Raw genomic sequence first — 144,179 nt, 5'->3', positions numbered from 1 at the left:
TGTTTTGCACCGGGTGGGATTTTATCCTGCGGGCGCCCTTGTTGTTAAATCTATAGGTGCCTAATAATATACGAAAGTTTATAATATATGGTACATATTTTATTTTGTATTAATGACGGGCGTATGAGAAGAACTACATGATGATATGTATTTTGTAAAGTTAAAAAATATCTATATTTAAATATTCTTTACATAATATGATATTACTTCTAAATAAACATAATGAACATTTGAGACTACTAAATGCAAACTGACTAATTTTCAATAATTGTATGATTTTATTACTACCTATCTGAAGACTTTAACTAGAAAATTAATATTTTGAATTATTTTACATCCATCTATTATCTATAATCTATATAATAAGTAAATAATATAATATAATTGCTAATAATTTTTATTGTTATCGATAGTAACTCTCTGCTGTGGTTTAATTATCAAAAATCCCGATTTTATGCCAATAATTAATATTAACACATTTTTTTTCTATAATCTTTTTACTTGTTTAGTTGTCTTTAGTGGATTTCTTTCGACTGATGTTGAAGTAAAATTAGGCGGCATGTACCTAAAATCTTTATAAACATAACATACATAATATAATATTATATTGTATCATAGTAGTACTGTAGTACACCTAAACCATAGTAATAATGTACAACAATGGACGGTTGTACCAATAGGTATAATATAGACGGGTTGGATTTTTTTCGGTTTCTTCAAGAAAACTATTGGCTGACGGATAATAGTTATAGATAAAGTTATGGCCTGACTTCTAACTTTCCTACTTTCTCATTTTCATAAAATATCTGATGAACGACAAGTCGAAGAATCTTTTTTACATAATTTCATCGTGAATATGGTTAATATCAACTTCTTCATAAAATAAAGCATTCACTTTTAAAATTTATGTAGGTGCGTATCAATCAAATTAAAACTTATTTTCTAGTGTTGATAAAATACCTGATAATATAGATGTAAGTACTCAATTCTGCTTCTGCAAAGTTATATTCAGAATCAACTTGTTCTTAAAATTAATCTTATACATTTTTAAAATATATACAAATCAAATACAGTTTCTTCAACTTTTTTCAAATGCCTAAAACTAATAAATTTTTCATGTTTTAATAAAATATCAGTTGTGAATTATAATATTATGGTGATAGCTGATACAAATTTACCATATTGATATTTTTAGTGATAAAATCAAATCATCTTATACAGTGGTAGATAATTAATTAAATAGTCAATCTATAACGTTAAAAGTATAATAAAGAGTAGATTTTTTCCAAACTCAGATTGATGCATAGAATAATATGATATAAGTGTGAATAGATCTGTACATTGAAAAAATTAGATTTTAAAAATATTACCCTTATTCTCAATTATTATACTTTTGATGGGATAGAATGACTCTTCAAATAATTATCATATTATAACATTATTATAATTGATTATCAAGTATCAACGTATAACTTTAAACTATAAAATATAAAAATAGTTAGGAATAATGAATATAATATATGTAATTGTAATATACTATATATTACTACCTCTTTTGAGTTTATTATTAATTAAAGCCAGTGTCTGCCCAATAGTATACCTATTTGTATATAACAATTAACAATATTATGTAGGCTAGAAAATCTAGTTTATACCATACCTTTAATACATGTTGGTTGAACAAACATTTTAAGTATTCGAGTTAACAATATTTTACGTACAATAACTTACGATTTACATTTAGTTTGTAAAAATATCAATATAGACATACGTCTATTATCATTGATTATATTAATTAATCAATGCTATTATGTATTTATTTTTATACTTACCAATATTTTCGAATACATTACCATAATACATTCGAAAATATTGGTTTTATTATTCAATGATAACATTAACATATCAATAAACATTTTAAATACTTACGTGAAATCTTGTTTTATAAGTATTTTTTGAATGTCAATAAAACTTTATTTTATGGGTAAAAAAGCTTGAAAATTTAATACAAGGCTCCTACTATATTGTTACAATGAAATTTGAAAAATATTTAAAATCCTTAGTCACAGTTTTTTTTTTATAAGCATTTAAAGTTCAAATCTTGATAAAATACGGAAAAATCACGAAAATTAGCAAATTATTTTGAGTTGAGAATTCACAAAATATTTTCTTTTTAAATTTAAGATTTGACAATGTAATACAAGATTATTCATAAGTTTGTCTACCTTAATCAAAAAAAGGTAGGTAAGTGGATGACGCTCTGGTGAACAGTAGGTTACAAGTGAGTCACTGTAATGGATGGTGTTAAATTTGAATTCAATGATATAATATCATTGTATAAGAAAAACATATTATTGTAAATAAAGTAATTTATATAATATAACCTATTTACATGGAGCCTTGTTTTAAATTTTCAATCCTTAGCTATAAAAGTTGAACATTTTATACATTTTTAACTACAAAATAATTATTGAATTTTAAATTTGATAAATTTTGACGCTTTTTTACCCAACAAATAACATTTTATTGAGATTTATATAAAAAAAAACTAAAAAAATTAAAAACTGACAATGTCCGTAAACAGCTCAGAAAGTGTCAAATTATTTTCAAAATTTTATCGTGTATAGAAAATGCTAATATAAACATTCGGTGAAATTTTCAAGTATCTACAGTCATACGTTTTTTAATTAAAACAAAATAAGAAAATCGTTACATGAGAAATCGAGTGAATATCCAATGTTGTAAAAATATGAACATAAAAATTTAAAACGCTCATAACAAATTTAATATGATTATTTGTAGAAATTTTTTTTTTGACAACGGTAGACAAACTTATGAGGAATCTTGTATTACATTTTCAAATCTTAGATTTAAAGAGAATAGTTTTTATGAATTCTCAATTCAAAATAATTAGCTAATTTTCGTGATTTTTCCATATTTTGTCAAGATTGAACTTTAAATGCTTATAAAAAAAACTGTGACTAAGGAATTTTAATATTTTTCAATTGTCAATGTAACAATATAGTAGGAGCCTTGTATTAATTTTCAAGTATTTTTACTCAACAAATAAAGTTTTATTGACATTCATAAAAAAAAAACTAATAAAATTGGAAACTGAAAATGTCCCTAAACAGTTCAAAATAAATCCAAATATTTTGAAAATTTTATCATGTATAGAAAATGCAAATATAAACAACCAGTGAAAATTTCATGTATCTACGGTCATTTGTTTTAAAGTTACATCAAAAACCAAAGTCGATTTTATTAAAAATAGACTTTGCGTAAAAATTTCCGTTTTTCCTAAATTTTTCTTTTTTTTATCTTGGCGTTTTTGAAAATTACTGGGAATTTTAAATTTTGACCTCCCCAATGCACCAACAATATTCACTTTCCAATCGAACAAGATACTGAAGTTGAAAATCGAAGCATTATTTCGACTACTTATCGTGTACACTGACACAAAAAAAAATAAAAAATAACAAAAACACATTAATGTAAAATCAATATCGTTCCACTCAGAATCTAAAAATGTCTACAAACAAATTAAAATACATTTTTATGAGCGTTTGAAGTTCATATTTTTACAATATTGGATTTTCACTCGATTTTTCATGTAGCGGTTTTGTTATTTTGTTGTTATTCAAAAACGAAGAACTGTATGAACATTTTACTGAATGTTATACTTTTATTTTCTATACACTAAAAAATTTAAAAAAATATTTTGACTCTTTTGAACTTTTAGTGGACATTGCCAATTTTAAATTTTATTAGTTTTTTTTTCTATAGACTATAAATATCAATAAAATTGTATTTGTTGGGTAAAAAAGCGTGAAAATTTAATGCAAGGTATATATGATATATTATTATAATAGCAGTTGAAAAATATTAAAAATATATAGGCACAAATTTTTTTTATACCGAAGTACTTATTTAAAGTTCAAATTTTGAAAAAATATATCAAATTAAAAATTTCATAATTACTTTGTAGTTAAAAATTTATAAAATGTTCAACTTTTATAGCTAATAAGGATTGAAAATTTAAAACAAGGTTCCACGCAAATATGTTATATATAAATTACTTTATTCATAATAATATCATCAAATATATTTAGTAATATCATAGGCTGACTTATCGTCTTCGCTCAGAATTGTTTTTCATATATTATATCATTGAATTCAAATTTACACCATATATTACAGTGACTCACGTGTAACATACTGTAGGTACATCAGAGCGAAACCCACTTGCCCCCACCTTTTTTAGTTTTTTTTTCTATAAATGTCAATAACATTTTATTCGTTCGGTCAAAAAGCTTGAACATTTAATACAAGGCTCGTAATATATTATTATTTATTACCTTGGCAGTTAAAAATATTAAAAATATATAGTCACAAAGGAAAAACGAGGATTCTCTAGGAAAACTAGTTTTTGATAAAATTGATATATTTTTTTTTGATTTAAATCAAAAAATAATAACCTAGATAGGTACCTTAAATTTACACCAAATATTTATATGAGAATTTAACATACGTAATATTCAAAATATTTTGCATCTTTTTGAGCGGTCTTAGCTATGACAAATATTTGATTTTTTTAAGTTTTTTTAAACTATTGTCGATAAATAATTTTAAAACACCTTAAATTTAATAAACGGATAATCATAATATAGTTGACAGTTGTTAATGAAAATTAAAAAAAAAATTGAGCGTAAATCCAAAATAATATTTTATGTGCGTATGAAGTTAGAATTTCGATAATTTCGCTGAAAAATGTGTAAATTATATTGTATTTAGAAATTCATATTTTGTTATAATTTAAAATAAAGTGGTTTGTGGGTACCGCTCTGCTGTATAGTAGTTGTAATGGATGTGTTATATTTGATTAAAATGATAAAACATTGTATACGAAAAATGATTCCGAGTGGTTAGCGTAGTCCTTATATTATTTTTTTTTTATTCGTTGGTATGGTGATAAACAAAGCGTTAGAAATTGAAATACCATTTTTAGAGGTTTTTTCGTAATTTGTTGGTAGTTTTTCTCGACGCTTTCTAAAACTACTAGGAATTTTCAATTTTGACCTCCCAAAAGTACCAACTAAGTTCACTTTTTAAACAGTAAAGATGCTGATCTCAAAAATCTAAGCATGCTTAGGTACTATCCAAAATGTTGCTGACAGACAGAAAAAAAAACACACATCATTGTAAAACCAATACATTCTTTCACTCTGCTCAGAATCTAATATTATTCGTGGGTACTTGAAAGTTTTAAGTACCTATCTATATTATAATATTTTATACAAACAATGATATTTTCAAATGCAACTTTTTCTGGAAAAAATGATATAAACAACTACTATTTGTCGGATGTCGCAACTCGCAATACACTAATTATTTTATGAGATAAGTTGTATTTTTATAAATTCTTATATTTTTAATACAATAAATAATATATATATATATTATATAGAAATTTTGTTTAAATGTTTTTGAAGAGGTTGTTATGGATATTTTATATAAAATTAGAGGACTCGATTTTCGATAATTCATTTTCAAAATCCATAAAATCATTTTGCATTTTTTGTTTTTTGTTTTCACTTTTTTGATTTGTGAATAATTGGTATAATAAATTAAAATATCAAAAATCTAGTTAACAGATTCAACTCTTCTCTTCAACTTTTATAAGAGGTTTTTTGTTCTAAAACCAGTCAGTCAGCCGTGTTTTTGGAACTAAAAATATAAGTTTTTACTCACAGCCGTGGCTGTCACGGTAATGCAAGGACGGTCGCGGGCATTGTAATATATCGAACATAATTTTAGTGATTTGATTTTATTTCATTTCACGTAAATAATAATATGAACATAATAGGTATATATAAAAATAATGCAACGACGTGCGAAGCGCGGACCGCCGATAGCAGACCGTTTTTGACCTGCCGGCGGCCGGCGAGTCTGGATGTCGGAGCTAGGAAGGAGGACAAACGCTGCCGCTAGAAACGAAAGCAGCACATGACGGCCGTAATTAAATTTTTTTACTGTAAAACATGCCAATTTTGTTCGGGTGACGTATAAGACTCGATTTTCGATATTTGATTTTCAAAATCGATAAAATCGTTTTGCGTTTTCACTCTTTTACTTGTGAATAATTGGTATAAAAAAATTAAAATATCAAAAATTGAGTCTTATACGCCACCCGATATAACTCTCCTCTACAACTTTTAATGAAGGTAATTTGCTCTAAAACCATTGAGTAAGCCGTATTATTGGCATGTTTTTGTTCGGTATTTTCGACCGTGGGCGTCCTCTTAAATACACCAAAACCATAGAAAATTGAAAATATATTATGATTTAAGGAATAAAATTCAAAATTTTTCATTGCATAATGACTTCTATGTTTCAAATTATTTGTATGCATGTATTTAAATACTTTCTTTTTACCAAATACAATTATTAATATTATTAAATGTTGTCATTTTTAAATTTCCTATTACAAAAAAAATATATGAAAAATGTAAGAGTTAATTCACTTAATTATCATACATAATGCTTCAAAAGTATTACAATTAATAAATAATAATTATTAATTAGGTATTAATATATTGATTTTAAATACAATTCATAATATGTTGATATTGAGTTTAATACTAGAATTCATATTACCTATGTATTACCAAAATGCATATATTTTGAATACCTTTTTATAAGCATTTATTACTCCGTTGTACCCATCACCATTGATTTTATAATATATTATTATAGTATTCATAGTATTTATAGTATATTATAAAATCAATGCTATATATTATTGTATATTATTAACTGAGATCCTGGGGATAGAAACATATCAGCTATATGCTAAATAGTTGATAGATTTATATGTTCATCCTAGATCAGTGCTTATTTTTTTTAGACTAAGCGTTTATGGAAAAAGTAAAAATACTTAAATTTTAATACTATTATCAATATTTTGCAAAAGTATATTAAAACATTAATTTACTATACATTTTAATAATTTATCTGTGTGAAATAGTACATGTAATTTTTGTATATACCTAATTTAGAAAAACAATTAATAATTTTGATGAAGAGGGTCTTGACAGTTCAACATTAAATTTAGGGAGCCTCTTAACAAAAAAACTTGAGAAGCACTGTACTAGATTATACTGTAAAATATCTAAATATATATAACTAGCTGGCCCGGTAAACGATCATGTTTGTAATGTTGCATTTCAATTTAAAAACTTCATATACATTTTTCACTATTTATTTTTCTAACATAATTTGTAGTTATTGAAGAAATATATAAACAACATTTTTGACAAAGGTTGGTTGCTCAATAGACAGTCAAATATTAACCAAATATATCATAACGCATTATGTCAAAACAAGAATGATATTCACTTGCAAAAGAAAAAAATGAGCAACTTGCTAAAAACAACAAAACAACAAAAAAAAACTAAACAATTTTTCAAAGTTTGAAGTTTATAAGATAACTATTATTGAATAATATTATAATGTAAATAATATACCTAATCATATAATAAAATATGCAAAATATTTTAAACATGTTTTTAGAGTTTTTTATGAGCACTAGAAAATAATACTCCACTTTACCAGACTACTATAAAAATTAGGAGCAGAATCATAATATTTTTAATTTAATTTAAAGATTTTAAGAAGGATGCAAATATCCAAAGAATAAGTGACTAAATTATACATCATATTTTATAATTGATGTCTACTCGATAAAAATATTGAAAATGATTAAAATGCAAATGTAATGTATAATTACAGGCTCTAATTTATTATGCCAACTCGATTAAAAAAAAACTTATTATGATTCAATATTTTTGTAAATACTAACTTAAATTTAAAAAAAAAATAGCATTTTAATTCTTAAGTTTTAAGACATTTTGCATTTAACAGTATGAATACACAGGCCTTCATAAGACAGGAAGCGCGCTCTGGTGACTATAGAACTGTGGTAATAGTTTCAATCAAGAGTGTATACGTATAGGGGTCCAGAGTGACGACACCTTATCAATACATCTTGGATCATATACTAGTATAATATGATCTGATAGCATGTGGCGACGGTTGAGGCGGGCGATTATAATATTACAGTATAATACGTTATCGAGTGAGGACTGAGGGTACCCATACATTTTTTTTGGAATATCCAAAATACCCAATAATTGCGTTTCAAAGAAACACTCAACAGACGAAGATTACCGATTATCTTGTATCATATATAATGTGTGTGTTTGATGTCTGTACAACTGTAGTTGACAACAGTCTGTTTTACACCTTATTCGGTATTTTAATAATTGAGCTTACTTCGCAAGTTATTTTCCGGTACAAGGCTTAGAAAGTACCACGGGGTTAAATTGTAATTTTTCATTTAAAACCTACCCTATTTATTTTAAGGCTTAAAATATCTTATATCTACATAATATGGTTCATCACTTTTATAATGTAAGTATATAGATTAATTAATATAGATATAAAAAACATAGAGTTAAAAAATATTATACATATCTCGTTTCACTCAGAATCTAATATTTTTTATTAAATTGAATGAAATTTTTTAATAATTAGATTAAAACCATTGGTAAATAATTAGGTACCTACCTAAATTTTATGCAAATACAATTATTGAGATTATTTTATATTTATATAGGTTATGATAGAAGAGGACGATTCTTATAACGTAGATAATGATTTGGCAACAATAATAAGTGATGAATTATAATTATAACCTATTTCATATTATGTTTGTTGATGTTATTTCATTCTGATATAAATTAAAAATAATAAGTAAGGTATTTCTAAGTTTCAACTTCAAATTTAATTTAAACATACATTGAAACATAAGGTAATAAAGAAATTATAAATGTATAGCATATTGTAACTAAAAATAACATAAAAGTCAACAAAAATTTTGAATTTCAAATTCTAGTCGGCAATTTTGAAGAATACACCCCCCTATGATTTTTTTTTGAGATCGTCCCTGACTGGAAAATATCAGCTTTAGATTATAATATGATAGTATGATACAGTGTAGGTGTAAGATGGTTTGTAATAATAAAAAGACACGTTTGGATAATGACACTGCACTTGTATTGTATGATATTATACTTGTAACTAGATGTAATATTATCGGTACAGAGATAGTGTGCGTTCCTGTGTACGGTCTTGTGAAGGCTGAAGTATCGTTGGCCCGTTGAATGATACGCTGTGGATAGATTACGCCGCGGGCGCTTTAGGTGGTCTATCGATCGAGAGTAAATGTCTCCTCTGTATGTAATTTCTAAAAATGAACATGAACAATAAATCATAAATATTATTGATTTTTAAAATTGTACTTTTAATTTAAATATTACCGGTTAGATATGGCTGGGGCTGGGGCTCGTTCTGGCATCTGAAAAAAAGTATGGTTATAGTATATATATATATGATTAAATAAATATTGATTTTATGCTTTTATTATATTTTTATATGATAAAAAAACTTACAATATTGTTTAAAGACACAGGTAAAGTTGATTTTTTCTCATCCAATGTATGTTTTCCAAACCCATAAATGGGAAATATATATGCAAAAGGTCTAGTTACAAAAAAAAAAAAAAAATGAATACTAAATTAAATATCAGAAATAAAGATATAATAAAATAAATATGTAGGTAAGTTAAGTTTACTTACATATTCATTTTATTTAGTTATCTTGTAAATCAAGTTGGATATACATTGATAATATTAAATACCAAACTTCTTCAAATTTAATATTATATTACACATCTTGTATAATATAATAAGAGCATGATATATCGCGGATATTGGATATAATATCCAATCTTTGTCTTTTGACATCGGTTATTAAATTATGTGTTTAATCAGAAACAACAATCAATAATTAATTGTGAAATAACATTAAGCATTTTATCAAAATAATCAATACCTAGTTATAGTACAATAATGTATGAGTTTATTACCATCCAATATGATAGAATAGCAGATTATAATATTATAGTATAGTATATTATATATTTTTGTTTAATTTAAAATCTGATCTAAAAGCTGTATAATATGTATATAATTATCAACTGTTATAGATTGTATAGACAGTTGACAGTATCATTGTGTAATTTATAAGAATTATAATAATATGAGGGAATATAACTAAGCAATTAAGTAATTAAAATATATGTAGCCAGCGGAGCAATAATATGTAATATGTTAGGAAGTGTAGGTAATATGTGTTTGGTACATACACCATACAAAATTAATAAATAAAATCAAACATTGTTGTAACAATAGTTGTGACAGGGTATGTACGTACACTGTACCAATACTATGACCCTACGTGTTAAAATAAAACTATTAGTTATTTGTTATTTGTTAATACTATTGTATAATAATATAGTGTATTGGCATACTGTACATTTTAATAGTTCTTCATTTAATAATTCTGTTTGAAAAATATAAAGGTGACTAACTAAGTGAGTATTATTATTTAATAAGATGTGAATTAAACAATAATATCAATTAAAATTTAAAAATGATAATATTATGTCAATAAATATAGCTGAAATATGTTTCCTTCCCACGGACTTGGAAGACTGAAGAGATATGTATCATAGGTCCAATAGGCAATATTATAGTAATATTTATTATATATTATTATTGTTATTATCATCACCATCATCATTATCAGTGCATGATTTGTATTATAATCTTGTATATTAATATTGTCCGTCACGCCGTCATGTCACTCTATTGAGCAGAAGATTACTCTCGGCATTTATTTATTGCCAACTGATACCCACACGCACTCGATGGGAATTCATTTCAATGATACATAACATTATCACACAATTACAATTTTAAATCATTGTATTTTAGTGTACAATATGCATAGGTATATAAATGTGCACAGATTTGGTCGCAGAGCATTCGTGGCTGACAAAATTCGCAATTATGGTATGTAAATGCTCATACTAATGCCTTAAAAACTGTTATTATAACCTAAACCAAGGCCGTGCCTATGGGGTTATGGGTTCAACCCCCTCCCCCCTAAGAAATTTTATCGGATTACGCAAATTTAAAAATTTAGGTTTTCCCTTTGATTAATGGGTAGTTGCAACTTGCAAGAAGAATAGTGCGGAGATATATGCAACCATAAAATGATTCAATAATCGATGATTTCTGAAATGGAATGAAATCAACCTTTTGTGAGCAATTAATATAGTAATAGTAATAATAATGTTATTTTATAACAACCTACTCTTTTTGTAATACCATTTAGGTTTCTAATATCCCTATATATTACCTTATATCCCCAATGTTTCCGTGCGTTAGTTACCAATACTATGTTATGAATTACGATTATTAATATTAAGATATTTATTTATTGTCTATTTTTACTTTACGCCTGTACAGATAATAAATATTAAGTTTAATACAATGACATTATAGTTTATTATATTGTATTAAAATGCTTTTAGAAACCGGAAAACCGGGAATTTAGACGCTCGCATAGTGAAGGTTCCAAACTTGTTTAAAAATTATTTATTCATATTTTTTGTTATCTTTTTAATAATATTATATTTTATGTAATTCTATTATACGTCTATGGTTTTTCTACCTCGTATTAATAACTAATTGATAAAAATGAATAATTAATTTAAGATAGTATGAAAATATAATAATTTAATTTGAAAACTATACTGAAATAATATATAATATCAACAATATTGATACTATTTGGTCAGGGATTATTTTAGGGTGTAATACGGAATTATAAAATGTGTAGTAACTATAAATGGCTGACATTATGTCAGTTAATTGAAATGTGTGAATTTTTTTAGAGCAGATCAAAGTGATGAAATAATTTATTTTTTAAATTTACAATGAACTAAACTAATTGTAGGTATATAGAGTTATTTTCTAGTATACAATATAATTATAATTTTAATTGTGTATTAAATTAAAAGATAAAATTTTTAAGACGGACATTTTGGTTTTAATAAAAGATTAAAATGAATAAAGAAATTCATTCGAATTTACTGACGTAGTTATTAAATTAAGTGTGATTAGGAAAATAATAATTTGAAACTATGTTTTGTTGTTGTGGTATTTTTTAATTGTGTGACAATTTTAGATTTTAGAATAAGTATAACATCAAAGAAATTATTTTTATATTTTACATCTTGTATTATCTTAAAACTTCTTACAATTATTTCTCCTTGATTAAGTTTAAAGTACTTTAAACTTGATAATATTGGTATTTAAAAATTTTAATAACTAACTATTAATAGTAGAAAATAATAGTGAAATAAAATATCGTGAAAATAAGGAAAGCTTAAAATCTATTTTAACTTTTTTTTATACGAACAGAATATATCTTCTATTATATACCAGGGGGACATTGCGTACGATTTCAAAGTCAATCCCTCATTGTTAGAATATTATGTATTATACATTAGTAACCACTAATCCCACTAATTCCACTAACCCCACCGAGGGGTAAACCACTATTAAAAAATGTGTACACCAAATTTCAGATTTCCAAAGACTACCAGAGATTTCCTAAGATTACCAAAGATTTCCTAAGATTACCAGAGATTTCCAAAGATTACCAAAGATTACTAGAGATTTCCAAAGATTACCAACAATTACTAGAGATTACCTACGATTTCCAAATATTTCCAAAGATTACCACCATAATAAAAAGTATAAATTTACATTTCAGACCTACATGCATGATATAATATAACATGTTACAGTTAGATTAGGTTAGACTTATATTATAGGCATTGTGTAATGCCAGGAAATATTTTTTATTCAATTTATAGCGAATTATTATCACCTATATAGTATTGATGGAAAAAATAAATTATAATTTTGTTATAACCTACTTGGTACATATTTAATTATATTTCATACAATCATAATCTGAATATTTTAAAACAATAATAATTAGTTTTATTAGGTAGGTATGGTATTATGTATTGGGGCTACCTTTAATTTTAAAATATACTTGTCAGAATACTATTATTATTATGGCTGTACAGCTATTATATACCTAGCATAATATACCAGTTCTACATATTCATGTTCAGGCTATTTACTTATGGAGGATTATTAAGATTATAGTCAGTATCATGGTATCTAGGTATTATTATAATACAATAAACATTGTTAATACCTACCCAGGTACTTATCTATTATTTATAAGGTTTATTTTTGCATAGGTAGGTAAGTTGAAATAAGTAGGTATATAACATTGCTACTTACTTGCTTGATTTGTTATCTTGGTAAAATATTATTCTAACTCTGATATATTCTGTATCGTCTTTTCCTGGGGGAAGGGCCATTTTTTTACAAAATTCACTGACTTCATCTGGTGATATATCAAATTTTGCAGTCGGATAGCTCTCTATGAGTTTCTTAACATCCATAATTTGAGATTGCCATTTTATTTTGCCATCTTCTCCATTTAATCCTACCCTGAACATGGTAGATGATAAGGATAACACTTATTTCAACTGAAAATGAGTAAAACAAAAACGTATGAGTCATGACATTAATCATTTTTTTGTATACAATGATATAAGGTATATCATTTAATTCAAATTTAACACCATACATTACAGTGACCCACTATTGTAACCTACTGTTCAACAGAGGACACTCTTTCCCAGCTTTTTATTATTATAATTAATTAAAATATATATGTTTTAGAATCTCTATTAAAAGTCAAGTTTTATATTTATAAGGTGGGCCAGGTAGTTCAGTGGGTTTGAAGCCGGTACCCAACTTACCTACAACCTTGTTTTCACCGGAACTCAATTTACCGCTTTCCAAATGTAGACAAATTTACCTTGCCCCGTTATATCATAAGTTACGACAACGCCGAAAAAGCGATTACGTATACACCACGAGTTATTCATACGCAGAACAGAAATATACACAAATAAAAAACTTGGGACTATCGGTAATATACTATTTGTGTGAATGCAAATTTACTCTAGTACTCTAGTAATAACCATAGGCACAACAAGGAAAATTTATGGGGGGGGGGCTAAAATTGTTTCAGTTGTACAAATCCTAGTAATGAATATTTTATAGTTAAAAAGTTTGAAAAACTGGGCGGCTACAACCCCCCCCCCCCCCCTTCCCCAATTACGCCGATGATAATAGCCCACAGACTGCTCAATAACATTTTTGGAGAAAATAATGGTATTCCATGTATGCCACAAACTGTTTCTATTTTTCTAAAGGTGGGCGTTTGTACTGACTGCTTTTGACATTTATTTAGGTGAAACGTGTCTGAAATATTTTAGCCTTTTCAACGTAAGCTAACAGCGAGCAATGTGCTCGACATAAACATACTAGATGTCACTAAGGAAAATCATAACTAAGTTCAGTTGAGGTCACACACTGGTGTATAATGTATATTATATTATAAATTACCAACGTATTTTTATGGAATAAATGATGCTGCATGGATGCCAAGCGGCGTGCAAACAATTCATGTGTGTCACAATAAAAAAAATATGGTAAGGTTAGTCCTATGCTTTAATTAATGTAAGAATGATAGTCTAGAGCGCATTCTGGTTAATTCGATAAATTCAGACCATATTGTTTCGCTTTGGCTGGTCATTTCTTTCTCTAATGTTCAAGAACAATACATTTGAATCAGTCCATTCCATTTAATCTGTGGTAGAGATATTGATACGGTGCCAATAAACATTTTTTTACTTTAATTCACAGACTTATACCTATAAATGTCCATGACAAATTAAATAGGTGTGCCCAAAGGCGGATTTACGGGGGGGGGGGGGGGGGGGAAGGTCCAGGGGGGTCAACTAAGAATAAAGTAAATAATATTAAAATATTATGGTTACCTATCGAATGATTAAATTGTTTCAACAGCGCCTCTTACGATTTGACTTGTGTTGTTACGGCTGATAGCTGACGATGATTGACTGTGCTTCCCGATATTACGAAAATATGACTAAGGATATTATGAGCGCCGAGATTGTGACGTATCAATACGGCTATACTCGATCGAAAACGAAACCTGTACGGCCTAGCGCAGATACGAAGAATGGAAATGAAAACGAAGGTCACAGATGGACACTACAGAGTTTAGACTGCGCGAAACTGCGGATGCACGTTTTATTACGTAGCGCAGCGCCGGGTCGATTTTACGCAAACGTATAACGATCGGAATTACGCCCTCAAACCCACGCACACAAACACAAACACAAACACAAAAAAACAGGCCTCGTTATCGCGGCGTCAAAATTAATGTTATTGGAAGAAAAAATGACTACTACTGATAATGTTATTTAACTGGTGAAAAAAATTGGTAGTGGCGATCATTAGGACCACGGTCTTTGTCTTCTTATTATCTTCCAAGACCGTGGCTTCGCCAATCCCCTAACAATAAAATGTATCACCAGCATACCCGCGTTTCAAGTCCGGAATTGATATGGTATGATTTTTAATTTACAATAATTTTTCATAAAAACATTGTGTCATATCACTCATATCATAATAATATTATACCTTATAGCATTTATGGATGTATTATAAATTATTATTATTTTACTGCCCAAGTCATACTCCTTCGTGCAGATTGCGAAGGTGGCCAGCCTGCTGGTGCGGCGGCGCTGCATGAAATCTACTTATGATAATATGCTACCCTCCGATAGTTTTGATATAAAAACGATTTTATCTGAAGTTCGATATTAATAATATAGGCGCAACCAAGGTGGATTTATAAATCCACCTTGGGCGCAACCTATCGATGATATTGTGAACAGGAACCAACAATGGTCAATGAGCTCCAAATGCTCCAATACTTCATTTTTATCTCCAAGAGACTTTTTTATTCTTTTAGATTTTTGTAAACATAAGTTTAAAACACCATATATCACTTCGTCCATTAGTTACCAGTACATAGTACTTTATAGTACAAACTTAAAATAAATTATAATTTAAAATATCCTAGGCTGACAAACCGTCTACACTCAGAAACGTTTTTCGTGTACAACTATATTATATCATTGAATTCAAGTTTAACCCCATCAAGTGACCCACTTGTAACCTACTGTACAGCAGAGCGTCATCCAGTCCCCCGATTTTTATAAATATGCACGTTTACATACAATTACAGGTATACCTATTAGAATGTACCTATAGATGTACCATGCATTACCTACCTATCTGATTATCTTTCAGTATAATAAATGGTAGCAATTATTATATAGCCAGTAAGTATATACGTACAATCAACTTTAAATCAACTAATTGTTGGTAGAATTATGGTACCTACCTATTATTTATTTTGCTTGCCTAGCTACTAATTCAATAAAAGTGATACCTAATAATTATTTAGAGGACGTCGCACACATATGTGTTTTCTCCGTCTTACTAACGCATAAAATGGTTGCTCTTATTCAATATTTTAGTTTATAAGTGAGACATGATAGTACCTATATATATGAAATATTTATATTTAAAACTACTCATAAGTCGCTTAAATGTATAGGTAGGTAACATTATGAATATTAGAAGTAAGAATGTAAATTAGGAAATTATATGAAAACACTTCATATAGATAGGTACCCAAACACCTATTTATATTTTTATTATATTTAGTTCTTTAAATACATATAATGTATACAATATATAAGGTTTTATTAAAAAAATTGTATAAAACAGAAAAATATGATTTGTATATTATAACTATATTATATAGTTTAATATCAACGTAAAATACGTATTTAAAATAGTCACATACCCAAAGGGTATAACATAATTTAAATAGCACTGGTATAAAATAGTATTACAGTGTACTATTATGAATAATTATGATACAGAGAAAAAAGGCCCTACCCGGCGGGGATTCGAACCCCAGTTTCCTGCGTGACCACTATATTATACCGAGGGGCGAGGACTATGATGATATCTTTTTACTATATTTTTATATTTTGTAACATTATTATATTGGTTACCAACATTTTTGGTGTAATAGGTTAGGTAATTTACTTAGTAGTTCTACTTCTCTATCACTTGTTGTTATACATATTTTTAGATATTTACATAAATTTATAGTTGTATGACCTCGAGTTGTTATGCAGCTCAACATGGTTGAAAAATTTAGAATTATCCAGTACAGAATTCGTAGAAAAAAATTTATTTTGCATACACATCTCCCAGCGATTAAGAATATTCAGCCTATATTTCATATTTAATAATATATTATTATTGTATTATTTATTCATAAAAAAGCCATATTTGTTAATTTCTCAGATTAAAAATATTTCGTCACACGAAAAAAAAATTGTTATAAATTTAAAAAAGAAAAGTGATAAAAATTGTTCGATAACTTTTTTGTAATTAAATTTTAAATTGTTTAATATGTTCAGTTGTTTCAAGCATGACAGAATTTACAAAAGAAAAAAGTGCAAAAAATATTTTCAAGTTCAGCATATAATAACGGTCAACGTTATAATATTGACATTGGCCATTTAATTACACTGTAATGTCGAATCTTAAGCACATATTGAACGAGTACTACAACGTCCTCTTAAGGGTACCAAAATATACTTATTTAAATATATTTAATTTTTTATCGCATTTATCTGTGTTAGGTTAGGTTAGGAGTATGTTTAGTAATGTTAACAGTTTAATAGTTAGGGTGCAGGACTAATATATTAAGGAAATCTAGATACAGATGTTTTTAATTTTTTTGTAAAAATAAGAAAATATATATTATTAAATTGAAGTTTAGAGGTAAGCATAAAATATAAGTTAATAGTTAACTATCAAGTATTACCATAACTATAACAGTAGCTACTTAATATTTATAATATTTATAAGTTAATACGCAAGTATACGCAAAAAAATTATATTAGGTTAAACACCCAAGAGTATGTAGAATATTATAGAATAGTTTTGTAACAGTAATAATTAGTAATTTATTAGTGAAACCTTTTTAAGTTCTAATAATAACAATTAACCATAATAAATAAAACATCGTTGTATCAACTACATCATAAAAAACATAATAATAATATTATTAATACACTTACCTTCTGCAAAAATGTCCATACTTTAGGTTTCAAAAAGAAAAATTATAACTTAAGTACATGCACACCGCACAAATCGCTAAACGTGAAAGACAGAATAATGCGTGGTATGGCCTTGTTGATCGATATTCCTGTTCCCTAATCGTAATTTTATTGGCTTGATAAGATATAAAAGTTTCTCATAATATGAAATATTGTTCAATTAGGTAATCAGTTTTAATAATTTGATATCAAATAATACAATAAACGTACTTTTAAAAATAGGTTTTGGCAAGCTATTTTACAATACAGACCACTGTGCGGCGCCGCCAACTGCCAAGTCGCCTTGAATTAAAACTGCACATGCGTGGCCAGGTAAGTAGACAAACAATACATGCAGTTGGCCATGGAATAAATAATAGTAAATTTTTTTCTGTTAAATATAGTGAAAATATTTTTTTTTACATCTAAACTTGATTTCATGTTTAATATATAAAAAAGGTCAGAAAACCGCATCGTAGTCGTATGTTGAAAAATGTCTCAAGTATTGTAGCAAACCGCTAAAACGTAATATTATTTAAAAGGTAATATTATCTAAAACATTGTTATTTTAGTTTATACCTATGTAAAAAACCGTTTTTAGATTCTGAGCAGAACGATGAATGTATTGATTTTATAATGATGTGTGTGTTTTTCTTTTTATTCCTTTTTTTTGTGTCTGTGTACACGATAAATAGTCGAAATAATGATTCGATTTTCTACTTCGGTAATTTTTCGATGAGAAAGTGAATGTTGGTGCATTGGGGAGGTCATAATTTAAAATTCCCGATAGTTTTCAAAAGCGCTGGGAAAAACAACATAAAAATTGAGGAAAAAAGGGAATTTTTACGCAAAATCGGTTTTTCACAAAATCGATTTTGGTTTATCAATAAAATTGTATTTGTTGGGTAAAAAAGCGTGAAAATTTAATTCAAGGCTCCTAATATACTGTTACAATAGCAGTTGAAAAATATTAAAAATACATAGGCACAATTTTTTTTATAAGTATTCAAAGTTTGAATTTTGACAACATTCATCAAATTTAAAATTTAATAATTATTTTGTAGTAAAAAATGTATAAAATGTTCAACTTTTATAGCTAAGGATTGAAAATTTAAAACAAGGTTCCACGTAAATAGGTAAATATATAAATTACTTTATTCACAATAATATCATCAAATTTACTTAGTAATATCCTAAACTGACTGACTGTTTAAGCTCAGAATTGTTTTTCTTATAAAATTATATTATATCTATGAATTCAAATTTAACACCATCCATTACAGTTACCTACTTGTAACCTACTGCATAGCAGAGTGACATTCACTTTTTTTATAATAGAATATACAATCTATATAAGATATTTTAACTATTTAAATCGTTTGTGATAGCTCCTTATCTAGTAATTATTTGAACAATATACGAAAGATCAGAACATGTAAACTATGGAAAACTATATTGTATAACTAAGTGCGGAGGTCTATTAAAAAGTTTTAATTTTGGTCATTCAAAAAGTGTAGCTATGTTATTCAATACATTTATAGACTCTACAAAGATTCCATAATAAGCATGGTTAAATTTCTCTCATTTTCGATAATACAAAAATATTGTAGAACTGAGGTATTAGCATTATAATATAAACCAAAATTATGATCATATAGGGCCGGGGTGCCCAAACTTTTTTTGATTAAGATCTACTGAGCCACTGAGGTATAGTTTTTCTTTTAGCATCAATTTATGTAAAAAAATATTTTATATTAATAATATACATACTTAGGTGTATAAATAACAAAATAAGTATAAGGTTAGGTATCTAAAATAAGTGTTTCACATTACATTTCTTAATAATTTTATAATGTATTAACATATTACACTGTTGATGTAGAAGCGTGTCGTTGCATATCGTGGCCAGTTAATTATAATCTCGGAATAGTTGCTATAACTACCAAACGAAGACGCTGCGCTAAAGTCTAAATAATTATCATCAATAGGTACCTATTCAGCTTTTATTACTTTCATGTGAGAAAATGCCACTTCACACTAACAGATTAATCTGAAATATATGTATTTAAAAACTGTATCAAAAGCAAAGACTGGTAGTTAAACAGCTAGAAATGGATGTTAGTAGAATATCATAAATTATCCATATTTAAACCATTATTAGATAATGTTATTAATGGTTTAAAAGCACGTTTTTCACAAAAAACACTAGAGTGCTTTAATCTTTCATATATACTTCCCAACTGGCAACTAGTTTATAAATGAAAATACAACTTCATAATCATTAAATAAATCAGAAATTATCATAAAAGCATTAGCAGACGATTTTCAAGCACTTCTTACAAATGAGAAAGACATGGTATTTACTTTATCACGCTCATAGTTAGATTATGGAAACAAAAAACTTGAAAACATTTCGGTAAATTCCATCTGTGTTACAGAAATACTTGCAAAATGTGACAAAGAAATATTTCCGTTAATCAATCGCCTTTTGACCATTTTGATAACTCTTCCTTTGAGCATAATGCAAGTGCTGAGAGAACGTTTTCAACACTACGAAGACTCAAAACATAGCTGAGGTCAACAATGTCAGAGACCAGATTAACTGGACTTGCTCTTTTAAATATTCACCGTGATATTGACTTAGACGTGAATAAAGTCATTGACATGTTTTCAAAAACCAATAAAAATTAGATTTTGCTCTATAATTTTTATTTCATATTTAATATTTTTTAATTGTTCTTAAATAAAGAGTTTTCTTTTCGATGTACCTACCTATGTTTTTTAAATTTGTAGTTAAAAGTTTATTCCTTTACAGTGTTAAGAAATATTTATATGGTAATTATGGTACCTAATAATTATAATATAATAGAATTATTAAATTTTATATATTATATTATGTCCAAAATATAAAATGGCCCCTCTAATAATTAATCTGGATCCGCGCCTGCAATGAAGTGGCACAACCATGTATTATAATTACCTTGATTAGAGATATCATACATGGCGTATCTACTAGTATAGAGAGTCGGCTATCTAGTTGTTTTATATACCTATATATTATTATGTTATATATATACAAATATTGTAATTTCCGTGGCATTGTTCATGTATACAAAATTACAAACGCATGTTGGCCATACTGCATAGTAGAAAAGAACGCCGCCATTTCTTTATCATTTTACAGGCTAGCGTCCACCGAGCGTCAGTGCATCGTATATCGACCGGCAACCACCGTACGCATTCTTGGCAGCGCATTAAAAATTCTTAAATTCTTAATTCTTGTCACTGAGAACCGATCCACAGACTGAAGTACGTATTTCGGCTATCGTCGACTGCGGTCGGCACAACAGAATTTTGCAAAAAAACGGATTTTCGTTCTGCGTCGTAGCTTTTACTATGAGAGACAGATTGCCAGTAAGCATAAACATTACATAATACAGTTCGCTTGTCCTATTATTACTATTATTATTATTGTTATTATTATCATTATTATTAATATTTCGTATATTTGTCCGACTCAGAACGGTTTTCGTTCTCCGTTTGCTCCGACAGCTATTCTATTTCGGTGGATTCCGGGACTATACATTGTTTACTGATTACTCGATCTATGCATATAGTCTGTGATACAGCTCAGCGCCTCGGCATAGAGAGGTAGTTGTGTCGTCAAAGTTAATTAAACTTAAAAAAAACCTATCACCATATTCACAATATGTCTAACATTCATAGTGATACCTACTTAAAATTGTCTTAAACTCGCTCCCAATGTAAAGCTCTAAGTAAACTATAGTTTATCTATAGATAACTCTCGCTATTTAAATACTACTGAAAATTCTCTAAAATCTCAACCCAAAAAATTTTGCTCTTCCATAAAATACCTCAACTTATCACTTAGCATGATATGTCCAATAGACCATAATATCCAATAGAGCATATGGTCAATAAACTGATGTAATATATTCTGACTTTGAGAAAGCGTTTGATAGCGTTAACCATAAATTATTAACTCATAACCTACAAAAAATTGGCTTTGCCAATCCTAGATAATAATTTACTCCTACAAAAAGATTTACCTAAATTTAACAAGTGGTGCATTTATAATGGCCTTTCACTCAATATCAATAAATGTCAAATTTTAACATAATATTCTAATAAGCGTAATACACTCAACTTTAATTATTCTATTTCAGACACTAGTTTAGAATGTGTACATGTGATAAAATACTTTGAAATATTTTTTGATACAAAACTATAATTTACACATATTAGCAATTAAAAAAATTCCCTATCAATTTTCGGTATGATAAAATAAAATTTCTCAAAATTCAATGATCCATTAAAAACTTTTAAATGCCTATACATCACTTATCCGCTCAAATCTTGAATATGCTCCTATAATTTGGAAAAATAACAGCAGTTGCCACAGTGACCAACTTGAGAAAATACAAAACAAAATCTTTCAATTCATATGCACTAAATCTAATATACCAAGAACTCCCCACTCAGGATACAAACATATTTTAAATATTTTACACTTAGAATCACTAAAAATTTGTAGAAATAATACTTATAACAACTTTCTTTTTAAGTTAATAAACAATGAGACTGATGTTGCATTTTTACTTAGCCAAATAAATTTTAAAACCAATACTTATAACTAACGATATAGGTAATGAATTATTTTATATAACACATTTCTCTCAGAGATACATATAAAATGATCTCTTAAATATGTTGATGTCTTGCGGAAATAACCAAATTTTTAATACCCTTTATAAGTTATCTTTAATATTCTTTAATATTTTTTGTATCACACAACTCTGTCTCTCACTTTTAAAGTTTTATATCTATGTAATTTTTAATTTTTACTATTATTTTATTCCCTGTTTTATTCCTTGTATTAATATTAATTGTACTACTTATATTGAACTATTTAAATATGTGTTAATAGTCAAATAATATTATACTATTATTGTTATCGTTATTTCGTAAATTGGACATTGTCTGTATAAATCAGGGCTTGCATTTGAAAAAAAAATATTGTTTTACGTTATTTACAATCAAAACGTTATACAAATTTTGAGTTTATCGTTATTCAAAATTTAAACGTTATTCAACTTTTGTGTTTATCGTTATTCAGAATTAAAACGTTATACAATTTTTGCGTTTAACGTTATTCATAATTAAAACGTTATACAATTTTTGCGTTTATCGTTATTTAATATTTAAAAGTATTTAGATACCTGTTTTAAAAGTACACAGGCTGCAATTTAAAAGTATATGACTATGACCTTTTTTGGGGACATAATTTCCCTATTCTGAGTTTTAAGTAGGTATTGTGTAATTTTATTTATTTAATTAAATGGGTTAGATAACCCAATTACATATTATTTACAAAATATAGAGTACAGTGATACAGATTAAATTACAATATACATAGTTCGTAAAGAAATGGAAACAAAATAAATGATAAAACAGTATGATGATAATTAATCTTAAGTTATAAGTGATAATGTATTATTGAATTTAATAAATTGCCTAGGCTCTAAGGACTTTATTATAAAATAATAAATATAAAAAAAAAAAATCATGATCATTATTTTGAAATTTTGAACGTATTATTAGGTTTTTAAATGTTAAAATTATTTAGTAAGTTTTACAATATTGTGCTTGAGAATATCATTTAAGCAGGAATCTATGTTTCAAACATATTTTACTCTGATTGTTTTGACATACTTTGTCAACATTTATTTTATACCTTCCTACAATTGACAAAATAATCAGAATCTATAATTTATGTTGTTAAAAGTTAAATAATATGTATTGGCAATATAAAAGTGTGTACATAGCTAATATACTATAGAGTGTAGACAACATAGTATAATTTATACTATCTAAATTATACTTATTACCATATTACCATTATTAAATAGAACATTCACAAACAACAAAATAAATACCAATGATCACCGAACACAATAGTTGAATAACTTGAATGGTATAAATTCCGACCGTAGTACAGATAGTACAGTACAATATTATCAGAGTATCACTATTATTAGCTATTGGTAATTAAATTATTCTATTAATACCTTCTTATTAAATTTTAAAATAAATCTAATACGGGATCTCCCGGATAGGCCGGATACGGGATAAAATTAATTCTTGGCTCGAATAAATAATTGAATAATACTAAGTATTATTAAATAATTGGAAATTAATTATTTTGTTTAATGGAATACAATATATACCGTTTTGCGTTATGTTTTGTTTAATGATATATCATATATTTTGTTAAACGTTACGTTTTGTTTTGTGTTATTTATTTATTTATGTTTATCGTTTTTCGTTATAATTACGTTTACAAATTTCAATCGTTTTTTATCAAACATAACGTTATAATCATAACGTTATTATAACGTTTGCAAGCCCTGGTATAAATATAAATTAATAATAAATAAACAAATAAAAATGTATATGTTATTTTACATTTATTGAATTTTATTTTATTAGGAACTACAAAATGATGATAATGTAAGCATTTAATGCACTAAAAGAAAATGAAAAATGTACCTGCAATTATAATTTATTTATAATTAATATCAAATAAACCAATAATATTTAATGTGAATAATGATTCATTGCATTTTTTTTAAGGGAGATTTTCTTAGCGTACCATTTATGAGCTTTCCGCATACCACAGGTTGAAAAACGATGACCTAGACTTTGAATCTGACTAATTACCTACATATACCTGTTACAAGTTCAATAATATACTACAGAGACTACACATATTTCCTATCCCATATCTATATCTGTGTTCAGATTTTCTGAGGCTACCATGCCACTCAGTTACACTATTATCTATACATTGTGCAGAGCATAGGTATATTATAAAAACTATGATTATACCACATTTAAAACATTTTAAACATTTTAACTCTTTAAACTTATAAAGTTGTAAAATAATGTACCTACTAATGTTATGTAATTGTATTTTTTTAGATTAAAAAGTATATTGTAAATTAATCTAATTAAGTGGAATAACCATTTTTACAACATATACAAGAAAAATCCCACATTGACAATGGTTTGTACAATTTATTTTACCATACATAATTTAATACTAATAAACTAAACAACATGAAAAAGTTAAAAAGTGAACTTTGTAAGTTTAAGCCGAATCTAAAAATTACATTAGTTGTAAATATTAAGAATTGTATTAAAGGAAATTTTCAGTTGTTCTTTGTAATTCTTAAAACATTTGTATTAGACAATTTTGTAGTATTTTTCTATGACGTTATTGTTGCATCTTATTTAATAAAATAATAAATATGATAAATAATTAAAAATTTATTTTTAAATATTAATAATTTAAAAATAATCGGTTCAATATTATATAGGTATCCTAACAAATATATTAAATGTGTTAATATTTTTATTCTTAAGTGTTTTATTTAATTAATGTAAGTTTATTTGGCTTAAATTTACAATTATAATTATATTATAAGAGCTAGAGTTGCCATTAACTAAAGGTTAACTAGTTTAGGCAACATTTTTTTATGTATGATTATTAAATAATTTTCTTGTTTAGAAATATATGTTGAATTTATACACTACCGAATACTTATGAATGATAATTAATAATGAATTTGAAAGAATATTCTCTATTAATACTTATATGTATTTATTTTTACTTGTCATCGATGATGGAGTTAAAATCGTAAAATATTTTACATTTTATTTTATTATATGAATCATGTACCTATATAATAATTATTTGTTAAAGTACCTATATCATCATAAATTATTTTACTTCCAATGTTTTAAGGTTATATGCTTAATATGAACCATGAAGACTAGAATAAGGTGACCAAACTCTGCTTCTGATTATGTCCCGAAATGAAGATGTGTTACGTATGTTCATGTATATGCGTAATCATACAACCTATAAAATCTAAAGAGTGTCATAGTTCAAAATAATGCATATATTTTCCAAAAAACGCAAAAGAAAACATGAATAATTTTTATATTACACGGGTTAAAGTAGCAACCCTTGCGTACAGAATGCAGCCTGTGGCCGTTTAATCGTGCGACTCATTTTTGATTTTCGGTACACTTTTCATGTGGGCAGCCGTACGAGTTTGGTCTCTTTATTCTAGTCTTCATGTTATGAACAAACATATTTTTATACTACTAGATGAGATTAGAAAGTTAATAATATGTCAACTGATAATATTATTTTGATATTTTTAAATGTTCTATAGTGAAGGAATTTTAAGATATTATAAAATATAAATATGAATGGCAACTTTAGTTTAATATATTTACTTATTCTGGAGCAACTATTAAGTTGTTGGTTGTTCAACTTGGTAATGATTCCACTTACTGCATAAAAAGTAAATAAATGAACCTAGTTGTTTTTATTCATGGGTTGATTTCAGAATGAAAAAGATGACATATGAACGAGGTCTACTACATGTACCTACTTGTTATTCCATTAACACTTAAAATGGAAGTCAGTATGTAGTATGGTCGTATATTTACTATTAAAATATATGTTACTTAGATCATAGATATATCTATACTATATAGGAGATATTTAATAAATATGATACTATATATCTCAAGATTATATCTTCTGGTTGGTTTCAAATGAAAATACATAAATTATTAAAAAGTGTTAAAATCTATCCTTTATTACTACACATACATTTAATATTATTTAATCATAATTCATTATAAGTTATAACAATAAGATTGAAATAACTAGAATTGATAATTCTGAGAAATATCATTGTATAAATGTATTTAAATTAAGTACTCAATTTTAATGATTAGCCCATTTTCTTAGAACCTTTACATTAATTTTATATTGTAGTGTTGAAGTTAGGCAGTACAAGTGCAATATCATATATTATTTATTATAAATTAGGTGTGTCAGTGGACAAAATTAAGGCGGAGTGATTGGTACTAGCATTGATTATGACTACTATAGATCGCTCACTGCGGCACAAAATACGCTACGCAAACCTGGTGTTATTATCTAGAACTGTCTGGATGGTGTATCTTAAAACCTGGCTGCCTAGTCAGTTCTGGATATAACACCAGGTTTGCTAGTAGGTTTAGCATAGCATATTTTTTGCCGCAGTGAGCGATCTATAATATTTATAATCAATGGTGCTAGTCAAAGTCTTATATATTATATTCTTTTTTGGTTTATTCAGTGTATTTGACTGGCTCATTACGTTCTTGTTGACATTATCATCTTCGGGCATAGGTTTTGCGACCTATGTTACCTATTTGTAAAATTCTTCAAGGCATATTATAATAGTTATAAATCACTTATAATACTAAAATATTATATATATAAAAGAATATAAATTTAAAATAATATTAAACTTTTTTTTTAAATTTTAAACTTATTAAATTGCCAGTAGATCAATTATATCCAATCATAATTACTAGGAAGCAAATTTCAATGTAAATTGCGTTTTTTTTTTATGTCCTTAAAATAATGCTATCTAAGCACACAATTAATTTCATATATTATCAGAGAATAAAAAATTTTATTTTGTAGTTTTAGGTTTTTAAGGCATTTTTCTCATTTTTACATACAACCATAGTGTTATTAGAAAATTTGATACAATTTATTTTGAATTCTGTCTAAAAGAAAAAAAATCATATTTCTATTTTTAAAATGTATTAAGAGTTTTCCACACTAGGTGATTGAGAGGACGCTACACAGACATTTGTTGTCTCCATCTTACAAGTGCGTAACAGCAAATTTTATGCTTAGCAGATCAGGTTTAGCTCCGTTAGTTTAAAAATTAGAGTGAATCGACCTTTTATAAAATTTTAAAGTATGATTTTTATCTAGAGCAGCATTTCTTGAACTTTATTTTTCATGGAACTCTTTGTTATGTCCACTTTTATCGTGGAACCACTACTTTTTATTTTTTTTTTTAGCTTTTTAGATTTTTTATTTAGCTTTCAACAATAAGTTATTACAGCTTAACAATTAGAACACACTTTGTTGTTATAGTCATTTTATGTAAAGATTATTTGCAATAAAAATTCTAATAATGTAGTAATTAATTCAAAAAATATTTTAAATAACAGACAAACAGAACTTCTAAGTTTAAATTTTAATAAGAGTTTTGCAGAACCCTGAAGTGATCTCTGCTGAACACAGTTTAAGAAACGCTGAATATTATAGTCTTGTAATTAGAGTTGAGTTATGTTAAATATTTAATTAGATGATAGTATCAACAAAGTTAAGTTAATATTACATGTTTCATTGAATTTATTAGTTTTTAGTCTTAGTTTACAATTGTTCCATGCATACAGTTAATTATTGAATTCTATAACTACCTATTTAAGAGTACTTATATTATTAATGTGCTTCAAAACTACATTGTTATTATTAAATATAAAAAAATAATATTTTATTTGTAAAATATAGGTGCATTTGGATGAACCGCCTTTTCTTGTTGTTGGAACAGATGTAAGTGCCAAGTACAAAGGGGCATTTTGTGAAGCAAAAATCCAAAAAATATCAAAATCTGTAAAATGCAAAGTACATTTATTTTTCTATCATTAAATTTTTTTTATTTTAATACAATCAAACTATTAAATGCATATTTTTCTGTTAAGGTTCAATATTCTAATGGGATATCAACATTTGTCACGGATGATGCAGTAAAAGGACAATTAAAGGTTATAAATTATAATCTATATAAAATAAAAATATTAAACCTGACTACTAATATGTATTAATATACTTTTTATTACATTAAGGTGGGGGCTACTGTAACAATAAAAAGTAGTAAGAAAAAAAAATTACTTAGAGCAACAATTCAAAAGATTCGAGATTGTAGTCTATACACTGTTGGTATGTATTTTCCTATAATTATATTTATGTGTTATAGATTTAATTTGGTTTTTTTGCAGTATTTGATGATGGAGACATTTCATGTCTTAAGAGAACAGCGTTATGTCTGAAAAGTGGAAGACATTTCGCTGCTAGTGCTACTCTGGATCAACTTCCACTTACACACCCTGAACATATTGGGGTTACACCTGTAAGAACCACTATTGTGCAAGGTCGTAGAAGTCGAAAACATAAAAAAAGTTCTGGGTAATTGCTTACATACATACAAATATTTTATTGTGTTTTCAGTTATTGTTTTAGTAGTTACTTGCATATTTAAATTTTAACTTTAACTAATTGTTTTGCACAATAAATGGAAAGTGGTGAAGAAGAATCTTCAGCAATGGAGGAAAAAGATATTGGAAAAGTAGTATGTGTAGAAGCTAATGACAAAAAAAAAGTAAGAGACAATTGGTTTCCTGGTTTGATAGTTGCACCCACTTCACAATCCTCAGTCAAAACTAATGTTGCAGAAGACTACCTAGTTCGTTCATTTAAGGATGGAAAATAGTAAGCACTACTAAAGTTTTTTATGCTATCTACAAAAAATGGCTACTTGTGTTGTATGCTATCTACGTAAAAAAATTTATTCTTAACTTACCTAAACATTTTTATTGGAGCTTATAGTTTTACAGTTGTCAATTAAATTATAATCGTCTTATTCTAATGTATCTTTATGTCTCTTAACACATTGACTGTGTATGTCTTTTTGCAGTTTTCACCCAGTGAGTATGATAAAAGTAAAAACAAAATACATTTTTTAAAAAAATAAAAAAAACTGCTCATAACGACGTACGTATACATATTTAAAAACGTGTGTTTTATCTACGCTAAATAATAATAAAATAACACTCAACCACGTGAATATTTAACCATTTATTTTAAATGTGTATTAGACGCCAAATGTCGTCAATCGCGTTGCTGAATGATCCTCGAAATGACGTCAAATGGTGTCAGTATGCATTCAACGTGTTAAAAATCTTTCAAAGACTTCGGTCAGATGGATTGAACACCATCATTCTTTCTGTAATTGCCTTTCGAGTAAGTTTGTTGCACCTCATGATCTTATATTACATTTTATTTTTACGTGTCTCCATAAACACTCAATTGTTTGTGTTTGACAAACACTGCAAACAACTGCAACTGTATGTGGATTTAGGAAGTTCTTACTAAGGTTAACAGTTAGATGAAAAAAACCATGATTTTTTAAAGTGCTGTATGCTCTTCACTCATTTGAATGAACTGTTGATCCTGGTTCTATTTCTTGAATTATTATTGGTAGTAATGTTTCTTTATCCCTCTTATTGACTACAAAAAAACGGCTTTTCGAAATTCCATCTTCACGCAAACAGCACATGCTAAACACCCAAGGTCTTTTACTCGACTGCCATAATTCCAATTTATATTGTAGTTTTGATTTTCTTCGTCAGTATTATCTTCATAAGTATCGGTAGTATTACCATTAGTATCATCATTATCAATATGTTTATAATCTCCAAGACGTAGTCTTCCTCTATTGTACTTACATTTTCCTTTAAGATAGATTCGTCTATTTCGTCCTTTTCCACCCATTTTTCCACATTTGTGCCACAACGTCTCGACATAGAATGAACTAATTTGAGACTGTATATGATGATCTCTATCAGTTATTTTTTTGATTTGTGTGACTTTAAATTAATTTACCCAGCACTGAACAAGTTCAATTATTTCATTATTTATTTTTTATCTACATAGGAAAAAAATGGATTTTGGGTAGGTATTGATTGCCATTTTTGAGAGCCTCGTGTTTGGCATAACATGTATTTGGTTTTAACTAATTGACCGGTTAGATCTTATTTTTAACTATTGTTTAAAGTTTCTTTCATGTCACCACCACACACATCACCTGCAGCATTTAATTTAGTACATACATTTAAATTTAGTTATAACCCACGTTCTTTTAAAAATTTGACACAAGATTCATCGTTAAAAATAATGTTTCTGTATAAATCACCCAAATAACTCAAATAAACACTAATATACAAATATGCAAACAGTGTTTATCAAGCACCGAACATATACTAGACGACAAAGCATATACAAATGCAATCGTAACCAGTTGTGAATGTACTAAAATTAGAATGGGGAAATGTGTAGATATCTTTTAGCTAAATTACACCAATAAATCGACTGTAGATAGCATACGACACTGTACCAAAGTTTCTTAGTTTATTTAACTTTTAACTATCATATTTTATAAATACAGCTATACGGCACCGAAAAAAGAAACTACTCAATTTACAAAAGAAATTGGTGCTAGAGTGGAAAATCCTACACTTAAAACTGGTAATATTAGATTGTGTACATATTATTCTATCCAAATTTATCATCATTGTTGTTTTTTATAGCCGTCGAAAAAGCTGTATTTTTTCTGGATAAAGACGAACTCCCACCACACTGGGATAGAGATTTATTATTTGGTGTTAATAGAATTTGTATTGCACCGGATAGTGAAGTATTTAATGGCAATGTAAGTTTATTTTATGTTAAAAATAACTGGTGGGATTACTATTTTAATGTATTTCCCGCTAGTTTTAAAATATTGTAAAAATGATAATTCATTTAAAAAATATACATCTTACTATTGATGTTTTAACTATTGATATGTTTTGTTTAATACAATATTTTTTATTAAGAATTCTGATGAAGAATCAATTGAAGAAAAAGATCATTTTGTCGCTCAGTTATTTAAATTTATGGATGACCGTGGAACTCCTCTTAATCAAGCTCCAGTGATTAATGAGAAAGATGTTGATTTATATAAGCTCTTTAAGGTATTTGTTTAATTAATGTTCTACTATAATATAATATACTTTTTATAAGATATAATTGGGGAGTAAATAGCCAGTTGTAGTGATTTAACATATAAATTGGGCATTAAAATCTATTATTTTTGCACAAAAAATGTTAAATTCTTTTACTGTATTTGCATCAATGTTATTTATTTAAGATCTTTTGCAAAAATAAATCCATTTATTTTACAGTGTTGGGAAAGTTCCTTTTGATAAAAAAAACTCGTTCCTGTTCCTCATTCCTGTTGTGAAATAGGAACGCGTTTTTTTTACAATCTGTGCAGTTATCAATGGTGTTTCTTGCGGACAACTTTTAAACCAGAAATAATCAGCTAATTTTTATATTCATTATAAAAAAACTAAATTTTTACTATCAAAACTAACAAAAAGTGATGGAAAAATGTTTCTAAGAAGCACTGATTTTTAACAAAAATGATTTGGTTTATTTGTTAAAATTCGAAAATTGTATAGCGTAAACTTGAAATTTTCATCAAATAATTATGGTAAAACTTTCTCCAGTAAGAAGTTTATTATTTTGACTAAAAACTCACTCCTTCACTCAGAATTGTTTTATTATTTGATAATCAATATAATATGAACACTGTCTATACTCTATAGAGTATAATAAAATAGAGCATAAAATATAAATATATAATATATCATATTCATTGCTTATTATACATATACATGTATAATGTACAGTGTATACATACATCACACATATACATATACCACACTATGTCACACATGCTATATACAGTGCTATACTGCTATAGGTCATTGGACATTGGACATAGAGATGGTACAACAATTGAACAATATGTTGGGAAATGTTGGGATCACGGTATATTGTACTATATGATAATTTAATATTTACTAGTGACAAGTGGTGTGTCAAAGGTATTATTTTGAACCAATTGACCCTTCAAAATTGTTGGTTGGTTGATAGTTTTGTGCCTCTGCCACAAAATACCTAGCCCCCTAGGTGACAAGGTATATTGTAGAAATATATCCGATTATACAAATCGTTACAAATGTATGCATATTTTTATTTAAACTTTTTTGCCAAGTTGGAAATGCTGTTATAAATATTAATGGCGTGGGTGGGTGGTTACCTTGTATACATTTTTGTTCCTTACTAAAAATGAGTTCAGCACGCCACTGTTAGTGACTGACGAAGTGATACCAAATTACCAACACTAAATATATTCTAGAAAATATTATTATAAAAATAACATTTTTTTTTTTTTTTTCATAACTTGAAGAACTGAAATTTTTGTTCAAGTTCCTTAAAAATAGGAACTCTTTCCCGTTCCTCATTTCAGTATTTTAAAAAAAAACGTTCCTATAAAAGGAGCTTCGTTCCTTCCCAACACTGCTAATTTATGTATCAACTAGTTGTTGCTTGAATAAATTAATAATACTTAAAAATACTCTTGATAATTATAAAAATAGTTGGTAGGTGTACTAAACAATAACTATAAAAGAAACTACATACTTTTTCTATGTTACACCTACTTCTGAAAAACAAACAAGTAATTTAAGTTAACTCTCTGGGTTTATTTAATTCAAATTTTCAAATAGTATTTATAAATTATATCTACTTATTAGGCTAATAAAAATTAATGATATTAATTACTTTTAGGTTGTCAATAATTGTGGCGGTTATAATAAAGTAAATAAAAGTAAACTATGGAAGTTTGTTGCAAATAAAGCTGGACATGAACAACAGTCATTTTTTTCTGTTAAACATTGCTATCAACAGTAAGTTTATTTATTTATAATCTATAATTTATAATCTATATATATATATATATAAATGGTATGGAAAATGTATAATAATTCATCAATTGAGAACGGCTGGGCCGATTTGGCTGATTCTTTTTTGTTGTGTTTGTAATTGTCAGGACAAGGTCTTATGAAAGACAATTTTAGGGAAATCCGTCGGAAAAGTAGGAAATCTGGATGTCAAAAGTATAACAGTGGCGCCATCTGTCCAGCAAAAAATAAACTAAATAATAAAAATGTAGTAATATTAATAGTGTATTATATATATTGATTACTATTGGTTAATCGGACATGTTTATTGATTTGTATTATTATTTTTTAGTCAATATATATATAAGTTAATGTTTGTGTGTATCTCTGATCTCAGGGAAGAAGATCGGCTACTTTAAAAAGGATTATATTTGGTTTTTTTTACTCATCAGATTTTAGTACCATAGGCGGAATTAAGTAAAAAACGACAAACTTGATATAACTTTGATACTTAAGAGTTAAATCATACAGTACAAACAGCACAATAGATTTCCTATCTGATAATATATTGCTGCGAATCAGAATTTTTAATACGGGCAATGGAAAAGTTAAGATAAGTTTTAAACATGATACACCGAATATTAAATAACAAATTGATCAGCTAGTTAATTATATTTATCTAGGCTAAAATAAAAAAATTCAATTTAATTCTAATTCTAAATCTACAATGTTGCTCTTCTTAGTAAAATGTTTAATAAGCTTCTTTATATCCCAGTATATTGATTGTTAAGGCGCCTGGTGCAGATGACATTTTGTCCTCAAAAATACACTCTGCGAGAATAACGATACCGCCTTGTAGAATTATCCAAATTTCTTAATTTTTTTTTAATTGCTAGAGAGAAATATTCTACAGCCCGCATCGATCTCTGTTTTTCAATATCTTATTCTCAAACTTTATAATATGTCTAAAAAAATACAAGATAAAAAGCATTTTTTTACAATTTTTTGAAATAAAATACAAAATCAGAGATCGATGCGAACTGTATGAAGTGTTTTTCTTTCAGATAAAAAAATAGTCATCAAAATCCGACAATTCTACAAAGCTTGAGAGTTATTTCCGTAAAGTCATTTTTTTTTCGATATAATACACCCTATCAACCCTCCCTAAATAGATATCGGTTAGTAGATTAGTGGAAAAGTTCAAAAGTCTTATAATTGAGGTGTCATCTTAAATTTTCAAATTTTATAGAATGATGGAAAATTTGAAAAACTGGCGTCGGGACCCTTAAATATTAAAAAATACATAAATCATCATTTTTAATTTTATTAAATATCAGTATAGTATTTATTTTCTTAAACATTTTCATAAAAATGTTCCTATAAATAATATCATCATGCTTATATAAATACTTTAAATATACATTTTTATTATGTCTTTAGATAATTATGACACATTCATTGTTATTAACAATTAATTTGGGCTTATATCATTCTATATTATACCACTATCTAGAAAGACTAGATTATTTTTGACAAAAAATAATAACAGCCCAATTTTTTGGCAACCTGTCCAATTTTTATGCAGTCCACCGAGATTTTCTTAAGCTTGCCGATTCAATTGCCTGACATTATTACAAATTAAAGTTTGTTTTTCATATTAAATTAATTTTCTCCAATTATTAAATATTAGTTTAAATAACTAAGTTACATTTCCTAAAAATTACATAAAGAATCAAAATTAAATTTTATTTTAACTCATAATATAAACTAATGCTGTTAAAACATCAAATTATCAAATGTATGTTACTTAAATGTATTATAACCATACATTTATCTAACAATATAACTATGTATATTGTATGTATATAAGTTAGAGAATTAAATTGTGTAATTCAATTCAATACATTGGTACTTTGTTGTTTGATATAAAATTGTGTCATAACTGAGATACCTACGACCTACCTATTTATATTTTTGTCTTTTCTCAGTATGCTGTTCTCATATGACGGGTTTTTTTTTATGTACATGTATATCTTATTTAATCACCATTATTTGATGCACATGTTGTAGTAAACAAAAACAAGTGTATTGTGCATTAATAAATAAGAAAAAAATATATGTCAATTTAAATTTATTTTTATAAATTTGCCTATTCTTTTCAACAATAAAAATATTAAATATTTTTTTTGTGTTGCATTTACAGATATTTACATAGTTTTGAGGATTTTTATCGAAAACTTGGATGCACAATGTTGAGTCATCCAAGGGGAGTAAGATCGCGCAGTAGATTTAGTCGCAGCCTTATTAGGGATGTTGATAAGGCTCTGCCTAGTACATCATCTGCGACTGATAAAAATAAGTGTGCAAAAAATGAATTTAACGATAAAAAAAATAAGGATTCTGCTGTAGTTAAAAAAACAGCCAAAGCTATTAAAGCTGAAGCAAAACTTCTAAAGAACAATGAAGAAACTTCAAAGAAAAGTGATAAAAAAAAAGAAGATATTTCTAATAGTACATCACGTAATAAACTATCAGTGAAATGGGATCCAGATCTGACAGAAACAAAGGATCCAGTTAGAAATTCTAAAACTAAAAAAGAAATAAAAGAAATCTTAAAAAAAGAAGTTAAAAAAGAGAAAAATTCTGATACAGTAGATGATGATCAAATCATTAAAGATAAAAAAATAGAAAAAAAAATATTTACAAGAAATTTATTTGGAAAATCTGTGCAAAAAACTACTAACAAAGAAAAAGTTGTAAAAGTTAAATCTGCAAATACTGGGTTATCAGGTATCAGAAAAATTAGAGCTTTCAATGAAAAAATTAAAACTTTTGTGAAAGGAATGATTCCATTAAAAAAGTCTAAGAGAGGAACTTCCAATACCCAGCAAGATGCTTCAAATAAAGGAAAACTCGTTGAAGAAGTACCAAAAGTAAAATTTGTTCAATATGTTGTATCTTATGCTTTTTATCACTCAATTTGATTATTTATTTATACAACTAAATTATGCAATTTCCATTAACTCCAATTTATGAAAGAAGATGAATAAAGTACTCTACTTCACTTAATAATTCAATATATTTGATTTCATTATAATAATTTCTAGATATTTATGGTATAATTGATAAATGTAGCTTGGTTTTTAAAATAAAATCTTAACATATCTATTTATTATTAATAAAATAGGTTTTTAAAAATTAATGTTTTCTTTTATTATTTTAGCTTACAAGATCAAAAACCAAAGAAGATTTACCTACTAAATCAAAGAGAGTATCAGTATTAAATGATCTTGCTGACAGTGCTTCTGTGGTACAACTTACCCAGCCTGGACTTCTTGTAGAAAATCTAATTAAAATTAAAAAGGAAGACAGAACTGAAAAAAAGAAAACTCTAAGAAAAAAAAAGAACGATAAAGAGGAAAAAGCGGCCTTTAACAATATAATTCCTACACCTATGTATGTTAATAAACTATGAAAATAATTTACTATAAATCTATGTATTTCATATAATTTAATACTGTTGTTATATTTTTGTTAATTTAGTATTAAAAATGTACCGTTTGATAAAAACTCACCAGTGATTGTTGGAGATAATCTTGTAGTATACTATGGAGATAAACAAGCAACAACTTATGATGCAAAAGTAAGTTATTCCAATACATAAAAAATATATATTTTGTTTTATAAATAGTTTGAATTTATCTGGTTACAATAATATTATATCATACACAAAATTACAATCAAGCTAAAGGAATGAATCTTATTTTTAATCATTATAAATAAACTATTTAGGCAAAGAAATTAATTAAATATTGATTACATTTTGTTATTATTTAATACATTAACCTATAACTTATAATTATTATGAACTAGCTAATCCCGTGCACTTTGTTGCCCGTTAAATGTGCCAACTCTAGGTATATGATTCAAACTTTGTTTAATTCATTATTTAATATTCCGTGTTTGGTAAGCTTAAAACTTTTTATCGATCATCAAAATACTTAGCAAGCACCACTTTATAAAATGTGAATTTTGGAAGATGTTTTCTTAGTTCTAACTCACATAGTGGTACAAAGGTGTTGTGAAAATTGCAAACCTCATGCTACTATTATTTAGGCTCTAAGTTGATCAGTCAATGAGTCAGGACACGTTTGATTATACAGTCAACTCGCAATATAACGAATTTCAAGGGACCGAGAAAAAAATTTGTTATATCGAAAGTTCGTTACATCGAAATTCGTTATATCAAGAGAATATACCAATTGAATTCGTTATAACGAGAATAAAAATAAAAATTCAAAATTGTATTATTCGTATACATATGTATAAAATATATGAGTCATATAAGTATATACATATTTATTGTTTAATTTCAATATAAATGTATGTAATAATATTTCTAATAAAAATATGCTATAATAATAATATGTACATATAATAAATCGCTATACATGTGTGCATTTATTTTTTAAAAAAATCAGATATTTTTGATTGTTTGCAACTGCTTGAGTTTACCTTATCAATAGTATTGTCCAGATTTAAAATGCTAGAAAACACATTGTCGTCAATATAAAACGGTACCGATATGTTACATAGTATGTTACGTACATTTTGCGTAGAGCCACTAATCGACATAAGTCTTATCTTAATTGCGATACTGTACTTGAGTGTACTATCGCATGATAATCATCAGAAAAACTTCGTAATCTATTATGTGGTAATAGCAACATACTTATTTTTATATATTTTTCATAGAGTTATACACTAGAGACATGTATCTTATCTTAATTAAAATTAAAAATTCGTAATAGAAAGCTCCAAATTTATAAAAATTCGTTACATCGCGAGAGTTTTGATCAAAAACGCTTCGCTACATCGAGGGGACCAAAATACATTACATTTGTTCGTTATACCGCGATATTTTCAAGGGACCGGTAGTTTTATTCGTTATATCAAGATTTTCGTTATATCGAATTTCGTTATATCGAATTTCGTTATATCGCGAGTTGACTGTATTGTATTATAGCCATTCCACACGGTGTTGCCCGTGAGACGCGTTTGTGATTATGTGAGCAGTATATTTTTAGGTAGGCAATACATCTGTGGTGGATTGCAGACTCTTCGAGGTGCATATGCAATTACAAATATTTTATTAACACGTTTATGATGTATATGGCGTGTTGGTTTACGAAGAATGGTTGTAAATTTTGGATAGGAATACCATTTTTACTTAGTTATATGGTTTTAACAAGTCTAAAATTATATGCAATCATAATTCATACTTAATAGCAATCTTACAATAAACAAAAATATATTATTATTTAGTTTCTTTTTGTGCTGCCAAATGGCGTTACTGTTGTATTTTTGACATCCAGATCCCTACTTTCCCGGTGGGTTTTCCTAAAATTGTCTTTCATACAAACCTTTTCCACACAACAGAAAAGAAATCAGTAAAGGCGTTCTCAAGGGAAGTGGGAATTCATTTTTATATATACAGATAAATAAATTTGTGCTTTTATAAAATAGTTTAAAAAAAGTTACATAATAGTTAGGTAAAGATTTTTTTTTTTGGATTTAAACTGTTTTTATTGATTACAGTTCTTATTTTAGTAATCTCCAAAATGATCTATTTGTATATAATTTGGGTTAAATTTGAGAATTATCATCCCATGACCTAAATACTTTCATATTATGTAATATGTTAAAAATTGTATTATTTATCATAATCAAATTAATTAAATACTATACATTTTTAGGTTATTAATGTGTGTGATATTGAAGGAGTAATGAAATATTACGTACATTATAAAGGATGGAATTCACGTTATGATGAATGGATAGATGTAATGCGTATTGCTTATAAAACTAAGGATCCAGAACCAGGACCTGAAGTAGATAATGCTGTAGATTTTTCAAAAAGTAGTCCTCCAGAAGTATGTATAATAGTTGTAAAAAGATTGTATAGAAAATGGTTAAAGTAAAATATTTAATTTAAATTTTTATATTTGGTTTTTTTGGTTTTGGGTTTAATATTAAAAAGTTATATTAAGATAATTACTTTTAAATTACTATTAAGTCATTATGAATATTATGTTTAACTTAATATATTTATATTTATAGAATTATGTATTCTATAGATTAGTAACATCTGTAATTGCATACTGTTTTGTACAATGAAAATTATTTTTATTATTTTTATTATTTTATAATTTATGATTAGTCATATACACAGTTGTAAGAAGTTAAGAAAATACTATACAACATTTATTTATGAAAAAAAGAATGATCATAATTAAATACATTTAAAAATATTATTTTGTTGATATATGTTATGTTGCATATTACATACATTACAAGACAATCCATAATTCTTGATAGATTAATTGTCCATTAAACTGTTTGCCAATGCAATAATAGTTCTTTTTTATTTCTATTAAATAGTATGTACATTAATTCAATAATATGTTAAACGTTTGATGTGTATAAAGTACCTTTTAAAAATAATTACCCAATTTTAATAATGTATTGTATAGTTTTAAACTTTGAGTACAATATATAATTTACTTTATTTAGTAGGTATATTTTTAATATTTAATCCAAATAATATAATGGTTTTTTTTTTTTTATATATATATATAAGTAGGTAAATAATTATAATTCCCCAGGTTGATTAAAAGGACACTGGTGCTGAGACCTCCGGAATCCTGACCTGTATTAATTAAAAAAAAAACTACCCCATGTTAAAGAGTATCCACACTGGTGAGCCTCCCTCCGCATGCCATTTCATGTTATGTACCTTATATTAGCTATCAAATTGACTTATTGAATTGTATATAAATTATAAATATTACAGATTGTAAATACTCTATTTTATCTAATAAAAAAAAAAGGTAAATCATTTTTAAAAATTATGATGACTATCAATATATCCATATGAGTGGTACTAGCTTAAAGTTTTAATATTTCCAATACAATTTTGAGGAACAACTATTTTTAATTATTAACTCAAGATTTTAGAATTGGTATTGGGTTAGGTAGACACTTAGTTTATTTTATTATATTATTTATAACAGTAAGAAAAATAGCATAAATCCTACCAATATCTAATAATATTAATAATTTTTTAGCAAAAAAATGTGGATCCAAAGAAGGTACCATCAACAACTAGTAGAACCAAAAGATCAGTTACTCCACTCCCATCAAATTTAAATATTAAAAAATCACCTTTTAGCAGTGCTCGACCTACTAGATCATGTACTTTGACCGATCGTCCATTATTCGATATTGGTATGTAAAATATTATTGCTAATTTATAATTATAAAAATACATAAATATGTTGAATTAGAGTAAACAAACACTATGCAACTATTGAGGATAACAGTGATTGCTTTTACCATCCATTTGATATTTAGATACACAATTATATTTCTATAAAATGAAAAACATAAATTATAATCAATTTAAATTGATTAAACTTTAATGAAAATGTAACTTGTTTTTACTGTGTAACCTTATAATATAATTGAATATAACAATAAAAAATCACTATAACTAATTACCTATCGAAAAAAAAAATTTAAAAATGATAGCGATCCTTTTAATAATTTAATCTTGAAATATAAATTTATAAAACAACTTAGTACAAATAAGTTCTGTAAAATTAAATATCTTACTATACATTTATAATACAATATTGAATAAATGAATGACCAAACTCCGTCGAAAATCCCCAATAAAGTTTGGGAAATTATTCATAAGCAGCTTGTTTGAGTATAATGATATTTCAAATTTAAATTATCATCCCTCCTCAATAATATTCCCTAGGTGACATCCTATTGAATCTCAGGCAATCAATCACTTTCCCACCGGGGTTTATTCTTTGATGATCTCTGATGCTTGTCTATATTTTAAAAATTATTTCCATAACCCCTATCCTAAAATTAAGATGTTTCTCATAATTCACAGCTCACTCATTATGGACATATGGCAATCCTTAGTATAGGATTTAAAAAAAAATATATACAATATAATGTATTTATGTATAATAATTCTATTAATTAATTATATTATAGATAATTCCGATTCGGAAGAAGAATACACTGTAGGACCATCCAAACAATCTAGTAAGAAAAAAGTCATAAAATCTGAACCAGGTGTTATAATTATTAAAACTGAACCGGTAGACACTTATGATCAGAAAAAGACGCTATATCCGAAGACATATCCCAGTAAAGAAGTACTTATGCATCGAAGTGCACTAAGAAAACCAAAGTCATGTGTATTTAATGTTAATAGCATTAAATCTGAAGTAGTTGAGGTTTGTGAACCAGTTACTCTTGAACCGGCATTTGATTTTAATTTTGTGATGCAACTACCAAGTGATTCTATAAAACCAAATGAAGTTAATGAAAATGTAGAAGCAAAGAACGAAAGTAAAATTGACAATGGTGCAAAAATTGAACCAAAAATTGCCCCAAATCATTATTTGTTGCCTAGAGATAAATCTGAAAGAAATTATCTAGAACATAATATGTCTGAATCCTCAAAAGGTGGGAATGAAGAATTCAGAATCAAATCAAAACCATTGACAATTTCAACTATGTCGAAAATTGCAAGTATTGTCTATTACTCATCATCCTCTGAAAATGAAGAAGAAAAACAATTAAAAAAAGTAACTGATTACATCACTTCTCCATTAGATGATAAATCTAACGAATCTAAAGTATCTGGTACCGATTTTGATCTTAACAAAATAAGATCAGAAATGAAGGGACTAATGCCAACATCAATAAATAGTAATGATATTATTCAAAATACAGAATCATTCATATTAGATCAACAAATAGAAATTGAAGTTTCAAAAATTAAAGAACCAATCACAGATGATGTTTATGAATTTAAAGAATCAAAATCATGCAATTTTAATACAATTTCTTCTGTCACTGAAGAAAAAATCTGTAGTTCTATTGGACATGACTCTCCAAAATTATTTAACTTTGAGAAATCTGATGAACTACCAAAAATTCTTTATTCTCCAGCACAAGAGGAACTAATTGAACAAAATGGGTCCATGATATCATTTGTCCCTAACAGCAATAGCTTTTATTCATCTGATAATAATGGTAAAATAAAAGTTAATGAAAATTTGAACATTATGAATAAAATCAAAGATCCAATTATGAAAAATCAATCCGACAATGAGTCTTATGAAGCCCAAAAATTGGAAAATGATACAACATCAAATATAAAAGAAATTGAGCAACATTTTCAGAATGAAGATAATGTTCCTAATATAAAATATGAAGTTTTGGATTTGTGTATGAAACCTCCTGAATCACCACCTACCAACATTTTTAGCATGCCAGAGCAAAGTGAACTCAATGGTATGATCATTGAAGAAGATGATGATGATGATGAAGATGATGATGAATCGAAACTAGTTATAGCTGAAAATGATAATAAAGAAACTGACTATCAAATGGATTATGATCTTGTGATTAGCGAAGAACATAATTCTTCCAATGGACAAATTGACAAAAACATAGAAGCACAATGCCTACCACCATTACCACCAAGTATACATACTAATATTGAATTTGACTGGAAAAGTTCATCTCAATTAAAAAAAGATATCAGTACACCAAAAGATACAGATGATGAAAGTACTTCATCCTGTAATGAAAGCATTCAAACTGCTCTTATTCAAAGTTTCCAAATGTATTCAAATTTTGAAAACCATTTGAGTCAAAATGGACTTAATATGGATAATATTGATGACAGTACAAAATCTGGGTTTGATTCATATTCAAAATTACCAACAATTAAAAATAGAGAAATCATTGAATCTGTAACTAACCTCATCAATGAACCTTTGAATAATAATAACCCAAATAAATGCGACTTTAAAGTCCAAAATTGCAAAGATAAGTATGAGAAAGAAAAAATTATAGTGCTGCCCGAATTGCAATGTAGAGAAGAAATAGTAGATGAAGATACTCTCAATAACGCTTTAGTTATAGAGTACAGTTGTAAAGCTTCAGAATATGACATTCATAAGCCTAGTACTAGTAAAGGTTTCTTTGAGTCAATACATCAACCAGGTACAATCAAAGATAGTTTCTATGAAACTAACACTAGTTATGATGCCAAAAATAGTTTCTTTGAAGCTACTCAAGTTGTCAAAAGTGTTACTTTTGATACAAACGTCTCTGCAAAAAGTAGTTATTTTGATCCCAATATTCCAAGTTGCAGTAGCAATTATTTCTATGATCATAATGTTCCAAGTACTAGCAAAAAAAGTTTTTATGAAAACTCTTTGCCTAGTACTAGTAAAAGTTTTTATAATCCTGAATCTGATGTAAATAGTGTACTATTTTGTGAAGAAACAATACCAGGTAGTCCAACTGGTACGTCAGATGAGCAATATGATCAAGAGCAAAGAAAAAGAAATCTTCAAGCACTCTATGAAGAAAGAGAAGCTGCTTCAGCTATGTATGCCATGAATCAATCTTTTTGCAGACCAATGATTACATTGATGGGTGCTACAGAAGCAGAAATGGAAGAATATACTAATATTCTTCTGAGGTAACTTTATTGTATTAGTAGAATATAATATAGATTTAGGAGGACGTCATAATCTAATACTGTTGACTCCATATTACAATTGGATAACATGAAATGTTTGTGTTCAGCGGTTACAATTTGATGTTGTTAGCTTTAATATTAGAGTAAAGCTAAGAACATTATCTGTATTCTCTCTTTTATTTTTATGATACTCATTTAAAGTTAAATACACAAAACTCCAATTGCTTCCAGATTTTAACAAATTTTACTGTTACACCACACAGCACACCAGTTTAAAACCACTGCTTTATATACTTGATACACTTATAACTCATTTGAAAATTAAAGTATTGTAAAAATATCAACCCTAGCACACGTATAATATTACACTTTAATTTTAATAATACGTCTATTCACTCTTTATTTAAACTAACAACACAACATTTGAACGACCTAAATTAAATATTTGTAAGTTATATATTGAGACAGATACAACACATGTGGAGGTACAATAATACAATATCCTCTTAAGTCAATTTATTCAGTCTCATAATTTTATAGTTTTTCAATCATTTGATTACTTAAGACGTCTTTAAACAATTAAAAAATATTAGAGTATCGTAACTGAAAACTGTATCATTATATACATTTCATAGTTTAATTTAGTATTTCATAGTTGAGCTTGTTTAGTGGGTCCTATTTTTTATTGTGATTTGTGATTTCATTATTAATGTTTTATTTTTATCAAAACTATAGAGATGGAGCAATACTTGATCAACATCATTTACAGTTCTTAGCTGAGATTTCTGGCAGGAAACTTGGTATAAATGTAAATGAACCATTAGTTACAGAACCACTTGAAAGAGTACCAGAGACAATAGTTGAGAGTAAGAAGTGTAAAAATCAAAAAAATGTATAATATTATTATTCAATGTATTCACAGAATTAGTAACGCCACCAGAAAAACTTCAATCCAAGCGCAGAATTAGCAGTCATGAAAACCCATCGAAGCGCAGTAAATTTTCTACTACTACTACTCCTCCTATATCTTTAGGTAGTTAGTTTTCAAAATAAGAATTTTTTTATTTGACCATGCAGATGGACTAATAATTTACCCCAGTCTATTTTTAATATGTTATCAACTATTTTTGTCTATCCTGTATTGAGTGATGCTATCTTTAAGTAATTATACGTCCTGACAAATAATATTACTTATATTCAAATCGATAACTTTAATTTTTTTTTATATAATACATACAACTTCCAGTCAAGTGTCACTAATGGGTGGCTTCTTATTCCTATATTCATTATATTTTTATTCTGCCACCACAAACTACATACACTAATTATGCTATATAGTACAGATTGTACATATCTTAGTAAAAAATAAAAAATAAATAAATATAATATATTATATAATTTACAAATGTTTGCGTAACACTTATGGTGCCTATAACATTTTTAAATTTTTTAATACTGAAAATAAAAAATTTTAAATCTGGTATAAATTTTTATTGAAAAATTAAAAATAACCAATTTATAAATCTGGCTTTTAGAAAAATGTTGATAGAAAAATCATTTATTTAAGTCATGAAGGTTATTTTTTACAATTTTACAATATTTTACAATCTTATTTTTTGTTAAGCAAAGTTGATCCAGTCATAAAAAAATTTTTAATTAAAAAAGTTATTACTTTTCAAATAAATAAATCTTCAAAAAAATTTATCATTTTATAAAATCATAAATAATAAACCACTTGACTTCAATAAATGTTTTTATAATTAAAGATTTTCTAAAAACCAGGTTAACAAATTGGCTATTTTAAAGTTTTCAATAAAAATTTAATCAGATTTAAAATTTTTATTTTCAGTAATAAAATAAAAATGTTATACTATATATGTAGCGCATGAGTCAAATATTATAATATGGAAAAAGAAATTCTTAAATATTGATAAGAACAAAAGTAATTTAATTTGTCAGGGCTTCTTGTTACATCATTTAATCATAATCCGTATTAAAAGAAAAATATTATATAGCAAGTCCTGTTGAAAAACCCGTTGAAAGATATGTGTGGAAAGATATTCCGCAACCGCCTATAATAGATGGAAAGCCAATGTTTGTTTACAGTAAGTAAAGTTAAATTTTTTTCCCCTTTTTGTACAATTTATGATAATGTGTTTGATTGATAGTATTATCATTGATTAAATAAAATAAAATCTAAGTATATTACAAGCACGGCTGGATTTAGGGGGAGGGATGGTTGAGTGAGCTAAGGTCCCCACACTTTTGTAACTATTTAATGATAAATACAAAAAAAAAAAAACAATTCTTATATTTAAAAAATGTATACTTATATATAATGGAACTTTATTTTTCTATTTACAATTAAATTTTCATTAAAAAGAAAATAGTTATTTTTGTATTTTACGTATAATTGAATGAATGTATGTAATATGCGTTCCACTGAACTAGCAATAAAACATCATATTTGTACCAGTAATTTAATTTTAATCATATAATTTAATATTACATTTTATTATTATAATTCCAGTTTCACATACTCACTAATATATTTTTTACCAAGTAAATTAAATAAGCATATAATCGAAATTATTGAATGTTATATTATAACTAGCTGATCCCGTGCACTTCGTTACCCGTTAAATGTACAAACTGTATATGATTCAAACTTTGTTCAATGCGTTATTTAATATTCGGTGTATGATGTTCTAGATTTATCTTAACTTTTCTGTTGCCCGGAATAAAAATTCTGATTCGCAGCAGTATATTATCAGGTAGGCAGTCTACCTGCGGTAGATCGCGGACCCCGTGCTGTTTGTACATAAGTGTATGATTTAACTCTAAAGTATCAAAGTTATACCAAGTTTGTCGTTTTTACTTAATTCCACCTACGGTGGATTAATATAATCAATTAATACAAAGTCCTAACCTAACCTAACCGTACTAAAATCCGATGAATAAAAAAACCCAAATTTAATCCTTTTTAAATTAGCCTATATACTTCCCAGAGGTTTAATCTACACACAAACATTCATTTTTATATATAAATTAACAAAAAAAAATAATACAAATCAACAAACATGCCCGATTAACTAATAGCAACCAATATATTATACTACACTATTATTATTTTTATTTTTATTTTTTTCTGGACAACCCTTATCACTTAGGGGTATGGAAAATAGATAGTAGCCGATTCTCAGACCTACTGAATATGCATATAAAATTTCATAAAAATCGGTCAAGGCGTTTCAGAGGAGTATGGTAACTAACATTGTGACAAGAAAATTTTATATATTAGATAACAAAAAAGGTCCTGTTATTATTAATTATTTTGGGCCCTCACAATATATTCTGCCCTCAATCCACCATCACATACCTAAATCCACCCCTGATTACATATACAATATTATTATCTTTTAAACAAATAATATTTTATAATAATTATAATTTTTCATTACATCAACATGAAATTAAAATATTTTAGCTCCAGAAATGAATTCTCAGCAACGGCAGGCGTTGATTATAGCCAATATGAATAAAATTAGGAAACAGTATGCAACAGCTAAAGCTGGCATGGATAAGGTTCAGAAAAATAAAAAAAAAATCAAGAAAAAAAAGAGAGAAAAGGCCAAAGCTGCCAAAGTTGCTGCTATGGATCTATCTCAAGCGGCTAATGGGTCCAGCACATCTAAATAAAATATAGTTTACTTTTACTTTTTAATTTACAATATTTAATGTTACCTATTTAGTATTAGTTCAATGTGGCTTGTTCTTTATCACTTAGCTCTAAATACTAAATAGTGTTTAATCACTTTACTATTTTTAAATTAAGTGTTTCTCTATTATTATTACTATTTAACTATTTTCTATTCAATGAGTTGTTTGATTGTAGTCTAGTACTATATAGTATAATATATTAATATGCTATTATACCCCCTAATTTTTTTTTACATTGTTTAAACAAGAATTACCTAAGTACCATATTATTATGTTTTTATAATTGCTAAACATTTTGAAATTATTTAAATTTAAATGTATAATCATCATATCAATGGTTCTTAAAACTGTTGTCTATTTAAGTAACTCCTTGTGATATATTTTTATAGGTAGCTGAAACTTTGAACTACTTATAATTTATGGTAAAATAACATGCTAAAAAATTGAACTTAACTTAGCTACATAAGTCAAAATTTTAAAAATAGTATAGCATAATGAATACATTATAATAATATAGCCTATTATCATGGAAATAGGTAGTGTAATCAAGTATGATAATAAAGTCACCAAGCTACCTATAAAATGATATCACAACTTTTAGAGCCTTTTTTTTTTGCAGATTATAATAGTAATAACTAATAGTAGAAATGAGTATTATTATTTTTATTTTTTTTTTATTGGTTGCCATAGGTGTTGTATAGCTTATTGCAATGTGTATTGATAAGGTGTCATCACTTGTTCGAAAACTTGATTAAACATTTTTACTACCATCAGTCATCACCATTGGGAGCACTATATGTCCTATGGAGGCCGATAATCGAACACTATTGTACATTAAATCCATAGAAAATTGAAAATATATTATGATTTAAGGAATAAAATTCAAAATGTTATATTATGTTAGTGACATTTATGTTCTAAATTATTTGTGTGCAAGTATTTAAATGTTTCCTTTTTCTAAAATATATTTATTAATATTATTAAATACTGTCATGTTTAAATTTCCTATTACAAAAAAAAAATTGTAAAATGTAAGAGTTAATTCACTAAATTACCAAACATAATGCTTTCGAAGTGTTACAATTAACAAATAATAATTATTAATTATTAATTAATATATGGATTTTGAATACAATTCATAATATGTTGATATTGAGGTTATTACTAGTATTCATATTACCTGTGTTACCAAAATGCATATATTTTGAATACCTTTTTATAAGCATTTATTACTCAGTTGTACCTATCACCATTGATCTTATAATATATTATAGTATTCATAGTTTTTATAGTATATTATAAAATCAATGCTATTACTTACATATTATTATATATTAACCGAGATCCTGGGTATAGAAACATATCTATATACTAAATGATTGATAGATTTATATGGTAATCGTAGATCAGTGCTTATTTTTTTTAGACTAAACGTTTATGAAAAAAGTTTGAAGAATTAAATTTTAATGCTATTATTAAAATTTTTCAAGAGTATATTAAAACAGTAATTTACTATACATTTTAATAATTCATCTGTGTGAAATAGTACATGTAATTTTAGTACATACCTTATTTAGAAAAAACAATGAATAATTTTGATTATTGGCCTTGACAGCTTAACATTCAATTTAGGGAGCCTCATGACAAAACAATTTGAGAAGCACTATACTAGAGAATAATAGGTTTATGACATGCCACAGTGCCACACGCCATACTATTTGGTAACTTATGTAATTTGATACAGAATAATGATATCTACCATTGTGATCTATAACTATATTGTAATCGAACTGATTGACTGATCAACGAGCCTAAATAAGTTCATTAAATAAATTCTTCTTCTCCTTCAATTAAGTCAGAAATAATAATATTGAATATAGAATTGTTTTAACGGAAATAAACGGCAATGTACAATTGTGCACATTTTACCTTTTTCATAATTCACACAATTTTATGGAACAATAGAACATATATTTTGGGTAAGATGGTTACGTGAGTAAGACGGAGACAATAAAAACGTTTTCTATGTCCTCTTAAGGTCATCTATGCCGCAAAGTTTTCCAAACTCTTTTACTTGTGGAACATTTAAAAATTTAAAACACTTTTCGGTCCAAAAAAATAAATTATAAAATTTATTGCATTTACATTTTCATGGTTTTATATTAAAATAATATTTATAAGGAAAATAGAAATGCAATGCATTTAATAAATAAGTTCAAGATTTTAACGATAGCGTTGTAGCACTCCATAATACAGGTATAGGCCATAGGGTAGGTATAAAGTGTATTTTTCTTGAACTTAAAAAAAACGTATACCTGTTGTTTATTCATCCTATAATATGCTTATTAGTTATTAATTTATTATACTGCATTAATAGATAATCGAATTAATATGAATATTGAATAGTAGCCTTTTGGTTGCAAAAATAGCAGTGGCCAGTTATTTGGCTCATGGGCCATAGTTTATAGGTTACTGATTTATGGTAAGTGCGTGCGGCTGACCTTGTCGTCTGACCTATCGTCGTCGTCGCCGGGTTTTAGGGTCGTCTCAGCTCATTACTCTCCAAGCCCGGCCGACGTACTGATAGTGCGGAATGACGGGGCAATAACTCTAGAGGGCCCTTTAATTAATGTCACAAATCCAAAAACAGATCACCATTATTACAAAAATAAAATATAAGATGATCAAAAATTAATTCTTGTAAAATTGAATTACTTTGAAATTAAATACATTTAATACTTATATTTAGAATAATGACTGACACGCGGTTATATTTTATAGATAATTTTACATATCTGTTAGCATCTTGTCTACGTTGGCGATAATGTAATAATAATATTGTGGAACAGTTAGGTTAGGTTATGTTATCCTTTTGCTAAAAATGTAAACGATAGATCTTTTTCAGAAAAATATTATTTTACAGTGTCCAAATCTAGTTTAAAAATCGGAAGTTTGTGGCTGTGTTATTCGATTATAACTCAAAATGTAGTCGTTATAGTCTTACATCTTGCTGATTAATTTACGTGCGCAGACCTTTTTCGCAGGGTATGCCGGTATTTTTAAATATAACTTGGTAGCTCAATACCAAAAATAACTCCCTAATAACTCGTATTATAAATAATTCATCTCACAGTGCAAATACGAATCTCAATTGGAAAAAAAAAATGGAACACGTATGAACTAATTAGTAATTATTGGTTTTAAATATTTTAATTTGAAAAGTTTCTATTGATATTTCATTCCATTAAAATAACAGTATGAAAACCTAAAATAAATATGAACATATTTATAATAATAAATAATCACAAACAATTTTAATTTAGTTACCAAAAATTCTTTTATTTTTGATAGTACTTTAGAAGAAAATAAACAACAGTGCAGAAGCAATCTATTTGAATATGTATAGAGGTACCAACTATACAACCTATATTATATAATACTACTATACTAACCTATCTGTGGGGACTATGAAATATTGGCCCGTGAAAGTATAATTATGAAATCTAATTAATATTTTACATCATCCCAACTATCAATATATTAATAAGAAAAAATAAAAATGATTATCAAAATATTTAAATTCTAATCCATAACTAAGATACTGCAGTGGCGTCATTTGGGGGGGGGGGGTGGGCAAGGCGGGCATTTGCCACTGTCTGATTTTCAAAGCGGCCCGACGGACCGTTGCCCAGTTATGGCTGTTTTACCATTATTATATTTTATTAGCGCAAAAACATGCCTATTTTATAATATTTTCAGAAAATATTATACTATGTACTAAGAAATTTTTGCCACAATAATACATTTTTACTAATTGATAGTTTTTTTTTTTACCTATTCGGGCCGGTCAAAACCTTTGACCTCCTCTATTAAAAACTGAAATGACGCCACTGAGATACTGTGAACTATTTTAGTTCTAATCAAAATATTTACAAATAAAAATTATAATTTATTATGATAACTCTACAGGAAATGGCTCTAAATTTATAAAACTAGAGACTGCTGGATTATTTTGCCACGGCCATTAGAAGTTCTATATACGTCTCTGCGGCCTTCTTCTATAGACTATAGTATAATACCATAATCAATGGTCTATACGCCGGGATTGGTAAATTGGGTCCCAAATGACCTTTTTTTGAACCTTTGTTTGAACACCCCCCCTACCGCAATCAGCCGTATTTTTTTTCACTATTTCATATGCGTATTACAATTTAATATTTTTTTACCAACAATATCACGATTATTGATTAAGTGATTAAATTAATATAATAAATACAAATAAATGAATGTGTTTTTTTATATTTATTTATTGTTTTTATTAGTTTGTGTACACGATAAGTAGTCGAAATAATGTTTCGATTTTCAACTTCAGTATCTTGTTTGATGGCAAAGTGAATCTAGTTGGTACATTGGGATGTCAAAATCCATATTCCAATTAGTGTTGAAAAGCGCCAAGGAAAAAAAAAATAAGGAAAATCGGAAATTTTAACACTAAATTAGTTTTAATCAATTTTGGTTTTTGGTGTAATTCTAATTTAAATGACCGCAGATACTTTAAATTTTCACTGGTTGTTTATATTATCATTTTCTATACACTAAAAATGTATTATTAATATTATTTGGATTTATTTTGAACTGTTTACGGACATTTTCAGTTTCCAATTTTGTTTATTTTTTTTCTATGAATGTCAATAAAATTTTATTTGTTCTGTAAAAAGGCTTGAAAATTTAATACAAGGCTCTTAATATATTGTTACAATGACATTTGAAAAATTTTAAAAATCCATAGGCACAATTTATCATATGTTTATTTTGTCAATTCCTATATGGCTATACCTATATGGTACTTGATAAAATTTTCAAAATATTTCGACTTGTTTTGAGTTGTTTACAGACAATTTTAAATTTCAAATGTTTTTTTATTTTCTATAAAAATCTATAAAATTTTATTTGTAGTCCAAAAAGCAAGGCTGGGCCTTAACAAGTTAATAAGTTAAAGTTAAGTTACTTTTAACTAAGTTGATTAACGAGTTACTTTTTTCTTATGTTATTCAGTAACTTACGAGTTAGTTAATTTTATTGCCACGTTAAGTACATTTTTTTCCTAAGCCACAGGTTTAAAATAAATTCAATTTTTTAAAAATTAATTTTATAATTAAAGAAATTAGAAATATTAAATATATTAATTAGTAAATAATAATTTATAATAATAGTTATTATATTGCATATTCATAGAAAATATTATATAACTATATTATAGACGGAAATGTTATAATAAGGGATACTGTTAATATTACTTTCTTACAATATTGTATTGTACCTATTGTTTGAAATTTTGAATACAAATATGGATAACTATTAACTATTAACTTAGCTAATGATACATCTCATTCAAAATGGAGTCATTTAAATAAATATTTTAAAGAAACATCGTGGGCCGTGAAAACAGTCTGTAGGCCTATGTAAGTTTATATTATAAGTATAACAAGTATACAAATCAAAAATGTACAGGTTATTAAAAAATTAATTGTAAAAAGAATAAGATTTATTGTTGTTGGTGGTGCACAATATCCTAGAAATTGACCAGTTACAGTCTTACAGAAGTAGTTAGTAGCGTAAAACGGTAAAGAGAATAAATAGAGATCATGGACTGAAACTTGAAAATCTTGTGTTTTTAAATGTTTGGTAAATTATTATGGTTTTATAATGATTATTAAAGTTTGATGTTGAAAAGCTTAGTTTTTGGTTGCATATTTTACTTTTGATATTCATATGATATACCAAATACGGCTCACTAGGTACTGACTATTAAAATGGTAAAATACAAAATAATACAAAATTTGTAAATATTATGACTATGGGGGGTGTGAGGGGGCAGAGCCCCCCACTTTTGAATTCTAGTAAATTTTCAGAACCCACCCCATAGAAAATTCCTGAGAACGCCACTGACTTAGGTACCTACTTATAAAAAACATCTGGAACGCAAGAAATATGCACCGAAAATCACACATAATTTTACATCTATATAAATGTCCTATAATACTATAATGTACCTATTAATATAGTAATTAGAAGGTAAACTGGTAAAATGATCAATAATTATTATAATTACATTTACAAAATGTGTACAATTATACTTTTATAAAGAATTTTTAAATGTTCTTAAGAACTAAAAATACGATCTCATCGATCGACATCCTCGGTAGTATAGTGGTAAGTATCCCCGCCTGTCACGCGGGAGACCGGGGTTCGATTCCCCGCCGGGGAGGATAAATTTTTGTAAAATTTTACTTGTTTAGTTTTGAGTGAATCGACTATTATGAAACCTGATGGTAAAAGAACATTTCTATGTTTTATTTGAAGTTTTTTTACGATAGTTCAATTTTAAGTAATTTATGCGTGTATAATAAATAAAAATAAAAAATGCTCATTATTAACATAAAAACTTAATGATCGTAAAAAAACTTCAAACAAAACACCGATACCTAATATTGTTCTTACCGTCAAGTTTCATACTGTTATTTTCATGGAATGAAATATCAATAGTAACTTTTCAAATTAAAATATTTAAAACTAATAATTACTAATTAGTTTATACGTGTTAATTTTTTTTTTCGAATTGAGAATCGTCATTGCATTGTGAGATGAATTATTTATATTAAAGTTATTGGGAAGTTTTTTTTTTGTATTAAGCTACGTTACTTATAGGTTATTTTAAAATACCGGCATACCCTGCAAAAAACAGGGCCGGTAGGTCAACTGGGACATTTGTCCTGGGCCCCACGTGAATTTTAGGGCCCCGCGCTTGCGTCATGAAAACTAGGTACCTAGCCAATATTAAGTTCATAATAGGTCGATTCACTCTAATTGTTAAGCTAATTGTATAGTACGTGAATTTCTGAGCGTAAATTTAGTATGTTTCGCTTTTGTAAGACGGAGACAACACATGCGGCCATGCGGGTGTGGCGTCCTCTTAAGAGGACGATGCACCAGAATGCGTGTTGTCTTCTTCTTACACACAGGCAACATAGCAAATTCTCGTTCGCCAGTTTCAATAGTGTGCTGTTTTGATTTTAGAGTGAATTGACCTAGTATCAAACTTTTAGGTAACAACATTATATATGTTCTCTCATTTGTTTTTACAATATTAAAATTTTTAAGTGAATTATGAAAATTTTCAAATATTAATCTTTTACATACTCATTACTTATTTGAAAATTTAAATATCGTTAAAAACCAACGAGAGAACACAGATAACGTTGTTACTTGAAAGTTTCATAATAGGTCAATTCAAAACTTGTCAGCACTCTATTGAAACTAGCGAACAAAAATTTGCTATATCGTATGTGTGCCGGAGACAAAAAATGCTTGCGTAGCATAATCATCTTAAGGGGACTGGAAGCGCTCTGTTTCTAAGGAGTAAACGATAGGCAATTAGTTTATCAGTAGATGTCGCGTAGTGCTGTTTTGTGAGTAGTAAATAAACATTTGTGTAAGTGTCCAGCGCGCCATCACTACTAGCCGCATCTTCAATAACGGAGGGATATTCATTATAATTTCCAGGAGACAACTAGTGGTTCGCACGTACATGCATAAGTCATTGCATTTAATGAAATAATATATTTTGTTCCAACGAGAAACTAATTTTAATCAATCTAGACCTAAAAGCCTGACAAAAATACGTCAGCTCAAAATTATCGGATTTCAATTTTGTAAAAACATCTGAGTTGATTGACCTTTTTTCTAAATTATTGTGGAAGTCGATTTTATAATAACTGTTTAACTTTCTTATATAAAAATTAAAAAAAATATAAATACTAAGATTTAAGAGAACAATTTTTAAAGAAATACCAAAAGTCGATTTCCACAGTAACCTAGAAAAAAGGTAGATTAACTCAAATCTTTTTACAGAATTGAAATCTGATTATTTTAAGTATGCGTAATCTTGTCAGTTTTTTAGGTCTAAAACGTGAAATAAATACGCTGCTTCCAATCAACTCAACTATTATTGAAGATCGAGAGAGTCATTTTAAGGAGTATTGAATAGGCAATTATTTTTATGATCAATTGACCGGTAATATTAATTGAATAATCTTTTCCACTAATGTCTAGCATTGCTAACTTGCTACGCAACAATACATATGTACCTATTCAGATATGTGTAAGGTGTATAATATTTTGTTTCTAATGATTTCAATGATTGCGTCAAATACCTATAGGTATGTAATAGGTACTCAGCACGGTTATCTACACGTTGTCTCTCGGTCTAGATAAATACTCAAAATATATATATATATAATATACTCAGAAATCAAAGTACCAATAAACTGATTTGGGTTTTTATGGATTCATTACTAATTTTACAAGATTTATATTAACTATGTCTACCTCGAACATAGATTTTACTAGATGAATGATGAATGACGAGGATGAAAATCCAAGTCCCTAGGTCATTACTTGAACACTATTGTATTTCAAATTTTCTACTTTTTAGGTGGATTTTCCTAAAATTTTCTTTCATAAGAACCGTGTCCTGACAATAATTACGAACACAATAAAAATATAATCAGCCAAATCGGACCAGCTGTTCTCGATTTATTAGGTAAAATACATTTTTCACGCTCCATTTTTATATATATAAAGATATTAGTGTACCTTTGTCAATATTAATATTTTGAAAAACTACATTAAAAACTAATAAGAGGATAAAATTTAAAAAATGAAGTTTGTATTTTATGGAGTCCATCTTCAATTTCTAAATTATGTTTTTGTTAAATTTGAAAGATTATATTATTGTTGTTTCTCTGCAAGTTTTATTGTAAAATAACATTTTATATTCATAATCAATGAAATATCAACAAATATCCAAATGTATTTTCACCTGTAGGAAGTACTCTAGTATCTGTTATGTTAATAGGTAAAATAAACAATTTGGGGATTTGTATTTATTTTATTAACACAATTTTAAATAACTGACAAATTAAAATTAATTTAGTACTAATATTTTGTTTACAAACTTTGTATTTTACTAAATTAAATAACTAGTTAAGAGAATGTCATTGCACTATTTGTTTTCTCTCTCTGGTTCACGCGCAACATAGATGAAACGCATGTACGCAGAATCTTTTTTTCTATGTTTTTAAGTAATCTATGAGTAAAATTACTCATTACAAAAAAGATAGAGAATAATATTTTAGAGGGAATGACATATCGATTTTATATTTACATTTCTATTTTAATTTTATTTGCCTTTGTATTCAAATTTTAATGTAAATAATGTTGTAAATGTAATTGACGTTTAAATTGTTTTTGGAATAATATTTAGACAAATCAATATGTCATTACCTCAAAAATATTATTCTGAATCTTTTTTTCAATGGGTGATTTTACTCTAAAATTACTTAACAACATAGAAAAAACAATTCTGCATAAATGAGTTTTGTCTATATTCCACATGGGTGAGTGGGAGAAAACAAATAGTCCACTTAACTAGATTCGTGTTAATATAATTAGAATAATATGGTATGAATGTAGATATGATGTATATAAAATATTTTATCATGCAACAAATATGAGATTTTATATGTAGGCATTCTAAATAAAAAAAATTATTTTATTTGAAAAGACTATAAAATTATGATCCCAAATGTAAGGGAATTAACATTATAAGAATTAAGAAGTATTAAAAATTGTTTTCATAGCATTCCATCTCCTGGTATGGACGTATCTTCAACAAGATTTTCTTCTGGTACTATAGAATAACCTTTAACATTTTTAAAATAATTTTATTAATTCAATTACATCAAATATTTTTATTTTTTTACAGCCTTTGGTCTTACTTAAATAATCTGGTTCTTCACAATCATCATCAATTTCACAGTCGATAACTGGTCCAACGCCTAGTAAAAAAATTTAAATCATTTAATGGTAAAAAGAAATAAAAATTAATGTTAAATATGTTCTTACCATATGGCAAAAATATTCTTTTTTCCGGCGATTGCCTTGATTTGTTGGTATGTTGTGTACATACACTACAAAATAAAAGTTTCAATCAAAATCATTATCTTAATTATTAAGGGCATGGTATCGCCTATGCCCTATATCAGCGTTTCTCAATCTATGGTACACGTACCACTAGTGGTACGCTAATTAAATCTCCCTTTATAAGAAAAATGAAATGGGTCATTATTATTCATATTAAATATTATTTGGTTAATTTGATATTAATAATAATAATTTATAAATAATAATTGTACATATTTAATTTTCTTTTAATTCATTAAATGCTTAGTATATTATCATCATTTTGAAGTTTCTCATAAAATAAAATACCATAAACGTAAAAAAACGTAAACATTTTTTAATAAGCAAAAAAAAAAACGTTATTTAGTTAAGTGGTATATGAAAATGTTCAAATTGTGTAGGTGGTACCGGTATGTAATAAAGTTAACTAGATAACTAGTGTCCTATATTATAATTTATTATGTCTGAAATTGCAATTTAAAAATGTATTATACAATATCATAATTATTTTTTTACTAATTAGTATTTCAAAATTACTAATTACTATTTTCAACTTATTCATACATGGGAATTGTAAATTTTAATTTTATTCTTTAAAAGCTATAATCAATTTCAGATCTTGCTAAAAAAAAATAGTCACTATTTGATTGACAAGGTAGACAAAAATTTAATTATTGAAATATTGACAATTTACGGTTTAAAAACTGAAATCATATAATATATATAATATATATACTATTTAAATTTTAAATGATCATGCATCGTTTCTGTAGAAATAATTTACCTATTTTTACAACTTTTTTAAATATTATGTATTATAGTAAATCAATTAATGACTAAAAAAATACTAACTCGTTAAAACCACTCATTAAATCTGAAAGAACCACATACTATGTAAAAACTAAGCATTTTGGTTAATAACAATATTTTTGAGTAAATATATTTTAATTTAATTTTAATAAAAAAACTAATATGGAACTTGTGTCTAGTAAATAATATGGTAAACACATAAGTTTAACTTTGATAATAAACCTGTTAAACTAATACATCAAGATGGCATTGCAACTATCAGAGCTGACATTCAGCTTTATTTAAAAATGCCACACTCACATGTGTTGTCATTTGTCATCCTATTACCTAACCTTTTATTGTTTAAATTTAAAAACAAGTTATGAGCATTTTAAAATTGTAATCTTGTACATTCTAATGCTTAACCAACACATGCGGTTGTGGCACCTGTGGTCTATTATTGGACCTGTTATTTTTTTATAAAAAATATCAAAATCATTATTTTGTTCATTAAATAGTAACATTATTATGTTCAATATAATTATTGTTACTTGTTTCGAATTATAACATTTTAAAATTAAAACAATTACCTGAATATCTGATTGTCTTCATCAATTTCTGGAACTCCAACTTTCTTGGAATTCCAACTGGATTTAGAACTTTTTTCTACCATTATATTATCTTAAAACATAAGCCTGAAAGAAACAAGTAGATACAAAAACAAAACGTAATAAAATAAACAAAAACACATGTTTTTATATATTGATTTTTGAATACTAATATAAATAATAGAGATTTTATAAAAAATGTTCAGTACATTTTATTTCATAGGTACATTATGATTGGCATCATATTTCAATATGAAATTAAAGATAACTTTAAGTCATTATAATACTTTCAATCAAATACACGATTATTGGGAGGAAAAAATACAACGAAAGCAATATTTCATTCAAAATATCATCTAACACATTGTAAGTTATTCATGCAAGTTACAATAACTGATTTTTATATTTTAACTACACCTAATAAGTTTTTTTAGGTATCTACTATAAATATTTACTTTTTTCTATGGATTTTCTAAATAGTAATTAACTCAATTTAAAAGTAGTACCAATTATATAGCAAAAAGCTATACTAATTAATAAGAGTGGCCACGCTGTCAATAAACGTACTTTAAAAACAATATTTTTGAAATCCTTAGTTCACCCGAGGTGGTTTACATACCAAATAGGGGGATATGTATTTTTGATTTTAATGTCCAATCGAGCGAGTGGCCACACTGACAATAAACTAGGGCTGACGGTATTTAAAATAATTTTCGGTATTACGGTACTTTGCTTCAATTTTTTGAAAAACATAAGTAGTTAATTAGTAAAATTAGTGGATTTTTTTTAACTGTCCCCACCTATCGGCTATCAAAATCTATTACCTATAAAAGAACATGATTACATGAATAGGTATTTTATATCTTTATTCTTCTACACTGCTACAGTATAGGTTTAAACTTTAAAAGTAATCAATTTGCAGCTAAGTAACTTACCTAAATGGTAGGTAGGTACTCGAGTTATTTTGATGTAACCTACTTGTTCCTCGTCCTCTTAAGTATTATTATAAACGTACATTTTCTTGATATAATTTTCATTACTATAATGGAACCTAGTTTATGTGTAAATATTTGTTTATTGATAAATTATAATATTAGGAACTTTTCTACTTTATTAATATGATTATGAATTATGATCATAATTGTAAACCTAACATTTTAAAGGTTGCGCGTGGGCCAGAGGGACAAAACAAATACGCTGACCTCTTAAAAAGGAAATAGAAATATAATTACCGACATCCTACGAATTTCCAAGAATCTTAGCCGTAGTTTATCTTTAGTTACAAAACGCGTTTGGGGAACTCATGTACACTAAGCACACTACACACAGTCACACAGCATTCACAATCTTTGATGTACTCAGGAATTTTCAAAGAGGGGGAAGACTTGTAGATAATTTCTAGGAACATATATAGGAGGAAGGGGGGGGGGGCGTACAAAAAAATGGGAAAAATACGGCCAATTTTTTTTTTTGGGGGGGGGGGTGGGGGGGCGTTAAACCTCAGTGGCTTAACCTTAGTTTGACGATTGTAAAACGGGTCCTTAGTGAAACAGTCAGGACACGCTCGATTATTTATATTATAGCCATCTCGCCCGGCGTAGCCCACGAGACTCATTTGTGATGTGCGAGCAGTATATTTACTATATTATCAGGTAGGTACCTACGTAAGCGTATAATTTAAAACTCTAAAGTTTTAAAGTTATACCAAGTTTGCCATTTTACTTAATCCAACATATGGTGGGTACAAGGTGCTATCTGGTGGTTTTTGGTATAGCAGTATAACCTTACTTCGCCCGGTAAAACATGATAATTTAATGCAAAATACGGCGGTATATTGTTGTATCTCCGTTTTGGTGTAACCCAGTTCAGATTGTAATACGCCACGATGGAATATCAACAACTTAACTAGATTATCGTTAGGACTTAGAAATACAACTTATTAACTTAACTTAGTTTAGTTTAGCGTTACGTATTATAGTAACATATTACAACTCGCTATGTCAAGTTGAGTAAGCAACTGGTGAATTTCACTAAAATTGTCGTTAGGTTAGGCTATACAAATATTGTCCTGATAATTTCAAATACAAAAAAACCAAACCAATCACGCATTAATTGTTTATGTATCTTCAAAACTTTTCGACATTTTGCAGTTATTTATTATTTTTATTTTTAAGTTATTTAGTTATCCTATCAACCAACATGCGCAATTAAACCAAAAATATGCTAACTATTAGTAATATTAATATTACATTTAAAAAGTAAACATTTTTTTATATCAAAAATTAGTATTTTTAAAAGTATTACTACTCCAAATAATTCAGTAGTTATATACTACGGGTTAATTTTAAAATGGTTTCTTTTTTCAATTTAATAAAAATAACTTGCACATTTCTGGGTTAGTTACATATGTTGGTTGATAGAATAATTAAATAAGTTAAAAATAAAAAAATTAACGTCAAAATGTTGAAAAAAAAATAATGGCCCATAACTTACAAAATAAAAAAGTTAGATCCACTCTTTTAAGGGTATTTTGTCATAATTTTTCGTGTACTTTCATACGACGACTACCGGTCACTTCTCCCAAAAACACATTGTATACTATTATAATGATAAAAACAAATTTAGCATAAAAACAAATATTTGGACAACGCTAGACAACGCCGGGTGGGACAGCTAAGTATAGTATATATAGTATTATATACATATTATTAGTCAATTAGACATATACTTTATACTATTAAATGGTTAATGATTGTGAAATATTAATTCAATTTCAATGCTTATTACTTATTATTATAACTGGTTATTATATTTTGTCACAGAGTGACGCTAATGTTATAAAATAAATAACAATAAATATTATTTAATGGGTAGGTAAGTAATACTAAAGTTGTTTAAACATTTAATTAACGATACAATTATTTGAATTAATATTTTTTCAATTAAGCCTCATGTGATATGTGATAAGTAAGTAAAATTAATCAGACTTGAGATTTCGCACTATTGATTTGCTAAATATTGACGTCGGTTTGAAACGAATCGGTCAGTGTTTTGGTGGGAAAGAAGTTAGGTTTGATAACATTTGATAAAAATTTCGCCAAAATTTTGATTTTGATTTTCAAATTTTCAAATCAATTTGCAATTAATTTGCTCATTATTTGCACTAGTTTGGATAAATTATATGAAGTGCGGGGGGCTAACTTAATGATTGCATCAAAAGTACAAATAAGCAATAAGGTATGGTGTACACCGTATAACTACTATTCGCATTATTAAACAATTTTGGTCTATATTGTCTTCTCAGCTCGAAAATAAACTGCAAACAAAGAATAAACTTAATACTTAAATTATAGTCACTTATATTTTAATGATGATATAAAATTATGATAATGTTTAAATAATTACCCAAAATATAATACTATATTCTAGTCTCTGTTCATCTGCTCAATGCTCATCAGCATTTATTTTCATTTTATGGTTTTGTGCACTCACTTAGATCTGAACTATCAGACAAAAGGTTAGAAAAATAACTTTTCTTAGAGACAATCATCAAGTTTGATTTTCTCGAAAATAGATTTTGCGTAAAAATTCCCGTTTTTCCTTATTCCTTAATTTTAGATTCTGAGCGAAGCGATGAATGTATTGATTTTACAATGATGTGTGTTTTTTTTTGTGTGTGTCTGTCATCACCTTTTAGGACAGTAAAAGTGCTTGGATTTTCTTCAACAGTAAATTTTCTAATAGGAAAGTGAATCTAGTTGGTACTTTTTTACAACATTTGATATTCACTCGATTTCTCGTGTAATGATTTTCTTATTTTATTGTAATTAAAAAACGAATGACTGTAGATACTTGAAAATTTCACTGAATGTTCATATTAGCATTTTCTATACACCATAAAATGTTGAAAATATTTTGACTCTTTTTGAGCTGTTTACGGACATTGTCAGTTTTCAATTTTTTTAGTTTTTTTTTCTATAAATATCAATAAATTTTTATTTGTTGGGTAAAAAAGCGTGAAATTTAATATAAGGCTCCTGATATATCGTTCTAATATCAGTTGAAAAATATTAAAAATACATAGGCACAATTTTTTTTTATAAGCATTTAAAGTTTAAATTTTGACAACATTTATCAAATTTATAATTTATTAATTATTTTGTAGTTAAAAATGTATAAAATGTTTAACTTTTATGGCTAAGGATTGAAAATTTAAAACAAGGCTCCACGTAAACAGGTTATAAATAAACTACTTTATTCACAATAATATCATCAAACATACTTGGTAATATCATAGGCTCGTTTTCGCTCAGAATCGTTTTTTTCTTATACAATGATATTTTATCATTGAATTCAAATTTAACACCATCCATTACAGTGACCCACTTGTAACCTACTGTACATCAGAGCGACATTCACTTACCCACCTTTTTGTTTTTGAATTACAATAAAATAACGAAATCGAGTGTAAATATGAACTTCAAACACTCATAAAAATTTAATTTGACTTTCTTGTAGACATATTTTTTTTTGTTTGATAAAGGTAGACCTATAAGGAATCTTGTATTACATTTTCAAATTTTAGATTTAAAAAGAAAAATTTTTATGAATCCTTAACTCAAAATAATTTTAAAATTTTCATAATTTTTCACTATTTTGTCAGAATGAACTTTAAATTCTAATAAAAAAAACTGTGGCTAAGGATTTTTAATAATTTTTAAATTTCATTGTAAAAATATAGTAGGAGTCTTGTATTACATTTCAAGCATTTTTACCTAACAAATAAAGTTTAATTGACATTCATAAAAATAAAACTAATAAAATTGGAAACTGAAAATGTCCTTAAACAGTTCAAAACAAATCAAAATATTTTGAAAAATCTATCGTGTATAGAAAGTGCTAATATAAACAACCAGTGAAAATTTCATGTATATACGTTCATTTGTTCTAGAGTTACATATAAAACCAAAATTTCGATTTTATTGAAAATCGTTATTGTGTAAAAATTTCCATTTTCCCTTAATTTTTGTGTTGTTTTTCCCGGCGCTTTTGAAAACTATTAGGAATTTTAAATTTTGACCTCCTGAATACACCAACCAGATTAACTTTCCTATCGAACAAGATACTGTTGAAGAAAATCGAAGCAGTTTTACTGCCCCAAACGGCGGTGACACCAAAAAATAATAAAATACACACATCTTTGTATCAATACAATATTTATTGCTCCGCTCAGAATCTAAAATGTTATATATGAATTATAAATAATTAAAAAAATTATAAATACACCTAAATCAAAAAAAAAGAATGATTCATTGGAAACATTATTAATTGGATGAATTTTTTGAACTTATTGATGAATTTTCTTTTAATGGAATAACGTATAGATAATATAAAATAATTGTACTTTAAAAATTTACCCGATGTATAAATTTTTATATTTTTAGTTCTTACACATAAGTATCTACATACATTTTTTTACGATTTCTCTACTTTTTAACGCTAAAATGTAATGATATTTTAATAACATTTAATTCACAATGTATGATTATAATATATAATTTTTACAATGAACTTATTTTTTAGAATGTTACCTTAAAAAAGCACTAACACATTTTTAACCACAACTCTTTTGAGACAGTCCCAAGTATGTTTGAAGTGGAAAGGAGTTTGTGTTGTAAAAAACCGGAGCCGTAGGAGAATTTGCCTGTTCATAAAACCTTTTTTTATGCGAGCCGTTTGGGAATTGACCTTTTTGTTAAACGAGAATGGGCTACATGCGAATTGCACATTAACATTATCTACAGTACCCGAAATTAAAACATATTGTCATTAGCAACTATTAATGATGTAGAATTATCAATATTATTTTTATCATTTTCGAGAGTACCTATTTGGCAGAGTGTTGGACTTGGACTTAGGTATTGAATTTAAAACTGTTAAAAATGTCACGTTAAATTGAACAAAAAAATAAAATTCAAATTTATTAATAAGCGCTAAAATAATAACATTTGAATAAAAGATAATATAGAAAAATTGTATTATTTTGAACTATTGTACACACTACGCACCAGGCGACGCGCTCAACCATTTTCAACTTGCAAGCCATATTTGAAATTTATATTTAGTATATACCGTGGGCCATATATATTATTATACTGGTCCGTTTTTATAAAATACACAACGAATATATGAAGAATACGATATACCTATTATAACTATTATCTTTGATCTCTAATCTAATTTATGACACTTATCGTGTCATATAACTAGTAGGTACCGTATATTTCCAGGCTAGTCGCTAGTTGGTTTTCTTTATTCAAAACTGCAAGTTCGCATTTCTTCTTTGCAAAAAATAATACATTTAATTTTATTAAAATGCGTCAAAAGCTTAATAAAATAACATTTTTATTTATATTTATAACTATTGGTAAAACAAGCTAACGATACACGCTCTGATGGCATAATCCTCAACTCGCCAATTCGGAATGTATAGATATAATTTTAAATTGGTTATTTTACTTTTTATAATAAATTAATTTTGGTATCGAAACTTTATACACTAACCGTATACGTTGGTAAGTATAATTTCTATTAATATTATCAAATACATTTAAATACACTTCACTTAAGAGGATGTCAGAGCACTATTTTTTTGAGGGAATGACATATTGATTTGTCTATATGTCTCAAAACAATTTAAAAATAATTTAAATTTACAACAATTATTTGTTTATTTTAGAAGTCAAATAACAATAAAATGTAAAATCGATAGTCATTCTCTCAAAAATATTACTCTCTATCTTTTTTGTTATGGGTGATTTTACTCTAAGATTACTTAAAAACATAGAAAAAATGATTCTGCGTAAATAAGTTTTGTCTATGTTGCGCGTGGGCCAGAGAGAGAAAACAAATAGTGCGCTGACATCCTCATAAGACAAAATGTATGCGAAATGTCTGGAAAATAAATAGATTTATCTTCTGACACGACGTAGGGTGGAACCCACGAAACCATTTTTGTCTATGTTGCGTGTGGGCCAGAGAGAGAAAACAAATAGTGCGCTGACATCCTCATAAGACAAAATGTATGCGAAATGTCTGGAAAATAAATAGATTTATCTTATGACACGACGTAGGGTGGAACCCACGAAACCATCAGTACGATAGGCGTCGACAGCGCTCCCAGTGTTAGGTAATTTTTTTTACCAATTGAAATTATAGCCACAGGCCGGTTGGAATACTTTTGAGGGCCTCAGTGTTGGGCATGCCTTGCATTACACCAGGTTAGTGCCACTCCTAATGGACAAAATGTTCCATTGTAGTTTCATATTGAAGTCCCCGGGAGCGCTGTTGTCCTACCAGGTGGCGGTCGGCACTCGCATGACAAATTAAATAAGTATGTCAGCGATATTACCGGTTTAGAAACAAATCGCGCACCCACCCTCCGCCCAGCCATGTACTGTGACGTAGGAATTTCTCCGGTTCTCATTGGTCCACCGCCGCCGCCGAAGACTTCATCACTACTCCACCGCTCAGCCTGTTGGAGAAATGCTTACGTCACAGACATGCGTATCACAAGTTGCACAAACTGCTCATGTTACGCTAATCTTTTATCTGTGGTTTACGGTTTTACGCATGTGTATACAAATCTATGACGCATATCGCACATGTTCAGCCGTTCTGCGTCAATTTTTTTTGTTTGTTTTAAGCGTTCAGTTTCGGTAGCATACTTGCTTATATCACACTATTATTTTATACTTTACGTTCAATGTTCAATACGTTATTGATAAAAATGTCCGAAAAGTATAAAAACCAGTCAAAATGCGTCGTTAAAGGCTGTACTTCCAAAAGTAAGTACCTACTAAGTATACATTGTTGTCATTGTAAATTTTGAATTTAGTTGCTTGTGTATATCTATATATTGTATTCATTGTAGACATGGTTTGTCATCGTTTTCCCAATGAGAATAAAGATTTTCCACGACGATTGGAATGGATTAAAGCTGTGGGCTTTACAGCGGATGACAATCTTAAGTTCAAAAACAAATATATTTGTTCTGTTTATTTTGCTGATAACTGTTCAAGTCCTGGTACAAAACGATTAAATGCAAACGCATATCCAACATTAAATTTACCTGTGGGTAAATGCCATATTTAAATTTGTTATATTATATTTAGTTGCTACTTATTGATTATAGGTGCATAATTTAATTTTATTATACCTAAATACTAAGTACCTAATTTAAACTATTTTTTATATTTAATTAGGAGTACCTGATGGCTTAGTTGTATTACCGATCATTGTTCAACCTTATAATACTGAATTTTAATTTAATTTTAGAAAATCATTTGAATTCAGTAGAGTGCAGCACTCCAAAACATGATAAATATATTGCATGACATCTCAGGATTTGATTTTTTGAATTCAACTGTTGACGGCAAATCAGATGATGTTGATGATGGTACAGTAATGCCTCAAGTTATACGTAAGTAATACTATATAGTTTTTAATTGTAGCTTATTTGTGCACGTTAGTTTATTTGTATGCTTTTATTTTGCTAAATGTAGATGTTGATGGTTGTGCTATTGGCAGTGAAGTTAGAGATGGTATTAGTTTAACTTGTAGAGCTTTCAAAAAAAAAACAAAAGTTAAAAAGTTCAAAGAAACAGCATGGTTAATATTTAGTTTTACTAAAGTAGTGAGTTATGTAATATTTATCATAGTAAGCAGTTATTTAATTATTTATGTAATTTATCATTTAGGCGTTCTTAGAAAAATCGGAGTTACCAATAGTAAACAGCTTACACCTAGATGTAGACACTTTTATAACATAACTAATATGTTATTGAAAAAGTGTCGACGGACAAACAACCGTAAAAACCTCTTTAATGATAGAATCCATGCCGCTGAAAAGTTCACTGAAGAATATTTAACTGGCAAAAATTCTGAAAAAATGACTGCTGCAGCTTCATTATTTATGCGATTGCAAATAAGAGAGACTAGCAAACTTAGTAGAGGCCGTTGATTCACTATGGATGAAAAAATGTTAAGTTTATCTCTGTATAAAAGATCACCAAAATGCTATAGAATGCTGTCCAAACCTTTCACTTTGCCAAGTAAACGAACATTAAACACAATATTGTCAACAGTTGTCATTTCTACTGGTATTTGCCCATCAATAATGAGTGTACTCAAAGAAAATGTTAAACATCTAAAGCCTTCTGAAAAGTGAGATATTTTATGATTTTATTGTAGAGTACATTTTATTTTTTATACCATTTTTATAGATTTTGCTCAATATTGTTTGATGAATATGCTTGTCAAGTAGATTGTCGTATGATTCAGTTACAAACCAGATTGATGGTTTTGTTGACACTGGTTCTTATAAAAGTTAGAATATTGCTGAATACCTCAGAATCAAAAAAAAATTCAAACAACCAATAGCATACTCTATTTGCAAAGGAGCGACCACACAACATGAATTGATTCGGCAATTAAAACAAGTAAATATTTTTATTTAATTAGTCTTTAAATAAGTACTTTTAAATTAATTTGGTTACTTCATAAATTTAATAGGTCATACACTATGTTCACAAATGTGGCTTGAAAGTTATGGCAACTATAAGTGACCAAGGAAGTGCGAATTGTGGTGCTATTAAAATGTTGAATAAAGAAACGAAGTCATATTCCATTAAAAATGAATTACCATACGATGATCAATTTTATGAAATTGAATTAGAGAATAATGAAAGATTGAAACTAGTACCATTTATGATGTTTCCCATTAAATAAAATGTATCAGGAACAATTTAATTACAAAGGATTTAGTTTTCACCATTAATGACTATATGAAACGTGCAAAATGGTCACATTTGGTTGATTTTTATAATGTAGATAATGCTATTCCTGGCTGCAAAATTTTGCCATGTCTTACTGACCAGCATATTACACCAGATAAAATTTTTAAAAAAAAGGTTAAGAATGCCGCACAAATTTTTTTCCAAAGAGTGTCTTCAACAATGAACTTTTTAGCATGTAAGAATGATGTTTACAATATTAACAATTTCCTTAAAAATGTCCAATAAAATAATTTTTAGCAAAATTTGTGATCAATAATAATAAATTATTAAAAATAATATTTTTTAATTTTTACAGCTCGTAATATAATGAGTTCAGATGCTCAACACACTGCATCTCTTTGTTGGTTTTTTGATAATCTTTTTGATTTATTAAATGGCAACTTTGATAAGGTTGTAGATGGGAAAATTTATAGAACATCGGTAAAAAAAATTCACCTCATCATCAACTCTGGGCAGACAGTCTGAAAGTTCTCAATACTATGAGTCATGAGATGTGTAGGAAGAAATGGAAAAAATGTGTCTGGTCCAACAATACGCAATTGGATAACTACAATAAGAGGTTTGTGCTTCTGAATTCATTTTTTTTAATCATTCACAGTACTATAAATAAATGTATTATTTCAGCGTTTCAGACATTGTACAAAGTGTTGGGTTCAGTGGGGATCTAATCATTACTGCCAAGTAACCTCAACCAAGATTCGCTTGAATGTTTTTTTGGAGCAATTAGGAATGTTGGATCAGCAAATCCTAATTTAAATGCGTTCACTTCCACCTACAAAACATTAGTTCTCAATAATTTGGTATCTTCGCATTCACCAGGGTCAAATTGTGAGGAAGATTTTGCAGAAGGAAGCTTGGCTTAATATAGACGGCAAATTTAAATAGACCAATCAGAAGCATCAAATCAATACCGGGTCCATAACAGGGTGCAGTATGTTAAAATGGTACCGGGAGCGCTACTTGCAGTCTCAATATTTAACCCAGGAGTCGCCTATCTATTATATATACTAATCTATGCACTACACGAACAAATTTAACACCTGAGGTCGTGTTAAATTTTAATTCAATCATAAATCATTGCATACTAAAAACGCTTCTGAACGGAGATAGTCTGTCAGTCTATTGACTATTATCATATAAATATATACGTATTGTTATTAATTACTATAGTAATTAATTTTACTATCTATAGGAATCTGGTATTCCGGTTACCTAAACTAGAAAATAGCAAAAAATTTATCTAAATGTTTTGAAAATGTCATTGTGTATATAAGGTATAACAATATTGGTACCTACGTAAAAGTTCAAATCGCCTCGAAAAATATTTTTGTAGTACAAAAAAATAGTCCAAAATTAAACATGAAATGTATCTAACTAAACTGAGTTTCTATATATTTTGGATTTTTTGGTTCCAACGTAAATTACTTAGGAGGAACCTTGTTTTAAATTGTCCAACTTTTTGATACAGTGAACATATTTTTTCTATATCTATAGAATTTACAAAGATACAAAATTAAAATAAAAAATGTAAAATGTCTATAAACAGCTCAAAAAGAGTCAAATTATTTATAAAATTATATTATAAGTACATAGAAAATCCAATATAAATATTTGATAAAAATGTATTTACAATTATTCATTTTTGAATAACAATAAAATTAACTTTTGAAATAAGTTATTTTTAGATATTTTAAATGTTAAACCTTTTTTTAGTTTGAAATCTAAAAATGCCGATAAAAATTGTTGGCGGTCAAAAAGCGTGAAAATTTAATACAATATTGTAATAAGGCTCCTGATATAGTAGTAGTAGTTGAAAAATATTAAGAACTTTATAAGTATTTAAAATTCAATTTTTGACATCATTTATCAAATTTAAAATTTAAAAATCATTTTGTAGTAATAAAGTGTTCAACTTTTATAGATTTAAAATGTAAAATAGTGTTACACGTAAGTTGGTTATTCTGTAACCAAAATATCTCAAAAATATAAAAACACAGTTTTTTTTTATAGTTATTTTATGTTCGAATTTGGACGAAATTATATATTAAATAACCAAGAGTAAAAATTGTAGTTATTTTGTTGTAATTTTATAATATTAATTCAACTTACTGGGTAGTGGGTACCGTATTAATAATAGGTAATAACATTATAAATATAATAAAAATATCCACACTGACAAACCGTCTCCACTCGGAATCGTTTTTTGTATACAATGATATTATACCATTGCAAGATCACCATTTTGAAAAGAGTACATAATAATATAATAATATACCTAGTAGATAATAAAATAAATTATATAATCGTATCATGTTAATGATTATAATAATTCTTACTGTCCCTTTAAAATTCTAAAATATGATATAGAGTATATGATCTAAAATTAAAAATCCTAATAGTACTTACTAAGTATAGTATCCCCCTCCCCCCTTGGACCATACCTATAATGAGCTGCTATATGAGATAATATTTATTTAATTTAGAATAATAAAATTCTACACTAACTGTTATTAGTTATTAGCAACAAAAATAATAATTTTGAGATAGATCTGCATTGAGAATACAAAATTTGTAATTAATAATGGGTCCAAATAGTGTGAAAAAGAAAAACGTTTTGTAATTTTTGTGTCCTGTTACTCTGACAAAAGTTACGAGGAACGCTATTGTCCCGTTTTTCAAGTCTGTCCCATATTAACCCCCTTTTCCCCCCTTACTGTTAATTTAATACTTTTGAGATTTATTTTATAATAAAATAGTTTTATTTTCGATATTTTTGTGATTAAAACAGCATATATTAAGTACTACAAAAATTTTAAAAAAACATTCATTGGCATCATCAGCTGTATTATACATAGGTAGCTGCATTTAATTTGTTTTATTATATTACAATTTATATTTAGTTGGGTAACTTATATATAAATATATAGGTATACATAATCTTAATTAATCAAGTATCAACCATCAGTATCAAAATAAAATTGATTTTGTGTACCAGGTACCGGCTACTAATATAGTACTACCAATGTATGTAAAAACAACTTATTATTTTGTTTTTTTTATGTGTCCCGCATTTTTATTTTATTTATCTGGCCACTAGCTGCTCTAAATATTCATTTTGACGTTAGTAGGTATAACACCCGAAGAAATTATAACCTGATAACTGAAATAACTTGAGTTCTAATCAATTTTTAACATATATTTTTTTTAAGAATGTATAGACTCCTGCATTCCAAGTAAAGTATAACATATTTTGTAACACTAAACATTTTAAATATTAAATGTTTTTACATTTTTTTTTTTTTTGAAAATTGAAAATTTTGTAAATTAAAAGTGTAAATTTAATTTATAGACAAATTTTGATCATAAAAAGCTTTATTTAACTCCAAGTAGTTTTTAAAATTTTTTGAAAAATTCTTTTTGGTTATCTACTGACAAACATATATTTCTTAAATTATTTATTATCCATATAATTTTCATAGTTGTTCCCATACAATTAAATAGTATTAATTTTTTTAAAAGTTATTTATCAGGTCTTTTTGTTAGACTGGTTACACCCCATATATGTACCTAAGTATATAAGTTTTGTAGCCAAAATGTTTTTTAAATTTTAATTATTGGAATATACAATAAGAATAAAACTAAAAACGAACAATACTCATAATGTATTATTTTGTTATTGTTCCTGCAGTGAAAATTTAATTTGTGTACAAAATTAAATGTATATAACAACCATAAGAATATGCTATCATAAATTTGTACCTATACTGATAAAACGGTCAATTGTACATTATAAAATTATGCAATAACCTTGTTGATAATTCTCTCTTCTAAAATGTTTGTACGACCGTATAAACAAATTAAAATAGATTTTTACTTTTAATAAAAAAAATCATATTTCTTTAAGAATTTGGCAGTTTTAGGATTTATAGTGCAGAAACAATATACATAACATATAATCCCCAATATGATAATAATGTTTCCAGAAACAAACTATTTATAATTGTATCATTGTAAAGATTTCCATATCAATATTTCTATATTATGTACCTATCAATGATTAGTACTATTAATTACTAATAGGTAATATAATAGTATTTATAATCAATGCTACTATGTAGTTTGTAATGGGAAACAGCCACCACAACATGAAACATCCAATATAATAGTATGTTACTGTACAACATAATAAAAAAAAAAAAAAGTACGAATACCAAATTATAGTTATCTTTGCTAGCGGACCAACACTTATAAGTCAGTACCGTCTCACTGTGCTATAGAATAGTGGTACACCAGACCAGTCCGCTACTGGTAATATAGCAAAGATGAATTTGTTAATTTTTTTGTTTATACTCACAGGCTACTTGGCTTTGAAGTTTAAACACCCACGTGATACAATAATTAACAAAAATTAAATTTAGTGCCAAATGCCAGTGAAATAGATCTTTGTATTTATAATTTTACACTGCCATTATAAGAAATAATACCAATATTAATTAATTGAATATTTAAATTTAATTTTTAGCTATTGTCGTTGTTTGAGGATACAATCACAAACGTCTGTGTATAAAATATGATAATGGAATAATATGATAACAGATATTTTTATCAGTAGTCTACATCTGTGATAACTGATAAGTGGTAATCATTGATTAAGTATTAGTGAGTAGCGACATGATATTCTGATGATGGTTCGATTAATAATTAGTATTTTTAGTTTTTACCCATTTACTTAACATATTGAAATTGTGAACTGTGAAGTATACGTATAAGCCATTAGTTGTGTTAAATTGCTTTTCTAAATTATAGTTTAACTTTTAGTTGCAACTTACTCAAATTTTATACAAAAACACTCTCGTTTAACATGTATTCATAATATTATGTTATTATATTTTAGTCATCAGAATTAAGTTCAACTACACGGTTATGCATTTTTGTTAACTTAATTTCAAAATATGGACTACTCAATACATTAATACATTTTAATTCAACAATTGAAAAAGTATTATTCTTCTGATGTAAGTGGCTACCATTTATAACTTGTATATTATTATAATTAACTTAATTTATTATTATTATATATTAATATACTTAAGTTCAATAATAACATATACAATGTGTCTGAATAATTTCTTTCTGATGTGTTAAATTATGTACTGGCTGTAGACAATATTGATGTGTTAATTATATACATATATTATTTATTAGGGCTAAGGATAATTCAAAATCATAACTACTTAATTTATTTAATGAAACATCTATTTCAATGATAACAATGTTTAGTACTTTCTATATAATTGCTAATACAATGTTATTTTATTATTATTTGTATTACTTATCTTAATCAAAACCACACCCTTTGATTATATTTCCAATTTAAGAAATAAATAATTACATTTTCTAATTATTACATTTTAAAGTACCTAGTTAATATTATATTATAATATAACAATTAATAACTAAATAAAAGTTTTTATTTTGCATGATTTGGTAATTAAGTAAGATATGTACCTAATTCAATTGAATATTTATTACCATAATATTTTAATACACTTGTTATTAGAGTATCTATATGTTTAGTTAAACAAATTGCATACAACATTTTTATTCTCAATATTAGATGTCGAAAGGAAGGAAAAATATCACCTCTGACATAAAACTATATTTATATCCACATCCATCTTATTTTCCAAGTACAGCCAAAAACTGTTATGCAATATTAATAAGGCCTGTGAGCTATATAATTTAGCTAACAATATAAAAATAAACAAAGAACACTAATTATAGTATACGTATATTATCTTAATAATTACATCAAATCAGAGGACGCCACACCCGTATGTGTTGTCTCCGTATTATAAACTCATAACATAGATAATTTGTGTTCAGCAGAACATATTTTATATTATTAGCTATAATATTATAGTGAATTAACTTATTATTACTTAAAAGTATCTGTATTTATACATTTGAGCTTAAAATATTTTTTATAAAATATTATGATGAAGATTATGTAAAATTTTGTAACATAACAATAGGTACTCAGAACTTGATTCAAAATTTCAAAATATTGTAAATGCTATTGTATAAACGGGGATAATGCTCTACCCTTTAAGTTTGATAATATGTCAATTCACTTAAAATTTCAAACTAAAAACACAAAATTAGTTTTACAAGGTTTTACATGCATAAGTGCATAAATTAAGATAAAAAATAAATTGGTTAGTTAAACAATTGTGATTTAAAGTACTATAAATTTGGTTATTTTTACATTTTTAAACATTAAAAACATAAAGTTATATGATTACTTTACTAACTACTTTTATAAGTTATTAACTTTTTTAAGATTTTTTAAAATAATAAGTAAGTATACTCAACATTTATAGAAATATTAAGTATTTCCGATTAAAGTTTAAATATTAAAAAAAAATATGTATTTTTTATAGCTGTTTTAACATTACCTAAATATTCTAAATGTTTTTAAATATAATTATCATAAAATGTAAGTATAGTATTTACTAATTTTCCAAGAGAAAAAAATCAATTTTTTTGTGCTATGGTACTACATTTTCCCCCTTCTCCCTTGAAGTTTAGTCAAAACTGTTAATGTGGCCATGCGGGTAACTGTAACATATTAAATTTCACTTTCTTCAGGTTCTTAAGTTGTAAACATTAAATAAAGTGATATTCAAGTGCACCATTAAGTTAAATTAAGCTAGGTAATTAACATACCTCGGTAGGTACTATTATTATTTTATTTTAGATTCTGAGCGGAGCAAAGAATGTATTGATTTTACAATGATGTGTGTTTTTTTTTTATATTTTTTTTTGTGTTTGTGTACACGATAAGTAGTCGAAATAATGCTTCGATTTTCAACTATATTTTGTTCGATGGGAAAGTGAATATTGTTGGTGCATTGAGGAGGTCAAATTTAAAATTCCCAATAGTTTTCAAAAGCGCCCATAAAAACAAAATAAAAATTAAGGAAAAACGGGAATTTTTACGCAAAATCGGTTTTTGACAAAATCGATTTTGGCTTTTGGTGTAACTCTAAAACAAATGATCGTAAGTACGTGAAATTTTCACTGAATGTTTATATTAGCCTTTTCTAAACATGAAAAAATTTTCAAAATATTTTGACTTGTTTTGAGCTGTTTACGAACATACTTAGTTTCCAACTTTTTTAGGTTTTTTTTCTCTGAATGTCAATTAAACTTTATTTCTTTGTTGAAAAAAGTGTAAAAATTTAATAGAAGGCTCCTACTATGTTGTTACAATAACGTTTGAAAAATATTAAAAATCCTTAGTCACAGTTTTTTTTTATAAGCATTTAAAGTTCTTGACAAAATACGGAAAAATCACGAAAATTAGCAAATTATTTTGAGTAAAGAATTCATAAAAATTTTTCTTTTCAAATCTAAGATATGCAAATGTAATACAATATTCTTCATAAGTTTTTCTACGTTTATCAAAAAAAAAAAGGCTATAGGCAAATCAAATTAAATATTTATGAGCGTTTGAAGTTTATATTTTTACAACATTGGATATTCACTAGATTTGTCATGTAGGGATTTTCTTATTTTGTGAATAACAGTTACTGTAGATGCACGAAAATCTCACTGAATGTTTAATTTATCAATTCTTATTCTTAATAAAATTTTCAAAATATTTTGACTTATTTTGAGCTGTTTACGGACAATTACATATGTTGGGCCAAAAAGTGTAAACATTTAATACAAAGCTCCTGATATATTGTTACAATACTTTCTGTTATCAGTTCATTACATTTTACTTATATAATTTGGACATCTTAAAATGTAGTAGGTATGTACTTTTGTATTAAATGTTTTAGTAAAAATACAGAAATAAATAAATATTTTCAGCTTCAAATATGTACGAATAATAAATCCAAGTTTAAACTGACTAAACCTTATTTTTACTTTAGAATATTATAGGTGGATAGTATGTATATTTATATAAAATACATTTACAGTATTTTTAATTAATGATATATAAATACTTGCTAATTTTTACAATCCATCATTATTTATTAACCTTACAATAAGTTTTGCAAATGTGTTTAGTACAGTTGAACAGTGGCGTGACAAAGGATTTTATTTGAGGCAGGTGCCTCAGTTTAAAGGGAGGTGGGTGTCCTGGAGACTAGAGGCATTTCACATATTATTATAATTTATTAAGACTAAGCCAATCTTTCTCAGTTACCATTTACGTAATTACATAATTAATTAAATAAAAATTTTTTAATTTATTATTTATATAAATTATTGTGCCTCATAAGTTAATGAAGTTCGCCACACCACTGCAATTGAATATATATTTGATTAAGTTTGTTTGTTGTATTCATATTATTCTAATTGAGCAAGTTGCTCTGCTATATAGTAGATTTTGAGTGTACCTCTTAAATGTGAGTAAGTAACTATAATAATTGTCTTAAATTTAAGTTTGATGATAAATTATTGCATACAAAAAACATTTTCTTACTAAGATTGTTTTCCATTCTTTATTTCTAATAATATTTTATAATTTTATTTATTTATATTTATATAAGTAATTAATTTTTGTATTAGTAGTATAGTATGTTAAAACTAATTTTTGCCAAGGTGAGAATAAGTTCATGGTGTAAATAGCTTAAAATTAGTCTAAATATTTTGAAGATGTATAGAAAATAATAATATATGTTATGATGAAAAATTTAAGTTTCTATACTTTTCTACAGCATAAGATTAGTATTTTTTTAATTAAAAGTTTACAACATAATAACTATGTTTAATATAATATTTAATTTCGTTACCTAAATTTAGCATTCCAAATTCCATATATCTATACAAAATATTGAACCTACTTTCAATATTATTAGAACACTGCAATACAAACTTTTGTAGGACCTTAAATTACAATACAGATATTTATAAATGCCTGTAAATTAGCTTAAAATTAATCAAAATATTTTTAAAATTTAATTTTGTACAGAAAATGATAATATAAGTAATATTTGAATGTTTTTGTGATTATTATTTTTTGAATAATAATAAAATAACAAAAATTGTTTGAGGAAAATTGTTAATCTACAATTGAATATCCATTTTAGTCAAAAATTAAACTTAAAATACGTATAAAAAGAGCTTGCCAAGATCGGCTCGTAAACTTTCTTGATTTTTAATTTTTAGAAATTTATTAACTGATATCATACCCAAGCGGTATAACAATTTAAAATCACAAAAATGCCGGTGTGGAGAGCCCCACAAAAAATCATTTTCATTTAGTGAGATAGATCTCCAAAACCGGAGAGCGGATTTTGTGGTTTGGGGTCTTGTTAGATTCACATTGGTTAGGAGAAGTGCAGTGAAGATTTTCAGAACTTTATCTTTAATAGTTAATTCACTACATAATCTTATTATAGTCTCGTAGTCGTCGTATTGTCGTCTTTAGCTATAACTTTTTGTTTTGTACCTATTTTGTTAAACTTTTAAAAATGAAATAGGTATTCTTAGAAATTTAAAATAATAATTAGCTTGGTTGATTTTCTTTAATTTTTTTTTTTTAACTATCTTAAAAGTACAATAAACAAAATGGCTATCTTGGAAATTAAAAAAACTTATTTTCCTAAAAAATTGTTTGGTAATTTTTGAATTTTTGAAAAAAAAATCATATAATATGCTATTCAATTAGAATTTCCATACTTATTACTGTAAAAAAACGGCATTTAAATATATTGATTTTCCACGCAGATACTAAGAGGGTATGATACAGGACTTTTAATAATTGTATAATATATACATATATTTGATTTATATTCAAAATCTCAAAAATTTGCAAACTATACTGTAGTTAAAAACTGTCTAAAATGATTAATTTTTATAGCTAAGGATTAAAATTTTAAAATAAGGTTTTTCTTAAGTAGTTCATACTGTAACCAAAAATTTAAAAAAAATTATATAGATATTTTAGGTTTAAATTATAATATAGGCTGACGTCTTCGCTCAAAATCGTTTGTCGTATGCAATGATTTTATATTTTTATAGTTATCATTGAATTCAAATTTTACCCATCCATTACTGCGACTTAAACAACATCTATAAACTACAGGCAGTACAACAGAGCGATACTCACTTGCCCACCTTTTAGATTCTGAGCGGAGCGATGAATGTATTGATTTTACAATGATGTGTGTTTTCATTTTTATAGTATTAATTTTTTTATTTTTGTGTCTGTCATCACCTTTTAGGACAGTAAAAATGCTTAGATTTTCTTCAACAGTATCTTTTCCAATAGTACCTAGTTTTCAAAAGCGCCGTGAAAAACAAAAGAAAAATTAAGGAAAAATGGGAATTTCAGGTTTTCGACAAAATAGATTTTGGTTTTTGTTGTAACTCAAAAACAAATGACCGTAGATACATGACATGTTGATTTAATGTTTATATATTATAAGCACTTTCTAAACAACATAACATTTTCAAAATATTTTGACTTATTTTAAGCTGTTTACGGCTTTTCAGTTTCCATATTTTTTTCTATAAATATCAATAAAATGTTATTTGTTGGTTAAAAAAGCTTGACAATTAATAGAAGGCAACTAGTATTTGTTTCGCTCGATTTCTCATGTAACGATTTCCTTATTTTGTTGTAATTCAAAAACAAATGACTGTATAGATACTTGAAAATTTCACTAAATGTTTATATTAGCCTTTTCTATACACCATACAACTTTTTTAATAATTTAACTCTTTTTGAGCTGTTTACGGACATTGTCAAGTTTTCATATTTTTTAGTTTTTTTTTTCTATAAATATCATTAAAATTCTATTTGTTGGTTAAAAAAACGTGAAAATTGAATGCAAGACTTCTGATATATTGTTACAATAGTAGTTGAAAAATATTAAAAATACATGGACACAATTTTTTTTTATAAGCATTTAAAGTTCGTATTTTGACAAAATTTATCAAATTTAAAATTTAATAATTATTTTGTAGTTAAAAATTTAAAAAATCTCCAACTTTTATAGCTAAGAATTGAAAATTTAAAACATTAATTTATTAATTTCTCCACAGAACTAAATGTTCAAAAGATTTAGATTAATTAGCTTAAATGTCTGTATTTTAGTTTAAATGTTGATAAATATGTTATTGTCGTGTATATTAAGCACATATTTTTTACCAAAATCGCAACATTTTGTTAATTATTTTATAGCTAAAAATTTTTTAATTTCCAATTTAAAAATATAAGAATACATATATAAGAATTGAATAAAACGTTACTCTTGAGCTTGAGTTTTCTTGAGTTTTCTTACAGAAACCCTAGCAGAAACCCCAAAACTACAAAAACACAATTATTTTGTATAGACATTTCAAGTTAACATTTTGACAATATTGAATATTTTGTTTTAACTAAAAATATTATTCATAGGGATTTGAAACAGCGTATATATTATTATTAACTATTCTTAAGAACAGTCGTACCCTCATGTGTTGTCTTCGACAAAAATTTTCGTTCGCTAGTTTCAACAGGGCGTGGTTATAGTTTTGATAATATTAGAGTGAATTGACCAGCTATTAACAAACTTTTAAGAACCTATAACAACATTATCTGTGTTCTCTCGTCGGTGTGCTACAATATTTTAATTTTTAAGTGAGTTATGATATCGTTAAACGAGAGAAACGTACCAACGAGAGAACACAGATAATGTTGTTACCTAAAAGTTTGATAATAGGTTAATTCACTCTAATATCAAAACTAACAGCACACTATTGAAACTGCTATGTCGGCCGTGTAAAAGACGAAGACAACACATGCGGGTGAGACGTCCTCTTTTGAAATTCGCAGCACACGTATATTTTTCATACGTTTTAGACCAATAAGCTTAAAAGCTGTGGTCAAGAATTAAGATATACAGGATACGGAACGGAAAGGTCTTATCAAAGTTTTTCTGAATCCGCCCGATTCTCACATTGCTGGTTTCACTTATCACAAGTTCGTTTCGTATCCTGTATATCTTAATTCGTGGCTGTGGTAAATTCAGTGGCGCAACTAGGGCTAAAATATTTGGGAGGGGGCTGTATCCCCCACCTGACATTACATGAAAAGTAATCCGTGCGGGCGATGCCCCTACACCACCATTTATAAAAAAATTATTTAATTATACCTTATTTTAGATTCTGAGCGGAGCGGGGAAGTTAGTGGTTTTACAATGGTGTTTATTATTATTTTTTTTTTTATATATCCCGTTTACAAAATTTTTACCAGAAGAAGTGCTTCGATTTCAACATTTAGTACCTTATCTTTTAGCTAATTGGATCAAGATGGTAGGTACTTTAGAGAGGTAATTTTTCGTTTTTCCCAATAGTTATTTAATGCCACATGGAATAACTACTGACAAATTACGAAAAACCGCTTAAAATGGGATTTTAATTTCTAACGATTTGCTCCGTAGAAACGAATAAAAATTATAATATTAATTCAAATTTAAGGCTATAATAAATAATAAAAATTTTAAAAAATCCAGACTGATAAACCGTATCCGCTTAGAATCGTTTTTCTTATACAATGATATTATATCATTGGATTCAAGTTTAATACAATCCACTATACATTGACTCTCTTGTAACCTACTGTACAGCAGAGCGACATCCACTTACCAGCTTTTTTAATATTTATATTATAATTTTCAAACATTAACAATAATATTTTTTGCCTATTACCTTTATATTATTTATTATAATTTATCTCCGAAATAAAATATTACGTTTTCTTATAACATTTTAACGATATGTAAATAATAATAATTATTATTAGAAGTAGATTTTACAAGTTTTACTTAATGTACCTAGATACAACATTTAAAAGATTATAAAGTAAAAATATTTCGAATGATCAATATATCAAATAAAATAAATAATTATTAAACAAATAGTTAATGAATGTAGGTAAGTACCTAAAAAAATATATAAACGTCAATATAAATTGTCCAATTGTTCATGTATAAATAATATAAAAAAAATATAAGTACATTATATTATATATTAGGTATATAATAAAAGTCAATATAACTTTAAAAAAAAATATTGTATATAAATATTGTCAAACTAAAAAAAATATGCCTAGCCAATAAAACTTTAAAAAAAAAAAAAATATTGTATGCTTAATATGATATTTAAAAATATTATAAGTACATTATATTATATATTATTAGGTATATAATAAAAGTCAATATAACTTAAAAAAAAATTATTGTAAATAAATTGTCAAATTAAAATTGCCTAGTCGATATAACATAAAAAAAAACCATATTGGTTCCATTTTAATTAATTTTTAGAAAGCACGTTTTAATTGTCTATTAAATTCCGAACTTCATAGTAAAAACGGCTGGAATGAACTAAATTCACCAATCTATATACTCCCATGGATCTGGTGTGTGGAAAAACATACTATAATATTATCGCTGTCATATCCGTTTTTGATAAAATTATTGTTACCTATTGGCGAATCGGGACAATTATATCTATATTATAAAACCGGTATAATTTATCGGCGAACCAAGACTTCGGCAAAATGGGAATTTTTTTAAAATATTTTAAAACTGGTATATTTGTCGGCGAATTGGCATTCGGCAAAGTGGATATGAGCCTGCAAGGGAACATACTCCAGTGCCACCCTCAAACCCCATAGGCGTTGATTGGGGAGGGGGCTTAACCAGGTTACGGCACTGACTTAAACGATGAGAACTTTATCACTAATCGTGAAACTAAAAATTGAAAAATTTTTTGCTCCTCCCTCCCTATTGACGAATTCTCGCGGATGCCTTTCTTCCAATGTTCCAATGGTAGGTAGAATTGTAATTTGTAACGCCTGTGTGACGAGAGTACGAGACAATGTCAAACGGCAGTCGAATGTTTCGTGTGATTTTACCGCCCAAGTGGTCATATTTTATGTTTTGTCATAACTCGAAATAAATTATTAATATTATGATGTTGATGTATTATAATTTAGAATAATATTATAATAACTCATCTTATTGAAGGAAATTTATATTTATAAAAAGTACCACTAGGTCGCACTAGTAGGGACTTTAAATTATTGGTCGAACTTTTGCAATTTGCATATTTTATGATTGTCATGACGTCAATGTTATTGCGTCACACAAGCATTCTATCTATGACAAAATAATGATTCTATCTACAGCCGTGGTCGTCACTCGTCATCATGGTTTAAGATAGAATCATAGAACAATATAGAATTTCTGTCGGTTTCTATCTCATACCGTGCTTGTCATTGCTCATCGGTCATCCCCTTGTAGACGGCACGTCAGTCGTCAGTGTTAGTAACTTAAATGAGTTTCTTTGAATCGATAGACCCAGGTAGATTGATGAATGCTCCTTGCGAAATATGATATCACTAACAGATAATGTATATTTTATAAGATAACATTGTTGATTGTGTAATCGTAATGTCTAATGCAGTAATTCTTAAATCACGGACTAAGATAATATCTTAGCCCGTGATTTAAATTAATACCTAATTAATAATTTTAAAACTTTTTACAGATATGTAAAAAACTAAATAAAAAAAACAATGTAGGTAGGTAGATTTTACGAAACAGATGTTAGTCAAAGTAACTTACAAATAAATAACATTTAGTATTTTTTTTCTAATATTCAACCATTAGTTAAATTTGCATAGAAAATGGACTCTTGTGTTGCTAGTCTATTACTTATACATTTTTACTGTTTTTTTTTAAATACACAAAATTTTTTTTAACTCAAAACGAGAGAAGCTTTTATAAAAGTAATATAAAATTTTGTAATATTTAATAACAAGGTGTCAGTAGGTATATATTATATTCGTCTTATTCCTGTCATAAATTAATTTGTTGTTATTTTTACAGTGAGTTTTTGAGTAGTTGAATAGCTATATAAACAATGGGAGGCAAGACAACAAAGTTGTTTAGAAGCTCACCTCAACCAAATTCCAAAACACAAACGGAAAATGATTCCCCGTATCACGAGCATCATAAAAACTATGACAACCATGACATCCAACAACCAGACGAAGCAATCATGAAAAATCCTATAAGTCCATTTGTATATTATAGGAGAGGGTAAGCAAAAAATACAACTTAAGAATTTTCATTATTGTGAAATGTATTTTTCAACTATATCCTCACTGAAATCACGAATAACTGATGAATAAATTAAATGAATAACATAATTTAAGTATTATAGCTATTATTTTATAAAATAATACATTTATATTTATTTTTACCACAGATCAATGTATATAGACGAGGATGGCGATATTGCACATGAATTTTATGTAGAAACAAAAATAGGATCAAAATTAACTCTAAAGCGAATCAGTAACCAACATTTAAAGCCTCAAGTAAGTTTGACTAGTTTTTAAGAAATGTTTCTGTATATCATTTTTTTGAAATCTATCAGCTTATAGTTAATGGTAATTTAGCTTGAAATTAAAAGAAGCACTATGGTAGAAATGTAAGTTAAATCAATTTTTCTATTCTCAGCACATTGTACTTCTTTTTTTTCTCAAAGTTATATTTATATGAATAAGATACTTTTTTATTATAAATTAAATATAACATTTACAATCTGAATAAAAAATATACAATAAATAATATTATGTTCACAGAGATAAACAATATAAAAAAAAGCAGGGGTACCTCACTACGGTACAGTAGGTGTTTAGTGAGGTCACTGTAATAGATGTGTTAAATTTTAATTCAATGATATAAAATAATTGTATACGAAAAACGATTTTAAGTCTGTCAGCTTATATTTCTAAGTATGTTTTATGATATTATTGCTATTAAAACAATTAAATTTAATATTAGTTATAAACCCATTTAGGTTGAATTAATTTTAGCCTAAAACATTGAATTTTAAAATATCATCGTGTGTATAAAATATAATATAGTATACATTTTATGATATTAAAAGTTTCAAGTATCCACTAATAAAATTTTTAAATTACAATAAAATTACTGAAATCGTTATTTTTATTTAAAAATATCTAATTCATTTTAAATTTTAAATTAAAATGTCTATTAAAAAAACTATATTTATAATTTTTTTGATATTTTGGTTACAGTATGAACTACTTATGAGAAACCTTCTTTTACGTCCTCAATCCTAAGCTTTACTTAGCAATTGAACTGTTTATACATTTTTAACTAGAAAATAATTTGCAAATTTTCGTGGTTATGTCAATATTTGTACTTTAAATGCTTATAAAAAAAAACCATGCCTACATATCTTTATTATTTTTAAACTGCTTTTATTATGCTCTTTATTATTTTACTACTTAATAGGAACCTTGTTATTCAATTTTCAAGATCTTTGTTTCAGCAAAAAATTATTTATCTAGATAATTGAAAAGAAACTAAAAAATAACTTCTTAGAAAAGAAAACTTCTTATGCCTATAACTAGTTCAAAATGAATCAAAATATTTTGAAAATTTTAAGGTGTATGGAAAATTCTAATATAAAAAAGGTGGGTAAGTGGATGTCGCTCTGCTGTATAGTAGGTTACAAGTGGGTCACTGTAATGGATGGTGTTAAATTTGAATTCAATGATATAATATCATTGTATAAGAAAAACGATTCTGAGCGAAAATGGTCAGTCAGCCTATGATATTACCAAGTATATTTGATGATATTATTTTACTTTTAATTTAATATTCTATTCGACTTGGTTTTACACAACAAATCGAGGGATATTTTCGATTTTTTTGTCCGAGCGCAGCGCAGACATCACTTTTTTCGCAACAGTTCAGCCGATGAAAAATGTAGCATATTGAATATTTATGAGTTATAATAATATAAACTGGAAACTTCGATTAGCTATAATTTCAAAACAAAATTCATGCGCCAAATTCTGATTTCACCAAAAATTTAAACATTTTAACATTTTACGATACAAACGTATAATAGGCAATAGTAGTGATAACACGATCCTCCGAGCTGCCGCGATCGTATGAATATATATTGGTCGCGTCAATATTGGCGATTTCCATAGATTATGGATATTATAACATGATAGATCCATAGACCTTATACTCAGTATATCTGCATGTAATCATATGTTGTTGTTTTTAAGTTTAATGTATTCAGTAGATCCCAATAAATAATTTACCATACTCCGTGTAAATAAAACGCTAGTAAAATATGCTAAAAAATAAACGTAAAAAAGGTGGGTAAGTGGATGTCGCTCTGCTGTACAGTAGGTTACAAGTGGATCACTGTAATTGATGGTGTTAATAATTTGAATTCAATGATATAATATCATTGTATAAGAAAAACGATTCTGAGCGAAAATGGTCAGTCAGCCTATGATATTACCAAGTATATTTGATGATATTATTTTACTTTTAATTTAATATTTATGATTATTAAATATTATTTAATCATTACATTTCTATAATTATAATAGTCTATATGGTCAATGCCCAATGTTTTAAGTTAACAACTTTTTATAGTTCAAGTACAATTTTACATCTGTTACCATTTTTATTTACAGGGTGATGTACCTTTAGATGTGCCATGCCTAAGAAACGATTATCCAGTTGTCTTATTAGATCAGAACAGAATAAAGGAATGATTGGTTTCACAAAAAATAAAATTATCGAGCATAAAAACATCATTGTTCCTATGATATTATTCTTTCTCAGGTCTATTAAAATTAAGGTTTTATTAATACATTGCTACAAATATTACAATTGACATCCAGTTGTATCTATAAAAAGTACAGAATATGAATTACTTATTCTGGTCTACTGGTTGCAGTTTATATCTACTTATTATTGGCAACATCAGCATTTATATATAAACTACAGTATCTAAATTAACTGAATAAATTTATGAAATTATTACTCCCATTTTTGTGTTCTAAATATAATTGATTGTATTAGGTTATTGAAATTAATTTAGTTGAAAATTGTATATCAATTGGTTTTTACTTATTCAATTAAATATGTAACAAACAAGTGGTATTTCATTTTTTGTAAGTAACTTATGACTGATAAAATACCCAATAATATTTCACCTATGTTTGTTCATTATTAAACGCATTGATACCCCAAAACAAAATGTAGTTATACAACTTAATTAATCAATGACTGAAAGGATTCTTTCAATTATTCTTATAACATCAACTATTTAAAAACTTTTGTTTCATTCTTTCAAATAAAATTCTAATTTTAATCTATTTTTTTTTTTTGGCATGTTAAGAATGTTGGCTGTCAGCATTGATTTAAATAATGATTTATGTTTTTCATATTATAATTATGTATGTTTGCCATTTAATTTTGATTGGCTTAACCCTTTCACTGCTACGAAAAAATAATGTACTATTAAATCGCGCGCAATCATACTGTTCCGATATAATATACGTCCTCTACGGACATACTTTTACATTCTTTTGTCCATTTAAATAAACTAGTTTTGTTACTTTTTTGGTATTACCGAAAAATACAGAAAAACATAACAAATCTTATGATAAGAAATCATTTTCTATGTTAATATTGGTAGCAATGATAAACATAATAAATTACGTATTATTATTTATTGTGGTTATCAGTGTGCTGAAACTGAGTAATGTTCAAATTAATTTAGCTCACACAGGCATATTAGAAAAAAAAACAGTGAAAGGGTTAAAAAAACAATTACTCACATAGTTAATATATTTAAATTATTAGATGAATGTAATATTATAATTTTAGTCATTTTCCTTATATTTAACTATTAAATGTATAGTCCATTGTTGTTTTTGTTTGTCTTAGGTATATAAGTAAATAGAGTCATATTGTTTTGTGTTTGTTTTCAAATATTTATATTATGTAACATTATATTAAATTAATAGCTTTTTCTTATTTTTAATTGATATAGCTTAATACTTAATTACATTAATTTATCATTGAATTTTTTATATTAAAAAGAAGTTATTGGAAATGTGTTATGTAAGTGCTGTATTTGTTTGATTTTATCAGTTAAAAATATTGTTTACAGTATCGCTGTCTTATATATATATATTTATATATAAAAAGTTCTAAGTTGAGAACAAAAAATCTCATTTTATTACATCAAATATTAAAGTATGGATTTTAACATTTGATATGTATTTTATTGTTTACCTACATATTTATATATTTTATTGACAGTATTCTTATTGATTTTACATAACTGTATCCATAATAAAATAATAAAATTTGATAATTTGTATTTATTAGATTTGGTATTACAGTTAACTTAACTTTATCCACATCCTACAACATATAATATTAAAATAAGTGGGCAAGTGGGTGTCGCTCTGCTGTACATTAGGTTACAAGTGGCTCATTGTAATGGATGGTGTTAAATTTGAATTCAATGATATAATATTACAATATATCATTGTATATGAAAAACGTTTCTGAGTGAAGATGGCCAGTAACCCTACTATATATTACTAAGTATATTTGATGATATTATTGTGAAAAAAGTAATTTATATATAACCTATTTATATGGAACCTTGTTTTAAATTTTCCAAACTTAGCTTAAAAAGTTGAAAATTTTATAAATTTTAACTACAAAATCATTTTTTAATTTTCAATTTGATGCGTTTTGTCAAACTTTGAACTGTAAATGCTTATAGAAAAAAATGTGTGCCTCCCCTTTTTAATATTTTTCAACTGCTATAGTAACAATATGTCAGGAGCATAGAATAAAATACTAAAAAAATTGGAATTGGAAATTGCCAGAAAACAGCTCCAAATGAGTCAAAATATCTTGAAAATTTTACCGAATAATGGAGATAATAAAATAAACATAAGGTATAAGTTTCAAATCTCTATAAATATTCATTTTTGAATAAATTACAACAAAATAGGAAAATCACTAGGTACATTTGAAATAGTGTGAATATCCAATGTCTTAAAAATATGAAGTTCCAACGCACATTTAAATTTAATTTGAATTCCAGATAGACATTTTTTTTTTGATAAATGTAGACAAACTTATGAGAAATCTTTTATTACATTTTCAAATCTTTGATTTTAAAAGGAAAATTTTTAGGGATTTCTAACTCAAAATAATTTGCACATTTTCGTGATTCTTACCTCTTGTCCAAATTTGAACCTTAAATGCTTATAAAAAAAAAAATTGTGAGTGTGATTTTTAATATTTTTTAACTATTACTGTGACAATGTTTTATGATTTTTTTCCAATACTAAGAATAATTTAGTTCTATTTAAAAACAAATTTCTACACATACTAATTAAAAATACTTTTTAAATGTAGGGATTTCAAATTAGAGGGGCGTAGCCCAGACTCTGTTTTGTCGTAAGATTTATTATTTTACAAGAATAACACATAAAATAATACAAATGTATAGATTCAGTAACTAGCTTGAATATAATATGTCCAATGTCTACCCATATAATAGGATAGATTAGGTTAGGTTATTATTAAAATATATACCTATTATATGAAAATTATTAATATTTTACAATTGATAATTTTCATAATAAGTACTGACTATATAGTGTGAAATTTGGTTTGCTAATTTTATATCTTTGAGGGTCAAACCTCCTCCAATGCTACGTCAAAAAATTATATTTTTTTCTAAGTATATATAAGTAAACATTTTTTGGAATAAAAACTAAATATTTGATCAAAAGGTATGCAATTTTATAAATATCAATATGGTACATGCTATTGGTTAGGTACTAGAAGCAAAAGAAAGTGTATTTTATTATTATTTTTGATTAAGCCATTTATGATTTATTAATTGATATTTTAGATTATAATTAATATGGATTATAATTTAAATAAGAGTTCTTTTAGCTATAGGTATTCACCAATCACCATACAATGAATGATCAAAAATTCCATCTAGTTTCTGAATAAATTGGTCTCACCCCCGCAGTAAATATAAGTATATTACATTTTTTAATGAATCGTCTAGAAATAAAAATTGATATTGAAATTTGGTATAAAATAAATTATTATACCTACTTTAATTAAATCGGAAAATCACATCTTAATTTGATTTATTATATTATGTGACCTAATGTGGTCTTTTGATATATTACTTAGACACCTAGGTATCAATGATGTTCCATTAGATACCTATCGATAATTTAAATTGTTTATTAATATTACGGTTTACAGTAGGCTTACAGTAGGTTTATAATGCTGATGATAATATAATAGGTATGTTAAATTTATTGCATTATTTAGAACAAAATTTGTAACAAAATGCTTTTTATCAGCGAATTCTGAAACTAGATCCAACTAATTAAAATTTGAACTACTATTTTTTAGTTAATTTTAGATTCTGAGCTGGACGATGAATGTATTGAAATAAAAATCCCAATAATTTTCAAAAGCACAGGAAAAAACAAAATAAAAATTAAGGAAAAACGGGATACTCGGTGATACCCCAGTTCCCCCGGAGTGATAAGAAAGTTGTTATCATTTTTTTGATATTTCAACCGTGAACTATGTTTTTTTTAGTTCATGATTTGAATACTGCCATCTAGTGATTATTTGTATATATATAACTGTGGTTATATAGCATAATTAATGGACCTTCTGTTAAGGTCAATGACCGCTAGTTTGGCATCAGACTGATAATACATTTTGAATAGGTAACGCCGCCTCTATCTTTACTCTATGCTCCAACCACCTCTACGGGACGCAAACAACGCGACCCGGTCGACTCTCGCACCGTGCCGGTCATGGCAACCGTGTGGATCGTGTCGCCTAAGACGTACGGTCAGCGGAAAAAGGCCGATCAGACATCCATCATCGGACCGTCGGACCAATAGCACATCGTTCGACGTAATACAAATCGCCCGAGCAGCACCAATTAGTTGCATTGTTGTAACTTGTAATATAATATAATACTTATATAGTGACATACGTAAAGTTTTTGTGCTGTGCTTTTTAATCACCTCAATCCAAACCTACATTACGTACGGACCACGATCAACCAGCATTCAATCACCGGGTCCGCGTCAAATGGCTCCCCGCAGAATAATTTGTCCGGTCAGCGAAAAGGTAAGAGTTTTTCACGATACCACATACCTCGGATTATTTGCTTATATTATTTAGTATTGAGTTATTTAACCTGCATGAGTGTGTTTTCCGGTTACCTAAGATTTCCAAGTTAGGATTAGGTAATAGGTATTAGCCATTAGGTATTCTGGTACGTAGGGGAAATCAGCGCGATCGAAAGAAACCGTGATACGGCATACGGCATTGGGAAGTTTTTGGAAGTTACATAACGTACTGCCACCCCTCCCGACGCTCACCTTTCGTCCCGCGACTTTACTGCCGATAACAGCGCAGCGTGCAGCCCGTGACTTTGAAACCAGTTGCCATCGCCATTGCCGCCTCCGCCGATTCCGTGACCCAGTTTAGCTATGATTGGAACACATCGGCGACACCGTCATCAGCTGACCTTTGTTTACGTCGGCGTAAATTTTTTCGTAATAGTCGTTCAATACTCGCGTATTCCCTCGTATTTGTCACTCTAAGCCACTTTTTCGGACACCAGGCGCAATCACCCTCACCGCTTAACAGTATAACGAACACATTTTTTAGTATAACTGTTCAAGTTAGTATTACACTATGGCCGGTAAAACGTTACAACAGTTGACGACGACTGAGTTACGTTGCGAGTATGTATAATGGAAAAATTATCATATTTTGATCGAAGTCGGATTTGATAATAAGAAATATTTACGAGAGACCGGACGTGCGTTTCTATCTCACATTACCGTCGTTCACAGGGATGACGGACGGTGCGGGTGAGGTAACCCACACACCACCGATTTTGGAAAACACGGACGCTACTACGTATTGGTATATGCCACCGTCCAGTGGCAACATTGCTAGCTTCATGGCTATGCAAATATCCACGGACGGCCAGCCGGTACACAACAGATAACAGTCCAAGCTCCAGTTGACCACAAATCAGGGCGAGATCACGCGCATAGAGAACGACAATCGTTACATTAGAGAGCCTAGATATTAATTATATATAATATAAAAGCTCTCTACGTTACACCAATCGACCGAAACGAAAACATTCAATTCATGGTTGCTTGCATGGCGCAGTTCTACACGGAACATCGTACAGCAACCACGCAACAGCCACAACATTTTGAGATTTCGCGGCTTATCATCCATCCGTCACCCGTACACGTTACCACTCGCACACACAAAGCTACCAGTCGGATTGGTCGTTCGAGGTCAATGTAGGCAGTTCCATTTCCGCCGCAAATGAACGATCATTTTTCAACGATCACTCAGGTCAAACGGGAAGCGCATCCCGCTACCCGTCATACGCCGCACGCGCGCAGGACGCTCGGTGCTAATACCGTACAAGGACTAGCACACCGCAAAATCTGCACCACCCGAGTTCTACGGAACAAGTGCCGAGCACCACATCCGTGTTTTAGACAACACCGTAGTACGGTAATTCGAAAAGACGAACAACCAACTACGATTTTTTTCCTTCACCGCGTCTATCGGCACCCACTCTTAAATCCAAAACTTACATCACCCTACTAATGATCACACTCATCTCACTGGTGACACGTGTTGACGTGTGGTCAACATCAACCGGCTTATGGGGCAGCCACAGGTGTAGGGACAAAGGTAATAGAGCCACGGGTGTTCACCTGTATAGGTGACGGGGGCGCAAGCACTCACACTTCGTACGCACCCACATTAGGTCATTATGTACACGTAAAGCATCAGGCGAGCATAGAGACAACCAAGAAGGACAGTTTGGTCATGGTTGTTAACACAGACTACCAAACAGTCTCTGTCGCGATTCAGAACCAGTTGCCCCGCTCGACCGATTGAAACACGTCTAATAACGTCACACAAACACGCCCGGACAAAATTCCTACCCATCGCGGTCGAACACGAATTTATGTCAGGCTTCATAACGGCGCTATTAGATTCACAGATACACAAATCGTACGTATACCCGACTATAGCCCGTAAATACGGCAAACCCCTCCATGGACACTCCACAGTCTGGAATGCGGACGGTCACATACAACAATAACTAGGGCAGCGCACCATGAATGACCAACGCCATGTCTCAGCATTACGACAACTAGGGGCCAAAGCACGAGGACAACGACCAACGCCACCTTCCAGAGAGGGACCCGCGTCAGTCAATATGAGTTATACGTGAATAACATAAAATATATGAATTAATCAAAATACCATATTATTATATTATAACTAGCTGATGCCGTGCACTTCGTTACCCGTTAAATGTACAAACTGTATATGACTCAAACTTTGTTCAATGCGTTATTTAATATTCGGTGTATGATGTTCTAGATTTATCTTAACTTTTCTGTTGCCCGGAATAAAAATTCTGATTCGCAGCAGTATATTATCAGGTAGGCAATATACCTGCGGTAGATCGCGGACCCCGTGCTGTAAGTGTATGATTTAACTCTAAAGTATCAAAGTTATACCAAGTTTGTCGTCTTTACCCTGGTTGGACCGAAGGGGATGATTTGAGAATCTAAACCATCCGAGGCGTCACCCAAACGCATACAAAATTCATTCAAATCGGTCAGGCCGTTCTCGAGTTTTAGCGAGACTAACGAACAGCAATTAATTTATATATATATAGATAACATGTACATATGTTCTGGAAAAAATACAAATTTAAATAGCAATTCCTTATTGTAAGTTGTAACAAATACTTCAATCTATTTAGAGGTTGAAACTTTTACTGTTCAAAATTGTTTTTTTAAAGAGGTAAGTACAATAATTAATGTACAATAGGTACCTCATTTGAGAACTCAACACATTAATTAAACCATTGACAAGGTACCTACATTTTAAATCTGCTATAAGAAAAAATAATATTCTCAGTTTTTTCTAAAAATTATTTATTGACTAATAAATATTATATTTTGTAAGCCATGGCGACGTTTTAATTCTCGCTAAGCTCACAAGGAGACGTCGCGTCAGCGTCATGAACATATATTTTTTTTATTCATTCGTAGATAATTCAATTTGTGCGATTCATACCGCTCCGCAGATCTAAAGAATTGACTTCGAGTTGCTAGTGGAGAAGTAGCTTTCTGTTTATAATATAATATATTTATACACATTATCTATTCATAAAATATTAATAAAAATAATAATAATTTTCGAATTTTGCGGGCCATAAGTAAGCCAGTGTGTATGTTAATACTTTTTAGTTTTTATCTGCTATTAAAAAGTTGATTGTATTATAGAACATAAAAATTAAATTATTAATGCTAAAAATTCTGTTGGGTAACACTGTTTAGAATACTTTCTGAAAAAATGCCAAAACTAGGTATTCTGAAAATAAATAAGTATTTTTTTCTACAGGTACAGTGGTATATATATTATATACACACTAGGTTCTTAGGTATATAAAGGATTCTACGAATACTGCTGAGCGACAAGTTAATAATTATTATTTAATACTATATAAATTTATTTATTAAATATATAAATTTTCCAACAAAAACCTTGAATATCTATGTAATATAACCTATAATACTAGGTAAGTGACTTATTATAAATTATAATATAGTATATCATCTTTTGGAAAAAATCAATTCAGCCTACCTACTGCATAATATTATAATGTACGTAATAATTGAGAATAATTTATCATGATTAATAAAAAATAAAAAGTGTAAGTAAAAGACATATTGTACTTCTTAATTCTTTACTTAGCCCCCCCCCCCCCCCTCTCCATACAAAATTCCTGACTACGCCACGTGTAGCAAACCGTGCTTTTTAAAATATAATATACCTATACGTAAAATATTGTTAAAAATAATAAAGTCGTTGGATTTCATGAGTCATGAAAACGCCCGTATGTTGTACGTATAACATTATTTATAAAGGAACCTATATGGCTATATAATATAAATATATCATTATTCTACGACGTAAAACAAAGGCGGTGTTTGGATTGTTCGGGTTCACGTATTTATACATTGCGCTTTTGGAATAAAAATATATGAATCTACGTCAGTCAATTAGCAGATTGTTCATTGCAATCAATATTTATTGTATTACTAAAAAGTAAATGAAAGATAATATGAAAACAAACATGGGTGTAAACATTGACACTTCTGGTAAACACTAGGTGTGCAATATCTGACGTATAGTCGTATAATACATTAATACCTATACGTGCAGTACACCGCCACCGAACAACTATCTTCATCCGTCTTCATGTCTCCCCTAACTGAAAATTGAAGGTATTGAGATAGTTTATGAAAATAATCTGAACGTAACGAAATATGTGAGTAGGTACATGCTGTATTATATACAGCTTAATGACTTGTTTAAATTTTTTTACCGGAAACTATTATTTTAGAAGTTATAGTCGTTCAAAGTTTTTGATTTTTATGTTTATGTGCTTGCGCGCAACGCTACTACTGACTTCCACGCGCAGCGCCTATAACAAATTTTAATTTTTTTTTATGTATAGATAACCATTAGCCTGTTATCTACCTGAAGATAATTGCTTTTTAACAACATTGTTTAATTCCGAGGCCTACCGAGGCGGTTTTACACAACAAATCGAGGGATATTTTCGATTTTTTTGTCCGAGCGCAGCGCAGACATCACTTTTTTCGCAACAGTTCAGCCGATGAAAAATGTAGCATATTGAATATTTATGAGTTATAATAATATAAACTGGAAACTTCGATTAGCTATAATTTCAAAACAAAATTCATGCGCCAAATTCTGATTTCACCAAAAATTTAAACATTTTAACATTTTACGATACAAACGTATAATAGGCAATAGTAGTGATAACACGATCCTCCGAGCTGCCGCGATCGTATGAATATATATTGGTCGCGTCAATATTGGCGATTTCCATAGATTATGGATATTATAACATGATAGATCCATAGACCTTATACTCAGTATGTCTGCATGTAATCATATGTTGTTGTTTTTATGTTTAATGTATTCAGTAGATCCCAATAAAAAATCTACCATACTCCGTGTAAATAAAACGCTAGTAAAATACGCTAAAAAATAAACGTAAAAAAGGTGGGTAAGTGGATGTCGCTCTGCTGTACAGTAGGTTACAAATGGATCACTGTAATTGATGGTGTTAATAATTTGAATTCAATGATATAATATCATTGTATAAGAAAAACGATTCTGAGCGAAAACGGTCAGTTAGCCTATGGTATTACTAATATATTTAATGATATTATTGTGAATAAAGTAATAGTAAAAGTAATAAGTTTAGTTTCGACCCCCCAAAGTAACTAGATTCACTTTCTATCAGAAAAGTTACTGTTGAAGAAAATCCAAGCACTTTTACTGTCATAAAAGTTGATGATAGACACAAAAAAAATTAAAAAAATAAATTAAAAACAACACACACCATTGTAAAATCAACACATTTATCGCTTCGCTGAGAATCTAAAAATATACGTAAATAATAAAATATACTTACGTAAAAAATACGTATAAAAAAACCGTTCTAAAAGTTGTGATATCATTTTAAAAGTACCTAAGTCTTTGAACAATATATATAATTTATTTTAAAATAATCTGCTTAAAAATTGATGACAAAATCAAGCTAAGTTAAATATTTTAGCGTTTTATTTACACGGAGTGTTTTTGTTGGGATATCGGTGTATCACTAATTTTTATTTGATACATTATTATTTCGGGAACATATTGGTTTTACAATGTTGATTTTTTTTTTTTTTATTGGTTGCCATATGTGTCGGATAGTGCATTGTCTAATATTGTCTAGTAAATTTTTAAAAATACGCTACAATAGTTAAATTGGCTATAACTCTGTTGATATTGTTCAAAATGATTTGAAAACTACACCATGTACTTCTACGTAAAATGTCTAATAAGATTATTGTATTTTTTCAAACTACATTTTTTTACTACACATTTGCTAGGCTTTCGCACGAAATTTATTGGGTAAGTGGCTGTAATATCATATCATAGTCGAGCAGTTAAGTATGTGTTTTGCCTATGTGTGTATTTTAAGGCGCTCTTTTCTTTTTACCCTTAGCGTGACCCTGCCGGGTCGTTGTATAGTAATGTACGAATAATAATTTATTGTTTTCAAGGTTTTCTATTATACCACAATAGGGTACCTACTTAAATCTTTATTTGTCTCTAAAATATCCAATTTTGTCAACATTTGTATGTCAACGAAATAAATTTTTGGTATTTTTAGGCTGCTCTACGATCAATTTATGAGAATCCATGTACTGAAATGTTAGGACTTTTTCAGAAATAAGCCTAATATGATATGAACATATCAAAACAATTTTTTTTATAAATATTTAAACTATAAACTTTAAGAAAATTCATTAAAATCTCGAAAACTTGAAAATTATTTTGTAGCTAAAATATGTAGAAAATGTTCAATTGTTATAGTTAAGTATTGAAAATATAATAGAGTAAGTAGTTATAAGTAGTCATAAGTAGTTCATACTGTCACCAAAAGATCTAAAAATATATACAAGTATAAACACAGCGTTATAGGTATTATAGATATTTTAAATTTAATTCGATATTAAGACGATCGATGACGGTATAGGATGTCTAAATAGGTACATATTATACAGCTTTAAACTAATAGGTATTTACCTCTATAGAGAAAAGTTCATTGTTATGGTGCAACTATCACAAAAAAAGAACTAACTACATGACTGATTAGCATTTTATTATTGAACGAATCATGTTTTTAAAATGCAATAAACAAATTTTTGATTAGGTATAACAAATTATATCGGAACTAAATAGATTTTTTTTTTGTATTTGAAGATTACTACAAATACTTCTAAAAAGCATTTGAGTATTACTCAAATACTATTTATAGTATTTGGGTGGTGTTTTAAATACCTACTTTATTTTAAAAGTATTTGAGTAAGTAGTTACTTAAATACTTTTTAAAAGTATTTTTTACAACACTGCTGTACCTACTATAATCACAGAAAAACGTAACAGAATCTTCAAAAAACGCCTTTCTAAACTTTGTTGTTCACAAACGATTCCGGAAGCATATGGGAATTTTTTTAAACTAGGAACCTATAATGCTTGTATTTTCGTGTATATCTCGCTTTATGTTTTAAACAATAGGTTTTTATTTTACTTATTAATAGACTATATAACATACTACTTACATCCCATTAGTTACTGCAATGTGTTATATACAATATTCACGTTTATAATAATTGTTCTCTTTTACAAAAATGCATTTATAGATTAGCTGTATATGCTCAAAGTGCGTATATTGTATTGTGTTCATAAAAGTAATTACAATTTATTAGTGTTCAGTGTTCACCTTTATTTATTTTTCAAGTGGTATATTCACAGCAGGGTACCGTGGCTGAATTTCAGTGCCGTATTTGGGAATTTTGTTAGGGGGGGGGGGGTGAAATATATAATAATAGGTACACCCATAAATACGTACATAATATACATTTTTAAAATCCCCTAACTTGTTGAGGTTAGTGTGGATCAAGGCGAAATAAGAATTAACACAAATTGTATAGTACCTAATAGCATTTATTATAAATTCATACTAACGGCAATTCAGTGTTTAATATGATAAACAAAAAAAATAGTTATAATACATAATCCCGTTTTCAATTTTTTTTGGAAGCTCAGTTCATCGAAAACCTCATCTGGCATGATTATTGTATTGATTTATTAACTAGGTACTTAATTTATAGTTATTATTTAATATTAGATAGGAAAATTGATAAAATATTTACTTCTGTCATACTATTTATTAGGTAAGACTTAATACTTAATAAAAACTTGAAAAACATCGTTCAGGTGTATCAGTTGATACAGGCAAAATACAAAATATTTTCAAGAGTTCATGAATATTTGGATACAACTCTTTATCGAAAGCATGTAACCCAGAGGTGAATACAATTTTTTCAGTCGCTAACTACACTTTAGTCACTAAAAATAAACCCACGCCCTATGGTAAATCTACAGTCATCATGGTAATTTTGTTTTATTAACCGACAATTTATTGGGTTTATTATAAACACTCATGCGTGAAAAATAATTCTCAGAAAATTAAAAAATACAGTACACCATACCACCATAGAGGTATAATTTTTTGTTGTCGAATAGTCACATGTATGCCGTAAACGACTAGTGGCGTATAGTATATCAGAGCAGTAAAATTACCACGGCTAGAACATTTAGAAAACAGAGATACTTAAAAGTAATATCATATTGAGAAATACAGAAAATAAGAAAAATTAACTAAACAAAAAAAAAGGTCTAGGGGGAATCTATCCCCCCATACCCCCCCACCCCCCGTAAATACGCCACTGCTGAATTTGGTCCAAAATAAGGCACCTCCGGGAAAAAGTTGGGGAACCTCTGATTTAAGATATACTTATGTATTACCTATTTTTTGTAATAGTAATTGATTGTACATTATACTTTGAACAATGTTGTAACTTTGTAAGAATATTAATTTATTATTGTTCACATCTTTAAATTATAAACAATATTAGGTATAGGTAATAAGCAACTTAGTTGTTTACCATCCCACGCAAATTTTTCGATTTTTTTTGTTGAGTTCATTTATAATATTAAACTATTAACATACATATTATGTTTATTACCTAATTAATCAATGGTAATACGAGTTTTTACTGTAGGGTAAGCATAATTTGATAAAGGCAGGGCATAATGTACAAGTACAAACTTTTATACCATAGAGTATAGGTATTATAGCAGGTATAGGCTAGGGCTATATTATACTATTGTTCTATCGTTCTATGATACTATTGATACTGTAGGTAGTAGGTACTATGCGCAGTCCATCGTACGGATAGCCATTATGATTGTGTATTTTCTTATCAATGGCTAGGTCAATAGGCCAACTTCACACAATCACACACGTTTTTGGCAGTTAAAGTTTATTTTATACATTTTGTTGCAAAAAAAAATATTTTTATCAAAATATACAAAGTATCAATAAAGGTTCTAAATCAACAAAATATGACTAGTTATAGTCAGTAATCTTATGAATAATGATTAAAAATTATTTATTTAAAAATCACGGATCACGGATCAGTTAATTATTGTTAATAAATAATAAAATAACATACCCAAATAATATTATGTTAGGAACATTACAATAGTGATTTTTACCAAGGATTTAGGTACCTACTATGTTAAGAAATAAGTAGTTTTTAAAGTAGGTAATTTCTTTTTCATACAAAACATGAACGATTCCAAAGATGTTCAATTAAATGGAACTGTAAGTACAGTATTTTATTCATGATTTCATAGAAAATTAAATATATTTTATGATTGTAAATTTTTCATATTTACCTATTCTAATTACCAGAGGCGGACTAGGCCTGTAAAAGCCTATTAACCTCCTATTATAGAAGGCCCCGTATAAAGAAAAACAGGAGAAATTAGTATTTTTACCATAAAAATAACATAATTCCAACTGTAATTACAGTATTACACCAATAATATATTATCAAGGAGTAACGATTTATAGTATTTTATAAAATTATAAATTATTATAAAATTCAGAAATTACAGTTGAAGATAATAAAGATTTAAGATGTGCTACACCTTAATTATGGCCCCTTGGCGCTTATTAATGAAAGGCTTCATATCCCTGTAGTACAAGGGCCTACAGGACAGTAGGTCAGTGGGCCAGTCCGCCCTCGTTAATTACCTATGTATTATAAACATAATTTTGAGATATACCTACCTAACTACCTAGTTAAGTATATCTAGGTATAGAACTTTGATAAAACAAATTAATTGTAGTTATAAATATGTATTAATTTATGATGTACATTGTACAGTATGTACCTACCAGTACCAGTATACCACATACATTGTTATACAATTGAATTTCAACTTTAATATAATTTCTAGTACACAATTTTTTTTTATTATTGTATTCATTTAGAGTAATTGGAAAACACGTCCTCGTCAAATCCAAGAAAAATGGGATACTCTTGCTATTTTCAAAGATGATAAACTAGTTTTAATGAAGTTTAATAATACGGTAATATTTTTAGTTTTTAAAATGTGCATAAATTGCAATTGATTATAATTAGTTAATTGTTAAGAATAATATACATTTTCTTTAATTAAGGAAATTGAAGATATTAATTCTAATAATCAAACAAATGTATGCGGATCTTATAAATATTTTGTGGATTCAAGTTATGTTCACTTTTCTTTGGACATTCTTGATAGTTTTAGCAAATCATTTAAAATTAAACATAAATTAAAGTAAATATTAACAATTTTTCATATACTTACTAAATTCAAGTTAAATATAATATCTGATTTTAGGAGTGAGTATTGGGAATTAGCTGCTCAAGGAGAACAAGAGACTCCATTGCAAAAATACTATAGATTGAAGTTTGAAACCGAAGACTTGTTGATACAAGAATCTAATTTTCAAATAGTTAGTTCTCTGTATTATGAATTTAAAATTTTATAAAAACTTTTTTCTATAAAAGCCAATATTGGCCTTAATATATAAAAAAATAAAAATAAATTTACTAGGTATGTATAAAACTATTTAGGTACTATTTTAGATTCTGAACTATTGGCTTGTACTTTTTAGACACTTTAGGAAATTACAAATTTACAAAGTTCTATAAGTTTATTACAGTACCTTATACATTGATAATAAAACAAATTATTTTTTATTGTTTCATATTTTAAAAAATCAAAACATTTTGAGAGAATCATGAAAAATCGTTTGAAAATAATGAAGAAATAATAGGCTTTTTAAACAAATTAGAATTTACTTAGAAATGTAGAATACATTTTTGTGTGTAAAATTATACATTCTTTAGATTATTATTGGCCCTACCAGCTATTCTGTTATGCAGTTTCTAAAAATGTTGTTACTAAGCTTAGGAATATATTTATTTCTAGGTTTGTATTTTTATATTGTGTAATCCTTACATAAATTATATGAATTTTTAAATGATCTTAAACAAACCGCTTGCGATTCGTGTTTTGCTAACTTGACTATTATTCTTAGAAGTACATAAACTTAATTTGTTTTAATGTGTTAAATTTTCATTCAGTTATAATAAAATTTTTTCAAACTGTTTTTAAAAATATTATCAAAAATCTTGAACATTTAAAACACTGAATGTATTGATAATTTTTAAATTTATTTATTTATTTATAATTTGACATTCAATTGGAATTTCCATACTTATTACTGTAAAAAGACCACATTTAAATATATTGATTTTCCACGGAGGTACTTAGGGAAGTCCTGTAATTTTGGACATATGATATATTTATATACGTCAAACAAATAAAACTACCTATCATAGTCGTAGGTAACCAAATTTTAATTAGTTGAATTTTATTTTAAGGTAAATGAAAGTGATCAAAATGAAATTCTATGTGCTAATATTGGATTAAAAATACAAAATATACTAAACAAATTATGTATATATAGCGTTAATGAACAATTACTTTTAGAAAGTCAAGAAACTACAAACATTTTTAATTTACAGTGAGCTATTCTAAATTAAATTTTTTTAAAGAATATTATAAATAATTTTGATAGTATCTAACAATTCTCATTTCATAGTTGTTATAATTTTAAAATGTACTATTATTTAATTGTATACCAATTTGTCTTTATTCGCTTTTAATGTTTTATTTTTATTTATAGAACGTACATTACTACTAAATTGTTAGAAAAATGTCTAAGTAGCGTTGATAAAGAACAGTTCATTGTTATTAATAATATTTCTAAAGTGTTGAGTATTGGAAAAAAATTCAAAGATTTAAAACCTAATACATCAAAGATTGTACAACTACTACAAATATCACGATTAGAAGATCGTCTTAGAAAATTGGAAGTAATTATTGGATCTGAAAAATCAATTTTGGTAAGAAGTACTATATTTTTTTAAAATATTATTAAATTTATTTTATAGTTTAGGTTGAGTCATTATTTATTGAAAAATTAAAAAATGTATTAAAATTTCAAAATTAAATAAAAAATTTAATTTTTAATTTTAAAATCACAAAAGTTTTATATTTAACTTAACATTATACTGTATTTTTTTTTTATTTTACAAGTACATTATAATTGGTAGGTACCAAGACATAAAAACAGATCTGTAATTTTCATTTAACCGATAATTTTTAGAATAAATAGTCACATATTTTAAAAGCATTATACTATATTACTTTTTTAAATAAAAAATGTTTTTATATTTTTATTTAATATATTCTATGTCTATACTTTATAATTTTTACTTATACTTCGTACTTTATATCACGGACTTTTTTTTTCAGAAAATAATATTTAGGGTACAAAATATATTATATACCATACAATTATGATTAAGTAAAAAGGTACTAAAAAAAAAAATTGTATTTAATGTAAAAAGTAATAACGATTAGCCATCGAAAACTTTTTTTTTCTGTTAAAATTCTGACTGCCTACTTCATATACCTTATTCCTCTATGGATCCATATTGTATATTAGTATGCTATAATTCACCTCAACCTTTAACTTTTGAAATATATTATAGATGCGCTTAGTTGATAGCAACAACAGTGATGGATTGGTTGAGGCCGTTTACATATTAAGGGAATCGTCCAAACTAATTTTACCTCAAATTAATGTAATTGAATCCAGAATAGTTAACTTACTACCTAAGTTAAAACAAATTACTTCTAAACAACTTGATCAAAATTTAGAAGTAGATCAAAAAACGAATAAACTCTATGAATTTGTTTTAAGAGCAAGAGAAAAATCAAATTTGTTATCCCATACTATACAAAGAATGACCATTTTAGATATTTTTCGTCATAAAGGTAACATTTACTTAATGCATTTACTTAATCATGTAGTATCTACAGACTACATCCACTATTTTAATGGTTAAGTAGATAGAGTTGTTAAATAAACTTTAAATATAATTTTTTACTGAATATTGTTAATTTAAAAATTGTAAATGATTTATAAAAAATGTATTTATATAATTTGTTTTAGTTGAGACATTTGCAGTAACAATGAACAATCTTAGAACTCAATATTCAGAAACTTCTAAAACTCTCAAGAAGAATGAACTATTACTTAATAATATTGAAACTTATATACCTAAACATTTGGCAAATGTGGTTTCCAATTTGCAATCCATAAATGCTCAAATAGAAGGTTTTGCTGATTAATTGAAAAATATTGAAATATAGTAAAATTTTACAAAATCATCTAGGTACATTGATTCTTTACAATTTCAATACTTTCACAAAAAAAATGTATGTATAATAATATGATTGTATACATGTATGTTTGAAAAATTGAATGTTAGTTACACAAATATATTATATAATAACTCTCATACTGATCTTTTACATATTTATTATCTAAATGAATATTTAATAATACAATACGTCATACAACAAGATAATTAATATTCGTTTGTAACTTACGAAGGTAACCTATATGGCAATATCTGATTACCAAAAACATATAAAATAAAAGATAAATGCTAAGCTCCAGTTATTATACCAAGTAACAGGACAACAGGACAATAGTTGTATGTAAAAATTTGCAATATTCTAAATATTATTTACACATTTTGTTCATTAGATTATTTTCTTACATTAATTTAAAACATAATTCAGTTAAATTTAGTATTAATGAATTATGGATACAATTCTCTAGTCATTAATCCAAACATAATAATTTGTGTAAGAGAAAGAAACTTGTTCTTAAATATAACAATTAGTTTTAGATTTTTAGTGGTCCCTACTCTACAGTTGTTATAATACTGTATTTATGTACGACTTTACAAAATTTAATTTTCAAAAACTAGGCAAAAGAAACAAAATTATTTTTTTAAATATTTATATAAAATGGATTTTCAGTACTAAATAATAGAAGTAATTTTTTTTTTTATTAAATTATTTAAAAACAGAAACGCCGATATTCTATTATAATTAATTATTTTGATATACAATTTTAATACATTTTAACCAACATAATACAAATATTTTTTTGCATAACATAAAAAATACAATGGCATTCAACATTGAGCATTATGTGTCATCATATGTGTTTGCTATTGGTAAAATAATATAGTGTTAATGTGATGTATTAAAATGCTTACAAGGATAAATCCGGCTTGAAACTAAAAATTTCAAAATTATAAAAATAAAACATTATATTTGAACAATTATTATAAACATGATAAAACAGAAGCACTAATATCTAATCAATACCACAAATTTGTGTTTTTAAAAAAAAATTTTTAGTGTAATTAAGAAAAATTAAAATAAGTACATTAATATTAGCAAACATAATATTATAAGACACTTGTCTTCCAAAAATGTAAGCACTTATATTATATATTATACCTTATAAAATATAATCAATTAGACTTAAAAACAAGGAGTTTATCAAAACAATATATAAAATTTATATTTTAGCACATTTAACTATTATAAAATATTATGTTATTATTTTGGTTACTAAAAACTATCAAATATATAAATAATTGCTGGATAGCACAATGAAGTTTTATAATGTTTAATTATATCAGTACGCTTAGAAAAGATTTTACCGCAAATATCACACTCATATGTCTTTGATACATTTTCAATTGTACTCTGTTCTTTGTTGCATATTAATCTATTTGGCTCAGATTTGTTGTAATGATTGATGTTTTTGTTTGATTGGCAATCGACTGCTCCACATTCTATGAATTTGTTATCAAACGGATGTAAGGAATGTGCAATTGATGAAAGAGTTAATTCGTCATTGTGGTTGTTGTTTTCTTCTATTTGGTAATTAATAGTTTTACATTTTTGTAATTTACTATTTTTAAGCTTCTGATCAATTGGATGCAAGAAATCTGCTATTGATGATAGAGGCAATTCATTATCCTGATTAATGTCTAGTTCAATTTGATAATCAACCGTTTCATATTTTCCAGATCCACATTTAATTTTTTTTTTGTCATCAATAAGGTGTAAAAAATTTTCTCTTGATGAATTAGGTAATTTATTATCCTGTTCAAATTTTCGTTTTGTTTGGCATTCAGCAGTTTTACATTTTTTAACGGCACTTCTTACAATTTTAAGATTATTAATTGGGTGCACACAATTTGAGATTGATGAAAGAGGCAATTCATTACCCGAATCACTATAATTTAAACATAATTTTAAATAGGTAATTATTAAATTGATTATATATAAAAAAGGAACGCCATTTGGAAATAAAAGGAATGTGTACATTTGCTCACTTTTTTTTTTCTACTAGGTACATAAGTGCCAAGAGACAATTTTTTTATATTTTAGGTTTATTTAGCTAATAATTTTTGTTTTACATAATCGTCAAGAAGATACTACTTACGCGTTTGTTTCCTCCGTCTTATAAACGTATAACATACCAAATTTTCATTCACTGGTCTCAAGTGTTAGCTTTTGTATTAGAATAAATTGACTTATTATCAAAATTTTAGATAAGAACATTATCTGCGCTTAAGCGTCGGAAATTTTTTTTTCTCAATATTTTGATTTTCAAGTAAGATATAGGTATGACGTGAAATAACACAAATTAAAAACGCTCATATCTCCCTTGAAAATTAAAATATCAACTAAAAGGCTGACACTTAAGCATAGATAATGTGAAAAAATGTAATGTCGCATGTTTGTAAGACGGAGACATCAAGTGCATGGGTACCGTCCTCTTAAACATTGTACATTTATTATAAACTACAATTTGGTCAGCGTTAAAATTAAACTATTATTTTTTGTTAGCATCTCCTATAAGATATACGCATTATTTTATGGGTACAGGCAATGCATAATGATATTAAAATTTTTTTCAATACCATGTATACACAAATATTTCAAGCAGCAAAAGTATTTGGTTTAGGTATTTTATCTAAATTGAAATGGCGCCCCGAAATTGAAAACTAAGCTGTGACTTACTCATCAAGATCGGATAAATCATTCAAATTGTTTCTCCAATTTACTGTATTATGATTATTCGCATTAGAATAAAACATCATAAGTTATTTAGTGTAGTTTCAGATGGTCTAAAATGTAAAAATAAATTTATTAATAGGTATCTAGGTAACTCAATTTCTTTTAAAAATAATATTAACATAATGTAAGTCTTTAAAAAAATTGAGATTGTAATAGGTATACTGGTACCAATCAATTAAAAAGCAATTAATATTAAAAATGAAAAGCATACCTATGTACTTTTATTTAATATATAATTATTTACAACAATATTAAATGATAATTAGAAAATTAGAAATATTTTTTTTATAAATCTTACATAAACTCGAAATGTTCTTAAAAAATATTGTATAAAAGCTATGGTTAACATTATTTTATATGAATATAATATATTATCTTAAGCTTCGACATTTACAAGAAAAGTATGGGTTTCAACCTTCAGACGAAACTAATGACCATAGATGATTCTAACATTTTAATTCTTAATGCGGTGCTAATTTGATTTTTATCAAAACATTCAAGAAATTCGATCGTTTATACCGATATGAAAAATACCGCTCCAGGATGAATAATATTACATTAATTTATTGATAATAATATGGTTCGTTATCGGGTATCCGGGTACGGTTTTTTTTTACTACCTACTGTTGAGATCAACCATTAACGATTTTCTTGATTATATCGATTATAAATTAATATATTAACCATAGATCACGGACGATAATTTAGTCGTACTAGACATAATATAAAACAACTATAATTAAAACTATATACCTAGAAAGCTGCGGCCGACTACAGGATTTTGTTTTATAATGATGAAATGAAATTACGTATTGTTATCATTAAAATGATTCGTCCATCATTCTTATAATCAGCACGTACAAGAGGAGAGGATACCTTTGTGCCCACACCTAAATCCGTATGTCTGATCTATGATTCAGACGTACAGCATGGACAATTTCACGATAGTCCTCTTTTATCTGTGGTTTTTAAAATTAGAGAGAATTTTACATTTTTACGTTTCATAAAATGTTTAGGTAAGGCATCTTATCCCTGGCATCCCGTGGTCTTTTATTGATATTTTAATAATTACAAATTCTTACCTTTAAAATATTATTTTTTTAAGTTGAAAAAAAATACGGGTTATTTAATAAAAATAATTATTTGCCAGCAACAAAACGTTGACAAATTTATTTGAAGAAGAACGCCAGAATGGTTTGAAAATAATTTTAATCAAGGGATTTATGAAGTTGTGAGACTTCACAGCTTTGACATTTTATTATGTTTGTGTCAACTGTCAAATGTGAATGCAATTGTCCGATGGTATTGGTTTTAATTTTATGCATTTGTATTTGAATCGAAATATATTATAAACGTTAAAACATTAGTTATTTATTGATTCTTCAAGAAGATAATAAGTTGCTGAACAAATTTATGTGACAGCCTATTTCACAATTTGCAATAGAAAATTAAAAAATAAAATTTATGTTGATTGGCTCCAATGTATTAAAATGCTATTAGATTAAAATTTATAATTAGGTAACTACATAATGAAAGTATTCTCCAAATTAAGCAACGCATTATTTGCATATAGCTATATTTGAAATTTTCTCAAGTCATTATTGTATACTATCAAATAGATCATCCCAAGAGTGGTCTTCAACAAAAAGTACATTATTGACCGAATAACAAACTTTATCATGTATATTCAAATTATTAGTAATCTAAAGAGCGTATGCGATAGAGTAGTACATAGGCTACATTATTAGCTATGTATATCTTTCATTTTTTGTTCATTACTGAGGATAACAAGTAAGGGTTCAACATTGATTCCTGGTGTACTCCTATACTTATACACAATACTCATCTGTTTCTCCATACACACTTCACTGTCCCCTTCATACGTATCCTCTATTTCTTTCACTCTCCCTAATATCTAAACGTCTACCACAATACCCCTACTGATTCTTCAAAATAATAGTCTCATTCTAGTATTTAAATTTAAATACAAAATTATAAGTTTTCTTTGCCTACATAACCGTGCATTTCAAAATTTACATTGGGTGAAAAGTATATTAATATGACCACATAAAAAAGAATAAAATAAAAGTTGGGGTATATAAAATTAACTTAAGTTTAGAAATAAGTTTTTAGGAATACGTTCAGTTAAGGTAATAATAAACAAGAAATGTGTCTTATACATTTTTTATAAAACAAGTAACAATATACAAATAATATAAAAAGAGTAGGTAATTGTGAGTGAAGGATCATTAAAGAAGAATTAAATTGGAAGATCGGAGGGCCGATAATATTAATAAATAAGATTGATAACTATTTAATAATTGAGAAATAACCAGTATATCTTAATACCGAACACTTTTTATATTATAACATATTTTATTATATGTAGTAATTGTTTAACACAAAGATAAGGTAAATTAAATACCAATAACTCTAACCACAACCCATAGATAGAAAATTGATTATTAATTCAAAATTGACAAAAAAAAAAAAATGTCTAACAATTAAACACTTTTTATATTAGGTACTTAATATTGTATTGTACTTCAGTAATTATTTAACAAAAAATAACTTTATGTACAAAGATGATTCACAAATATTTTTTGTTAATGGTTTAGATACATATGACAAAATAACTGTTAATAACTCCTATCATAACACACAAATAGTAGATTGATTTTATTTGAAAATGTACAAAAATAAAACCTTAATATGCATTAATATAATACACTTTTTATTTTAGTAAATTAATATTTTACTATAGGTACTGAAGTAATTATTCAACAAAGAATAATTTTAATTACAATGATTATAAACATTTTGTATATACATCAAACAAATATAAATAACTCATAATAAATAATAGATCATAAGTAAATAATTTCAGTAGTTGAAGATGAAAACTTATATTTGGGTTGGAGCTCCATATAATCCCTGAAACTAAAATAATATATAATTAAATATTGTATGGTTATAGGTTATTTCATAATCTAAAATCTTAAGAGGACGCTACACCCATATGTGTTGTCTCCGTCTGACAAATGTACTACATACTACATAGCAAAAACTGTTTTGAGCGGGATAGAAACACTCAAGCTGTAGTGATAGTTAAGACTCCAATGATATACATGGTAAACAAACTTTTAAATTAGACAGCGTTTAACTTTGGTATTCATCTGTCATCATCAGTGTGACGTTAATCGTTAATTTTCGGTTCGGTTCCATAATCTGTTTTTTAACTTTATTTGCGATAAACGTTAAAGCTATGTTCAACAAACGGTTATAGATATAACGTTATAATTTAAATGGTTCACCGAACATTACTAGAAAAACGTTAAAATTATATATGTATTTTGAAAATTTTGCCAAAAAAACGTTAAAAAATTTAAAGTTCTTGAATGATAGACCTAATAAACGTTGTTAAGTTATTAGTCCTTGTAAATCTAATCAGATGAACGTTTTGAAATAATACATTCTTTTACATTTAATCAGAAGAACGTTTTGAAATAATGCGTTCTATTACATTTAATCAGAAGAACGTTTTACATTAATATGTTCTCAAATGTTTTAAAATTATCTGTTCTTGAATATTTAATCAGAAAAACGTTTTAAAGTAATATGTTCCGATTGTTGGATTGCTATATGTTAATGATTTTAAGATGGATACAATAAGGGCAGGTGCTAAATAAAATAATATTTTGTTAAAGTATGCCAATTATATCTATACAAAAAAATTATAGAATACAGATAGTATATTATAATAGGTACATTTATGAACAGTTTTAAAACTAAAATTATAAATTTGGATCTGAAACTTAATTATTCGCACGCCTACAATTCCATATTAGTTAAGTATTATACCGTATGAGTACTTCAGTACCTTATAATTACGATATACGACTTACATTGTTTATCCGCTTCTATGTTTCATAAATTATTATTTATTTGTAGTATTTATTGATTAATATTAATTTACAGTAGAAATTGATTATTATTTATTTAGGGAGGCATTTATTTATTATAATTATTAATTAATGTATTATGTTACTATATTATTACTTATAATAACTTATCACCTATATTATCATCATATTATATCATCTTATATTGTCAAAAATAAATGATCGGCTATTGGATTTATTTTGGGTGAAGCTTCTTTAGTTTTTTCAAAGTCACATGATGCTGTTGGGATATAATTTTGATCCTTATCTTAGTTATTAGCAAAGATAGGACTAGATGTAAGTTAAGTTTTAGATTTTGATATTAAAGTACTAATTATTCTTAAATAATTTTAAATCCAAAATAGACAAAAGATAATTTTGATTCGTAACGTTATTTTTAAAGTTCGAACAACGGTTTATTTTGTGATGTTCTATGCGTGTTAAAAGTTTGAAGAACCTATTGGCTTACTACGTTCTTTGTGTAATTATTGTTCAAAGAACTTAATAGGTTATAATGTTTTTCTTGTAATTGTTTAAAGAACTTAATAGGTTATGACGCTCCTCATGTCAATTCTTTAAAGAACTTTTAAGATTATAACGTTTTTTGTGAAAAAGTTCAGTAAACTTAATAGTTTATAATGTTATTTTATATGAAGGACCAATAAACTAAATTAAATAATTGGTTTCGTTCCATTATATTTTGGTTTATGAACAACAATAATGTTGTTAACCGATTTAAATATGAAGTTCAGACACTAGTTAGTTGACTATTTTCCATTTGCCCCGTCTACTGGGGCAAGTGCATGATGAAAAAGATGGATAAGTGGATGACGCTCTGCTGTACAGTAGGTTACAAGTGGGTCACTGTATAATGAATGGTACTAAATTTGAATTCAATAATATAATCATTGTATACGAAAAACGATTCTGAGCGGTGACTGTTTGTCAGTATGGATATTTTATATTATAAATTATTAAATATTTTATATTTTATATTATATTTATATTGTTATTACCAGGGCTAGGATTTGTATGCAATAAAAAACGGTAAAATATGCATTTTATTTACCAAAATATGCAAAAATATGCGTTTAAATTTTTATAAGATAAACACAAAAATATAGTTACAAAAAAAATATTTTTTTGTTGAAATACATCAGTGATTAGCTGTTTGTTTTTAGGGTCACGTTACCAGTTTTTCAAATTTTTCACAATTCTATAAAATTTGAAAATTAAATTTTATATTTTAGTTGCCACTTCAATTATAAGATTTTTACACTAATCTACTACCTAATACCTATTTAGGAGGGGGAGTTGATAGGGTGTATTATATAAAAAAAAAACGACTTTACGGGAATAACGCTCAAGCTTTGTAGAATTGTCCGATTCTGATGACTTTTTTTATCTGAAAGAAGAAGACTTCCTACAGCCCACACCAATCTCTGATTTTGTATTTTATTTCAAATAATTGTATTAAAAAATTTGTAAAAAAATGCTTTTTATCTTGTATTTTTTTAGACATATTATAAAGTTTGAGAATGAAATATTGAAAAACAGAGATTGATGCGGGCTGCAGAATATTTCTCTCTAGCAATTACAATAAAAAATTATGAAATTTGGTTGATTCTGTAAGGTGGTATCATTATTCCCGCAGAATATATTTTTGAGGACAAAATGGCATCGGCATCGGGCGTTCTAATATAATATAATTGAGAAAAAAAAATAATTTAGAAATAAATTTTATAATTCTCATTCACTACGAGTGTTACATGCTACGATCACATATTTTCGAAAATTAATGTCAAATTATTTAATCTTTTATCGCATACCTATTGTACCATAGGATTGTATTTATAATAATAAAATTTATGTTTGACAAAAAACCAAGTATTATGAAATTGACTATAAAACATTTATTTTTCGCATTCTTATAATCAAAATGTACAATAATATTCATTTTATTCAATATATGCAATAATATGCATTTCATCCAAAATATGCAAAAACATGCAAAATAAAAATACCACCATTTATCTCATCATGAGGTGATTCGTGGACATTACTGACAAAATCAATAATCAGAAGTCGCAAAAAAAACATGCTTTTGCATATAAATCCTAGCCCTGGTTATTACTTATTATTAATACGGGAGCCAGTAATTAATATTATAAAATTACAACAAAATAACTAAAATCCGTTATTTGGTTATTTAATATTTAATATCCTCCAAATTTTTTTTATATTTTTGAGATTTATTGGTCCTACTTACGTGAAATCTTAAGTTTTTAATCCTTAGCTATAAAAGTTGAGCATTTTATAAATTTTTAACTACAAAATCATTTATAAATTTTAAATTTGATAAATGATATCAAAAGTCAAACTTTAAATGCTTATGAAAAAAAATTGTGCCTATGTATTTTGAATATTTTTCATCTGCTATTTAAGCATTATATCAGGAGCCTTGTATTAAATGTTGATGCTTTTTGGCCCAACAAATAAAATTTTATTGATATCTATAGAAAAAAAAACCCAAAATATCCAATGTTGTAAAATTTTGAACTTCAAACGCTCGTAAAAACTTAATTTGACTTTCAAAATAGGCATTTTTTTTTTTTGATAAAGGTAGATAACTTTGTAATGAATCTTGTATTACATTTTAAAATCTTAGATTTAAATAGAACATTTTTTAGGAAATTCCAAATAAAAATAATTTGCACATTTTCGTGATTTTTACACCATAAGCCAAAATTCAAACTTAACTGTCCCAAACAGACAGACACAAAAATTAAAAATTAAAAAAAAATAAAAACACTCATTGTAAAATCAGTACTCAGAATTTAAAAATTTTTTTTTTGTTTTTAAGTGATAGTAGCTCAGTTTTAAGAACAGATTTATATTCTTGGTATCTTATACAATGGATATCATCTACTACTAATGTCATAAATAGAGCCCGGAATTATATGCATTTGCATATTTGTACTAAGTGTATGTATGTCTAGGGGATTTTAAAATGTCTGTGTTCATATTACACCGAATTTAAACACAAAATGTTATATTACATATTTTGCATATTTAGAGGATTATTGCATATTTATTCATAAATGCACATAACATGCATATTTAATGGGTTTTTAGTAAATTAGCTATTTTAATTTAAGATAAATACATTTTAGTAATTTTAAAGAAATAAGTATATTTACATTCAAAAACTCATTTCAATGTCTTCGCAAAGCAGTGAACAACATGAGCGAAGCAAGTTACGTGTATTACGTTTTGATAGAAAATACTTATTTGAGTTACTCCAGTTTTAGAACACGTGTATGAGATGAATCAAAAAATCGATAAGGTATTATATATCGATAGTCGTAAAAACTTATTTGGTCAGATGTGTTTTTACGCATTTATTCAGTGTTTACTTGTAGAAAAATACTTGTTATATGCCATTTATAACACGTTCAGTTCATCTTGGCCATCAGCGACTGTTACAATTACCATCTAATAATGTAAAATAATACCAACTTTGTAAGTAACTGTGACGTCAGCGGATGCCAAGATCAACTAGATGGGTTATATATTATGAAGCAATGAAATATGCAATTAGTAGGAAAAATCCATTACATGTATATGCATATAATCCTCAGTCTAATTATCATCATAATTATTTTGGTACTATTTATTAATTGATTTAAAAATAATAAGATTGTAGGTTTATGTATACTTTGTTCACCGTAATTTGATCTACTTGCTCGACAAAAATAAGCTGCAGCCCCACATATCACCGCTTCTTTAAAGCGCTAGTGGGCTGTATGCATGGTGACAGCTGCCTACTACGATGAGCAACACCGATCGTCGAATACTTCTGACCAATCACAGACCACCGGTCTCTGACCTAAGGGGTTTGAAAGTTTCGGAGACCCAGTATACATGCGTGGAAGTGGGTCAACTTATGATAAACAGAGCATAGCAGTACTTAAAAATGATTTTCCAAGTTTTTTCACAATATCATGATAAAATTACTGTGGTCCCCCAACTTAGACGTACCTATGGGACTCCTGCCAAATTATGCCACCAAACAAATTTATGATTTTTAAATATACTGTTATTTAAAAAAACAAAATCATTTTACTTACGGATTTTTCCGACATTTTATTCAATATGTTTTTGAAAAATAATTGTAGAATATTCAGTGTTAGCATAACCTGATTCTCCCAGTAATGATAACATCTTATAAGGTATTAAACCCAATTCCAATAAATGAACGAAGTAACTAGAAACAATTTGTGTTCTGTGTAAATCAAACTTATCACTAATTACATAGCAGTAAATGAATGCAATTTTCACCATATCGGCAAACCTTTCATCAGTGTCAATAAACTCCTAAAAAAATAAAATTTAATTATGAAGAATTAAAATTGAGGAGTCACATAATTTATATAGTATATAGTATATATAGTATAATTTATACTAGGTTAACTACATATTATGTAATAAATGATAAACAAAAATTTGAAACAATGCTTTCCATAGTAAATGTTATTATGTGGTTAAATGTTTATAATTATTTATAGTACTTAAAAAAAAAAATTAGTATGTGAGCCCACCATTAGACACTGGGGAAGTAAAACTTCTTTCATAAGTAGAGGTCGGATATATATTCTCTTACAATCCTTAAAATATGATGTTTTTATGTCACATAAAATAGGCAATTTATTCTCTTAATATTCTTGTAAAACACCAGATATATGATGTTTTATGTCCTTAAATATGTAAAATATTCTTTTAATATTTAAAAAAAATTCAGTTTAAATTTATTTTTTATTAATTTGCTTTTAAATATATTTAATTTAATTAATTTTACAATAGCAATTAATAACTATATATTGTTCCATGTGTTCCGGTGTCATTTTAGTACGCCGGTTTGTAAGAATGTTTATGTATACGCTGAAGGACCGTGTTCAACATCAACCGATGTCACTGGAGAATATTGTAAGTCGGCTACCATGGTCGGTAAATAATTTTCCAGAAGTTGTACTGTTATTTTCACTAAGAACTTGTCCAATATTTTTCAAATAAACTTTATAAACTGCTTGAAGTTTTTGGCATATTTGTATGTTATAGTAATATGAGACGAGTGGAAAGACAATATTATGTAAGCAATAATATATCGCACTCAGATATCAACACGAAACACGACGGACGACTAGTAGACGACGAATAGTAGTGATAGCTAACAAAATAACCGATGTGCTATCGCAATCGATAAGGAATACCTGGAGATAAATTTTTATTAAAACCCAGAAATAAATCATTTAGTGAACATTGTATTTATCAAAGTGCTGTACGCAAAATAAGTTCATTATATGCCGATGTTAGAAAAATATTTTCAAATAACGTGTTAAATATTCTCTAACCCCTAAAATATGCTTATTTATGCAAAATAAAATTTTTCATGTGAATTCTGAGTTTCATGAATCGTAAAGATTTCTCACTCCCATTTAACTTCATGAACTAGAAACAAATATGTAAAATCATAAATCCGACCTCTATTCATAAGTATTGGGGCCCTTGAAATTATAAGTGAATTAGGGAGAGAGTAAGAAAAATCAATACAATAAAAATAAACGTGCACGCCGCCGCGCATGAGTTGCAAAATAAATAAATAAACGAACGTGTCGTTTCATTTTTAGTTGCAATTTTTTTTCCACCCACACCTCAAGAAAGAAGTCTTACTTCAAAAACCTTTAAAAATTACTAAAACACATAAACTAGAGTTTAAAAAATGATTGTATCTTAATTTAATTTTTACTTTCGTTAGATTTCCAAAATGATTTTTATATGTTGATTGCTCACAGCAACAGTCAATGATCATATTAAATAAGTCCATGTCAACTTGACGATATTTTACAATTTGTTGTATAAACTTTGTATAATCCGTCATCAAGTATGTTAAGTTTATCAACTTTCTTAGACAGATGTTCCTTAATGATAGCATGTTTGTGTCTTTTTCTATGTCATTAATATGTTTCATTACTTTGAACACTAGAAAAATAATATCACTGATTAAAGTTAACAGAAAATAGTCTAGACTTGTCTTAAATTCTCTGTGAAATTCAATCCATGTGTATGTATTATGAAAATAAATTGGTTTTTATTTAGTTGGAAGTCAATTAAAAAATATAATAATGCAAAAGGAGCAGGTATGTTCATTAAATTTGATTTATACTATAATAGTTAATACTTAAGATTTAATAGGTCTTACATTCTTTTTCACCATCATATTGATTATTAAAATCAGTTACAGATTCCAATCCATTTTCTTCTTCACTATCATATCCTTGAGATTTTAATATCAAATTCTTATACATTTTTTCATGAAATTCGAATTCCGGATCATAATGGTAACCTTCATTACAAATTACAAATATAAGTTTTAATTTTAAATAAACATAATATGTATTACTTATTTTATCGGATGCAGTATCTACACTTGACTCCAAAGTTTGAAAATGAGTGATTTGACACTCATAAGCTGGTACTAAATCAAGTTGTTGAAACTTGAATCCATTTTCTTGTAATTTCAATATTAGTTTCAGATCATTTTCTTCCTAAAATTAGATGAATTACTTGTTTGAAATGTTGTAAATGTAATAAAACTCTGCAGCTAGTTAGAACTAAGTATAAAATGTATGCGATGCTAAATTGTTTTCAAAAAGTAAAAAAAAAAAAAATGTTTGAATGTGTTTTTCTTTTATAGTAGGTTATTATTTTATAACATATTTTGAAGACCTAAATAAAAATAACATGAATATGGCAAAAATTAATAAATATACTCTGAAACTAATAAATAACATACAAATAATATTAGTTTACCTCTGCTTCAAGTTGTTTATCATTCAAAAAATTGAGCATATTATCAAATACTTCATTCAAAATATCTTTATGGCATTCACTTATTTTTTTACCACATATTTCCAAAAGTACAATAGCTATTTTAATAGAGAATATATGCTGTTCTTCAAGGAAATTTGTTAATATTTCTATTGCCAATCTTTCATCAGCCTAAAAGTAAACCAATTAAAAACTGTGCACTATTTGAAATTAAAAAATAAATAAATTAAAAACTTACAACACCATGGTTAATCAAATGTCCAATAAACATTACAGAAGCTGAACAATCTAAAATTTCATTTTCAATAAAGGCACTTTGGAATAACATAACGCATTTTTTCAAGACTAATTTTCCTATCTCTGGAAGCTAAATATAATAGAAAGTAAACTTTTACAAATAATCTATACAAGACCAATTTCATCAAATCATATTACTAAAACACTTACTACAAGATTGATAATAGCAACCAAAGTTGCATAAACATGTGTATCGGTAGTTGAAAAATGTTGTGATGAGATAATAAACCGACAAAACATATGTTTACCTCGTATCATATTATGTTGTAATAACTCTTTTTTCACAGTTCCAATATTAACAGCATTAACTTTGTATACTAAGTAGCCAATTAAGACATGTAATTTATTCCAGGCAGTTCTCTGATCATCATCTCTAAAGAATTAAACAAAGCATATAATTTGCATATTTTTTTTTTTATTTTTTTTGATTAAATATAAAACATTATTTAACTAATTGTGAAATAAAATATACTTCAGAAGTGTTGTTTTTTGATTTTTATTTAAAATTAAATTTAAATACATATTTGTGGTAATTTAGCTGGACTATTTTAAAATAAATATTTTAGAAAAATGTTTAATTTGGTTAGTAATCTATATAGGTATTAAATACAACTTATTGCTAATTAAATGGATATATTTAATTTGTATACTTTATTTTATTCTATTCATCAGTGATTCATCCCCATAACATAAAAAAATCAGTAGTTTATTTATCACAGAGCTATAATTAGTGGCAGGATCAAGCATTTCATTATAAATTAAAGTAACATATTTCCATCGTGCTTTTTCAAGGAATAGACTAAACTTAAACTTTCAAAAACTTGAATTTGGATCTGAACTTTTTAACTTTTAAAAATGTAATATCAAAATATTAAAAAATGAACAGCATACACTTCATAAAAATAAACTCAAATTAATCTACTGTCATACTTAATCATTTAAAACATTATTGTACCTCAATTTTTTTCAAACTCTGGACTGTTTGAATTTTTTTTTTAGAAATATAAAATTAAAACATTATGCATTTATTAAATATTCCAAAAAAAATTAAAAGTAGCATTATGATCAAAAAAATCATGTATTTATTATTAAATACTTATAAAGAAACCTAAGATAAATTATATTTTAATGGCAAATAAATACTCCTCAAATTATAGCTCTTTATACTTATATAAATAAAATAATATATTTTATTTAATTAACAAATTAAATTATGTAGTATAAATTAAGTATAACAGGTACCTTGATTTATCTATAACTCCTTGCTTATCATCTATATAATTGGATCTTGTCTCTGTAAAGTAAATTTCATGATTATAATACTGCATTTACCTAATCTAATATATTTTTTCAGTTATTACGAAAAAATATTATAGCTAATCAATGAATACTTTTGCTCATTTTTTATGGCCAAAACTACCTTTAGTTATAGTATAACCTATAAGATATTTTGGTTTGCTTATACATTTAACAAATACAAATTGATAGTTTAGATCATGTTCAAAATAATGTTTTTACTATCAATTAAGGAAACAGAAGGCCATATATTTTTTCATAAAACAAAAACTCGAACTACAAAAGATAATCAACTCATAAACAAACAATATTTTACAAATCTTGATAAAAACTCATCAAAAGTATAAAATTTACTATGTGTAACATAGTATCCACAACCCATGTTGGCCATTTATAATAATAATTAGTTATGTATTATCACTAGGGCAGTGAAGTTATTGCATTAAAAAACTCACTAAACTGATTGCATTATTGCACTTATAAATTTAAAAATTGAATCTAAAAAATTTAATTATAATCAATAAAATCAAACATATTAATAAATAATAATAATAAGTTGTTTGAGAAACCTGGTTAATCCCAAAACCCAAAGTTAAATTCTCTTATTATATTCTGTTGAACAAGAAAACGTACAGACCGCACAAAAATCGGTTTTGCTCACTCATGTCCACGCCCACCACCGGCCGATGCCGATGATTATAATCGTCAGCGGTCAGTGAGAATCGGTTGCACGTGTGGCGCTCCCATAATATAGTGTTGGTCACGATTGGGGTTCTTAGAGGGGAAACTGAGCCTTTATGAGCTTTTGGTTATTAGTCTACATGCACAAAACATGTGCATTCTCTAGTTGAACGGAGTATAGTAGGGTTTCTATTGATTCCTAAAATTTGTACCTATCACTATTAACAACTATTCTAAAAGATGGAGGAGTCGGGATTCTCTTAAAATATGTAGACTTACATATTATGATAAACTCAAACCTGCAATGAAACGTGATATCATATTTTTAGACAAATAGGGTTCCTCAAATAACTAATACATTTATATTAGCATTTTTAATAGAAAATCCCCAACAAGTTTTCTACCTTACTCAAAAAGAGTTCACTGGAAAGTTACGCTAGTTATAGCCATTAGTAGGGCTCGGAAGTTGATGACCTTAAAAACATCAAAAAATGACCTAAAAAAATTACAAATATTTGTTTTAAATTTATAATAATACATTTTTTTAAATATTTTACTCTATTTTACTATAAAATTCTATATACATTTATCAAAGCTTACAAATTGCTCAAAAATCATTGCATTGTATAATTAGAGCGTTTTTGATGTTATCAAAAGTAAATGAAATTATCTGTTAATAAATATTTATACTTTGAAAAACTTCTCTCCACGTCCACTGAAGTGATTGGGGCATATCTGAAATTACGACTGTAATCGGATACTAATCAATTATCAGGAAACACGACAACGGACAAAATGTAATCGGCGAGATAAAATCGGATAGGTACTAATCTTAGTCCGTGGTAATTTCAAAGTTTAAAGTTATCGGCATAGACAAGAAACAATAAGAAGTGAACTAGTGTGAAATCAATAAAAAAAACTTAAAATGTCGAAAAATGACCTAAAAATGTCAAAATATGACTTAAAAGGACAAAAAGCCAAAAAAATGCATAAAAATGCAAAATAAAATTTAGTTTTTCAGATTCACATGCTAATGAAACACATTTGTGGCCAGGAGAGCATCGTCTAAAAAGTTCCAAAAAAAAAAAATGCAAAATGCCTCAACTTCCGAGCCCTAGCCATGAGATATTTTCATTATTTTTCATAAATTGGTGTATTAATTGAGGTACCTACCTATTTTTTATAAAAAAATATATTTTTAAATGTGGGTCTCATGAAATCTTACAACATACATTATTAGTACCTACAATAGAAAATAAAATCCAAGAAATGTAAGAGTAAAATTGAAGGTATTTAGAATTTAGATTGGAATTACCTAATTTAGTTAAATTATTAACGTACAGAATTGTAAGCAGCACTATATTAATAGGTAGCTGTATATTAGCATTATATTTTTTTGCATATAAAGACTTTAGACTACCTACCTAATACATTTTAACATTTATCATTAAATATGTCAGTATTTAGTAAGTACCTATTATAAGATCACAAGTTTGGTGAATGAATAACATATCATTAGGTACCAATGTACAAAGTGATATATACAAAATGTAAAATTAATATTCTGTATAGAATATAATAAAAGACTTAAATGGGGGGCTCCAAACTTTTTTACTCAATGGCCATAAAAAAAATTTAAAACTTTTATTTTTATTTAAATGTAATAAGCTGAATAAATAAGAACATGTTTACAATGTTGTTTAGTGTAGTTTCAGCTCTGTATTTGTTTATTATTGAAAAAAGTACTATAATAGATACATTGTACTTCATTAAAAACCTACATAAAAAATAAAAAGTTAAAATTAATACTTAGGTAGGTACCTAGTTCATTATTAAATTATTTGACAGGCCAGTAAAAACTTTTATACAGCTCGTAGTTTGGAGACTCCTGTAAAATAACATAATTTATACTACAATGTATTATATAACTATAACCATTTAAAATTTATTGGTAGACAGAATATTAACAATAATGAAGAATGATATATAATTACAAAAAACTCTGGTTCGATGAGCATAGTCTGCGCCTTTGAGTTGAGCCAAAGATTAGCTAGGAAATTGAATGATATTAATTTATCAAACATGTAAAAATAATGAAAATAGCACTTCAATATTTATTTAACAAAACATGGTCAGTGATAAATAATTACTACATCGACCATAACACAACATCAACAACAATCGGTACGGATACTTGCACGGTTTTGAGCTGTAGATAACCCTCGGGATAACCAAAATTCAATACATTTGTGTCCATTTATTGAAGATATTAAACTGTTAAAGATTAATATGAAATTACTAAACCCTATATTGGTGTATTGCATTGTGACCACCAGAAAAAACACAAACAAAAAATAGTGAAAAACCGTTAAACGCAGAGGAGTTGTCAACAAATGGAGATGCGTAACGGAACAAAAACCAGATAAAATACGCCTTGAACCCTCGGCTGCTGGTGTGTTACGATCTTATCACAGATATTAACATCTTTGTAGGTACGACAATAATCGTCAACAAAAAAAACTTACGAGATCCTTCGTGTTCCTGTTCGTTGCTGGTAGATAGGTTTGAGACCATTGATGACGATTCCATTTTCGTCAGTCAGAACAAATGTTGTGGCTATGATGGATTCAAGATTACCTTGTAAGTATGTTTAAGTATATCAACGTGAGTACGGGACAGCTCTTCGGCTTCGATCCTCGAAATGAAAACACGCCGGCTGAAGAGTGAAGAGCAATGAATAGCGATTACAAATACGAAATGAAAATGTGTAAGACTGCAAAATGAAACTATAAGTAGTGCAGAGCGCAGGCACACAGTGAGAACGGCAATAGTAGACGACCGATAATAGCAAACTAGCGAAGTGCTGACTCGTCTGCGAGATAATTAGTGATTAGGTTACGCGTTGTTTGTGCGGCAGTAACTGTCGTCTGTCGCGTTGTAACTCAGAACTCACCAGTCGTCGCTTAACGTATTTAATACCCACAAAAACAGTTGTGAATCGGGAAACTAGAAGTCAGTTTAGCAATAATTATTGAAAAGAAATTAGGCAACTCACTACCAGTCACGGCAGACAGACGTGAAAATAAAAATTAACAGGTCCACCTAACATACGTGTGTACAGTTGTTGTGTTTATTGCATTATTATAGGGTTAAAACTGGTTGATGGTTATCACTGTTTGTGCAAATGATAACACGAACCGAGTACATGGTGAGAATATGACAAATATTGTCATTTGTCAACGCCACGGCTAAGATATAAAAGACTGGTATCGAAAACATCAGTGATCACCAAATGTTTCTTGAACACGGACTAAGATGTATAAGATATATTATAGGATGTGTGTCTGTATCTAGGTACCCGGATGCCCGTGTACATCATGAACAAAGAAGATAGTCAGTTCTTAATTATTCTTTATTCTTCTTAGTTCATGGTGTATAGCGCATGAAAAAATAAATAGGTATGCTATCAACGTAACTAATATTGGTCGAGAACGCGCACCCATCCCACACTTCGCCAAGAACTGTGACGTAAGCCGTTCTCACCACAAGAAATAATAATAATATATAATATCGGAGAACGGATGACGTAATTTTTGTGGTGGGAGAACACAGAGTTGCGTATCACAAAGTTGATAGCATACCTATTTATTTTGTCATGATAATATAGCGTACATGGACCCATCCGTGTATATATTCAATACCCGGCCAAAGCCCTAAGCCCAACAACGATACGAACGTGAAAAAAAATCAAACATTTTTACAGTGATACCCGCGTGTCCACTCGCTCGCTGTGTTGCGCTCGGACAAAAAAAAACGAAAATATCCACCGACTTGTTGTGCAACACCACCACTCACCAGTGGTGTCATTTCAGTTTTTATTAGACTAGGGCAACTTTTCACTGCTTATCCGACTCGACATTTTTTCACTCAGCATAGCGGTTAAGGGTGGTAGTGGTTTGTGGAGGGGGGGGGGGGGGGGTTGGTAAATGTGCCGACTTAAGGTTGATGTAAATACTAGACTGGGGCAAAAGCCCCAGTTGCCACCCCCAAATGACGCCACTGAACAGCCCCTCAAGTTGGTCACAGGGTAACCACTCTTACCATTATCTCTTATCACTCACGGGCACCCGGGTATCTATCCAGAACACAGATATATATATATAATATTTATTATTTATATCTGTAATCCAGAAAAAGAGCGCATCAAGCGGATGAAAACCGGTCGAAACGCGCGCATGTATCCCCACCACAGGTGGCTGATCGGCGGCGGCGATCGTGCCGTTGTCGACAGCCGACGAATGACGACCAATCACAGAGCGATTATACTCAGCTAGGGGCTTTCGGACGTCGTTCCGCGATTAATTTTGATGCGCCCATGATATAACTAACCAAGTATGTCGGCAGCTAATCAAAAAAATACGAGTTTTGGTCCTAGTTGGCGCTGGTGGTCACAGCTGTTTTCGTTATTCGTGCAATTTGGTTGTATATTCCTTAGAAAAGAAAACATTTCATCGTTTTTTTCCAACGACCACCAGCAAAACGCGGTGGATAAGGAGGAAATTTTGTAGCGACAAACGTTCATAGATAATATAAGAATGGATTGGACATGCCTATACCATTTTCATATGGGGTCATATCTACTAATGCATTATTTTAATTAGGAATTCGTGTCCTGGTATACTGTCTTTTATATATGTTTATAATTTATTTCTACAATTTCATTATAATTATTTTTTTTTTTAAATACTAGTGTGTTTTTATATCTAATGTTCGTTTGCGTATGATGAAAGAATGTATAATATATCTATAATATTATAACTTTAAATGGTCTGAGTAATATATATTATAAAGAAATATTTTTTTGTTTTATTCCGTGTAAATTCTTACTTCTAAATTTTAAACTATTTTATATTTATTTATTATTTATTATTACATGATTTTCTGTTTGTCTTTTTTTTTTTTAAATTTTAATTTTATATTCAGGCGGTCCATCGACATTATCATAATAATTATATGGTAGATTAAAATTATATCTTTTAATTTTTGGAATATAAACTTCATCATTATTCATTATTGTAACTATTTAATCCTGTTTTACTGCTCGGTCGCTTGAAATTAATATTATTTCTGTTATTTAAATAATCATTCCTATAACTAGAGTTTTTTATTTCTGAATTACGTTCAACTACTTTTAGTTGTTTGAATAATTCAAGAGGTTCTGAATTTTGCGTTTTTACTATTGGTTTTAATGTATCTATTAATCCTTTTGCTAACTTTTGCTTAATTAATATTTCATGTAATATTTTTATTTCCGTATCTGTTTTATTAATCGTGCTAACGGTACATAACTAGTAATAAAATTTCCCTATTCTTTGATAATAATAGTTTTAGTTTTCGCTATTGTATTTGTAAATTTGAAGCTGTAGTTAAGCATTCATATGCATTTGTTAAATAACCTTTAATAAATTCCCACTTTTTAGTGGATACATTTTTATATCTTATTTTTTCTAACGGTTTTTCGCTTATTATAAATCCAACTAATGTTGATACAAATTTTTCTTCTACCAGATTTTTTACCATGTCACATATATTTATAAACGGATAAATATCATCTTCCTTCGTGCACAAAGGTATCAATTTATAAGCGTTCTTAAATGTTATGGTTACTGCCATATTAATTCGTTATATTATTTTCAATACTAACTCTTTATATTCAAAACTTTCCGTAATTTACAACTCGTAATTTTATAGATCTGTTTTTTTATCTGGGCTTGGCTTCTACTTGGCTAGGGACTTCTTTAATCGGCATGGGCTTCTTTTCGTCTAGGGACTTCTAATCAGTTTCTTAAATCTACACGTGTTTTATACAATGAATTAGCTACGTTCAAGGGAGATGTACCTTCCTTGTCCATGAAATGCCTTCACCACTCATTTAATACGTTTTTAATTCTCAATAATATAATCTCAATAATGTGCCTTTAATAAATGCCCTTTAATAATCAATAATAATTCAATAAAAGCCCTTTAATAATCAATAATAATTCAACAAATGCCATTTAATATTAATATCAATATAATAATAACTTCAATATAATATGCTTCAATAATTCTCAATAATAAATCTCAATATAACTTTTCGTAAAATATAATATGCCCTTAATAAATTCAATATAATAATATGCCTCAATATTAATATTCTCAAATAATTCAATATAATATGCCTTTTTTAATAATCTCAGTATAATAATTCTCAATATAACTTCTCGTAGAATATAATATGCCCTTAATAAATTCAATATAATAAATTTCTATATAATATGCCTCAATAATAATATTCTCAAATAATTCAATATAATATACCCTTTATAATAATCCAATATAATAATATGTTTTACACCAATATACTTTATACTCGACTACTTAAATAATTCTTATATTCTTTTAATTTATGTTATATACGTTTGTGTAAAATTTAAATAATTATTTACTTACAATAATGCGGTGTTTTTTTTTTTTTGCTGGCATTCTTCACGGATGTGATGGTGCTGTAACGTTGATTTGTTTGTGTTTGGTTCTTCTTCGGAGTTGTCGGCAAGGAATACTTCAGATTTTCCTTGTCAACGGTAGCCTTTGATGGTTGCCGCCTTTGAAAGAAATCCTACCGGCTGTGCCAGTGTTACGTGCTGCCCCTTCAGGGATCCAGAATGATGATGATTTGAAATAAAATGGTAGTCAAATTAGAATAGTAAATGCAATGTTATTTATTAGAACAGAATAAATGTATAATATCGTCGTTTGTCATGCAGAATATGGCTGAGTGTGGAGTGAAGTAGCTCTTGTTGTTAACGGCTCTGGTTCAGGTACATCTGATTATGCTGTGCTCCTGGCGTCCCTATATACGATGTCGGCTCCTTTGATCTGGTTGGCGCGTGGACCTAGGTGTCCTTGAAGTTGTTATTCCCACAGTAAATGAAACTGCCGCCTCGTAATGGCAATTATGTTATGCCTGCTCAGTTTGATTAATTGTAAAGTACATTTAAGTGGTTTGCCGAAATGTTCCTTATATGGAATATTTTGCAACTACGAGATCATAACATCTCAAGGAGAAACGCTTCTGCCCTGAGGTAACAATTATATACCAACACGTGAATCGATTACTTATACATATTATATATTAGTACGTAAAGCTATTCCTTAACAATAAACCATTTACCAAATGTATTCCTACTACCTAAAGAATAGGTAGTATGCCTGTGATAAGCCAGGCTGCGCTAGATTAGCTCACGTACTATTTCCCACTCTACATCTCTCTTGAAGACACTAATAGGCCCGGCCCCTCCCGTCACCCGCCTCCCATGACGTTTTCAGTCCAGTGTAGTAGTCCGTGGTGCTGACATACCTTGTTAGTTATATCATGGATGCGCTAAAGCGAGTCTGGATAGAGTATTATAGACACAGTGTATAATATAGAAAACGTTTACTTCCACATCGTTGGGGTAAGCTAAGGGGGGATCAACTTGTTTACCATTACCTATTTCACGTATAACACGCCCCCCTGGAAACCGTTTTCAAGGCTATAATCACCCGATTCAGCCAATTTAAGGAGTTTCATACCCCTGGTATTTACGCGGCACGAAATATTGACGAAAAATGGATATGGCCGTTATGAGGCGCTTTTGTCATCCATCTATCTAATTACTTATGGGCGACGAAAGCGCTCCATAAAAGCCACATCCATAATTTGTCAATTTTTCGTGCCGCGTAAAGACGGACCAGTGAGGCGATCTATATAGTATTTATAATCAATGATAATATCCTAGTCCGCACTCTATAAGTACATGTGTAGTAACTAGCACTATCTATGTCAGGAAGATTAGTTAAGTTAAGATTAGTTAGTTAAGTCACTTAAGTCTAATGGCACGTTGTGTATAAAATTTACTAGCCATTATGACTAGGCTACTAAAAATCAAATTTAAATAATTAAAATATATTTGCATTTCAAAAATAATTATTTTAGTACGTTGCCAATAGACTCAACCAGAATGCGCTAGTAACAGCACCCGTTGACTTGTACCATTAGAAACATTTGAGGACCGGCATACTACTACCCCACTGTCATGAGTATAACAATTTCTCCCCTTATTAGTGTTAAAAAAGAGTAAAATCATACTAAGATCGAATATAAAACAGGAAAGTCTAAATTATTTTCCATTTCAATTTATATAGGAAAATAAATTAAATCAATTGAATTTTAACAGCCTTTAATCGAGGCACGGATCCAGATCGAAGATGGGAAAAATTTGATAAAATTTTTTTTAAAACACAAATACAATTATAACAAAATATTATAATTTATTCTTAATTTAAAAATGTTGTCATAATAGTAGGTATAAAGATAATCAATGTGATAAATAAATTGATTATTTAATATATAAAGCGACAATGTGAAAAGAAGTTTAGATGCTGTTTATTTGTTATTTAATGTATATTTATATTTATAGAAAATATGTCTGGGCGGGGCTGGGTACCTAGCCCCCCTGGATCCGTCCCCCTGCCTCAATCCGATATGAACAATATTACCACTGCTATTTTTATTTAATAAATTCAGTTGTTAATTTTTCAACATTTATAATATGTAGTTTTTGTAGTAGACGTAAGTTTTATTCAACTAATAAACTAGGTATTTATTTATATATCTAAAATGTTGTATGCTATTTGTTTAAATAAAATGTTAGTTACAAAAAGTAGTTGGCAATTTTCTATGTGCACAACCACCCCCCATCCCTAATTTCTATCGCCGACCCAGATAAATACGTCAATATATTATAGGCACAAGTGCGATCGTACAAAATATATGATTTTGGTATAAATTAATAATTATAATATATAAAAATTAAAAAGTATACCAAATGTGGTTTACCAAAAAGTTTCACTTCTATTTTCTTGCGACATCGATTACTCATAGAATCACTGTTAGTAGCCAGTAGGTACTTTCCGATCTCTAATTGTAATAGATAATTCTTGTAACTATTATAGATAATTATTCATATTCTCAATAGAGAAGTAAGACAGTCAGACAGTATTAAATAAGTAGGTAGATACATACATTTGGTAGGCCAGTCTTTAAAGAAAATATCATGGGGGATCTGACACTCAATTCTCCCATCCACGGTAATTACGCATTTACGCCACTGCTGTAGGCCTATATAAAAATTATAACTAAAAAAAAAAATCTACCATAACCATTAATGTATTGAAAATAATATAAACCTATATATATTTACTATAACAATAATTTTTATTTTCTAGGAACCTTGATAAAAGCCACGAAAGGAAATAAAATCCGTTGAAACAATACAATATGATAAATTATTGTATACACAAATTTAAAGTTGTTCTTCTATAGTATAATAATATTTTCAATCTTCTGTTTTACCATAATACTCTAAAACAGTCCAATGTATAATATAATATGATTATTAGTCCAAATTAAGTATATAGCTTCTAGATGTTATATGAACTATTTCAAATTTAAAGGCAGATGCGTTGTCATTATAAAATTTTAAACTCTTGACTTACCTTGTATAGTTTCTATATCTGTAACCATATCTATTAATGAGATTAACTGTGTTCACGTTTTGGCTTCTTGTATAATCTATTCAAAGGTGATCTACAGATTCCTAAAAAATAAAACTTAAATAAAGTAAACTTGAAAATATAATACAATTTTAGAAAGCTAGGTTACTTTTCCATTTATTAACCATCCTAGTTTGAATTCCATATATTGTGTTGTACAAAGTACACACTAATATTTTACTGCGCTCGTCATTAGCAATCTTAGAATCTTCGATCAATGCTATTGCTGTATTCAAAGTTTCGATAGCACTGACATATTCACCGTTAGTAGCATCAGTTACAGCACGTGCTATAGCAGAACTAGACACAATTCTATTTCTGTTAATAATGAAGCTTATTTCTGTTTCTGTCTTTTCTATTTCATTTGCCACGCCAGGTTCATAAGAATGTGTATAAAAGGGATGATAATCATCATATGAAAAGCTTTGAGATTTTAGAGATGTACTGGCGTGATTGAATAATGTAGGATCAACTGATTTTTGACAATGATCAATTTGATTTATTTGACCTGAATAGAATATAATCATGAAATTAATATATGTTTGGACTTAAGTTTTTAATACATTTTAAATTTCATGTTTTGTAATAATATAAAATACATTATTTTATTTTAGAGATGAGGTTTAAAAAACACTAAGAAATAAAACTTGAAGAACGGTTCCACTCACTAAGTGGAACTCCAGCTCCCAATCTACTTTCTTCTAATGTGACCTATAAAAATATTATTATCATTAATATTATTATTATTATTTGAAAAATATGACTTAATAAACTATAATAATTCTTTGTAGTTGAGGGTTTAATGCTTTCAAATAATAAAATAGATAGTAAAAAATAATATAATTATATAAAATACTTACAAAATGTGTACCCATATTTTGTTGATATGATCTGATCCATTCGTTTTCATAACCTGTGGCTTGTGGATACTGGTGGGGGGTTCGTATATAGCTGGCATCTGTAGACATCAGTGGCATTCTTGTATGATAAAACACACTTTGTGATGGGTTTTCTAATGAATTATCGCCAGGATTTCTAGACATATCCTCCTTAGAAAATTTATTGAACTGAGTTTCAAATTCTGATTCAAACTAAAAAATTCAAATTTGAGTAAATTTATTAATAATATAATATATTATATAATTATGTTAATAAAATATTAATTTGAAAAAGTAGACACAACATTTCCAATTACCATAAAATATGCACTTGAAGATGGAAATGTAACAACAGGTTTTCGTCCATGGATTAGTTCATTTGGTAATTTCTTTAAAGTCTGTTTTACACTTTTCTCTGATTCTAATGTAACAGTACAAAAACCTTTTGACTGGCCATTTCCTCGATTTTCAAAAAATTTAATATCAACGAAATCATGCACTCCAACGTCGATCATAGATCCCATTATATCTTGATCTGTTGTCCACTATAAAATCACATTTTAAGCGAATTGTTATTATAAATATTATGATTTAAAAGTTAAAATGTTTTTAAAAAGTTTTCAAACATACTACATGTTACAAGTGTTTAACTACTTGTCTATATATTCAATTTACCCAAGTTAAATTGCCAATAAATAATTGGTACAAATTGGAACAATTGTTGGTTTTCTTTGTCATGGAATCAATATGACCATATTTCTGTGAATCACCGTTGGAACTAAGTTTGAAGTAATCACTAAAATGCGTACCATGAGTTGTCACAAATTCATCCTAATACAATAAACAACATAATGGTTATTGATAAGTGTGGTGCTAATCATAGACAACTAAAATATAACATGTGAGTAGGTATTAATTTATGTTTAGAATAATGTGTAAGCATATGAGTAAAGTGATAGGGACTAGAGGCCCGTTAATGGATAGTCTTGGGAGGGACTAAATTGGGACCAAAAATATCACACGTTTGTGGGTCACGTAGTTAAAAAAAACAAGCTGACAAACCATAACGGATTTCCAACATTGGTAACGCAATCGGACACACATCAATTGACATCAATAAGAGTAATAATTATTTATACCATAGAGAAAAAAAACAACCATAAAATAACCAAATAGATAAGTATAGAGCATCGGGGAAGTAAAGGTACCTAAAAAAATAGGCATCATAAATTCCCTGCTCAAGCGGAGAGAAGACTATCCAAGCCATGTATCTACTATGAATCTAATCTATACTTTTATTTCGTAAATGTTATTATTAAGTAGATAGGTACCTTTTTGTAATGGGGACCTAGTCGATCCCTGTTTCGGTTGTAACGGTCCTGTTCTATGTCAATTTTATACTCCATCGATGCGTTATCAAAGTATCAAATAGCGGTCGAGAACACAGTCGCCGGTGTAGGTTACCTAGGTTAGGTACCTAACCTAACAGGTACGGCTGCTCGCCGAGATCCTGGTTTGAGCTTAGGTCAACTTCGTGTACTTATAACCTATATCGACGATCACCGGTAGATTCGGTATAATGCAGAAAAATGTATGTTGTAAATGGCAGACAACAATTTCTATAGGGCACAGGTGATGCTGAACTCGTGTATCTAAAGTTTATGTAGCGTGCCAGGGTAAACAGTGTAATCTAGTCCGGTGACCTTGCGGCGTCCTCACGAGGTAGAAATCCACGTTTTTTACGTTTTGTATTGACTACTTATAAGTTGAATCGGATTTCAAGATACTATCAATACTGCGAAATATCCTTTTGAAACATTTTATTCATGTTTATAATTTACAAATAACGGTAACATGACTACACTGTTTATAATTTACTGTATCCCCGTTTTTGTTTTGATTTATTTTTAACCAGCAAAGTATTATATCATGTTGCAATGTTATGAATTCTAATTTACTGTACAGTTTATGATTTTATGCTATAATATCTTAAATAGTACTAATAATGTACTATACCAATGTCCAATAATGGTAAATATATTCCGGCTCACGAGAGAACATTACCGTTTCACGCACATACGACAGTGACTGGTTCGAAGCACAATTTCCCCCACTTTGTGCCTCGACATTATAGGTTGTATATTAATATAAATTATAGCATCGAGTGTGGAGGAACGTACCGAACATTAATGAACCTTTGTCATTTGGGGGGGGGGGGGGGGGGTACTCGGATGCGTTTTGCTCGATATTCATAGAAAATCATGCGAATCGACCAGAATACCGAATTATTCTACGTGACCCAAATTCCTCATGCCGGATATTTATCACTACTACGAACACCCACTCTTAAGGACGAGAATATAATATATAAGGGAGACCATGACAAGAGCTTGTTAAACGGTTAGGGATACCCAAGACACTATTAGAGGCAGGTCATAAAACCACTCACAGTCTTAGTTATGAGTTTAGAGTCAGGTCGTAACACCGCTCACCACTCTACTATAGTTTACATAATATTGTGATTATATCATATATGACAAAATATAAACACACATTATATCCAAATACATCACGTATTCATTTTCCTGATTTGATATAGATGTAAACTCCCCCAGATGGCGTAACCTGTTGTCACTTTTGGCGGAGGTGGTTCTACTGACTGGGGAAGCACTATAAAAAAAAGCACATTTGTTATCGTGAGACGAGTAGGGTGAGTGGTCATCTGCGCTGTCATTGCGAGGGACCTAAGGCTTTCTTTAAGCCTTCTTTACGTGTATATTACATGAAAGTTGTCTTATTAAGAGTAACATGGGTTGTTGTTAGATTTTGTTTTGTTGCTTCCCTACCCAGTACCCTAGACTGCAGTGGCGTAGCCAGGGGGGGGGGGGTTGGGTGTTTAACCACCCCACTGACATTTCCCTCCTAATAAATATATTGTTTATAGGGTTCGGGACTGCTTGCATGTTTTATTGTAATGGTTGTAGATTATTTTAGATAAGTTATAAATTTGTCTTATGAAATGGCAAAATTAAATACAAAGTTTAAATTTGCATATTTTCCATTTTTTTTTAAACTTAAATGTACATAAAACTGTCGAGAAAAATCACAATTGGATAACATTGAAAAATATCTTAAAAAATTGGTTAGGTACAATAGGGCTAATTTTGAGATTTGAGGAGATCAAAGCATAAAACCAGTGGTCAAATTGGTGGGAGGGGGTGTGCGCAGGGGGACGGAGCTCTTCTATTATTTATATTTTTTTTTGCGTACCCCAACTAATTTTTTTTACTTGGGGACGGTACAAACTAATGCCCAAAATAATTTTTATTAAAATTTGGAGTGGATCTAAATTGTCAACGATATACATACCTAATGAATTTTACATTTTTTAATATAAAAATATTTTGCATCCTTTCTATGGTTTTGACTAGTTCAATCTTTTTGACTCGCGACCCACTGTTTTTGTAACAATGTTTTCACAACTCATGTCAACTTTGTAGGCCATGACAAAAAAAAAGACTTTAGCTGCTAGTTTTGCGTAATTTCCCGTGCATATAAGTGTGCTCAAAACATTTCCAAACAGTTTCAATAAACATTTGTTTAAGTTTGGGATCACAAGTAAGCTCAATTTATTGATCTTCTATGTCAGTAGACATTTTAACTGTCATTATATTATTTACTGTAAAATATTGTTCTTCAATGCATTCATAACTTATTCAAATTCATAATTTATAATAAAATTATTTTATATACTTGTTTTTTTTTCAAAAAAGACCTGTTACGAGTCACGACCTATTTTTATAGATTACGCGACCTAAGACTGGGTATGCTAATTTTTTATTATTGTTTTTTTATTTTATATCAGTATATCACGCTTGTTCTTTGCCTAGTTTAGTAGTTCGCAGATATTATGTTTATGTACCTACAATAAACTATTGTATTATCAAATATCTATAGACTATAGGGTTCACAATTGACATAGGTATGCGTCTGTACCACAAATTATAATTATTGAGATATTATCACTGATAATTGTAGTTTTGTTATTTCCTACAGAAATATGTAGGTATTATTTCTATCAAATTTCGACAAATAAGAAGAATATAAAATATAAATCCATATTCAATTACATGTTACATAGAGGCACATATATAGTTAAATATATTATATTTGGAAATAAAGTAAAAATTCTGTAATCAAGATGAAATGAAGTATTGGAAAATTAGGAATTGTTGAGAGGAGTGTAAGGAGGGAAATCCCCCCACGCGTCTGCGTTGAGTAATTTTGCACTTGGAACGCAGTTTATAAATTGTTGGATTGGGCTCCTCTACTAAATAATTTGGTACGTAAGATTTTTAGAGATGGGAATTTTACAGTAAATTTTTTTTCGGTAAATACATACATTTTTTAATACTGTATAATATATTTATTTGGTAAATTTAATACGAATTCAATAACATTTTTATAACTTATCTAACCATTCATTTTAACCAATATACCACTCGTCCACTACTTACTACAAGTATTATATTTATTTATATTATAAGTATGCCTCGTCGCACAAACAGGGGGGAGGGGGGCAGGGGGTGCTTAGCACCTTCAATTTATATAGTTATATTGGACTAAATATATTGTTTAAAGTAAATCAGAGATGATGGTGTTAAAAATTATCTTGGTAATAATTATTTACTGGAAGATCTCATGTGCATGATATAAATATAAGTAGGTAGGTCGTAGGTATAAAACTAGTTATATTTATATCATGCAATATGGATGTACCTAACTATAGCGTTGTTGTGCATATGGAGACAATTAAATGAGTGGTCACTCGAATTTTAAAACAGTTAAAAATATTTACTGGGTAAAAAAATTATCGGTAAATTTTACCAGGTAAATTTACTGAGCTCTCATTTCCAAAGATTTTATAGGTCTCTTTGTGATAAACTGTGTTTAAACTATAACTGACATCCAGATTCTAGATTCTACGAAGAAATGGAAATCAGTAGATAGGTACGTGTTTGTTTATTACAGTGTTCGCATATCACGTTATTCGTTATTAGTATTTTTATATTATTTTTTAAAAATGAATAAAACATATTACAATTTTGGTAATAAAAACTAAAAAAGTGGGTAAGTGGATGTTGCTCTGCTGTAAAGTAGGTTACAAGTGGGTCACTGTAATGAATGGTGTTAAATTAGAATTCAATGATATAATATCATTGTATAAGAAAAACGATTCTGAGCGAAAACGGTCCGTCAGCCTATGATATTACCAAGTATAGTTGATGATATTTTTTGAATTAAGTAAATTATATATAACCTATTTACGTGGAACCTAAGAGCCTTGTTTTCAATTTTCAATCCTTTGAACATTTTATACATTTTAACTACAAAATAATTATTAAATTATTAATTTGATACATTTTGTCAAAATTTGAACTTTAAATGCTTATAAAAAAAAATTGTGCTTATGTATTTTTAATATTTTTCAACTCCTATTAGAAAGATATATCAGGAGCCTTATATTAAATTTTCACGCATTTTTACCAAACAAATAACATTTTATTGATATTTATAGAAAAAAAAAACTAAAAAAATTGAAAACTGACAATGTCCATAAACAGCTCAAAAAGAGTCAAATAATTTTCAAAACTTAATCGTGTATAGAAAATACTAATACAAACATTCAGTGAAATTTTCAAGTATCTACAGTCACACGTTTTTTAATTACAACAGAATAAGAAATTCGTTACACGGGAAATCGAGTGAATATCAAATGTTGTAATAATATGAATTTCAAACGTTCATAAAAATTTAATTTGACTTTCTTGTAGATATTTTTTTTTTGATAAAGGTAGATAAACTTATGGATAATCTTGTATTACATGTTCAAATCTTAGATTGAAAAATAAAAACTTGTATGAATTCTAAACTCAAAATAATTTGCTTATTTTCGTGATTTTTTCGTATTTTGTCAAAATTTGAACTTTAAATGCTTATAAATAAAAATTGTGACTAAGGATTTTTAATTTTTTTCATCTGCCTTTGAAACAATAACCTAGGAGCCTTCTATTAAATTTTCAAGCTTTTTTACTCAACAGGTAAAATTCTATTAGTATTTATGGAAAAAAAACTAAAAAAAATGGAAATTGACAATGTCCGTAAACAGCTCAAAATAAGTCAAAATATTTGGAAAATGTTATGGTGTATAGGAAATGCAAACATTCAGTCAAAATTTCATGTCCCTACGGTCATTTGTTTTAGAGTTACACCAAAAACCAAAATCGATTTTCTCGAAAACAGATTTTGCGTAAAAATTCTCGTTTTCCTTAATTATCCTTTTGTTTTTCACGTCTCTTTTGAAAACTACTGGGGAATTTTTACTTTTGACCCCTCAAAGTACCAACTAGATTCCTATCAGAAAAGTTACTGTTGAAGAAAATCCAAGGTTTTACTGTCCTAAAAGGTGATGACAGACATAAAAAAATCTTGGCTCAGAATCTAAAAAAAAAAATAAACGCCATTGTAAAACCAATAGATCTTGGCTCCGCTCAGAATCTAAAATAAGTAAGTATATAAACATGATAAAAATAATTTATACACGAGTTTACTAATTTGTATATAGACTTATTAGTTATTACTTATTTATTAACCTAGTATTTTATGCCAGTATTTTTAAAAAATAAGTTGTTTTATTACTAGTTTAAAAATGTCCAAAACATGAAATATTAGTGCCCTCTATCCACCATATTAATCAATATAGGTACCTACCTATATTCAAATTAGTAAACTCGTGTATAAATTATTTTTATCATTTTTATATACCTACTTATTTTAGATTCTAAGCGGAGCGAGGGATTTATTGGTTTTACATTTTTTTTTTTATCCTGTACCTATACAAAATTTCTACTAGAAAGAGTGCTTTGATTTCAACATATAGTATCTTAATTTTTAGCAAATTGGATCAAGATAGTACTTTAAGTAGGTCATTTTTCGATTTTTTTCAATAGTTATTTAATGCTACGGAAAACCCACCGATAAATTACAAAAACCGCAAAATATGGGATTTAAATTTCTAACGCTTTATATAATAACGATTTTATTTATTTTGTTGTAATTTATAATATTAGTTCAATACAGGCCTATAATAAAATATAATAACAATATAAAATATCCAGATTGACAAATCGTCTCCGCTCAGAATCGTTATTCGTATACAATGATATCATATCATTGAATTCAAATTTAATACAATCCATTATACAGTGACCCACTTATAACCTACTGTACAGCAGAGCGACATCCACTTGCCCACTTTTTTAGTTTTTATTACTAAAATTGTAATATGTTTTATGCATTTTTAAAAATAATATAAAAAGCGTAACTGCAAATATTTAAGCAAATTTTGACAATTTTGACTACATATTTTGATAATTTTTAGTGTAACAAGTCAAGTCCCGAAATCTAAATTTATTTATATACGAAAACTGTAAAAACTTGATTTTAATCTATACTTAAACACCCCTGATTTCATAATCTTGGCTACGCCACTGTCCTAGAGGGAAGCTAACATATATATCGACACGATTTGGGACGTAACAGGATGTATCGAATAGTATAGGGCTAAAACAACTAGATATACTTAGTGATATTTTCTAAAAAAAACAGGAATAATTCCTATACTACACAGTACACGGGTTAAAGTAGCAACCCTAACATACGCAGTGCAGCCTTTGGCCGTTTAATCGTGCGACTCATTTCGGTACGTTTTTTCATTTGGGCGGCGGGTTGGGGGCAGTTGTCCGAAAAATGATAAGGCAGTTTATACCACAATACCATACCAGCATATACCAGCATATTACAGTGACACCAATTTGAAAAAACATCGTACAGTGATGCCATGCTAGCGGCACTCGTCGCTACGCTCCTCGGCGCCGTTGCTCCGCTCCGCAAATCGAAAATATCCCCCGACTTGCTGTGCAACACCACCTCAAGTTGGTCACAGGGTAACCACAGGTCAACCACCGTACAACCACTCTTATCGGTCTTTATCATTATTCGGACAACTGCCAGCCACCGGCAGCCGACGATTATTGATAACGAATAGAGTAAAGCGATTGGTCGTCCACGGTACCTATCACAATATATTTTACAGAGTCCTCCCGTCGACCGTCGTCGTTTATTTGTCGAGCCTTGGCGGATTCTTATTTTTCATTAGTCATTAATAATAGTGCAAAACAAACAATTCCAGACATCATAGATGGTAAGTTAATTTTGAAATATGTGTACAGCATTTTGCCGGTTCATCTACTGAAGTGTGCGAAACGGAATATATTATGCGTTCGTGAATTAAGGTTATAATATGACTTTAAGGTCTATGGTGTAATGACAACTTTGGTGTTCACTGATGTCGGATAGGTTTATTTCATCATTATGATTACCGATGACAAAAATGACCGATTATCATGACTATGATACAAATTTGTAATTATTACACTGAACTTTTATGCTTTGCTTGCTATGTGAAATTGAACATTTTAGAGTCTGGATGAATGTAATTCTCCAACTACTGTTACAACTCATAACACCACATTTTGCCTAATTACGGTTTACACTTTTACCTATTGTAATTATCATTACAACTTTAATCATATTCTATGATATTTTTCAAATTAAATAATATACTAATTGTTTGGTGTTTCTTATAGGATCGTATCATGCATAAACCCACAAAATTGGAAAGAGTCAACTTAAATGATAATCTATTGGATGGCGCATTCAATAACCGAATACAAGTTTTACCGGGTCAAATAATACAAAGTGTCAATGGGCAGCAACTGTTTATTCATTCCGCTGCTCAAAATGCAAGCCAACTAATACAATGTGGTTCACAGAACAATCAACAATTTCAGCTACTACCATTTTCCGTTTGTTTTTTTTTTTAAATAATTATTTTTATTTAAATACTTATCATAGTTATATATTGTTAATAAACAGTCAACACAACCACAATTGATTCAAGCTAATGGGCAAACATTTATTTTTCAACCGATACAAGTTGGTAATGCACAAGTTATTCCACAGCCAATGTGTATGTTTCACTATACAGATAATTAAGTATATAATGCATGTATTGACTAATAACTTTTTTTTTAATTCTATAAGTGAAGGTTTATGGTTAAGTTAAAAGTTAAGTAGGAAGTTCTATATTTATAATAACATAAATAACTGAATTAGTGAAAAGTTTATTTTTTTTCACTTTAAAAGTATTATTTATTGTACTATTAACATTGGTGTAATGGTGTTCCCATAGTGTATACTCCATACTCTAATTATTAGTTTAAAAAAATCATGAGTATATTGTGTATACTAAATACTTTCAAGTTTCAGTATTTGAAAGAAAAAAATAGTTATTGTTTTTGTGGTGGCAGATTCATGTCTTCATTGAAAACCAAATAATAATAAAAAAATGATGGAAATAATGCAAATAAAAATTTGCTTGTTATCAGTAAAGATGCATTTACAGCTATGTTGTGTCTCGTGTTGTTCAAGGGAGTGGTAACTATATTACAACTGGTAAAGTGGTAACTATATTGACTTAAAAACTGAGCTGTAGTCAATTCTGTTTTTTTTCGGTTTCAACTTGGTTATTACATGACACTAAATAAGTAATTTTTAATCAAAATGCTATTTGATCGACATGTTTGTGAATCTGGCTTAATACTCCCCCTTTATTATACCAACTGGCAACTACCAGAGTCATAGTCTGGAATTTAATATTTGTAATGGCGCATATGGAAGCCTTTTTTTTTAGCACCCTAAACTTTATTATTGAAATTATTAAAATTGTGATGAGTAGCTGAGTATATTTTCAACAAATTTTATGGGAACATCACTAATTATTAATGAATTATATTGTGGTATTTCAGATTAGGTCATGTTTATTTTTCAAATGACAATAAATAATTCACATTTAGATATCATTGGAACCCAGATTTATACGCATTTAAAAAGTGTGAAATTTGATGCAAATATGCAAGGAAAATGTGGCTAAATATGCAATTATATGCATAATGATTTATGTTATACATTATCAAATGTGATTTTTTAAGACAACCACATTTTTACACCAAGGAAAGTAGGTAATAGATATTCTATCAGAAACATAAAAACATTTAAATAATTAAAATGGTAATACTTTAAAATTTAAGTGCAATTCATATTTTATAATCCTAATTTTGTCTTAATCAAACATTTACAGATTGTTTAAAATTCAATGTCTTAAACTCTCAGACATTTTTTTTTTTAAAAAAGACAATGAAAATAAAAATAAAATAAAATCATCTGTAAATATAACAGTCTGTTATAAAAATAAAAGTTGTAAAATTGAGTTTTTGCCTTATTTGTGATGCACGTTGAAGTGACAACATAGTATGCTGGAACGCGGTTGTATGTGATTTATTGTTTTTAATATCTTATCTACACGTGCTCCGATCTCATGAAGTATTGCAAACATGACAATATATTAACAATATTTTTCAAAGAGACCCTGTCAACAATTTTTTTCTCCTTCAAAATTACTAAAATGTCTTTATCTTAAATTAAAATAGTTTATTTACTAAGAACCCATTGAATATGCAAAATATGCAATATAAAATTTGGTGTTTAAATTATATTACACCTTAAAAACATGGACCTTTTAAACCTTTTAACTGTCTAGACGTGCATACACTTAGTACAAATATGCAAATGTATATAATTCCTGGCTCTAGATAAAATAATTCAGTTATGTGTTAAACGGTGTGCAGATTGGTGGTATTTTTCAGCCTGGAAATATAAATTAAGCTGTGCACAATACACTTTTTATCTTAGTTTTTTTTTAATAAAACAAATTTGCAAATTTATGTATTATAAATAAATTAAAAATTTATAATTTAATGGTTAAATACAGCAATGCATAATAACACTAACCACTAGTTAAAAAAGTTTACTTTTAAAAATATGACACTTCTTTTGTAGTTCGTTTTTTTTTTGTATCCATCAACAAAAAAAAATTATAAAAACTATCTTAGTTCAATGAATACTACAATACTACATCTAATATTACATATTATAGAATTATTATAGCCTATATTTTTGTAAAACCATGTTTAAGGATTATTATCCTTAGAAAAAACATTTTAATATTTCAGAAACTACTTATTAGAATTTTGATTAAGATTCAGATGCATTAACATTTTCAAGAAAATGAACCGCTAAATAATTTGATATAAAAAAGTGGGGTTCTCATTTTAAAAATTGTTGGAACATCATAGAATACTCCTTAGGTAACACAAAAAATATCAGGAATTTTAAAATATGGTCTTTAGGTATACCTTAAGGTGGGCAAGTAGCTGTCGCTCTGCTATACAGTAGGTTACAAGTGGGTCACTGTAGTGGATGGTGTTAAATTTGAATTCAATGATATAATATAATTGAATACAAAAAACGATTCTGAGCGAAAACGATCAGTCAGCCTATGATATATTACTAAGTATAATAGATGATATTATTTAGAACAAAGTAATTTATTTACTTATTTATATGGAACCTTGTTTTAAATTGTCAATCTTTAGCTTTAAAAGTGGAACATTATATACATTTTTAATATTAATTTTATAGATTATTATAATCAAACAATTAACGAACACATAATTTTTAGCTTATGCACTTTGTACCTATGCTACTATGCCATAATATGGGAAATAACTAATAAGTGAGCTGTTTATTGTTCTGTCGAGCCTGTTAAAAATGTGTGCCGCACCAAACACAAAATTCTTTGTACGTCCATCTTAACATTTATGTTTTATTCAATTAAACCAGAAAAAATATTAAAATAAATGATATGTTTCATATAATTTAGTTATACAAAAAGTAAATATTTATTTTAGGGTGATTTTAATTTAAATAAAGCAAAATAACTTTTGACAGTCTGGGGTAGTAAGATTGAACTCCTTAAAAGTAAGAAGTTATGTTAAAAATTATTTTTTAAAAAAAAGCTTAAGTTTTAACACATTCAAGCCTGCCTTATATACCTTATATTCTGTATGGAAATCACCTAAACAGTTTTGTTTGTTACAATTACAGTAATTAACATAAATGGGAATATAATGCAGTTGGATAATACAATAACTAATAATTCTCTAAACGTGGTTACACAATCAGCTATAACCACTCCTATAGAACAAGTTCTTCAACAAAATAGTTTAATGGTATGATTTTATTATATTTGCCTATGTTTAATTTAAATAATATATTATTTATTTTAAGATTGTACCAAATAATACAATTAGTATTCAACAAGAGATACCTTCAACACTCGAGCCTGCCGAAGAAGCACCGTTATATGTAAATGCCAAACAGTATCATAGGATTATGAAAAGAAGGCAAGCTAGAGCAAAACTAGAAGCTGAAGGAAAAATACCCAAAACTCGACAAGTATATTCATAGAACATATATTTAGAATATCAACTTATTGATGCTATAAATTTTGTATTTAATTTTAGAAATATTTGTATGAATCTCGTCATAAACATGCTATGAATCGTATACGAGGAGACGGTGGTCGTTTTCATTCTGGATCAATGGAGAGAATAAATATGTCAAACATTGAAATTCAACAAAACCAACAGTATCAAAATCCAATAATCAAACATTGTTACTCTCTGGCTGTTAATCAACCATTTGATAACATATAATAAGTACAATTGTATAACAGTTTTATTTGTAGTACAAATAGCACGGGAATTGCACATATTATCTGGATTTTTTTTTATTTACTTAAAATAAGTTTAAAATGTAAAATTAATTAATTTGTAAGTACTTTTAATTTTTTTTTTTTAATTACAATTATAACAATATAGTTTTAAATACTGATCATACAATGCTCAATTTTTAAATATAATTTTTAGATGAATATAGAATATGGATTTTCGGGAATCTAATTATTAAAATGGTGCTAATTGGTATATTTAGTATTTATATATGTATATCTTTAAATGTTAAAATACATTGTGTGCTTATTTATTATTTTTATTGCGCTGTGACAATAAGGTCATCATTGACATACATGTTAAATGTTAATATAAACATATTTTTGCAACTTTAAAGTTTATATAATATTATAGCAAAGTTATTAAGAAAATATATATTGTACTTATCTATATAATTTTGATAAAATATTATAAAAATGTGTATTGGAAAGTATTATTTATTTT

General features: G+C 27.7%; 8 protein-coding genes, 1 non-coding gene and 1 pseudogene across 11 annotated transcripts; 5 read left to right on the top strand and 5 right to left on the bottom strand.

The window, feature by feature from the left end:
- Positions 1–8,977: 8,977 nt before the first annotated feature.
- On the bottom strand, positions 8,978–15,293 carry LOC132935620 (uncharacterized). Its single transcript, XM_061002219.1, has 5 exons — positions 14,906–15,293; positions 13,293–13,543; positions 9,513–9,603; positions 9,381–9,418; positions 8,978–9,307 (listed from the first exon to the last, which is right to left on the bottom strand). The coding sequence occupies exons 2-5, from the start codon at positions 13,511–13,513 to the stop codon at positions 9,244–9,246; spliced, it is 414 nt and encodes a 137-aa protein (XP_060858202.1). The 5' UTR covers positions 13,514–13,543; positions 14,906–15,293; the 3' UTR covers positions 8,978–9,243.
- Positions 15,294–26,583: 11,290 nt separating this feature from the next.
- On the top strand, positions 26,584–48,251 carry LOC132937124 (AT-rich interactive domain-containing protein 4B-like). Its single transcript, XM_061003953.1, has 20 exons — positions 26,584–26,636; positions 28,584–28,697; positions 28,775–28,837; positions 28,919–29,012; positions 29,072–29,258; positions 29,373–29,561; positions 31,297–31,376; positions 31,439–31,560; positions 31,727–31,864; positions 33,528–33,646; positions 35,844–36,573; positions 36,864–37,096; positions 37,184–37,283; positions 39,397–39,573; positions 40,768–40,927; positions 41,714–44,225; positions 44,961–45,091; positions 45,148–45,258; positions 46,241–46,330; positions 47,713–48,251. The coding sequence occupies exons 1-20, from the start codon at positions 26,598–26,600 to the stop codon at positions 47,922–47,924; spliced, it is 5,601 nt and encodes a 1,866-aa protein (XP_060859936.1). The 5' UTR covers positions 26,584–26,597; the 3' UTR covers positions 47,925–48,251.
- LOC132936040 (uncharacterized) lies at positions 30,109–30,916 on the bottom strand (annotated as a pseudogene).
- Positions 48,252–54,141: 5,890 nt separating the features above from the next.
- Trnad-guc (transfer RNA aspartic acid (anticodon GUC)) lies at positions 54,142–54,213 on the top strand. The gene has a single exon. It is a non-coding gene; the product is annotated as a tRNA-Asp (tRNA).
- Positions 54,214–73,876: 19,663 nt separating this feature from the next.
- LOC132936575 (tumor suppressor candidate 2-like) lies at positions 73,877–88,403 on the top strand. Its single transcript, XM_061003317.1, has 4 exons — positions 73,877–74,237; positions 84,120–84,332; positions 84,502–84,613; positions 86,768–88,403. The coding sequence occupies exons 2-4, from the start codon at positions 84,154–84,156 to the stop codon at positions 86,846–86,848; spliced, it is 372 nt and encodes a 123-aa protein (XP_060859300.1). The 5' UTR covers positions 73,877–74,237; positions 84,120–84,153; the 3' UTR covers positions 86,849–88,403.
- A 2,417-nt stretch (positions 88,404–90,820) lies between these two features.
- Positions 90,821–143,845, top strand: LOC132935500 (nuclear transcription factor Y subunit alpha-like). The gene is made up of 6 exons (XM_061002074.1): positions 90,821–91,289; positions 139,632–139,850; positions 139,921–140,014; positions 143,050–143,174; positions 143,233–143,400; positions 143,469–143,845. The coding sequence occupies exons 1-6, from the start codon at positions 91,251–91,253 to the stop codon at positions 143,658–143,660; spliced, it is 837 nt and encodes a 278-aa protein (XP_060858057.1). The 5' UTR covers positions 90,821–91,250; the 3' UTR covers positions 143,661–143,845.
- On the top strand, positions 100,193–104,627 carry LOC132935499 (dynactin subunit 2-like). Its single transcript, XM_061002072.1, has 8 exons — positions 100,193–100,548; positions 101,224–101,322; positions 101,413–101,552; positions 101,616–101,730; positions 102,665–102,807; positions 102,970–103,189; positions 103,841–104,126; positions 104,305–104,627. The coding sequence occupies exons 1-8, from the start codon at positions 100,513–100,515 to the stop codon at positions 104,481–104,483; spliced, it is 1,218 nt and encodes a 405-aa protein (XP_060858055.1). The 5' UTR covers positions 100,193–100,512; the 3' UTR covers positions 104,484–104,627.
- LOC132946804 (zinc finger protein 415-like) lies at positions 105,786–107,727 on the bottom strand. Its single transcript, XM_061016887.1, has 3 exons — positions 107,605–107,727; positions 107,250–107,356; positions 105,786–106,458 (listed from the first exon to the last, which is right to left on the bottom strand). The coding sequence occupies exons 2-3, from the start codon at positions 107,327–107,329 to the stop codon at positions 105,786–105,788; spliced, it is 753 nt and encodes a 250-aa protein (XP_060872870.1). The 5' UTR covers positions 107,330–107,356; positions 107,605–107,727.
- Positions 109,846–123,527, bottom strand: LOC132935303 (pre-mRNA-splicing factor CWC22 homolog). Of its 3 annotated transcripts, none has more exons than XM_061001799.1 (11): positions 122,935–123,527; positions 122,231–122,297; positions 119,675–119,726; positions 118,583–118,805; positions 118,374–118,502; positions 118,118–118,306; positions 117,708–117,852; positions 117,507–117,650; positions 117,054–117,286; positions 115,378–115,624; positions 109,846–110,246 (listed from the first exon to the last, which is right to left on the bottom strand). In XM_061001799.1, exons 4-10 carry the CDS (start codon positions 118,688–118,690, stop codon positions 115,394–115,396), a joined length of 1,179 nt encoding a protein of 392 aa, XP_060857782.1. In that variant the 5' UTR covers positions 118,691–118,805; positions 119,675–119,726; positions 122,231–122,297; positions 122,935–123,527; the 3' UTR covers positions 109,846–110,246; positions 115,378–115,393. The 3 variants fall into 3 exon arrangements, with proteins under 3 accessions (XP_060857782.1, XP_060857779.1, XP_060857780.1); XM_061001796.1 differs by lacking the exon at positions 122,231–122,297 and having other exon boundaries at positions 122,935–123,281; positions 123,363–123,527; XM_061001797.1 differs by lacking the exon at positions 122,231–122,297 and having other exon boundaries at positions 122,935–123,125; positions 123,363–123,527.
- LOC132933792 (cleavage and polyadenylation specificity factor subunit 6-like) lies at positions 129,520–132,329 on the bottom strand. Its single transcript, XM_061000069.1, has 9 exons — positions 132,255–132,329; positions 131,599–131,754; positions 131,241–131,468; positions 130,906–131,136; positions 130,714–130,756; positions 130,155–130,553; positions 129,989–130,089; positions 129,694–129,854; positions 129,520–129,611 (listed from the first exon to the last, which is right to left on the bottom strand). The coding sequence occupies exons 1-7, from the start codon at positions 132,327–132,329 to the stop codon at positions 130,031–130,033; spliced, it is 1,191 nt and encodes a 396-aa protein (XP_060856052.1). The 3' UTR covers positions 129,520–129,611; positions 129,694–129,854; positions 129,989–130,030.
- Positions 143,846–144,179: the final 334 nt, after the last annotated feature.

This window comes from Metopolophium dirhodum, chromosome 1 (genome assembly GCF_019925205.1).
Source record: "Metopolophium dirhodum isolate CAU chromosome 1, ASM1992520v1, whole genome shotgun sequence".
NCBI classification, from domain to species: domain Eukaryota; kingdom Metazoa; phylum Arthropoda; class Insecta; order Hemiptera; family Aphididae; genus Metopolophium; species Metopolophium dirhodum.
This window is presented reverse-complemented; position numbering and strand designations above follow the sequence as displayed.

Excerpts from the sequence above, each read along its gene's own strand:
- LOC132935499 (XM_061002072.1), top strand. The coding sequence starts at position 100,513 with ATGAACGATTCCAAAGATGTTCAATTAAATGGAACT. Across the intron at positions 101,553-101,615 it reads AAAATTAAACATAAATTAAA|GAGTGAGTATTGGGAATTAG; the intron begins GTAAATATTAAC and ends ATCTGATTTTAG. Across the intron at positions 103,190-103,840 it reads GATCTGAAAAATCAATTTTG|ATGCGCTTAGTTGATAGCAA; the intron begins GTAAGAAGTACT and ends AATATATTATAG.
- LOC132935303 (XM_061001796.1), bottom strand. The coding sequence starts at position 122,998 with ATGGAATCGTCATCAATGGTCTCAAACCTATCTACCAGCAACGAACAG. Across the intron at positions 118,503-118,582 it reads TTGCTATTATCAATCTTGTA|CTTCCAGAGATAGGAAAATT; the intron begins GTAAGTGTTTTA and ends TATTATATTTAG. Across the intron at positions 117,287-117,506 it reads ATATGATGGTGAAAAAGAAT|TGTTCAAAGTAATGAAACAT; the intron begins GTAAGACCTATT and ends TTATTTTTCTAG.
- LOC132937124 (XM_061003953.1), top strand. The coding sequence starts at position 26,598 with ATGTACCTACTTGTTATTCCATTAACACTTAAAATGGAA. Across the intron at positions 45,092-45,147 it reads ACCAGAGACAATAGTTGAGA|AATTAGTAACGCCACCAGAA; the intron begins GTAAGAAGTGTA and ends ATGTATTCACAG. Across the intron at positions 46,331-47,712 it reads AAAGCCAATGTTTGTTTACA|CTCCAGAAATGAATTCTCAG; the intron begins GTAAGTAAAGTT and ends AAAATATTTTAG.
- LOC132946804 (XM_061016887.1), bottom strand. The coding sequence starts at position 107,329 with ATGATGTTTTATTCTAATGCGAATAATCATAATACAGTAAATTGGAGA. Across the intron at positions 106,459-107,249 it reads GATTTATCCGATCTTGATGA|TGATTCGGGTAATGAATTGC; the intron begins GTAAGTCACAGC and ends TTTAAATTATAG.
- LOC132933792 (XM_061000069.1), bottom strand. The coding sequence starts at position 132,329 with ATGGAGTATAAAATTGACATAGAACAGGACCGTTACAACCGAAACAGG. Across the intron at positions 131,137-131,240 it reads CTTCAAGTGCATATTTTATG|TTTGAATCAGAATTTGAAAC; the intron begins GTAATTGGAAAT and ends TGAATTTTTTAG. Across the intron at positions 130,554-130,713 it reads GGGAGCTGGAGTTCCACTTA|GTCAAATAAATCAAATTGAT; the intron begins GTGAGTGGAACC and ends TATTCTATTCAG.
- LOC132935620 (XM_061002219.1), bottom strand. The coding sequence starts at position 13,513 with ATGTTCAGGGTAGGATTAAATGGAGAAGATGGCAAAATAAAATGGCAA. Across the intron at positions 9,419-9,512 it reads CTGTGTCTTTAAACAATATT|ATGCCAGAACGAGCCCCAGC; the intron begins GTAAGTTTTTTT and ends ACTTTTTTTCAG. Across the intron at positions 9,308-9,380 it reads GCCCCAGCCATATCTAACCG|AAATTACATACAGAGGAGAC; the intron begins GTAATATTTAAA and ends GTTCATTTTTAG.
- LOC132935500 (XM_061002074.1), top strand. The coding sequence starts at position 91,251 with ATGGCTCCCCGCAGAATAATTTGTCCGGTCAGCGAAAAG. Across the intron at positions 91,290-139,631 it reads TTTGTCCGGTCAGCGAAAAG|GATCGTATCATGCATAAACC; the intron begins GTAAGAGTTTTT and ends TGTTTCTTATAG. Across the intron at positions 143,175-143,232 it reads TTCAACAAAATAGTTTAATG|ATTGTACCAAATAATACAAT; the intron begins GTATGATTTTAT and ends ATTTATTTTAAG.
- LOC132936575 (XM_061003317.1), top strand. The coding sequence starts at position 84,154 with ATGGGAGGCAAGACAACAAAGTTGTTTAGAAGCTCACCTCAACCAAAT. Across the intron at positions 84,333-84,501 it reads TTTGTATATTATAGGAGAGG|ATCAATGTATATAGACGAGG; the intron begins GTAAGCAAAAAA and ends TTTTTACCACAG. Across the intron at positions 84,614-86,767 it reads ACCAACATTTAAAGCCTCAA|GGTGATGTACCTTTAGATGT; the intron begins GTAAGTTTGACT and ends TTTTATTTACAG.